This window comes from Mesoplodon mirus (genome assembly GCF_964341445.2).
Source record: "Mesoplodon mirus genome assembly, chromosome: 16".
Classification (NCBI taxonomy): Eukaryota; Metazoa; Chordata; class Mammalia; order Artiodactyla; family Ziphiidae; genus Mesoplodon; species Mesoplodon mirus.
Window position 1 is genome coordinate 26,065,438 of NC_138992.1, and position 144,179 is coordinate 26,209,616.

Consider the following 144,179-nt stretch of genomic DNA (forward strand, 5'->3'; position numbering starts at 1 on the left):
TCTTCTTTCTCTAGTTGCTTTAGGTGTAAGTTTAGGTTTTTTTATTTGAGATGTTTCTTGTTTCCTAAGGTAGGATTGTATTGCTATAAACTTCCCTCTTACAACTGTTTTTGTTGCATCCCATTGGGTTTGGGTCATTGTGTTTTCATTGTCATTTGTTTCTAGGTGTCTTTTGATTTCCTCTTTGATTTCTTCAGTGATCTCTTGGTTATTTGGTAGCATATTGTTTAACCTCCATGTTTTTTTTTTATTTTTACAGATTTTTTCCTGTAATTGATATCTAGTCTCATAATGTTGTGGTTGGAAAAGATACTTGATACGATTTCAATTTTCTTAAATTTACCAAGACTTGTTTTGTGACCCAAGATATGATCTGTCCTGCAGGTGGTTCCTTGAGCACTTTAGAAGAAAGTGTATTCTGTTGCTTTTGGATGGAATGTCCTATAAATATCAATTAAGTCCATCCTGTTTATTGTATCATTTAAAGCTTGTGTTTCCTTATTTATTTTCATTTTGGATGATCTGTCCATTGGTGAAAGTGGCGTGTTAAAGTCCTCTACTATTATTGTGTTACTGTTGATTTCCCCTTTTATGGCTCTTAGCATTTGCCTTATGTATTGAGGTGCTTCTATGTTGGGTGCATAAATACTTGCAATTGTTATATCTTCTTCTTGGATTAATCTCTTGATCATTATGTAGTGTCATTTTTTGTCTCTTGTAATAGTCTTTATTTTAAAGTCTATTTTGTCTGATATGAGAATTGCTACTCCAGCTTTCTTTTGATTTCCATTTGCATGGAATATCTTTTTCCATCCCCTCAATTTCAGTCTGTATATGTCCCTAGGTCTGAAATGGGTCTTTTGTAGACAGTATATATATTGGTCTTGTTTTTGCATCCATTCAGCCTGTCTGTGTTTTTTGGTTGGAGCATTTAATCCATTTACATTTAAGGTAGTTATAGATATGTATGTTCCTATTACCATTTTCTTAACTGTTTTAGGTTTGCTATTGTAGGTCTTTTCCTTCTCTTGTGTTTCCTGCCTAGATAAGTTCCTTTAGTGTTTGTTGTAGGGCTGGTTTGGTGGTGCTGGATTCTCTTAGCTTTTGCTTCTGTGTAAAGATTTTAATTTCTCTGTCAAATCTGAATGAGGTAATTGCTGGGTAGAGTAATCTTGGTTGTAGGTTTTTCCCTTTCATCACTTTAAATATGTCCTGCCACTCCCTCTGGCTTGTAGAGTTTCTGCTGAAAGATCAGCTGTTAACCTTGTGGGGGTTCACTTGCATGCTATTTGTTTCTTTTCCCTTGCTGCTTTTAATATTTTTTCTTTGTATTTAATTTTTGATAGTTTGATTAATATGTGTCTTGGTGTGTTTCTCATTGGATTTACCATGTATGGGACTCTCTGCACTTCCTGGCCTCGATTGACTATTTCCTTTCCCATCTTAGGGAAGTTTTCAACTATAATCTCTTTAATATTTTCTCAGTCCCTTTCTTTTTCTCTTCTTCTTCTGGGACCCCTATAATTCGAATGTTGGTGCATTTAATGATGTCCCAGAGGTCTCTGAGACTGTCCTCAATTCTTTTCATTCTTTTTTCTTTATTCTGCTCTGCAGTAGTTAATTCCACTATCTTATCTTCCAGGTCAGTTATCCATTCTTCTTCTCAGTTATTCTGCTATTGATTCCTTCTAGAGAATTTTTAATTTCATTTATTGTGTTCATCATTGTTTGTTTGCTCTTGTCCTCTGCTATTTTGATAGAGATTGCCTTGAATCTAGAGAGCAGTTTGTGGAGAACTTCCAACTTAATATTGGATCTTGAAATGAATAGGAATATCATTTCATTTAATTAGATCTTCTTTAATTGTTTTCAGCAATGTTGTGTAATATTTACTCTACAGTATTTGTACTTCTGTTGTTTAGTTTATTCCAAAGTGTTATTCTTTTCTATATTATTGTAAATGGAATTGTTTTATCTTTAATTTTTACATTTTATTGCTAATATGTAGACATATGGTTTTTATGCTTTAATATATTACAATGTTATAATAGTTGTACAGTACTTATGAATATATCATATACTTAAAGGCAAACTCCCTATTTTGACAGTACTGAACACCAGAATATGTGTTTGCTTTATTTTTTTGGCAGTCAGCCTAGGCAGTTTCTTTGGTTTTTTGGAATCTGACACTGAGATATATTTGGGGTAATAGATTTTCATTAGAATTAACACCTGTGAAAAGAGGAGGGATGAAGCAGGATTGGGCATCAATTAATTTGGACAGCAGTACTTGGCAAACAAAGCCTTGATCGATCCAGTGTGAAGCTCTGTAGTCACTATTGTCCATAAAAGTGTTCTGTGTTGTCACTCTGGAATGGTCAAGCCCTAGTACTCTCACCTTGCTCAGTCATGAGTTGAGTTGTCGGCTTCCCAGGGAAGGACATGACCTTACTCCTCACTGCTGGAGAGCCAGTCATTCATGAAAGGTGATATGGACAGAGTATATTCATATTCACCCACACAGTTTTGTACAATTATTTGCTTAAAATTTGGGGGAAAATGGAGTCACTTTCTGGTTGGAAATGGGAGCTACATTTATAATATCATCCTAGAGTTACATATTTTTACTACCAAATCATGTAATGAATTACAGCTCCCTTAGAGTGGAAGCTAGTTATCTGTGTCTAGATCCAGTGTGATAATGCAGCAAGAATTGTGCCCTGCTTCTAGGGTCTTTCAGTCTTTGGCCCAGCTCTAGCGTCTGTAAACTCAGAATTTTGTTTAAATGGTAGACAATGTAATTAATTTAATTACTTTTGGAAATATTTTCTCTTTTGTTTCAACAAAAACTTATTCTTTGACTGCTTTGCTTGTTGAATGGTTTAACTTTACCAAGTGGAGATTGTGAATTGGAGAAAGATTATTACTTATAATGGGAAATTCCCATAGGATAAAGTCCTTTCTGAAAGTGAGGGAATTATTCTGGCATGTCTCCTTTTGTCCTTTAGTCTAACCTTACTATTTTTACTGTACTGAGGAAATAGCTTTCTCTTATGGATAGAACAAGTTCATGCAAATCCCACAAAGTGTGCAATAAGCCCCTGCCTATGTATTATTTATGAAGAAAACTTGGTCCTCTATGCTTTATTTTTCAAGACTATCATTCTGTTTCAACCCTAACTTGCTTACGATATCTTTTTTATTCCTGTCTTTGAAAAACATTGTTAAAATCAAATGAAACACAAGAAGAAAACAGTTAAATTATTTATATTTTTGTACAATCATCAATCTTTAGAACCTTCATGACAAATTAATCTATAACAAAAGATATTAAGCCAAGAATATATGAGATAAAAGGCACCTTTGAAAAGTTAATGAGAAAAGAGAAATATTTTGATCTAGATATCTGTAGCGTAAATTTTCCTGACATGATAGAAAATCAACTTTTGTCTTTTTCCTGCCTCATCAGGAAGTGATCCAAGGAAATACCCTCAAATAACTGCTCACCAATAAGATGAGATATATTTTTAAAGTCCTATAAATGTGTGGTTGTGTCATTTTATGAATACTAAACTTCAGGACAGAGGCCGATTACCACATCCAATTTAAGTTTAATCTTTATCTCATTATTCCTATAGAATTTGTATTTTCAAATCAATAAATTGAGCTAAAGACATTCAGGAAATGTCTGTTTTTAAAATTCAGATATTTACTATTCCTGAAGCATATAAAACATGAACTAAAAAAATGTAATATTGTGTAAAGCAGACTGTTCAATCTAAATATTCCCATGACTAAGGAAAATGTGAAACAAAGCTCTTCATTGTTGTTCAACTAGCAGGTTCTAAAGATGTTTGCTATTATTTTAAGAAAATGAATTTTAAAACTATTACTAACACAGTTGCCTAAAATTAACCTTACTTAAGAATTATATTTTTCTTTACCATTAAATGTCACCAATTTCTCATTAAAATGCAAAAAGAGACTTTCAGCACCAAGTTCAAAATTCTAAATAAAAGTGTAATGAAAATCAATGAAAGTGAGCTCTGAAAACTTCTCTACCTAACCTTTTTTAGCAAAGTGATTAAAATTTTTCTGAAAATAATACTTTGGATTAGAAATAAGAGATTTGATATGGTCAGCTTTCCACATGTATTACTCACGATTTTTGTATAGTTAGTGAATATGTATGGTAATAAATGTTACCAGTATTTGATAGAAGAGCTTGCTCATGAGAAGAAGTTATCCACATCGCCAAATTATAAGGAAAGGATAATTTATTATAAGGTTATTATCTATTTTCATGTGTGTGTATTCCAGAACAAATTAATTTATACAAGTGGGAGATCATAACATGATGCATGAACATAATTAAAGCAAGAATCTCACAGAAGTCCAAGATGGGCCATAAGTCTAGATTCCCAGAATAAGGCATAGCTTAGGATCAGTAGATGTTTTAGGATCCAGGAATCAATAGCAAACAATCAATAGTTGATTGTTCTTGCTGCATAGTGACGAAACAAAATTCTCTGAATCTGACTGCCTCTACTGATCCTGTCAAAAAATCAGCTATGTGGGTTTTTTTGCATATCCATAAATACATTCTAGTTAAATATGCATGTGTAGAAAAATTCACATTTTACAAGAATGGAGCTCTATGAAACCTCACAAAATCAGCACCAAGAAACAGATCAAGAAGCAGATCATTTCTCCTTTGCATATATTTTTGATTTATGCTTACTCAAACTCTCTGTGTTCCCCCACCCTTTAACACTTTTGGTATTTATTGCTTCATGGGCTCTGCCTAGTTCAGAATCTCCTTTTGAATTCTATTTATGGTACTAACTACCTGACCATGCCTATATATTATTAGTGAGTTTCTGGTAGAGAGAACTTTTGGGGCACAGTGATTCATCAGCATCCCTCTTAGGCAGTGTTATTATATATTATTTTATTCATTTAAGACTCTAGCCATTGGGGGGCACCATGCTAGATACTGGAATTGCAGTTCATTTAATCACAAAGCATTCAGCGTGGTTTCAAGTATTCCTTAAAACATAATTACACAAATTGTTCAATTGTTTACTATTCTTGTAAGTGCTATGAAGAAGTGCAGAGTTGCAGATGAGTTTAAAATGCAGTGTTTAACCTACTCTGGGGAGCCAAGAAAAGACTACAAAAGGAAAGTAACATTTAAGAAGAGGCCTGAAGGGTTAACAGATTTCAGCTACAAAAATCTCTGTGTGTGTCTATGTGTCTTTGTGTCTTTGTGCATGTTTGAGGGTTGTGGGAGTGGGGATGCAGTGACAACTTGTTTACCAAAAGAAAAATTTTACTGTGATTAAAACGCATAAAGTAAGAGAGGTAGTAGTAAAATATGAGGGCTGCAAAGTAGAAAGCAACAGGATTTCCGACTGTATGATCTGAGCACTGGGAGTGCAATTGCAAAATTTAATCAAGTTAGTGAAATGTTCATTTGTCACTTTTTTGTGACATTTATCAGAATTTCAAGCTCTATCATATTTGGAAATAATTATATATGTGTGTGTGTGTGTAATTATTTGGTTATTACATGTTATCTTTTATAGACTTCAAATTTCACGGGGGTTAAGGACATTTGCATCCTGTTCACTGTGGGATATCCTGTTTCTGTTTTAGGATTTGGGAAAGAGAAAATACTCAGTGAACAATTCTTGGGAAAAAATCAATAATAATAAGATAGTCTTATGACGGGAGGCTAGTGAAGTAGTAAACAAGTAGGTTTATCCCTGGAGTCATTAACTAGCATGGTTAGAAGTCTGATTGGAGGCCAGGCTTGGAATCACGTTTATAGTTTTCTTTGCAGAATCTAATTGAGAAAATGTCAATTCTCTTATGAAAGTAAGGGGCTATTTGAAAATATATTTGGAGCTGGTATCACCCCCACCCAACACACACACATATTCTTAGGAATAAAAAAGCTATGGAATTTAGAATAAATACAAATTACTTATAATAATCAACATGGCTTATGTAGGGTTTTGCAAAAGCTAGTGTCCTGTGGGCTGAATTTGGCATGAGGACATGTTTGTTTCTGGGTTTTGTTTTTCTTTTTTTTTTGAGGGGGGAAGTTTTTGACTCTTTCAACCAGCCCAATATTGTTTTTGTTTCTCACTGAGTTTGAATACCTAATTTAGGTAGAGTATGAATTCTTCAGTTTACAAGAGGAATCTTATTTACTCTCACAGACTAGATAATTTCTGCACATAGTAGGTACTCATAAATAATTATTTACTTATTCAATAAGAAAAGTAAGAGCATCTTAGGTTTTTATTGTAGCAGGGGAAAAGAAAAAGATTAAATCAACTGTATTTTGTGAACAATTAGATATGGCTAGTAAAAGAGGAAGAAGTCTATTACTTCTTTTTTGCGCCAACCTACCCCAAAGCACATTTACCATGGTATAGACTGTATTTCCTAGAAAGATGTTTATTCCTGTACAGATCAACTGAAACCAGAATTAAGATCCAATAAAAGAGTAGTCATAGATATCCTTTCAAAGGGCAGAGAAGATTCCAATACAAGAGCCTGGAAGTGTGGCAGGTGCTAAAAATTTTCTCTTAAACTACGGAGCATTCTTTGTGGGATAACTAAACTGTCTCATTGGCCATAATTAGGCTGTTAGTCTAGGGCTAGGCTATTAATATGATCATGATTGTCATTCATTGTGTTTTGCTTAAAGACAGTTAATAAGATAAAAAGTAACAATATGAACTGAGCTCTACTATATGTACATCGCTGTAGGAAGTCCAGTGAAGTATAAAAAATGATAAGTTGAGACCTACCCTTAAATGAACTTGTATATCTTTATTGAAGTAATCTGTATAAAATGAGACCTTTAGTAGGATCCATGTATATAGGCATCTACATTTCAGAAAATGAATGTTGTATAAATTTAGAAGGAGCTGTGATATCCAGCTGTGAAAATTAAAATGAGGATGACTTTTGTAAAATTAACATTTAAATGAGCTAATACATGTAAAGTACTTTGAATAGTTCTGGAACACACACACTTTGTCAGAGTTAGCTCTCATGATTATTACTGTTAGCCCTGGACTGAGCTGAGCACTTGTATAGAGTAGATCATTTGATTTCCCCTCCTTCTATTAAAAGACTGCTAATTGTATTATTATCATCATTTTCAAAGATGAATAAATGGTGGTCTGGATATTTAGTAAGTAATGGAAGCAGAATTTGATATCAGTGGGCTTCGACTCAAGTGACACACACTCTTTACCACAAAGCATTTCTGACAGGACAAGTCAGTACATTATTAAGGTGAGCTTTTAAGGATAGGTGATATTTAAATTGAAGGAGAACAAGAAAGTTTAGGATTTCCAAGAAGACAGATTGATACGAGATCAAGCAATATAAACATTTTAAGGTCTGTTTAGGAGACATTGAGTTTATTCTTATTTATTCTTAATTAGAGTTTATGGTTTATGTTGAATAAAGGTAGAAAATAAAGCTAGAAAATTAAGCTGTGGCCAATTTATGGAAGCAAAGCAAGGAATTTAAATGAATGTCTTCATAAATTTTATATATAGAATTCTTTAAACATGATTTTTCTTTCAAACTTAATATTTGTTATTAATCCTAGTTTTAAAATGGGATATTGGATATTTTTAATATTTGGAAATTTGACACAATATTCTTAAGTCAGAAGGTGGGAAGTGTCTGCAAACCTACCTTACTTGCAAATTAGCAACTTAGCCTGCTTACAGTTTCACATACATAGAGTAACAGAATACAAGAATCCTGGGTCAGAAAAACAATTTATTATTCACAGAATAAAGGAGCAGCTAGATCGGTACACTGTGTTGTTTTCCAACACCCAAATCACACAGGGCATCAGGAGGAAGGCCAAATATTTAACTGCACGTGAAGTGGGCTACAGCAGGAGAGAAGAATGCCAAAATTAGGAGACTGAGCTTTCATAGGGCTCCTGTCTGCCCTGCCCTTTAGAGAGAAAGCTTATTAGTTACACTGAAATGCAAACAGAATTTCTCCAGGAGAAAGGTGGAAGGCATCTCTGGGTTTATGGCCCTAGCATGTGTCTAGGAAGGTAAATACGTGGGATTAGCCAAACTGTCAGGTTAAGGGCACAGTCCTCCCAACTGCCAAGTCTGCCTAAGAATTCTGACATTTAAACTGGGAAATATAAAAGTAGAAAATGTAAAAGCTGTAACCAATGAACAGTAAATTTAAATTATTTCATGGGTTATCATGAATATGAATTAGTGAAATTTGTGAGAAGTTGTTAAACAAAAAGTTACCAGTATTTTCCTGCAATACTATGACATGAAATAGAAATTTTGGAAAAGTTAAAGAATGAGTAGAAATACATAAAAGTGTTACAAAAGAAAGAAAAGGATTCTGATATCAACTGCAAGTTTGGAGTTTTCCCCAAAAACCCTCATGTTTGTTAATTTGTTAGAAACACAGAAATGACCAAAAACTATTCTATTCAGTTATAAGGAAAGAATATACATTAAAACCAGCCAAGGGAAGAGACATATAGAGAAGAGTCTGGGAGGGCTCCAAACAGGAATTTTACATCATGCTCAGAATGTGTCACCCTCCTGGCATCATGTGTGACAGTACACTTGAGGTACTGCCAACCTGTGGAGTTGACCTGAGCTTCAGTTTCCAGTTTTACTTATTTGTTGTATTGACGAGTTTTAACTAAAATATCATCAAACATATTTTAATTAATGTAGAAAATATTTTCAATTAAATATATATTTGACTATAAATGCATATCATACATAAGTTTTCATAGTGTATTCTCAATACACAGCCATATGACAGGTGAATCTATGCATGAATAAGCAGTTTAGAATAGAGACCAATTAGATTAGCAGCTCAGTAAAAAGAGTAGCATTATGTGTGAAATCCTAAGATGTTGATCGAGACAGGGAATAGGCAATTTTCTTGATTCAACAGAGGGCTGCACTGGAAAAAAAAATGTGTGTGTGTGTGAGAGAGAGAGGTGGGACTTAATGGATGTTTTATAGAATCAGATGCAAGCAAGACATACTTAAAATAAATGTACAAGTTCAGGGCAGAGATATGATTTTCTGGGAAAATGATTTAAATACACTTAAAAATGCTAAAAATGTAAATCACTGTGAAGAAATTTTAAAAACAAATAATACTTGTTCTGTATTACAAGGACAAGATTATAATTGTTGGCATTTTTACTGCTCTTGACCATTCGCTTCATTTGAGTATGCATTTTTAAGTTTCCAAATATGTTCAAGGCTGTGCTAGTTATTGCAGGGTTCAGAAAAGTGAATAAGCTATTTAAACAATTAAATATTATGCAAAGCAAATACTAAGAGAAAAATGTGCTCTGTACAGAAGAAAAAGATGTAGTTTTATATAAATACAGTCAAACGTGTCTTCAAGAGCAATTCAAATTCTAAACAATAAAAGTAAAGCCAATAGAAAAGTACATGCTTTAATCAAATTACCATACTCACTATTTACATAATGCTCAACAAATTTTTCTTACAATACATTTAAAATCAAATAGACTGAATAAACTATTTTTTCTTTGCAAGTGTTTTTCAAGCACAAAATGTTATCATTGTTTTCTACTACTGCATAGGAAATTCTGGAAAGAGAGCAACATGTCATTTGCAGCCAAAAAATATGCAGCGTTAAAATACAGTGATAAAGCAATAGAAAGTGAAAATCAAGCCAAGTGGAAGAAGGGCACCCATAATAATGCCTACCTATAGAAAATATAGAAAAATATACTTATAGAAAACCATCATTTTCTAAATGTGTTTTATTATTTTTCTCAGATGAAGTTTTCAACTCCAACAGTAACTGCCTATACAAATTAACAAATAGAGGAGACATTTTTTTGACTAATTAATATACAGCCACTCTTACATAAAATCCACAATAAACTCACAGATGCTTGAGAATAACTTTTTTCTCATTGATGTCATTTACAATTGCAGTAGATTGAATTTTGTTTTATTTACCTAAATTTTTCTTGCTCTGCTGTTACAAATCCAAGATATTGTCTTCTCTACTGAAAGGAAAAATGGCCATAATCTTAATTGTAATCAATGGAGGAAGTTGTCAAAATTAGTTATGTTTCTTCTATTTGTGTTAACACTAGACATAATAATAAAGTGAGCAGTGTTTGCCTTCAATGTCTTCATCTGTCATATTCTTATCCTCTCTTGACGAAGACTTTCGAATGTTCATTAATTTTGTGTTTCCATCCTGGCTGAGTGTACTTAGGTTTACAACTAGGTTTCTCAAAAGTAGTCTATTACTCTATCCCTCAATTACTGACTTTACATTTATTTCTCGAGTAAGGTGATTTGTGTTCCTCTATCATTGATGTCCTCAATCCAAAGCATTGACTTATTTATCAACTGCACAGATTTCTTAGCTGCATTTACACTATTTTTCCCTAAACTGGCTTCATTTCTGAAAACATCTTCTCTCTTAGATTCTATAGTACTGTTAATTCAGCATTTTTCATGAATCTATCCATTGTTCATTCGACAGTAAATGTTAAGATTAATACATATTTTCTGCTCTTAAATGGAAGAGACAGAAAAAAGTGAACTTTTATCAATAAGAATTATTACTTCCATGATAGAAATAAGTATCTAATACTAATCAGGTAGAGAAGACACTTTTTACAGATGGTGGTTGCAATCATGGTTATGAATGTTAAAGATTTCCTGGAGGGGGTAGTACATGAGTTAAGCATCAAAAATGAGTAGGCATTGGCTAGAATAAATGAAGGTAGAAGAAAAGGCCATGTAAGTTGGAAAGGATAGTTTTATCAAAAGAATGAAGATATTTTAAAAAATAGAGTCCAGTGTAAATGGAAAATCACGGGAATTATGATTCAGTGGGACATAAATATGATACAAAAAGTAGAAAAAAGAAATACTTAACAATTTTGTCAGGAAAATATTTCTTCTCAGTCATTTCCTGAATTGGACTAAAAAAATGATGCCTTAAGACTTTAAAAAACACAGATAAAAATATATGTAGCATATCAGATTTGACAAGTTACATGGATTTAAAGTATTCCAAAGTTTTTGTATTATCTGAAAAATTATAAAAGTAACAATATGTATTAGATTCTTAAAACCAAGGCTGTATGTTTAAATGCTGTAGTGATCATTTAAAGAATAAATCTTTATATGAAAGATCTCTCTATATGAAATCTCTTATATGAGAGACTGCTGTTAAGCCTTCTTGACCTTCGAGTAAGTAGTTCATATTTTGTATTTCAGAGCCATCAAAAAGTTCGAGGATTTTGTGGCTTGTACTTTCGATGTCATATCTAAGAATCCATTGCCAAATCACAAAAGCACAAGCAACAAATTTGGAGGACTTAATACACAAATTTTAATCACATTAATAGAATGAATGATTAAACACACACACACACACACACACACACACACACATGGTCATTTCACTTGATATAGAAAAATCATTTGACAAAACCAGCATTCTATAATATGGTATGATATGATATGATATGATATGATATATGATAGAAATACCTAACAATCTGGGAATAGAAAGTAACTTTCTCAATCTGATAAAAGGAATTTAGGGAAAAACCTACAGCTAATATTATATTCAGTGGTGTAAAACTGGGAGTCTTCCCCCTAACAGCAAGAATAAGACAAAAGCTGAAATAGCTATATTAATTATAGAAAAAACAGACTTCACAATTTAGAAGATTACTTGGGATAAAGAGGGCATTGCTTAATGAAAAGTGTCAATTCTCCAAGACATAAAAACTGTAAACGTTAATGTATCTCACAAGAGAGATCAGTATACATGAGATAGAAACTGATCAAACAGTGAGACACAATAGTTAAATGCACTGTTATAGTGGATTATATTATTTCATTATACTAGTTTGAGAGTTTGCTGAGTACCTTATGTCACTCTAAATAATTTATACCCCAATATTATCTTCAATTCATTAAAATAATCATGTGAGTTACATGTTATTGATATTCCCATTTTTACAGACAATTAAAGGGAGCCACGGGGAGCTTAAGTATGTCCCTATCAAGCAGCTAGCAAGCTGGGCAAGATGTGTGAGCATCAGACTGCTATGAAAGAAATTATTTAGAAAACTCCTTTGATGAAAACAATACAACTAAAAGACTGCCTAGCCTGAATTCGTGGCTCTCTAGTTATAGTGAGGGTTTATTCAATAAGTTTACAAGAAATAAGAGTAACTTGAGGAACGAGTGTCATGCATATGTTAAATCTAAACACACCCCTCACATTTTGGACATGCACAGATTTTGGAAGTCTACTATGGAATTCATAAAAATTTGTTCATTTGAGCATGTGTGCATGTGGGAAATTGTTAATTTTAGCTGGTTGACTGTTAAAGGCTCTGGCAGCATTTAGAAATGTTGAGTGGGTAATGGAAATACAGAGCCAAGTTTCGTGGTCAGGCCTGGAAATAATGTTTTAAAATTTCTCCACCTATTCCTAAATTCATGGAAGTAGATTAACTTTTTCAGAAGAGAAAAGAAAAATAAAAGTAGAGGACCATGGTTCAGCATCTTGTAGGAAAACAACACTTAAGGGTGGAAGGAAGGCTTATGTAAATGGTATGGCAAAAGAAATGGGGGATGACTATAAAGTTTAGAATAAGAAGCCACAAAAAGGCAGACTTTTGGGGTGGAATGAAAGAATGCCTATGTTCAATGCTGCAGAGAAGGAGAATGTAAGAATGGAATATTATTGTTATGTTTGGCTTTAACACCCTCAATTGTCCTAAAGTAAGAGAATGTGGGGAGGGGGCTGTGAGAAAACAGAAACAGTCAGTATAAACTACCCTTGTGAGAAAACAGACTGGAAAGAAAGAAAATCAGTAGCTGAAAGGAGGTGCAGATTGGAGCAACTTCAGCCTATTTAATTTATAACTGAAGGTTTGTGATTGTTGTTATATAACATGTTCTTGGATCCCTTGTCTTAATTTATAGAAATATTATTGACATGGGGAAAGAAAACTTCATGTTCAGTGAAATACTGGCAATATACAAATACTACAAATTAGCCACGATTGAATGTTAAAGAAATACTTAACTCAGCTGTCCTCTGAGAAAGAAACAAATGAATCCTAACCTCCCTTATATCCCTGCCAAGTGGAATGCTAGAGCTTTTATGGTACTTATAAGCGTTCTTCTTCCAGAAACAATGGCATTGCTAAATGACCGGATCTATTAAATGAATTCCTAAAGCTTCTTTATGTAGGCACATCAAGGGAAAGCATGTAAAATTGCATTATAGTACTACAGAATTATAATCTTTGTAGAACCACGAAAAACAGATGTTTATAATACAGATTTGCTCCATCTTTTTCAGCCTTTAGAATGGGTGTAAAGTGCCTTATTTACAAACATTTCAAATTTGTATTCTTAATCTAGGAATTCAGTAGCTAGAAAAGTCATTACATTTGGAATCTGGTGTTTGTTATCACATTACATTTTGTTCTTCCTAAACATACCAACATTAGTTATTTTTGCCTGTATATTGATATAATAGTTTTAACTAATATTAACTTCTGGAAGGTAATGTTAAATATGTCTATACACTATTAGACATTGAATACACTGAGGTGCCCAGTAAGAGTAAAATATTAATAATTTTTTCTCTATTAAGAAAAAGCCCAAATACTTCTGAGTATTTACCTAAAAGAGTTGAAAGCAGGATCTTGAAGAGATATTAGCACTCCCATATTCATTGCAATCACTATTCACAATAGCCAAGATATGGAAATAAATGTCCATTGATAGGTGAATGGATTAAAAAAGTAGCATATACATAATATGGAATACTTTTCAGCCTTAAAAAAGAAGGAACTTCTGTAATATATGACCACATGGATGAACCTTGAGGGAATTATAAGTGAAATAAACCAGTCACAGAAGGACAAATACTGCATGATTCCCTAAAATAGTCACACTTATAGAAACAAACAGTAGAATGGCAGTTGCCAGGAGCTGGGGCGGGAGGGAGGAGGAGTTGCTAATCAACAGGTATAAAATTTCAGTTATGCGGGCTTCCCTGGTGGCGCAGTGGTTGAGAGTCTGCCTGCCGATGCAGGGGATGCGGGTTCGTGCCCCGGTCCGGGAAGATCCCACATGCCGCGGAGCGGCTGGGCCCGTGAGCCATGGCCACTGAGCCTGCGTCTGGAGCCTGTGCTCTGCAACGGGAGAGGCCACAACAGTGAGAGGCCCGCGTACCGTAAAAAAAATAAAAAAATTCAGTTATGCAAGATGAATAAGTTCTGGAGGTCTACTGTACAACACTGTGCTTACAGATAACACTATATTGTACACTTGAAAATTTGTTAAAAGGATAGATCTCTTGTTAGGTGTTCTTACCATAATAAAATTAAAAGAAAAAATTCCCATGGATGTAATGAAAATATTTCAAAACCCCATTCCCATTTCCAATGGAATATCTTTTTATTATAAGCAAATTAATTTCAGCTTTACCTATCATTTTATAGTTTGTATGGACCTTTAACCTGTTGATATTCACACGATTTTATTATATCAGTGATAGCATACTAATCAAAACTGGTTAACCAGAAGTGACAGTTATGACAGATGTCCTAGTAAGACCCATGCTTGCAGAGGTGATTATAAACTCTCCAGAAAGGGCTGTTTCCTATTTGTGAAGATTTTAGGAGTTTGATGATCTGAGTCTTTTGGAATAGTCTTTCCAAGATGGAAAAGAAAACAAACAAGGTATTTTACATTATACTCCCTTACCACTAAGAAAGACACCCAGTGTTGTCTTTTACTGTTAAGGTATAGCTTTGTATATCCCCTGCTCCCTTAGTTTAGCTCTAATTGATATTTATTACTGATATGTTTTTTTCTCTCAACCACTAATCATTTTTTAATAAAATGACCCTTTGTTAGGTAGTCAGACATTAGCAGCAAGGAGGTGACAGTGGCGGCAAGACAAGAGGGGAATAATCAAGTCACACCCCCCAACCATCTGGAGACCCTCCTCTCTGACCCCACCCACAATGGGCAAAGCTGTGGTCGGGTGGTGGGCAACTTATCCTGATAAAGAGGGAATACAGTAACAGGAGGGAACTTCCCCGGGCTGTGCATGCCCAGACTAGACACACGTATAGCCTATAGTAAACCCAAACTCATTATACCATCATTATAATAAAATCAGCATACGTGCGGTTTTGCCGCCCCCACCTCGCGCCCCCCCCCGTGGGCTTTTCTTAGCAAATCAGAGATGAGGGCATGCGCAATAATGAACTTGTTACATAACTCAGGACTGCCAATCAAATAATTATCTCTTGTCACTCCCCCATGATCACACCCCAGCTCCTCGCAGAACGCTCCTTATAAACACCCTTAAGCCTGTACAGGAGTGCTGATTTCACTTCGCAGAAACAGCCCGCTCTCCCTCTGAGCGTGTAACTATGCTTTAATAAACTTCGCTTTGCGCTTAAGCCGGAAGTGGTAGGCTGCAGTTCTTTGCTTGCACAGGGACAGAGATTGTTGGTCCGGGTCTTCTGTTGACCTCCTCCATTGAAGCTGTTTGACACAATGCATGCCAACCGGTAACACCTTCACCTTTTTCCCCTTATAATATCTCAAAAATCTTGAGGAAAAAAATAGTGTAAACTCTAACCCTTACTTCCCAAATTTCACAATCTCAGAACTATAACTCTAAATTTGAAACAATAATAGAAACTTAACTAATGCCTTGCCTAACAGCTAATTCCTTTTATATGGCTGTTATAACTTTGGATATGGTTATATATAATAGAACTATTATAACAACTAATTCCTTATAGTGATGTACTTGTTTGCTAAGTTCTGACACATCACCATACCTTCATCCTTATCAAGAATGGAACCATTAAAGTCATATCACTTTATTAAAGTACGTATGACCTGCAGTTTAAAATATATACAACTTTATAAAATATAATACTCTTATTATTGCTTTTCATATTTAAGACGTTTTAACACATTGCAAAAAGTACAATTTTTAAGAGATTCTCAGGTGAACTTTCCATGTTCTTCCATTCTCCCGTATGGGTCTTGGAAAGTTGGACTTCTCAAAATCTATGTCACTCTGGATTTATGCATTTTGGATATATGTGTCCACAGAATACATGAGTACATGCCCACTTTTCCAGCAGTATCAGCTTTTACTGAAAGTTTGGGAAAATGCATTAATATTAAAAATCCAGATATATTATTTAAGGTAATTGCATTAATGTTAAAATAAAATATAAGACTTCGAATACATTTTACACTTACCAATATTACTTTGAGCTACAGACCCAGACCTCAGAGGAACAAGTTCACTTTTCTCACTATACATTTGAAATCAAAGTTTGCGATGCAAATTTTAGATGTCTGTACTATGTATGACAATCCAGTATTTCATGTTATTTCTCCTCTTTGGGAAAAAGAAAAAGTATTACAATGTGACTGCTGCAAAAAGTTATATGCATTTTATGTAAAAATGAACCAGAATATATAAGCATCTGTTTTCAAACTCTGTTGTTGAAATGTTGATACACATGCATTGCTACATACATCTTTTAGATAATTTTCAAGCATTTGCCTTTCATTGTTCTATAAATCTTCTCTTGCCAAAGGGATAAGTAGGGATTAGAGTTTTATCCTAAGGGTAAAATATACAAAGCAAAAGGCCAAGTGGAGAGTAATCTTACCTTTCAAAGAAATGCATTTAAGCAGTAGTTGCAGATGCTTCTGCTTTGTGAGTTTTTCTCCCTCTGAATGTGGTTCTACTATTTAAAAGAACAGTGCTTACTTTTTAACATAACATAGCCCTAATGCAAGATAACTACCTATCATGTGCTATTACGAAGAAGTATTTTTCTGTTGTAAGAAAAGTGGCTGTTTTAGACTTATTGAGAGATATTATATGGATTTCTAGCTTGATGCCTACCTAAGGGATTTTAACAGTGCTTTTTACTATAGAAGAAAAGAAAAATATTATTTTTTAAACAGTACAGTTATTACTAGCTCGTTCATAGATAATTTATCACTTAACAATATTAAGTTTTCCTTTCCTATATGAAATGTTTAAATACATGGCTATTTTAATTGTTCAAAAAGACATTGATAAAGTATAAGGATACTTTTGAAATCAATTGAATAGTTTGGGAAAGAAATTTCTTACACAGTAGTTGAACAGCAGACTTAGATTTTTTTAATGTGAGTTTTCATAAGTAAAAGTTATATTTACTATGAGTTTGTCATAAATGGACTTTATAGTACTTATTGAATTCACAGACTGTAATGAATGTGTAACTTCATAATAAAGACTCAGTAAACTCTCATTTAAATGTATGTTAATATGCTTAAAATCACATACTATCATCTAATAATGTCAAAGGTTTAACAAAATATTTTATTAAAATTCATGGTATTAAAACATTTTCATTTATTCAAGTCTATTTTGATTCTTATATGAGAAAGTCAAAATAGTGACAATCCTAGGCAAAAAGTATATTAAGCTCAATCTTTACTGATCAGCATTTTACTGTAATTCCCTCTAACCTAGGCTTTCTTGGAACTCAAGAGTTAACATGCTTTATGCCACAAAATTACTCCAGATATGCTGTTTCTGTACTATCTGCAAGATTTTATTTCTATCATCCCCATGGTCAATCTTCACATTCATTCTGAATCTGTTTGGGTGCCCAAGATTTCCAGTGCCCATTTGTGCATGCTAACTAATAATATGGGAAAATGCATTATTTTAACTTAAAGTGATGTGCCTCTGCTATGGAAGAATATTTTGCCCCTTGAAAAATTAATTTATTTTCATTAACAACTTAAAATAGTAAATACTTTTTCCAAAAATAGCAGTATTAAAAATTTGTTTGGTTTCCATATATTATCTCCTTTAATTTTCAGGGCAACTTTCAAGTAGGCAGAGACACTAGCATCCTAGTTTTATAAAAGAGGAAAATGAGTACAGAGAGCTTTTTTGAAGTATTATAAGGTTCATACATCCAGTGAGTGCAAACTCTAGAATTCACGTATGTGTTTTCTGATTCTTTGCCTGGTGTGCTTTTTCACTGTCAGTGCAACCTTCAGATGAAATAACAGTATGTGGTTAATATTTAAGATTAAATATGCATGAGATGTAAAAATTAGCATAGAGGATGAGGATGAAAATTTTAAAAGTAAATATTTTTGATTTCTAATAAACTGAAGATGGAATACTATAAAGGTGATATTAATAATTGATATATCAATTATTTACATATTAACCATCTATACCTGTATATATCTATATATAATATATATTTTATTTGATGAATATACTTTATATAAGTTTTATTTACAAAACTCACTTGGAACAAGATTTAAACCTATTAGAATATTTTCATGTTTTATGTTGCTGTTAAAGATACTTTTAGTTTGCTATCCAAAACCTTTCTCAACTCCTTCCTCTAGCTTCCTTCTACAATACAAAATGAAAGCCAAAAGCTCATTTTCTCAATTTTTCCTGCTTTACATAGAAACCAATCCATAAGGAGTGAATGCAAACTGGCAAGGAGTAAATTAGCGAATTTTTAATGTTTTTGTAAAAAGAGACAAAGGTGACTGAGCAGCCCTTCCCTGTTTTTCCCGGTTCCTTTCTTGAAGGTGAATGGATGGCTGAGCAGCAATAGCCATCTTGTAATTATGTGAGAGATATTTAAAAAATTAAGTTCCTTAGCTTTAATATTGTTGAACCATGAAACCAACACAAGCAGTACTGTTTACTATCAGACTACTTGTTATATCAGAACAATAAAATACTATATCTATAATATACTGTTGGGTTTTCCATGTCAATTATACCTCAATAAAGCTGAAAAAAACTTGGGTTTTCCTTTAATTACCAGAGAGAATGTAATATTAATCATTGCAACAGTTCTTAAAACTTCCACTTGAAAAATAGTAAATATAATTTTCACCCTTTGAAAGTATCGTATATGAGCTTTCATATTATTATCAAATGTGAAGATGAATATCACTGAACTCTGTATTTTGGTAAATGCTTTGGGTTTTAGGTTTGAATGGAGCCATATATGTCATTTAATTCAATTTCCCCCTTCATTTTAACTTTGTTAACTGAAGGATCAAATAACTGGCAGATGGGCATGAGCAAACATACTTTGGGTAGTAACTGATAGAAATTAACAATAACTCATTATGGCTCTTTTGGCAAACAGATGCATGGGCAAACATAAAGCTTTTCTATTGCAATTGTAATGAGGAAAGTAGAACGATTATTTAGTGGTTAAGATATAACTTCATTATTATGAGTAAATCCTTATTAAAATACACATAGAGGAACAAAAATACTGTAGAAAACAATATATTTCCTGATTTTTTTCTGCTTTCCAAAAGAACTCCTTTCCTTGACAAATCTGATACTCCTATGACTTGACTTCAACTGCCCACTTTATGCGAGAGATTCAAACAGGTAGACCTGTAGCTCCAAATTATATACCTAACTACTTGGTATATGTTTCCAACTCATCTTAACCTCCCTCAAAACCTACTTTATTATCATGTCTTACAAAATTATTTGTCTCCTACATTCTCTATCATATTTTAAGGCACTTTTACCTCCACATTAGTCACCATTTAATGCAGCTTAAATTATTTTTATTATTTAATTTTATTTCCAAATAGCATTTTACTACCGTGATCTCCTACTTATTTGCACTGACATTTTAGTCCTTCAGTATCTTACCTACATTACTAAAGTAGCAGTAGAAGAAGAAATTTCCCTACTTGCAACCTTTCCATTTTATATATTCTCTTTAATCATACATTTTCTCCTTCCTCCCTCCCTCCCTCCCTTCCTTCCTTCTTTCCTTCCCTCCCTCCTTCCTTCCCCCTCCCTCCTTCCTTCCCCCTCCCTCCTTCCTTCCCCCTCCCTCCCTCCCTTCCTTCCTTCTTTCCTTCCCTCCCTCCTTCCTTCCCCCTCCCTCCTTCCTTCCCCCTCCCTCCTTCCTTCCCCCTCCCTCCCTCCTTTCCTTCCTTCCTTTCGTTTCTTGGTTTGGTTAAAAACACTTCAGTAGCTTCAAGCCCCTTACAGCCAGCAAAGCCATTCACAAGATGGCTCTATCTATAGTCACCCTTACATCCTGTTCTTTTTCTAACCAAAACTACACTTTACACAGAGAAAACTACGTGCCCTTCAATGGAAACACAATTGCCTTTTCTGCCTCTCTTGATTTGCTCATATTTAAGTGTCCTTCCACCTGTGTAAGCCACATTTATCATGTAAGACATAGGCCAAAGTATGACATATACTGATAGAACTTCTTGATTTGATAGGATACAAACTGCCCCAAAGATTCTGCCATAATGCCATCAGAAGAAATGCCTGAGTGAGCTTGCTGCAGAGGATAGGACTAGGAGTCATTGTGTTGTATCTGAATGCATTTTATTGTGAGATTTCACTGTAGTGATTTCCTCTGCCTTCATAAAAATATGAGCCTCTTTGTAACATGCTACTTCATATATTATATTAATTACTATCAATTATGTTTATCACCTCTGAGAGCCTCTTTGAAGAAAGAAATGGTCTCATATATATATATATATATATATATATATATATATATTTTTTTTTTTTTTTTTTTTTTTTTTTTTTTTTGGTACACGGGCCTCTCACTGCTGCGGCCTCTCCTGCCATGGAGCACAGGCTTCAGACGCACAGGCCCAGCGGCCATGGCTCACGGACCCAGCCGCTCCGCGGCATGTGGGATCTTCCCGGACTGAGGCACGAATCTGCGTCCCCTGTATCGGCAGGCAGACTCCCAAACACTGCACCACCAGGGAAGCCCTCATATACTTTTTAATTAAATACTTATGTGTCTGACTAAATGTAGATCCACAGTCAATGTTTTAACTGACCAGAAAAGGTCAAGAAGACTAAAAGTGAGATAGCATGGTTGATATTATGGTTACTTATCTCACCAAACAATTCTTGTTGTTTTAACATTACTATAATTAAGTCTGTGTTGATAATAAAAACACAGGATAAAAATCATTTTAAAAGATTATTTATGATATTTCATCTATCTTGGTTCTTTTCTCCCAACAATGACTCACCTTGTTATGATAAACATTTTTTTGAACAAAAACCAAAAATGTATGTACTGGAGTACTACCTGGCACTAAACTTCATGATGTGGAATATATGGCGATGAAAAATAATATTCTATGATGACAATTTTACTTCTATCGATACATACTAATAGGGCATTACTGAAAATATTGTCTCCATACTATTTTTCTATAAGCTTTAATATATGTCATTCTAAAAACAGGGGAAAAAAAGGGTTGAGAAAAGATGGATTTGACCAGAAAGATGTGAGAAGAAATGATGTATGCATCCTGATGACAGGAAAGAGAATTTGAACATTTGATGGTTTTAGAAATGAAAGCAGCATAACACCATGGAATCCTAGATTGCTGGTTTTAAATAATTTGGGTAAAAATGTGTTTCTCCTAAAACTGTAAAGATGGATTTCTCTCTTGTCTTCCAGCATCTTCTTGGTACACAGAAAAATTCTGGATACACTTTGAGTCTGGATTCTTTGAAGGTACTCTGTTTTCTTTGAGGGGTTCTTTTTGTTTTTGTTTTTGTTTTTTTTTTTGCTTAATGATTTTTGTTGGAATTGGCTTTTTGGCTATATACTTGGTAAAGATTTTCTCCTTATCTTAGTTATTCTAAACCTTTGCCTGTTATAATTGGACCCTTTTCATGAATTTAATATATATTTTTCTGGTAACAACTCTTTTGATGAACTTAATATACATTGCACTGGACTCTTTATCCTGTATAATGGCATTTTTTCAATCTGGCTCTTGCTTTGAATACCAATATTTATATGGGGATTGAATGGATTTTATGTAAAAAATACTCTGTGGTCAATACATTTGAGGAAACTTGGGCTATAAAAGTAAATGAATTTACTGTGCAATATTTGTAAATATGTAAGAGGGTTATGTTCTAGAATTTTCAGGAAGTCATTCTCTGAAATATTTTGAAGTATTTTTAAGCTTATTTGAATATCACTTCATTTTTTTCTATTCCTTATGGACTTCCTTAGCTTTCACATATAATTTTGGAAAAGGTGATCTATGTTTAGGTTTATTTTGTTTTAATTATTATTTACTTATTTATTTGTGGTTCAGTTTTTTTCCAGCTTTGGTCATTGGGAGGTCTTTCACTTGGCTCCTGTGTCACTTGGATGTATACCAATCATTGTGTTTTCATTTGAGCTCTTCCTTTCTTTCTGGTATTACAGATTGTTTCAAGCTCACCTTATGTATTTCCTATCTTGGTCCTAAGAACTTTACCTGAACCTGTACCCTAATCCTAACCCGTACACTAACACTAAGGGGTACCCTAACATGTACCATAAGCCTAACACATTTTGGTACCATAACATGTACCATAAAACTTACCCGTTCACTAAACCTAACCCTAACTCTATCCATAACACTAATCCTAACCCGTACCCTAAAACGTACCCTAACATGTTATCATACCCTCACCTGTACCCTAAACCTTACCCGTTCGCTAACCCTAACCGTAACCCTTACCCTAACCCATACCCTATCCTAACCCATACACTAACACTAACCCGCACGCTAACACGTACCCTAACCCTAACACGTTTTCTTACCCTCACCTGTACCCTAAACCTTAGCCGTTCGCTAACACTAACACTAGCTCTCAACCTAAGCCTAACCCAAACCGTACACCTTACCCTAACCCATACCCTAATCCTAACGCATACACTAAGACGAAACCGTGCCCTAAAACGTTTCCGTACCCTCAGCTGTACCCTAAACTTACCCGTTCCCTAACCCTAACCGTAGCCTTAAACCTAAACCTAACCCCAACCCTACGCCTTACCCTAACCCGTACCCTAATCCTAACCAGTACACTAACACTAACACATGCCCTAACAAGTACCCTGAATCTAACACTTTTCTGTACCCCATCTGTACCCTAAACCTTACCTGTTCTCTAACACTAACACTAGCCATCAACCTAAACCTAACACCAACCCTAACACTTACCCTAACCCGTACCCTAAACCTAACCATTACATTTACAGTAACCCAGGATGTAACACGTACCTTTAACCTGACACGTTTCCATACTCTCATCTGTACCCTAAAACCCGTTTGCTAACCCAAACCCTAACCCTAACCAAACCTAACCCTAACCCTTACCCTATCCCGTACCCTAATGCTAATGAACCAGCACTCCAACTACTTGAAACTAAGCCTGAGAAAGCCAAAATTAAAAGAGTTATGTACAACAATGTTCATCGCAGCTCTTTTTACAATAGCCAGGACATGGAAGCAACCTAAGTATCCATCGACAGGTGAATGGATAAAGAAGATCTGGCACGTATATACCATTCAATATTACTCAGCCATAAAAAGAAACAAAACTGAGTTATTTGTAGTGAGGTGGACGGACTTAGAGTCTGTCCTACACAGTGAAGAACGTCAGAACTGGGAAAACAAATACCGTATACTAACAGCGATATAAGGAATCAAAAGAAAAATAAAAGTTTATGAAGAACCTAGGGGCAGGACAGGATTAAGGACACAGACTTAGAGAAAGGACTTGAGGACACGGGGAGGGGGATGTGTAAGCTGGGACAAAGTGAGAGAGTGGCATGGACATATATGCATTACCAAATGTAACATCGATAGCTACTGGGAAGCAGCCACATAGCACAGGGAGATCAGCTCGGTGCTTTGTGACCACATAAAGGGGTGGGATACGGAGGGTGGGAGGGAGATGCAAGAGGGAGGGGATATGGTGATATATGTATATGTATAGCTGATTCACTTTGTTATACAGCAGAAACTAACACCCCATTGTAAAGCAATTATACTCCAATAAAGGTGTACAAGGAAAAAAATAAAGAAATCCCAGAGATAAACCTACACACCTATGGTCAACTAATCTATGACAAAGAAGGCAAGACTATACAATGGAGAAAAGACAGTCTCTTCAATCAGTGGTGCTGGGAAAAATGGACAGGTACATGTAAAAATATTAAATTAGAGCACTCCCTAACACCATACACAAAAATAAATTCAAAATGAATTACAGACCTTAATGTAAGACCGAGCAGTATAAAACTCATAGAGGAAAACATAGGAAGAATACTCTGACATAAATCACAGTTTGATCCAGCTCCTAGAGTAATGCAATAAAAAAGAAAAATAAACAAATGGGACCTAATGAAACGTAAAAGCTTTTGCAAAGCAAAGGAAACTACAAGCAAGATGAAAAGACAACCCTCAGAATGGGAGAGAATATTTGCAAACGAATCAATGGACAAAGGATTAATCTCCAAAATATATAAACAGCTCATGCAGCTCAATATTAAAAAAACAAACAACCCAATACAAAAATGGGCAGATCTAAATAGACATTTCTTCCAAGAAGACATACAGATGGCCAAGTAGCACATGAAAAGCTGCTCTATATCACTAATTATTAGAGAAATGCAAATCAAAACTACAATGAGGTATCACCTCACACCAGTTAGAATGGGCATCATCAGAAAATCTACAAACAACAAATGCTGGAGAGGGTGTGGAGAAAAGGAACCCTCTTCCACTATTGGTGGGAATGTAAATTGATACAGTCACTATGGAGAACAGTATGGAGGTTCCTTAAAAAACTAAAAATAGAATTACCATATGATCCAGCAATCCCACTACTGGGCATATACCCAGAGAAAACCGTAAGTCAAAAAGACACATTCACCCCAGTGTTCATTGCAGCACTATTTACAATAGCCAGGTAATGGAAGCAACCTAAATGCCCACAGACAGACGAATGGATAAAGATGTGGTGCATATATAAAATGGAATATTACTCAGCCATAAAAAGGAATGAAATTACGTCATTTATAGAGACATCAATGGATCTAAAGACTGTCATACAGAGTGAAGTAAGTCAGAAAGAGAAAAACAAATATTGTATATTAATGCATATATGTGGAACCTAGAAAAATGGTACAGATGAACCGGTTTACAGGGCAGAAATAGAGACACAGATGTAGAGAACAAACGTATGGACACCAAGGGGGGAGAGCCACAGTGGGGTGGGGTGATCACTGGATGAATCGGGAGACTGGGATTCATATGTATTCACTTATATGTATAAAATAATTAAGCAATATGAACCTGCTATATAAAATAATAAATTTAAAATTTTTTTAGAAATAAATAAAATTTTAAAAATACAACAGAAAAAAAGTTCTTCCCTTCACATAGATGTATTTATATGAATGAATTATTTCCATGCTTATATCTATAAATACAAAAAAGAGGAATAAAATCTACCTTGAACCAAAAAAGAAAAAAAAAAAACAGAACCCACCAGTTATACAGAGGAAAACCCTATCAGGGCACTTGCTTCAGTGGTAAACAATTCTGAAGTTGGTCAGAGGTGGGGAATCATCTCCCATGCAGCCAGCAGCACCCCCACAAGGAGCGTCCTCATTGCAAAGCTGGGGGACCATGCTGAGGCGTCTCTGAGTAAACGTAAGCTGAGCCCCAGGCCAGCTGCTGCTGAACTTTTCCCACCCTTCCCAGGTAAAACACCTAAATGTGTGCAAGGACTTGAAAGCCTAGAGGAAGGGCCGTGGAGCCACACCAGCGACAGCACGCAGGAAGACTTGGTGCCTGCAGGCCAGCCAGGATGGTCCTGGCCCCGGGCGCTCTTCTGGAAGCTTTCCATTTCCCTGCCTTAGATACCCCTCCTGTCCCGGCCCCCACTGCTTTTTTCCTTCCTTACCTCTGCCCGGGGAGAAATTCCAGTGGCAGGTATGGGTGACACATCCTCTTCTTTAGCAGGTGGCAGCCTGGCAACTCCTGTAGAAAGTCCAGCAGAGCCCCACTCACACCGGGCCACCCACAAAGCTGCGGCCCCTCACTCCCTCCCCCCAGCCCGGCTCCGAGACTGCTGACGGGGCAGAGAATATGGCGTCAGGCACAGCTGCAGGGGCTCTTGCTGCCTGGAGCGGTGTTTATATTGACCTCAACCCAGGCACACCTGGGGAGGGCTGGCCGGCAGGGTCAGGTTGCCCAGGTCAGCCAATCCTCACCCCTCAGGAGCTCACAGTTGCAGAAAATGGACCTTGCTTAACTGGCCCGGTCCAAGGAACAGGTGTGGGCTCCTGAGAGTCAGGATAGAAAAGGGGCTGCAGCTCTGGCTTGTTTTCTAATCATTTTATCTGACCCATGAGCAGGAGACAACTTCAAGAAGACCCTCTCCTAATGAGAGGAACCCAGGAGTCAGAGAGAGGAGGGGTGGTGGGTGGAGACAGAGGCCTGGTTCCCCGGCTGCTGTGGACGTCTCTGGAAACCCAGGCAGAGGGAGGCCACACAGAGTGATGTCCAGGGTCACAGACCTGTGGGGTTGCTGTTTGTTAGTTCAAGTCCAGCTCTGAGGTGTCCTGTGTCAGCTCTGAGTGACAGGTGAGCTGGGGGTGCTATGCAATGAGGGCTATGTGCATGGTTCCTGTGTTCCCAGCCCTGCTGGGATACCTGCCGAGAGGAGCTCCATATCCTGGGAGGGGCCTGACCACGAGAGCCCCGTGGGCTTCTGGGGACAGCCCAGGTGAGCTCCATATCCTGGGAGAGGTGTGACAACGAGAGGCCCATTGGCTGCTGGGGACCTTCTCAGATGAGCTCCATATCCTGGGAGGGGCAAGACTACGAGTTTAATTACGTTTCATAGAATTATTATCCCTGAATCATAATTCTGTTAGTACACCAGGATAGAGATTATTTCTTAATATTTAGGTCAGAACCATTTCCTTCTGTTTTTGAGAATAATTCTGTAAACTCATTTTCAGTATTGGCACTCTTCCCCAAATCAAAGGTTTAACAAAGGAGATGCAGGCAGAATAATCATGAAAACACAAAGCAATACAACAGCAACAAAAAATTTCTAACTTCCAATAACAGCTCAAATTAAAAGAGGGTTTATATCTTCAGAACAGAAGCATTCCTCCTTGACTTTCTAACCACTCAAAATCTCTATATTCTACAGAAAATCTATAGTTATTCCCATAAAACTACCCTTTACTGATTCTGCCTCTAACAGATTTCCTAAGCACTAGTGTTTTAATGTACAGGTTAAAAACAAAATCCTAATGTGATTTATTTATAATGTGTGTGTTCTGTGTCTTATCCTAGAGTCTAAAGTCTTCTTGGATGAACCACAAATAATATTCCTTTCCATGCTAAGTGATATCTGGAGAGTGGGAGAGGTTTAACAAATACTCCAACTCTAAAGTGTACCCTAACCCTAACCCGTACCCTAAACCTAACCCATAACCTAACCCATAACCTGACCCATACACGTACCCTAACCCCTACCCTAACCCTAACCCTAACCTGTACCCTAACCCTAACACATAGCTGTACGCTATCTTGTACCCTAACCCCTAACTTAACTCTACCCTGTACCATAACCCTAAGACGTGCCCCAACCATAACACGTACTCTAACACATACACCAACCCTAAACCATAGCCACCCCCTATCCTGTACCCTAACGCCTACCCAAAGGCTAACCCATACCCCAACCCATACCCTAATCCTAACCCATATCCTAACACTGACCCGTACCCTAACGCGTACCCTAACCCTAAACCATAGCCGTACACTAAACTGTACCCTATCAGCTCACAAAAACAACCCATTCCAAAATTGGGCAGAAGACCTAAATAGACATTTCTCCAAAGAAGATATACAGATTGCCAACAAACACATGATAGGATGCTGAACATCACTAATCATTAGAGAAATGCAAATCAAAACTATAGTGAGGTATCACCTCACAGCAGTCAGAAGGGCATCATCAAAAAATATACAAACAATAAATGCTGGAGAGGCATTTATTGGAGGAAAGGGAACCATCTTGCACAGTTAGTGGGAATGTAAATTGATATAGCCACTAGGGAGAACAGTATGGAGGTTCCTTAAAAAACTAAAAATAGAAGTACCATATGACGCAGTAATCCAACTACTGAGCACTAACCCTGAGAAAACCATAATTCAAAAAGAGTTATGTGCAACAATGTTCATCGCAGCTCTATTTACAATACATAGGACATGGAAGCAACCTAAGTGTCCATTGACAGATGATTGGATAAAGAAGATCTGGCACATATGTACAATGGAATGTTACTCAGCCATAGAAAGAAACAAAACTGAGTTATTTGTAGTGAGGTGGATGGACTTAGAGTCTGTCCTACACAGTGAACTACGTCAGAAATGGAAAAACAAATACCGTATGCTACTAGAGATATATGGAATCTAAAGGGAAAAAAAAGTTTATGAAGAACCTAGGAGCAGGACAGGATTAAGGACACAGACTTAGAGAAAGGACTTGAGGACACGGGGAGGGGGAAGTGTAAGCTGGGACGAAGTGAGAGAGTGGCATGGACATATATACATTACCAAATATAACATCGATAGCTACTGGGAAGCAGCCACATAGCACAGGGAGATCAGCTCGGTGCTTTGTGACCACATAAAGGGGTGGGATACGGAGGGTGGGAGGGAGATGCAAGAGGGAGGGGATATGGTGATATATGTATATGTATAGCTGATTCACTTTGTTATACAGCAGAAACTAACACTCCATTGTAAAGTAATTATACTCCAATAAAGGTGTAAAAGGAAATAAAGAAATCCCAGAGATAAACCTACACACCTATGGTCAACTAATCTATAACAAAGAAGGCAAGACTATACAATGGAGAAAAGACAGTCTCTTCAATCAGTGGTGCTGGGAAAAATGGACAGCTACATGTAAAAGAATGAAATTAGAGCACTCCCTAACACTATACACAAAAATAAATTCAAAATGGATTAGAGACCTTAATGTAAGACTGGACAGTACAAAACTCTTAGAGAAAAACATAGGAAGAATACTCTGACATAAATCACAGCAAGATCTTCTTTGATCCAGCTCCTAGAGTAATGCAATAAAAAAATAAACAAATGGGACCTAATGAAATGTAAAAGCTTTTGCAAAGCAAAGGAAACTACAAACAAGACGAAAAGACAACCCTCAGAATGGGAGAAAATATTTGCAAACAAATCAATGGACAAAGGATTAATCTCCAAAATATATAAACAGCTCACACAGCTCAATATTAAAAAAACAAACAACCCAATACAAAAATGGGCAGATCTAAATAGACATTTCTTCCAAGAAGACATAGAGATGGCCAAGAAACACATGAAAAGCTGCTCTATGTCACTAATTATTAGAGAAATGCAAATCAAAACTACAATGAGGTATCACCTCACACCAGTTAGAATGGGCATCATCAGAAAATCTACAAACAACAAATGCTGGAGAGGGTGTGAAGAAAAGGAACCCTCTTCCACTATTGGTGGGAATGTAAATTGATACAGTCACTATGGAGAACAGTATGGAGGTTCCTTAAAAAACTAAAAATAGAACTACCGTATGACGCAGCAATCCCACTACTAGGCATATACCCTGAGAAAACCATAATTCAAAAAGAGACATGTACCAAAATGTTTATTGCAGCTCTATTCACAATAGCCCAGAGATGGAAACAACCTAAGTGTCCATCATCGGATTAATGGAAAAGAAGATGTGGCACATATATACAACGGAATATTACTCAGCCATAAAAAGAAACGAAACTGAGCTATTTGTAATGAGGTGGATAGACCTAGAGTCTGTCATACAGAATGAATTAAGTCAGAAAGAGAAAGACAAATACTGTATGCTAACACATACATATGGAACTTTTAAAAAATGTCATGAAGAACCTAGGGGTAAAACAGGAATAAAGACACAGACCTACTTGAGAATGGACTTGAGGATATGGGGAGTGGGAAGGGTAAGCTGTGACAAAGCGAAAGAGAGGCATGGACATATATACACTACCAAACGTAAAATAGCTAGCTAGTGGGAAGCAGCCGCAGAGCACAGGGAGATCAGCTGGGTGCTTTGTGACCGCCTGGAGGGGTGGGATGGGGAGGGTGGGAGGGAGGGAGATGCAGGAGGGAAGGGATGTGGGAACAGATGTATATGTATGACTGATTCACTTTGTTATAAAGCAGAAACTAATAAAAATAAAATAAAATAAATATAAATATAAAAATTGACATATCTACAAAAGTTAAAAAAAATACAACAGCAACAAATAATTTCTAACTTCCAATAACAGCTCAAATTAGAAGAGGGTTTATATCTTCAGAACAAAACCATTCCTCCTTGATTTTCTAACCATTCAAAATCTGTGTATTCTACAGAAAATCTGTAATGTTATTCCCATAAAACTACCCTTTACTGCTTCTGCCTCCATTAGATTTCCTAAGCAGTAGTGTTTTAATGTACAGGTTCAAAACAAAATCCTAATGTGATTTATTTAAAATGTGTGTGTTCTGTGTCTTATCCTAGAGGCTAAAGTCTTCTCCTTGGCTGGACCACAAATAATATTCCTTTACGTGCTAAGTGATATCTGGAGAGTGTGAGAGGTTTAATAAATACCCTAACTCTAAAGTGTACCCTAACACTAACCCATACCCTAAACCTAACCAATACCCTAAACCCTACCCTAACCCTAACCTGTACAATAACCCTAACACATAGCTGTACCCTATCCTGTACCCTAACCCGTACCTGAACCCTACCCTGTGCCCTAACCCTAACACGTGCCCCAACCCTAACACGTACTCTAACATATACCCTAACCCTAAACCGTAGCCATCCCCTAACCTGTACCCTAACCCCTACCCAAACCCTAACACATACCCCAACCCATACCCTAATCCTAACCCATACCCTAACACGTACCCTAACCCTAAACTGTAGCCGTACACTAAACTGTACCCTATCACCTCACAAAAACAAACAACCCATTCCGAAATTAGGCAGAAGACCTAAATAGACATTTCTCCAAAGAAGATATACAGATTGCCAACAAACACATGAAAGGATGCTGAACATCACTAATCATTAGAGAAATGCAAATCAAAACTATAGTGAGGTATCACCTCACAGCAGTCAGAAGGGCATCATCAAAAAATATACAAACAATAAATGCTAGAGAGGCATTTATTGGAAAAAAGGGAACCCTCTTGCACATTTGTTGGGAATGTAAATTGATATAGCCACTAGGGAGAACACTATGGAAGTTCCTTAAAAACTAAAAATAGAAGTACCATATGACCCAGCAATCCAACTACTGAGCACTAACCCTGAGAAAACCATAATTCAAAAAGAGTTATGTGCAACAATGTTCATTGCAGCTCTATTTACAATAGCCATGACATGGAAGCAACCTAAGTGTTCATCGACAGATGAATGGATAAAGAAGATCTGGCACATATATACAATGGAATATTACTCAGCCATAGAAAGAAACAAACCTGAGTTATTTGTAGTGAGGTGGATGGACTTAAAGTCTGTCCTACACTGTGAAGTATGTCAGAAAGGGAAAAACAAATACCGTATACTAAAAGAGATATATGGAATCTAAAGAAAAAAGTTTATGAAGAACCTAGGGGCAGGACAGGATTAAGGACACAGACTTAGAGAAAGGACTTGAGGACACGGGGAGGGGGAAGTGTAAGCTGGGACGAAGTGAGAGAGTGGCATGGACATATATACATTACCAAATATAACATCGATAGCTACTGGGAAGCAGCCACATAGCACAGGGAGATCAGCTCGGTGCTTTGTGACCACATAAAGGGGTGGGATACGGAGGGTGGGAGGGAGATGCAAGAGGGAGGGGATATGGTGATATATGTATATGTATAGCTGATTCACTTTGTTATACAGCAGAAACTAACACTCCATTGTAAAGCAATTATACTCCAATAAAGGTGTAAAAGGAAATAAAGAAATCCCAGAGATAAACCTACACACCTATGGTCAACTAATCTATGACAAAGAAGGCAAGACTATACAATGGAGAAAAGACAGTCACTTCAATCAGTGGTGCTGGGAAAAATGGACAGCTACATGTAAAAGAATGAAATTAGAGCACTCCCTAACACTATACACAAAAATAAATTCAAAATGAATTACAGACCTTAATGTAACACCGGGCAGTATAAAACTCTTAGAGGAAAACATAGGAAGAATACTCTGACATGAATCACAGCAAGATCTTTTTTGATCCAGTTCCTAGAGTAATGCAATAAAAAAGAAAAATAAACAAATGGGACCTAATGAAACGTAAAAGCTTTTGCAAAGCAAAGGAAACTACAAACAAGATGAAAAGACAACCCTCAGAATGGGAGAAAATATTTGCAAACAAATCAATGGACAAAGGATTAATCTCCAAAATATATAAACAGCTCATGCAGCTCAATATTTTAAAAAAAAACAACCCCACACAAAAATGGGCAGATCTAAATAGACATTTCTTCGAAGAAGACATACAGATGGCCAAGTAGCACATGAAAAGCTGCTCTATATCACTAATTATTAGAGAAATGCAAATCAAAACTACAATGAGGTATCACCTCACACCAGTTAGAATGGGCATCATCAGAAAATCTACAAACAAATGCTGGAGAGGGTGTGGAGAAAAGGAACCCTCTTCCACTATTGGTGGGAATGTAAATTGATACAGTCACTATGGAGAACAGTATGGAGGTTCCTTAAAAAACTAAAAATAGAATTACCATATGATCCAGCAATCCCACTACTGGGCATATACCCAGAGAAAACCGTAAGTCAAAAAGACACATTCACCCCCAATGTTCATTGCAGCACTATTTACAATAGCCAGGTAATGGAAGCAACCTAAATGCCCACAGACAGACGAATGGATAAAGATGTGGTGCATATATAAAATGGAATATTACTCAGCCATAAAAAGGAATGAAATTGGGTCATTTGTAGAGACGTCGATGGATCTAGAGACTGTCATACAGAGTGAAGTAAGTCAGAAAGAGAAAAACAAATATTGTATATTAATGCATATATATGGAACCTAGAAAAATGGTACAGTGAACTGGTTTTCAGGGCAGAAATAGAGACACAGATGTAGAGAACAAACGTATGGACACCAAGGGGGGAAAGCCACGGTGGGGTGGGGTGATCGTGGGATGAATCGGGAGATTGGCATTGCATGTATACATTTATATGTATAAGATAGATAACCAATAAGAACCTGCTATATAAAAAAATAAATAAAATTTTAAAATTCTTTAAAAATAAATAAAATTTTAAAAATAAAACAGAAATACGTTCTTCCCTTCACATAGATATATTAATATGAATGAATTATTTCCATGCTTATATCTATAAATACAAAAAAGAGGAATAAAATCTACCTTGAACCAAAAAAGAGAAAAAAAAAAAACAGAACCCACCAGTTATACAGAGGAAAACCCTATCAGGGCACTTGCTTCAGTGGTAAACAATTCTGAAGTTGGTCAGAGGTGGGGAATCATCTCCCATGCAGCCAGCAGCACCCCCGCAAGGAGCGTCCTCATTGCAAAGCTGGGGGACCATGCCAAGGCGTCTCTGAGTAAACGTAAGCTGAGCCCCAGGCCAGCTGCTGCTGAACTTTTCCCACCCTTCCCAGGTAAGACACCTAAATGCGTGCAAGAACTTGAAAGCCTAGAGGAAGGGCCGTGGAGCCACACCAGCGACAGCACGCAGGAAGACTTGGTGCCTGCAGGCCAGCCAGGATGGTCCTGGCCCCGGGCGCTCTTCTGGAAGCTTTCCATTTCCCTGCCTTAGATACCCCTCCTGTCCCAGCCCCCACTGCTTTTTTCCTTCCTTACCTCTGCCCGGGGAGAAATTCCAGTGGCAGGTATGGGTGACACATCCTCTTCTTTAGCAGGTGGCAGCCTGGCAACTCCTGTAGAAAGTCCAGCAGAGCCCCACTCACACCGGGCCACCCACAAAGCCGTGACCCCTCACTCCCTCCCAACAGCTCAGCCCCGAGACTGCTAACGGGGCAGAGAATATGGCGTCAGGCACAGCTGCAGGGGCTCTTGCTGCCTGGAGCGGTGTTTATATTGACCTCAACCCAGGCACACCTGGGGAGGGCTGGCCGGCAGGGTCAGGTTGCCCAGGTCAGCCAATCCTCACCCCTCAGGAGCTCACAGTTGCAGAAAATGGACCTTGCTTAACTGGCCCGGTCCAAGGAACAGGTGTGGGCTCCTGAGAGTCAGGATAGAAAAGGGGCTGCAGCTCTGGCTTGTTTTCTAATCATTTTATCTGACCCATGAGCGGGAGACAACTTCAAGAAGACCCTCTCCTAATGAGAGGAACCCAGGAGTCAGAGAGAGGAGGGGTGGTGGGTGGAGACAGAGGCCTGGTTCCCCGGCTGCTGTGGACGTCTCTGGAAACCCAGGCAGAGAGAGGCCACACAGAGTGATGTCCAGGGTCACAGACCTGTGGGGTTGCTGTTTGTTAGTTCAAGTCCAGCTCTGAGGTGTCCTGTGTCAGCTCTGAGTGACAGGTGAGCTGGGGGTGCTCTGCATTGAGGGCTATGTGCACGGTTCCTGTGTGCCCAGCCCTGCCGGGGTACCTGCCCAGGGGAGCTACGTATCCTGGGAGGGGCCTGACCATTAAGGCCCCATTGGCTGCAGGGTAGCTGCACAGGTGAGCCCCATACCCTCGGAAGGACCTGACCATGAGAGCCCCGTGGGCTGCTGGGTAGCTTCACAGGTGAGCTACATACCCTCAGAGGGGCCTGACCATGAGAGCCACGTGGGCTGTTGGGGACCTGCCCAGGTGAGCTCCATATCCTGGGAGGGGTGTGACAACTAGAGGCCCATTGGCTTCTGGGGACCTGCACAGGTGAGCTCCATATCCTGGGAGGGGCAAGACTACGAGTTTAATTACGTTTCATAGAATTTTTATCCCTGAATCATAATTCTGTTAGTACACCAGGATAGAGATTATTTCTTAATATTTAGGTCAGAACCATTTCCTTCTGTTTTTGAGAATAATTCTGTAAACTCATTTTCAGTATTGGCACTCTTCCCCAGATCAAAGGTTTAACAAAAGAGATGCAGGCAGAATAATCATGAAAACACAAAGCAATACAACAGCAACAAAAAATTTCTAACTTCCAATAACAGCTCAAATTAAAAGAGGGTTTATATCTTCAGAACAGAAGCATTCCTCCTTGACTTTCTAACCAGTCAAAATCTCTGTATTCTACAGAAAATCTGTAATGTTATTCCCATAAAACTACCCTTTACTGATTCTGCCTCCATTAGATTTCCAAAACACTAGTGTTTTAATGTACAGGTTCAAAACAAAATCCTAATGTGATTTATTTAAAATGTGTGTGTTCTGTGTCTTATCCTAGAGTCTAAAGTCTTCTCCTTGGCTGGACCACAAATAATATTCCTTTCCATGCTAAGTGATATCTGGAGAGTGGGAGAGGTTTAATAAATACCCTAATTCTAAAGTGTAACCTAACCCTAACCCGTACCTTAACCCTAACCCATACCCTGACCCATACCCTAAATCTAACCCCTACCCTAACCCTAACCCTAAACCTAGCCCTAACCCTAGCCCTAACCCTAACCGTCACCCTAACCCATACCCTAATCCTAACCCTTACACTAACACAAACCCGTGACCTAACACGTACCCTGAACTGAATACGTTTCCGTACTCTCACCTGTAAGCTAAACCTTACCCTTTCACTAACCCACCCTAACCCTAACCCTAAACCTAATCCTAAGCCTTACCCTAAACCATACCCTAATCCTAACCCATACACTAACACTAACCCGTGCCGTAACACGTACCCTGACCCTAACACGTTTCCGTACCATCACCTGTACCCTAAACCCTACCCGTTCGCTAACCCTAACCCTAACCCTAATGCTAACCCTAACTCTAACCATAAACCTTACCCTAACCCGTACCCGAATCTTAGCCCATAGACTAATACTAACCCTTACCATAACACGTACCCTGATGCTAACCCATACTCTAATACTAAACTGTACCCTAACCCTAACCTGTAGCCGTACCCTAAACTTTACCCTAAAATGTACGCTAACCCTAATGCTAACTCTAACCCTATCCCTAACCCTATCCCGTACCCTAACCCTAACACGTACCCTAACCCATACACTAATCCTAACCCAGAGCCGTACACTAAACTGTACCCTAACCCGTATCCAAACCCTACCCCTAACCCTAACCTGTGCCTTAACCATACCCTAATCCTAACACATATCCTAATACTAACCTATACCCCAACCCATAACCTAATCCTAACCCGTACACTAACACTAACCTGTACCCTAACACGTACCCTAACACTAACCCATACCCATGCCCTAAACTCTACCCTAAACCTAACCCATACCCTAACCCTAACCCAAACCCTAACCCGTACCCTAACCTGTACCCTAATCCTAACTCATACCCTCACAGTAACATATACCCTAACATGTATCCTAACCCTAACCTCTAACCATACCCTAACTAGTACCCTAAACTCTACCCTAACCATTCCCCGTACCCTAATCCTAACCTGTACCCCAACACTAACCCGTACCCTAACCCGTACTCTAACCCTAACCCGTAACCATACCCTAAACATTACCCTAATTCAAACCCATACCATAACTCTAACCCGAACCCTAACCCTAACCCGTACCCTAACCCCAACACGTACCCTAAACCATAACATAACCCTAACCCTTAGCCATACCCTAATCTGTACCCTAACACATATCCTAAGCTTAACCCGTACCTTAACCCTAACCCTAACATGTAACCTAATACTAACTTTTACCCTAACACTAACAGGTACCCTAACCCATACCCTAAACCCTAATCCTTACCCCTAACTTAAATTTTTTTTGCATGTAAAAAAATATTTTTCTGGGGTTAAAAGAAATTAGCAGAACAACAAAATACAGCAGAAAGTAACCTGAGTGTCCCTCAAAAAGCTGTCTGAAATACTTGGTAGTTCTCTTCTATGGACTGTTATGTAGCCTATAAAATGTGTGAGAGCTAAATCTGTTTTTCTACAGTGGGAAACATGATGTTCCAGATGTAAGGAACAGCTGGGTAAAATGAGAAAGCTACACATTATGCTGGTCATTTAGGGAGTGGGAAAGGATGGCATGTATTAAAATATTATCTTTTCCTTTAATCTTTTTAAATTTCACTTGTTACAAAAAACTTGTATTATGTACTTTTAAAAAGTAACAATGGAAATTTAAAAGAAAAAATATATATTGTGTGCTTAATTACATTTCACAGAATTATTATCACTGAATCATAATTCTGTTAGTACACCAGTATAGAGATTATTTCTTAATATTTAGGCGAGAACCATTTCCTTCTGTTTTTGAGAATAATTCTGTAAACTCATTTCCAGTAATGGCACTCTTCCCCAAATCAAAGCTTTATCAAGGGAGATGCAAGCAGAATAATCATGAAAACACAAAGCAACACAACAGCAACAAAAAATTTCTAACTTCCAATAACAACTCAATTTAGAAGAGGGTTTATATCTTCAGAACAAAAGCATTCCTCCTTGACTTTCTAACCAGTCAAAATCTGTGCATTCTACAGAAAATCTGTGATGTTATTCCCATAAAACTACCCTTTACTGCTTCTGCCTCCATTAGATTTCCTAAGCACTAGGGTGTTAATATACATGTTGAAAACAAAATCATAATGTGATTTATTTATAATGTGTGTGTACTTTGTCTATCCTAATGTCTAAAGTCTTCTCCATGCTGGACCCCAAATAATATTCCTTTCCATTCTAAGTGATATTGGGAGAGTGGGAGAGGTTTAAAAAATACCCTAACTCTAAAGCATACCCTAAACCTAACCCTTACCCTAAACTCTACCTTAACCCTAACCCGTGCCCTAACCTGTACCCTAACCCTAACACGTAGCTGTACACTATCCTGTAACCTAACCCTAAACTGTACCCTAACCCATACCCTAACACTAACCCGTACCCCAACCCTACCACTTACACTAAACCTAACACTGACCCTACACTAACCCTAACCCTAAACCATAGCCATACCCTAACACTAACCCGTACCCCAACCCTACCACTTACACTAAACCTAACACTGACCTTACACTAACCCTAATCCTAAACCATAGCCATACCCTAACGTGTACCCTAAACCGTACCAAAAGCCTAACCCAAGACCATGCCCTAAGCCTAACCCATGCCCTAACCCTAACATGTACCCTAACCCATACCCTAACACTAAACCATAGCCCTACACTAACCTGTACCCTAACCCATAAGCGAACCCTAACCCTAACCCTAACCCGTAGCCATACACTAAACTGTACCCTAACCCCACCCGTGCCCTAAGCCTAACCCATATGCTAACCCTAACCCATACCCTAATGCTAACCTGTACCCTAACCCATAACCTAAACCTAACCCGTAGCCGTACCCTAACCTAACCCTAAAACGTTCCTAACCCTAAAACGTACACTAACCCTAACCCTAGCCCTATCCTATCCCATACCCTAACCCATACACTAATCCTATCCTGTAGCCGTACCCTAACCTGTACCCTAACACGTATCCAAACCCTACCCCTAACCCTAACCTGTGCCCTAACCGTACCCTAATCCTAACCCGTATCCTAACACTAACCCATACCCTAACCCAAAACCTAACCCATACCTTAACCCATACCCTAACCCTAAACCATAGCCATATGCTAACGTGTACCCTAAACCATATGCTAACCCCAGAAAATACCCTAACCCGTACCCTAATCCTAACTCATACCCTCACACTAACATTTACCCTAACATGTATCCTAACCCTAACCTGTAGCCATACCCTAACTAGTACCCTAAACTCTACCCTAACCCTTAACCTAACCCGTACCCTAATCCTAACCCGTACTCTAACACTAACCCGTACCCTAACCCATACCCTAACCCTAACCCATAGCCATTCCCTAAACATTACCCTAACTCAAACCCATACTATAACCTGAACCGTACCCTAACCCTAACACTTACCCTAACCCCAACACGTACCCTAACCCATAACATAACCCTAACCCATAGCCATACCCTAACCTGTACCCTAACACGTACCCTAAGCCTAACCCGTACCCTAACCCTAACCCTAACCTGTACCCTAATACTAACCTTTATCCTAACCTTAACCCATACCCTAACCCGTACCCTAACCCATACCCTCAACCCTAATCCTTACCCCTAACTTAATTTTTTTTTGCATTTTAATAAATATTTTTCTGGGTTTAAAACAAATTAGCAGAACAACAAAATAAAACAGAAAGTAACCTGAGTGTCACTCAAAAAGCTAAGTCTGAAATACTTGGTACTTCTCTTCTATGGACTGTTATGTAGCCTATAAAAAGTGTGAGAGCTAAATATGTTTTTCTACAGTGAGAAACATGATGTTCCAGATGTAAGGAACACTGGGATAAAATGAGAAAGCTACACATTATACTGGTCGTTTCAGGGAGTGGGAAAGGATGGCAAGTGGTAAAATATTATCTTTTCCTTTAATCTTTTTAAATTTCACTTGTTACAAAAAACTTGTATTATAATTATATTTTAAAATAGTAACAATGGAAATTTAAAAGAAAAAATATATATTGTGTGTTTAGTTACATTTCATAGAATTATTATCCCTGAATTATAATTCTGTTAGTACACCAGGATAGAGATTATTTCTTAATATTTAGGTGAGAACAATTTCCTTCTGTTTTTGAGAATAATTCTGTAAACTCATTTCCAGTAATGGCACTCTTCCCCAAATCAAAGCTTTAACAAGGGAGATGCAAGCAGAATAATCATGAAAACACAAAGCAATACAACAGCAACAAAAAAATTCTAACTTCCAATAACAGCTCAATTTAGAAGAGGGTTTATATCTTCACAACCAAAGCATTCCTCCTTGACTTTCTAACCAGTCAAAATCTGTGTATTCTACAGAAAATCTGTAATGTTATTCCCATAAAACTACCCTTTACTGCTTTCCCTCCAGTACATTTCCTAAGCACTAGTGTTTTAATGTACAGGTTAAAAACAAAATCCTAATGTGATTTATTTATAATGTGTGTGTTCTTTGTCTTATCCTAGTGTCTAAAGTCTTCTCCATGCTGGACTCCAAATAATATTCCTTTACGTGCTAAGTGATATCTGGAGAGTGGGAGAGGTTTAATAAATACTCTAACCCTAAAGCATACCCTAACCCGTACCCTAACTCTAACCTGTACCCGTACCCTAACCTGTACCCTAACCCTAACCCTAACCTAACCCATATCCTAACCTGTACCATAACCCGTACCCTAACCCCTAACCCATACCTGTACCCTAACCCCTAAACTCCACCCTAACCCTAACCCTAAACCCTAACCCTAAGCCTTAACCCCTAACCCCAACCTTAGCCCCTGACCCCTGACCCCCGACCCCTGACCCTGACCCTCACCTGTAAAAACAAGGTCATCTGACTATAATTCATTCCAGGAACACAACCCTGTTGAGGGAGAAAGGAAGTAGCTACTCTAAGCTCTGGATTATAGACCAAAAACCAGATTTAAAGAAACCTATGTTATTGCTGTTTTCCACTCCAACAGACAGGTATAATGAAGCAAGGAATCACCCTGGCCCTCTAGGATCTGCCTGGGGTCCTAATCTGGGAAATTCTTATACATCAAGAGATGACTCTGAGCTGAATTTCTGCAAAACAAGACTATCCCGTGCAAAGAACAACCCAGTAGAGCTTTGTGTCCCATCAGCTACAGGAAGAGAATGGCTGCAGGCTACTGAAAGCCAGCAGCATTTACAATTTAACTCCCATGGCCTCTGCAGTGGTATGTCTGAGTTTTCTGTTTGCTTCCCTTTTTTGTGCCACCGATTCCACAATGAAAGGGCAACAAGGTGCCCTCATCCCTTCTCTTCTGCCAGGGTGACCACTATGTGTTTAAATCCACGCCCCCTGGCAAGTTTCTAAGGTGAAATTCTGACACTCTTCCCTTTCCCATCCCAACAGGTGGCCAAGGGCTGGCCGGGGCTGGAGAAGTGCAGTAACCAGGGCTGGGCCAGCTGGCCAGAGTGGGGGTTGGCGGGGGGGTGGGGCGAGGTTCCCAGCAGGTGAAATCACCATGCAGGATAAATCCCTTGGACTTCCCATGGGCCAAGGGCGAGTCTCTCGAGGCACCCGGCCCCTTTCGGGTTCTGCTTGCAGAGACATCGCGGGGGAGGGGCCTTTGGCTGCTTAGGAAAACCGCGCACGAGTGAGCTTTACACCTGCAGACGTTCTGTAAAACGGGAGTGGGTAAGCTTGGGCTTGTCCTCAAAGCCTTTACTCCAAAGGCGAGCCCTTCCTGCTGCCGCCAGGTTAGGGAGCTCCGCGACTGTACCAAACAGCTCTGGTGTAATTCATCGTTCCTTCCTCCACCCACCCCCACCAAACCCTGTCCCCTTACCTGTGGTCCGCGGCCCTCCGCTCCGCTCTCGAATGCCGCTGGGGTGCCAGGGACCCACGGGACGGGTTGTTCCCAGCCGCCACGCGCTGGCTTCTTAGACCCCCGCCGGCTCGCGTGGCGCCGACGGCGAAGAGCCCCGAGGATGCCCCGCGCCAGGTGCGCTCTGGCCAGGACGCCCACTTCCCGGAGAGGCGCGCAGACCGCCGCAGCCAATGCTGAACAAAACCCGCCCCTGCGGCGCCGCGTACGCGCGGCACAGCACGATCTCGGCTCTCCAGGCACGGGCGCCGGAGGCCGGGCGTCTCCCCTCCTTCGAGCTTGAGAGAGTAAGTGGCGCCCCTGAGAGGCCGCTAGTGATGCCCCAGGGCACGGGCCCCTGCGGCGCGGAGAACGCTACAGGCTGGACTAACCGACACCAACGCCGCCAGGAGGAGCGCTTGGCGGGACTCGGCAAACAACCCAATGTTTTAAGTGGAAAAAAGGACTTGAAAAGACCCTTCTTCAGATAAGACATACAAATGGTCAACAAGCACATGAAGAGATGTTAATCATCATTAGTCATGATGAAATGCAAGTTAATACCACAACGCCATACCCCTCCACACACTAGAAGTCCTATAATCAAGAAAGCTAAAAATAACAAATGTTGGCCAAAATTTAGAGAAATTGATACAGAATTTTCCATAGGGAAAATGAATAAGTTCTGGAGGTGGATGCTGAGAATATCTGTACAACAACGTGAATGTAGTTAATGCCATAGAACTGTATGATCAAAATGATTTAAATGGTAAATGTTATGATATGTGGGGGGGTAACATAACTTAGCCCCTGCTTTATACCAGACCCCAGAGTCAAATCTTCTCATCCATTTTCTCACTTTTACTTAACCTCCTAGGATCTTCACACTGCCATTTAACAGATGAAGCTGAGCCTGAGAGGTTAAACTAAGTGACTTGCCCAAGGCTCACTCGGCCAAGTCTACACTGTTAAATGTTACTGTATTTACTGAGCACCTACTAGAGCACCTACTGAGCAATTTCTCCAGCACCTGCTAGAGACATTGTGGGAGGACCAGGATGAACGGGGGCTGAAAGCAGATTACAAAAAATGGGTAGATCCTGGGGCCCTGCTCTCAAACACTGAAGTTTCTTGGAGTGGAGGGGATGGCCTGTGTCACCCTTGTGGAGCCTTTTATTCCACACCCCCACACCCCCACAGAGGAGGGAAGCAGCTGGCCTGATACTGAATATTAGCTCAGCTGGGGAGGCGTCATGGGGCTTTGAAGTAGGCATCTCCTGCCCCACTCTCCACATTGCCCCCTAGAGTCCAGTATGTGGTCACAAGCATCCCTGTGGCGGGGCAGGAGGCACATCTCATGGCACCCCTCTCCTCCTGCCCTGCAGTAGTGACACTGTACCCATACACCCGCCAGAAGGGCAACGAACTCTCCTTCTCTGAGGGCAGCATTATCTGCATCACCCACCGCTACTCCAATGGCTGGTGTGAGGGCATCGGCTCAGAGGGGTCTGGATTCTTCCCCAGGAACTATGTGCAGCCTAGCTGCTGACAGCCTGGGATCTCTGGGATGCTGACCCAAGCACCGCCTTGAGTGAGCCTCTTGACTCCCACACCAAAGCCTGTTCCAGTCAAGACTGGACCAGTCCTGCACACCTCCTGGGCTGTGAGCTGTGTCTGTTCCTTCCCCCCATTGCAGTGGGAAGGGGTCCTGGTAAAGACAGAGGAGGTTCCCAGAGGCCTGCTGGAGACAGGAAAGAACTGGAAGCCAAAGAGTTTGGTGACCTTATCCACAGGGGACCCTTACGCCATGCAAGACAGGGTCTCCAGCTGCAAGTTCCAACTTTGAATAAAATTCTGATGACCTCCTGATGATTGCCCTGCAGGACTAGCGGGCCGAGGGACTGAAAGGCAACACACTTGTAAGGCTCCCGCTAATTGAGCCTCCTCTGCCTGCCCTAAGCAGCAGTATCTCCCATCTCCTCAGTGCTCATGGAGCCCTCCACACTAGACCCCTCTGCCCCTCTGCGAAGGTGCGCTGCACCCTGCTATTTTGCCTGTTGCCTGCTTTGTTATGTATTCAGTCTTGGTTCCCCAAGCTGGGCACTCCTCCAAGAGTAGGAACCAGCTCCTTCACTTAAGTGGGGCTCCCTGAGAGCACAGATCACCTCGCCCTCATCCCTCAGACGGCAGCGTGAGAGATCTCGCTCACCTCTGCCCCTTCACCTCCTTTACAGCTCTGAAACACCAAAAGAGGGAGGTGGGCCTTGGGTTTCTATTGGCCCTGCTTTAAAGCATCATGGCTTTCTGTTCCATATGGGAGGAGGGGGACTCAGAGGGCCCAGTCAGTGGGGCGACTTTGGTCAAGTCGCTGGTTTCTTGTTGCATAGACAAGGCTGTGGTGCAAGGAGACATCTTCAGGCTCTGTGAGGTCCCTGGCTGGCCAGACCCGAGCCCCGGGACAATGTGCTACCTCTTTCCACCAACAGGAGGTGACTGTTCCTTTTGGCTTTTTTTCCTGTGGGGATGCTGACAGGGTAGGGGGGGAGGGGAGGCAAGGACTGTAGTGTAGGGTCACAGTAGGTAAAGCAAGATCTAGGCCTGGGACCGTCGGCAGGGAGTGCCACCTCTCTCCGCAGGGAGTCCGGTGTGGGGGAGGTCGCGGGGGGGGACATTTTGGGGCCTGGGTCCCCTGGACAGAAGACTGGAGGAGGGAGGCAGGCCATGCAGCCCAAGGCAACAGTTAACCGCAACGAGGCGGGACATGTTCCTTCTCTACCCTGACAGGGAACTCCGTCCTCCCACCTGGGAGGACAAGGCTTTTGGAAACACTGCTGCCTGCTCAGATATGCGCGCCACCCTGGTGGGGCCAGACTCCGGAATTCGCTTGCAGTGGAACTGGGGGAGGCAGCCGAGCTGGGTTAACTGCACAGTTGGGGATAGCTCCCAACTCCCTCCTCCAGTCCCCAAATGGACCAACCTGGGATTCCGGGAAATCCCAGAGGGATATACCAAAACGAAGGGGAAAGGGAGTAATAAAACTAGCCTTCTCTTTCCCGACCCCCACCGCCCCACCACCTCACCGCCCGGGTGCCCCCTGCAGGCCACGTCCTCAGCACGTCCTCAGCACCTGTTGCAGGTGTAGGCACACTTCGGTGGAGTTTTCCCAGGGCACCACCCTGGCGCGGAAGGAGCTGGTCTCGGCCTTCTGCACCTCCTGCATAAGGCAGTGCATGGGGTAGCGGCAGCGTGGGAAGGCCACATCGCCGCCTGCCAGCAGCCCCATGGGGCAGAAGTCGTTGGCGCCGTCGCTCACGTAGAAAAGGCGCTCGAAGTGCACGCCGTCGTGGGCCTGCTCGCGCAGGTAGTCGCTGAGCACCTTGTGCTTGCACATGTTGGCGGAGCAGCGAGCGCAGCTGTGCGCATGGAAGGGCCGCAGCGCCAGCAGCCCCCAAGGGTCGGGGCCTGACGTGTTGCTGAAGATGCGGCGGAACAGGACCTGGTGGCCGGCGGCGCGCAGCGCACTCTCCACGCCAAAGGTGTTGGCGTATGAGATGAGAATAACCTCAAAGCAGGCGCCCTGCTTGGCTACAAACTGCAGCAGCTCGCCCATGCCGGGCGACAGGGGCATGGCCTCATAGATGGCGCGCAGGTCCCGCGGCCGCACGTCCTACTTACCCAGGTACTGGAAGACGTGCCGCATGTACTCGTTGTAGACGCCCTCGCTCTAGGTGGCACGCAGGCTCTCAGGCAACCGCTGGCCCGCCGTGGCGCGTGCACGATGGAGTCGTCTCTGTTTCCGTCCACGATAGTCTCGTCAAAGTCGAAGGTCAGGAGGAAGCGCGGCGCGCCCGGCGCAGCCATCCCGCTGTCCTCTACCAGCTTTGTCTTCAGCGATCAAATCCTTCTGTAGTCACCAAAAAGAGTCTCTCAGAGGAAAGGGAGACAGGACCTCTGAGCTTCTCCTGCAGAGTGGGGAGCGGCGGCTGCAGAGGTCTGTCCCGGCTGAGTTGGGAGTGTAAAGAGTGGGGAGAGGGCCTAGCGGAGGTATTTGGGTGCAGGATGGAACAAGGGGTGCTTACGGGAATTGGAAGGGACGCTGTGTCTTATCCATCCCCGGATTTCTGGGCTCCAGCTCTCACGAGTCCCTCCAGTCCAGAGGGTCCGTGAACGATGTGCATCTGGGCCGTTTCCTCCACTTGCCCCCCATCCCCATGTTATGTATTTTTAACCACAATAAAAAAAAAGAACGAAGCACTGATAATACATGTTACAACATGGATAAACATTGAAAACATTCTAAGTCAAAGAAGTCATACTGAAAAGGCCACTCATATCACAATCATCTTGTGTGCTTTAAATCCATAGCAGTTTTGAAAATGAGGGGATGGGACTTCCTTGGTGGTCCAGTGGTTAAGAATCTGCGCTCCCAATGTAGGGGGCACAGGTTCGAACCTTGGTCGGGGAACTAAAATCCTGCGTGAACAGCATGGCCAAAAAATAAAATAAAATAAACGTCATTGGCCTGGTTTGGGTCATAGCATCGTCCTTGAACCCATCAGAGCACCCATAGGATGGAACATGGGATTGGCTAGATGTGGATCATATGCCCATCTTTAAGGTGGGTGGAATGTAGCATCAGCCCTCTGGAACTGTTTGGACTGGAAACAGGTAAGAAGTTCCCAAAGGAAAGCTGAGGTTCTGGACTTTGGCATGAGAACAGATGCTGGCTTGGGGAAAGTAGCAGATTCCACATCACTGACAGCCCACTGCACTGCTGTGGGATCTGAAGGCCAAGGAAGGAAGGGGTTGATTTAGGGTCAGGGGCTTCAGCCACCCATCCAGTGCTCTTGCTGTCCTCCCACAACAGCAAGAAACTCTTCCTCTTGCAAAAGGCACAGCCCTCATTGATGTCTCTGGTGGTGGGAGCCCAGGAGTCACAACTGCCCCCGGCCACATTACTCACCCATCCCCCAAGAACAATATTGCTCATTTATCCAGTCTCCTCCCTCCTTTACAAAGAGCAGGGACTAAATGCTATGGTGGTTAGGAAATTCTTGCTCAATGAAGCAATGGGAGGCCCAAGGATTATTCCGTATCATGGAATCCATAATTGGCAGCTTTCAGAGCTCACATGGGTGCACATGGCTCTCCAAGAACATGCAGCCTCAGTGTGAAACTGTCCATTGGGTGGCCCAGTTGCTCCCGTATCTTTGACACTTAATGAGTATGAATATCAAAAGTTTGTTACAGCTGGAAGCCCAAAGGATTGAAAGGCCATGGTCTGCTGTATGGTTGTTGTGTCAGGCACACACTCAAATGTTTAGACGGTTATTATCTCTCTTGGCAGGCTATGAGCCTGTGAGGGGGAGGCCCTTTTCTCAACCACATGGATGTTAGTAACTGAAACACCCCAAAGGGCTGTCTGTGCTGCCCAGGTAGCTGTTCAATTGCCCAGAAGCATGGTCAGCTCAGTAATTGGCCACAGAGGCTTGACAGGAACCAGACTGGCCTGAGCTGGAGGACCACAGATGACTGCCTAGATGGTCAGAGGTCAAGGGCTGTCCTGAGACTTGATGTCTATTGATGCTCACTCAGATGGGACAAAGGATGCCTGCAGTCCCAGGAGGGCCTCACCAGCCCTCAGGAGGCAGCACCTGGGGGCTGGTAGGTCGCTGCACCAAGTTCTGTATAAATTCATAACATGACCATGGAGTGACCTCAGTCAGGGCTGTGCTGGACCGGGGCTGCCCAGGCCAAGTGGGGCCAGCACTACTCTTTCCAGTTCAGATGGTAGGAGGAAACGCTGTGGACTTCTGAGGCCCTAACAACCGTTGACTGAAGTTGAGTTGGATTTGAAAGTCAGTGACCAGAGCAGACATTTCATTCTTCTGCTATCAGGTTCCAGGATTGGGGGTAGATAACCAGCGGTCCAAGTGAACCCCACACTCATGTGTGACCCAGGACAAGTCCTGTCCATCCTAGAGGACTCAGAGGTGTGGGGTTAGGGGGGTCGTGGGCCAGTTATGCTTAACACTAACCCACTAACCCTAATGCCCAAATCTCTACTGTTAACTCCCTAACCCTAACCTCCTAATCTCTAAACCTAAACCCTAATACTCCTAACCCCTAGCCCCTAGATACTCGACCTTGACCTGTAAACTCCTAACCCTTACCCTGACCCTGACTCAGACCATCTAACCTAACCCTCTAACCCTAACCCTCTAGCCTGCATCCTTTAAATCTAATGCCTCAAAACCTCATCCTCTTTTTTTTTTAATTTGGTTGCACCTGGTCTTAGTTGCAGCAGGCAGGCTCCTAAGCTGTGGCTCCAGGGCTCCTTAGTCGTGGCTTGTGGGCTCCTTAGTTGCAGCTTGCCAACTCCTTAGTTGTGGCATGCGAACTCTTAGTTGCAGCATGAATGTGGGATGTAGGGCCCTGACCAGGGATCGGACCCAGGCCCCCTGCACTGGAACCATGGAGTCCTATCCACTGCGCCACCAGGGAAGCCCCTCATCTTCTTAATGTACCCTCTAATTCTGTCCCTGATCCTCTAACACTGACCCTGACCCTACATTCTAACCCTGAGCCCTGAGCCTGAATTTCCATCCTCACTCCTGACCCTCTAACTCTGAACCTTACTCTACTCCCTAACCCTAACCTCTGAGCCTGACCATGATCCTACACCACCCTTAACCCTAATCCAAATACAGGCCCATATCAGAACAGACTAAAAATTTGAACCCTACTGCAATCCCTTTTCCCAGTGTAATCAGAACCACCATTTTCATTTTTTGTCTGAAACCTAAGCCTGTTCAATTATGCTTTTTCTAAATGAACTCTAATGTACAGTAAACTGAACAAAACCTTAATTCTTATACCCACATAACCCTACACTGTTAGTGGTTATATAGACAAACCCTTTGCCTGTAACCTAACCCTAACCTCTAATTCCTAACCCCAACTCTAACTTACACCCCAACCTCAACCCCAAACATAACTCTAACCTCTAACCACTAACCCACCCAACACAGCCACCCCAAACCTCAGCCAATGCCTGCTCAACTCCCAAACTGTATTCCTAACCCTAAAACACAACCACATCCCCCATGAGTCCTTATCCTGGCTCCTCCAGCCACAAGCCTACCCTGATCCTCACCATGAAGCTGGGCCTAATCCACCCTTGCATCCTATCGGGCCCAGAGCAAGTTGAAGAGATTCTCACCTTCTTCTGAGTCCTGTGCATTCCGTCCCTGAGCCCTGTACCCACGGAGATGGCTCATCCACCTGGCCCCACACCCCTTGCATATATCACCCAGCAGCATGGTGGGGTTTTTGTTTTTGATTTTTTGCTAAGTTTTATTTTAATCCAAGGACTTTGCTTCATACAAAATGTCATTGTAGAAACAATAGCAGAATCCAAAGTTTGGCTGATAAATATTACACAGGCAGCAAACTAGTCAATCACAGAATTTTTTTTAAAGCAAGCCCCAGTTGTGTTGCATAGTTGGGACTTCTCTTTTTTTTTTTTAAACACTGTTCTTAAATATAAAGTTTTGCAAAAAACCCTTGATTTATATCAAATATAATTAAAAATTAACAAATGAATACATTTTATCAAAAAGTACGAAGATATACATGTCATGCACATACATCAATATATGTACATATGTATATATTTTACATGCACACATAAGTTATTCAAACTACAGCCACTGCTTGACTGGTTCCAGATGCAGACAACTGGTTGATGCACTTCAAATTTGGCAACTCATTATGAGATTTTTGGGGAAACGTGACAGCTGAGAAGAGACAGTACAGAAACAAAATTCAGAGTCAGGAAAACAAGACAGTATATCCCCCACTCTCTGTAATTTTCACCAATTCCAGTGTCTAAAAGAATCCAGACAAGCCAACATGGCTGTGTGGGTCTGGAAAAGTGGATTCTCTGCCCAACATGGCCTGGGGAAGCAGATGTGGTTCTGCATAGAATGAATACACTCAAAATAATATGGGCTGGGGGACCAGAGACAAAACATCAGTACCAAAATACACATCCTTCTGCTCTGCAACAGGAGCCAGGGATGACATGCACAGTCCAAGATTATGATTTTAATTATACCCTATTTGAGTAAAATACTCTGTTATTTTAAAGTTTCTGAGTGTTGTGCCTTCAAGTAAGGAAATTCTATAAAATGGTTTGGTCACAATCATGCTCAAACCCTAGAACAGGTGGTGGTCTTGTGTGTCTTATTTCTAATATTAAACGTGTGTCTTTTGTTGCATAGCCCTATGGGTTAACGGCATCCACTCATGGGGACACACAGACACGCACACACACACATCACACTCCAAGTTTCTTTAGGAGAATCATGGGGTAAAAGCCAATGGGAACATTCAAATGATCCAGCAAAGAGATAATCTCACATTTCAAAATATGGAGGACACACCAGAATCTACTCATCTAAATGCTTCTTTTGTTCACAAAACAAAGGGTCTCCCAGTGTTTTATGTACCACATCCTAACGGTGGTCTTTCTCTTTTGAATGTGGCCCTGAAGCGGGACTTCGTTTGGCTGCCTGCTTTCCCACCTCTTGTGCCAGAAAGAGTGTGGGCTCAGATGCCCAGCTCAGCAGCTGCTGCTGAGCTGCTCCTTCCTCCGAGCTCTGGCCTCATTTCCATTTGGTTCCCAGCTGCCCTCATCTGCTCAGACGTGGGCGCTCCTCCTGCCCCCACCCCATTCAATCTCCCCCACTTCCCACCAGCCTTTCCCTGATGAGTCTTCTGTGAAAAGAAATTTGCACAACTAGAGAGATTGCACTCTGCCTGTCAGGCACCACGTCCCTGAGAATCAGGTGTAGAAAGACTGACCGGTCCACGCGGGCCATGCTACACATGCCCTGCAACCTCTACTGCTTTGAGGAAAAAGGGCAAACGGCCGCTTCATTTCAACTACAACGGACCTACGGGATGTTTTCTGCACGTTCTCCATTACATCCGCTTTCTACTCAGTTGCTGTTTGGAATAGCTTCCACAAAGCCCACTCGCAGTTCACATGGGCCTCCTGTCCCACCCCCGAGAGCCTGCACGAGGCGCTAGGAGGTCAGGCACTTGGTCGAGAGCCGCAGGAGCCGGGGTGGTCTGGTTGGCCGCCTGGACCTAACCCGTATCCTAACACTAAACCGTACCCTAACTCATAACCTAACCCTAACTAGTATCCGTACACTAAATTGTACCATAACCCTATCCCATACCCTAACCCTAAATCTAACCCTAACACGTAACCTAACCCATACACGAACCCTAAAATAACCCTAAACTTTACGCTAACCAGTACCCTAATCCTAAGCCGTATCCTAAGACTAACCCGTACCCTAACCCGTACACTAAACTTAACCCATAGCCGTACACTAAACTGTACCCTAACCCTAACCCGTACCCTAACCCTAACCCTAAAACTCACCCGTAACCTAACCCTAACCTGTACACTAACCCTAACCTGTAAAACAACCCTAAACCGAACCCTAACATGTACCATAACCATAACATGTAGCTCAACACTATCCTGTACCCTAACCCTAGCCAGTACCCTAAAGCTAACCCTAAACCTAACCATACCCTAAGCCTTCCCCGTACCCTAACCCTAACACATACTCTACCCCTAACACATACCCTAAAACACACCCTAACCCTAACACGTAACTGTACCCTAACCTCTATGAGAACACTAACCCATACCCTAACCCGTACCCTAACTGTACCCTAATCCTAACCTGTATCCTAACACTAAACTCTACTCTAACCCATAACCTAACCTGAACTCATAGACGCACATTAAACTGTACCCTGACCCGTACCCTAACCCTAAACCTAACACGTAGCCTAACCCTACCCCATACCCTAAACCTAACCCATACACTAACCCTAGTACATAGCCGTACTCCAACTTGTACCCTAACTCTAACCAGTACCCTAATCCTAACCCTAACCCATACCCTAACTCTACCCGGTACACTAATCCTAATCCACAAGCTAACCCTAACACATACACTAACCCATATGGTAACCCTAATACTTACCCATACCCTAACCTGTACCATAATCGTAACATGTAGCTGTACCCTATCCTGTACCCTAACCCTAACCGGTACACTAACCCTAACCCATACCCTAACCCGTACCCTAACACTACCCCGTACCCTAATCCTAACACGTACACTAACCCAAAAACGTACCCTAAAACATACCCTAACCTGAAACGTAACCATACACTAACATGTACCCTGAAGCCAACACAAACCCTAACCCAAAGCCTAACACATACCCTAATCCTAACCCATACCCTAACATGTACCCTAACCCTAATTCGTAGCCACACACTAAACTGTACCTTAACCCTAATCCGTACCTTAATCCGAACCCGTATCCTAACACTAACCCATACCCTAACACTAAATAGTATCCGTATGCTAAACCATACCCTAACCCTACACCGTACCCTAACCCTAATCCGTATCCTAACCTTAACCCTAACCATAACACATACCCTAACCCTAACCCGTGGCCGTACCCTAACCTGTACCCTAACACATACCCAAACCCTAACTCTAACACTAAACCTTACCCTAAACAGTACTCTAATCCTAAGCACTATCTTAACACTAACCCATACCCTAACCCATACACTAAACCTAACCCGTAGCCATACACTACACTGTACCTTAACCCTAACCTGTACCCTAACCCTAACTCTAAGCCGTAACCTACCCCAAACCCTAATACTAACCTGTATACTAAACTTAATCCATACCCTAACCTGTACCCTAATGGTAAAACATAGTTCTACCCTATCCTGTACCCTAAACCTAACGGGTACCCTAACCCTAACCCTAACCCATACGCTAACCCTTCCACGTACCCTAACCCTAACTCGTACTCTAACCCTAACACCTAACCTAAAACATACCCTAAACCTAACATGTAACTGTGCCCTAACCTGTAGCCTAACCTCTACCAGAAGCCTAAAAATAACCCTAACACTAACCCTAACCCGTATCCTAACACTAACCCGTACCATAACCTGTAACCTAACCCTAACTCATAGCTGTACATTAAACTGTACCTTACCCGTACCCTAACCCTAACCCTAATGCTAATCCTAAACCTAAACCAACCCCATAACCTAACACTAACCAGTACCCTTACCCTAACTCATACACTAACACTAACATGTACACTGACCTGTACCCTAACCCTAAAAACGTAGCTGTACCCTATCCTGTACCCTAAACCAAACCAGTAGCCTAATCCTAACCCTAACCCTAACCCATACCCTAACTCTACCCAGTACACTAACCCTAACACCAATGCTAACCCTAACATGTACCTTAACCCATACCCTAACCCTAATACTTAGCCGTACCCTAACCTGTACCCTAACCATAACACATAGCTGTACCCTATCCTGTACCCTTACCCGTACCCAAAACCTACCCCTTACCCTAATCCTAACATGTACCTAACACATACCCAAAAACATACCCTAACCCTGAAATGTAACATAGCTAACCTGTACCCTAACCACTACCCGAAACCTAGCCTTAACCCGTACCCTAACCTGTACCTTAATCCTAACCCATATCCTAACACTAACTCGTACCCTAACCCTAACTCATAGCCGTACACTAACCTGTACCCTAACCCTAACCCATACCCTAACCCAAAACCTAACCCTAATATGTAACCTAACCCTAACCCATACTCCACCCCTAACACGTACCTTAACCTGTACCCTAACCATAACACGTAGCTGTACCCTATCCTGTACCCTAACCCTAACCTGTACCATAAACATAACCCTAACCCGCAACCTAACCGTACCCTGTACCCTAATCCTAACACATACCTTAACTCTAACACGTACCCTAAAACATACCCTAGCCCTAACACATAACCATGAGCTAACCTGTACCCTAACCCCTACTCGAAGACTAACCCTAACCCTAAAGCGTACCTGTACCCGTACCCTAATTCTAACCCGTATCCTAACACTAACCCACACCGTAACCCATAACCTAGCCCTAACTCATAGCCGTACACTAACCTGTAGCTTAACCCTAACATGTACCCTAAACCTAACACATACCCTAACCCTAACACATACCCTAAAACATACCTTAACCCTGAAACGTAACCATACCCTAACCTGTACCATAACGCCTACCCGAACCCTAAACATAACCCTAACCCTAAACTGTACCCTAACCTGTAACCTAACCCTAACCATAACCCGTACCCTAAACCTACCCTGTAACCTAACCCTAAACCATACCCTAATGTTAAACTTTCCTCTAACCCAAGCCAGTACCCTAACCCTAACATGTAGCTGTATCCTATCCTGTACCCTACCCTAACTGGTACCTTAACCCTAAACCTAAAAGTAACCTGTACCCTAAGCCTAGCCTGTACACTAATCCTAATCCGTACCTTAACCCTGACATGTACCATAATCGATACCCTTACCCTAATCCTTATCCGTACCCTAAACTGTACCCTAACCCATACCCGAAGCATAACACTAACCCTAACCATACCCTAATCCTAAGCCATATTCTAACACTAACCCATACTCTAACCTGTACACTAAACCTAACCCCTCGTCGTACACTAAACAGTTCCCTAACCCTAACCCGTACACTAAACCAAACCCAAAACCTAACCCGTACCCTAACCCTAACCCATACCCTTACCCTAACCCATACTCCAACCATAACCCATACCCTAATATGTACCCTAAACGTAACAAGTAGCTGTACCCTATCCTGTTCCCTAACCCTAACCAGTACACTAACCATCACCCTAACCCTAACCCTACCCCATACCCTAATCATAACATATACCCTAACCCTAACACATACCATAAAATATACCCTAACGCTAACACATAACCATACTGTAACCTGTACCCTAACCCTTACCAGAAGCCTAACCCTAAACCTAACCCATACTCATACCCGTACCCTAATCCTAAACCATATTCTAACACTAAACCGTACCATAACCTGTACCCTAATCCTAAATCGTAGCCATACACTAAACAGTACCCTAACCCTAACACGTAGCTGTACACTATCCTGTACCCTAACCCCAATCCGTACCCTACCCTGTAACCTAACCCTAACATGTACCCTAGCCTAAAAACTTACGCTAACACATACCCTAACCCTAAAACGTAGTCATACCCTAACCTGTACCCTAAACCCTACCCAAAACCTAAACCTAACCATAACCAGTACCCTAATCCTAAACTGTATCCTAACAATAACCCTTACCCTCACAAGAACACTAACCCTAACATGTTCATACCCTCACCTGTACCCTAAGCCTTACCTGTTCGCTAACCCTAACCCTAACCCTAACCCTGACCCTAAACCTTACCCGTATCCTAACACTAACCCGTACCTAACCCTAACTAATAACCGTACACTAAACTGTACCCTAACCCTAAACCTAACCCTAATCTGTACCCTAATGCTACCCCGTAACCTAACCCTAACCCTAAACCTAACACTAATCCATACCCTAACGCTACCCTGTACCCTAACCCTAATCCTAAGCTGTATGCTAACAGTAACACGGACTCTAACCTGATCACTAAACCTAACAGTCGTACACTAAACTGTACCCTAAACCTAACCCATAACCTAACCTGTACCCTAACCATAACACGTAGCTGTACCCTATCCTGTACCCTAACTAGTACCTTAACCCTGACCATAACCCTAAACTGTACCCTAACCCTATCCCGTACCCTAATCCTAACACGTACCCTAACCCTAACATGTACTGTAAAACATACCCTAACCCTGAAACATAACCATACCCTAACCTGTGCCCTAACCCCTACCCGAACCCTAACCCTAACCCGTACCTTAATCCTAAACCGTATCCTAACAGTAACACATACCCTAACCCTAACTTGTAGTTGTACACTAAACTGCACTCTAAGCCTAACCCTAACCCTAACACTAACCCTGAACCTAACCCTAACTCATACATGAAAACTAACCCTAACCCTAACCCTAACCAGTAGCCTAATCCTAAACTGTATCCCAACCCTAACCCGTACAATAACCCTAAACTGTAGTCATACACTAAACTGTAACCTAATTCTAATCAATATCCTAACACACACCATAACCCTCACCCATAACCTTACCTTAACCCATACCTAAACCCTAACCTGTACTCCAAGCTTAACCCGTACCCAACCTGTACCCTAACCGTAACACATAGCTGTACCCTATACTGTACCCTAATCCTAAATGGTACACTAACTGTAACCCTAACCCGTAACCTAACCCTACCCTGGGCCCTAATCCTAACATGTACCTTAACCCTAACATGTACCCTAAAACATAATCTAAACCTAACACGTAACCATACCTTAACTTGTACCCTATCCCCTACACGAACCCTAACCCGTACCCTAACACTAACTCATAGCTGTACACTACTCTGTACCCTACCCCTAACCCGTACCCTAAACCTACCCCCTAACCTAACCCTAACCCATACCCTAAACCTAACCCCTAACCTAAGGCTAACCCGTACCCTAACTCTAGCCTGTACTCTAACCCTAACCTGTAGCTCTACCATATCCTGTACACTAACTCTAACCCTAAAACTAACCCAAACCCTTACCCATACCCTAACCCTAAACCTAAACCTAACCCGTACCCTAACACTACCCTGTAACCTAACCCTAACCTGTACCCTAAACGTAAACCATACCCTAACCCTAAACCATCCCCTAGCCTGTATGTTAACCCTAACACGTAGCTGTACCCTATCCTGTACTTTAACCCTAAACTGTACACTAACGCTAACCCTAACACTAACCCGTACATGAACCCGACTCCATGCCCTAACCCTAACACGTATCCAAACCCTAAAACGTACCCTAAAACATACCCTAACACTAACACGTAACTGTAACCTAACCTGTACCCTAACCCCTTCCCAAACCCTAACCCTAATGTTAACCATAACCCGTACCCTAATCCTAACCCGTATCCTAACAAAACCAGTACCCTAACCCGTACCCTAACCCTAACTCTTAGCTGTACCCTATCCTGTATCCTAGCCCTAACCAGTACCCGAACCCTAGCCCATAACCTAACCCTAACACATACCCTAACCTGTACCCTAACTGTAACACATACCTCTACCCTATCCTGTACTCTAACCCTAACCAGTACCCTAACCCTAACCCGTACCCTAACCTGTACCCTAACCCTAAAACATAGCTGTACACTATTCTGTACCCTAACACTAACCAGTACCCTAACCTAAAACTAAACCATAACCTAATCCTAACCTGTATCCTAACACTAACACGTACCTTAACCCGTACCCTAACACTAATTTGTAGACGTACACTAAAGGTACCCTAACCCTAACCCTAACCATAACCTAACACTAACAAGTACCCTAAACCTAACCTAAACACTAACCTGTACCCTACCCCTAAAACGTAGCTGTACCCTATCCTGTAACCTAACCCTAACTGGTACCATAACCCTAACACTAACCCATAACCTAAACCTAACCCGTAACCTAACCCTAACCCGTACCCTAACCCTAACATGTACCGTAACACATACCATAAATCTAAACCTTAGCCGTACGCTAACCAATACCCAAACCATACCCGAACCATAACCACTACCCTAACCCTAAGCCATACCGTAATTCTAACCATACCCTACCCCGTACCCAAACCCTAACCTGTAGCCATACACTAAACTGTACCCTAAACTAAACCGTAACCTAACCCTAACCTTAGGCCTAACCCATACACTAAACCTAACCTGTACCCTAACCCTAACTCTAACCCATACCTGAACCCTACCCTGTACTCTTACACTAACCCTAACCCTAAACCTATCCCATATCTGAACCCTAACCCATACCCTAAACCTAATCTGTACCCTAACCCTAACCCTAAACCTAACCTGTACCCTAAACCCTACCCAAACCCTAACCCTAACCAGTACCCTAATCCTAAGCCATATCCTAACTCTGATCCATACCCTAACCCATACCCTAAACCATACCCTAGCCCTAAAACATAGTGGTACACTAAAATGTACCCTAACACTAACCTGAACACTTAAAGTAACCGGTACACTAACCCTAAACCATACCCTAACCTGTACCCTAACCATGACATGTAGCTCTACCCTATCCTGTACACTAACCCTAACCAGTACCCTAACCCTAAGCCTATCCCGTAGCCTAACCCTAACCTGTACCCTAAGCCTAACACGTACTATAACCCTAACACGTACCCTAAAACATACCCTAACCATAACATGTAACCATAACCTAACCTGTACCCTAACCCATAACCTGGACACTAACACTAACCCTAAACCTTACCCTAACCAGTACCCTAATTCTAAGCCGTATCCTAACCCTAACCCATACACTAACCCTAACCCGTAGACGTACACTAAACTGTACACTAACCCTAACCCATACCCTGACCCTAACCCTAAACCTAAACTGTACTCTACCCCATAACCTAACGTTAACCCCTACGCTAATCCTAATCTGTACACCAACCCTAATCTGTACCCAGACCTGTATGCTAACAGTAACACGTAGCTCTACCCTATCCTGTACCCTAACCCTAACCAGTACACTAACCCTAACCCTAATTGATACCCTAACCCTTCCCCATACCCTAAACCTAACACGTACTCGCACCCTAACACATACCCTAAAACATACCCTAACCCTAACACGTAACCGTATGCTAACCTGTAGCCTAACCTCTACTGAAAACCTAAACTTAACTCTAACCTGTACCCTAATCCTAACCTGTATGCTAACACTAACATGTACCCTAACCCTACCCTGTACCCTTAACCTAAACCGAATCCTAACTGTAACCCTAACCCTAACCCATAACAGAACCCTAACCTGTAGCTCCACCATAACCTGTAACCTAAAAGGAGCCCGAACCCTAACCCTAACCCTAACCCTTATCCTAACCATTACCCTAATCCTAAGCCATATCCTAACACTAACTCGAACCCTAACATGTACAAAAACCCTAACATGTAGCCATACACTAAACTGTACCTTAACCTAAGCCATGCCCTAACCCTAACCTTAACCTGTACCCTAACCCTACCCCGTACCCTAACACTAAACCATACCGTACCCTAACACTAAACCGTACCATAACCCTAACCTGTACTCCAAACCAAAACCATACCCTAACCTGTACCCTAACAGTAACACGTAGCTCTACCCTATCCTGTACCCTAACCCTATCCGGTACCCTACCCCTAACCCATACCCTAACCATTCCCCATACGCTAACCCTAATAGGTACTCTAACCCTAACACATACCCTAAAATATACCCTAACCCTAACACCTAATCGTACCCTAACCTGTACCCTAACATGTACCTGAACCCTATCCCTTACCCTAACCCTAAACCATAACCTAATCCTAACCACTATCCTAACACTAACCCATACCCTAATGCATAACCTAACCCTAACTCTTAGCTGTACATTAAACTGTACCCTAACCCATACCCTAACCCTAATGGTAACATGTAGCCTAAACCTACCCTGTACCTTAACCCTACCCCCTAACCTAACCCTAACCCATACCCTAAACATAACCCATACCCTAAACTGTACACTAACTGTAACACGTAGCTCTACCCTAGCATGTACCCTAAACCTAACTGGTACCCTAAACCTAACCCTAAACTGTACCCTAACCCTAACCGGTACCCTAACCCTAACCCTAAAACTAAAGTGTACTCTAACCCAACCTGGTGCACTAACCCTAACCTGAACGCTAACCCTAACTCATACCCTAACCCTAATCCTTAGCCGTACCCTAACCTGTACCCTAGCCCATACCCGAAGCCTAACCCTAACCATAACCCTAAACAGTACCCAAATCCTAAGCCGTATCCTAACACTAACCTGTACTCTAACCTGTACACTAACCCTAACACACTGTCGTGCACTAAACTGTACCCAAACGCTAACCCGTACCCTAACCCTAAACCTATTCCTAACCTGTACCCTAACCCTAACGTATACCCTAACCCCAACCCGTAATCCAACCTTAACCCATACACTAACTTGTACCCTAACCATAACACGTAGCTGTACCATATCCTGTACACAAACCCTAACTGGTACCGTAACATTGCCCCTAACCCTAACCCGTATCCTAACCTTTCCTCATACCTTAACCCTAACACAAACCCTAACCCTAACACGTACCCTAAAACTTACCCTAACCCTAACACGTAACCATACAGCAACCTGTACACTAACCCCTACCTGGAGAATAACCCTAATCCTAACCCTAAACTGTACCCTAATCCTAACCTGTATCCTAACACGAACCCATACCCTAACCATACCCTAACCCTAAGTAGTATCCGTACACTAAACTGTACCCTAACACTATACCATACACTAACCCTAAACCTAACCCTAACCTGTACCCTAACCCATACTCAAACCCTAACCCGTACTCTAACCCTAACCCGTACCCATACTTGTACCCTAAGCCTAAACACATAAGTGTACCCTGTACTGTACCCTAACTCTAGCCCTAACCCGTACACTAAACCCACCCCGTACCCTAACCCTAACTCATAGCCATACACTAAACTGTACCCTAACACTACCCCGTATCCTAACCCTAACCCATACCCTAATGCTAACACGTACTCTAACCAGACCCCTTATCCTAACCTGTGCCCTAACCCTAACATGTAGCTTTACACTATCCTGTATCCTAACCCTAAATGGTACCCTAACCTTAACCCTAACCATAAACCACACCCTAAGCTTAGCCAATACATTATACCTAAACTGTACCCTAAACTTGACACATAGCCTAACCCATAACCTAACCCTAATCCTTAGCCGTACACTAACCTGTACCCTAACCCATACCTGAAGCCTAAACCTAACCCTAGCCAATACCCTAATCCTAAGCCGTATCCTAACACTAACCCATACTCTAACCCGTACACTAACTCTAACTGTCATCGTACACTAAACTGTTCCCTAAATCTAACACATACCCTATCCCCAGCCTGTACTCCAACCCTAACCCATACCCTAACCTGTACCTTAACTGTAACACGTTGCTGTACCCTATCCTGTACCCTAACCCTAACTGGTACCCTAACCCTAATCCTAACCCGTAGCCTAACCCTACCCCATAACCTAATCCTAACACGTACACTAACCGTAAAACGTACCCTAAAACATACTCTAATCCTAACACATAACCATAACATAACCTGTATCCTAACCCCTACCCGAAGCCTAACCCTAAACCTAACCTTAGCCCATACACATACGCTAATCCTAATCTGTATCCTAACACTAACCCATACTGTAACCCGTAATCTAACCCTAACTCATAGCCGTACACTAAACTGTACCCTAACCCTAACTGTAACCCGTAACCTAACCCTACCCCGTACCCTAACCCTAACACATACCCTAACCCAAACTCTTACCCTAAAACATACACTAACCCTAAAACATAGCCGTAATCTAACCTGTAACCTAACCCCTACCTGACCCCTAAACCTAACCCTAATCTGTACACTTATCCTAACCTATACCCTAACAATAAACCTTACCATAATGCATACCCTAAACCTAATTCGTAGCCATACACTAAACTGTACCCTAACACTAAACCGTACCCTAACCCTAAACCGTACCCTAACCTGTATCCTAACCCTACCCCATACCCTAAACTTAACCCATATCCTAACCCTAAACCTAACCCATACCCTAACCCTAACCTGTAGCCATATCCTAACCTGTACCATAATCAAACCCTAACCATAACCATAAACTTACCCTAACCAGTACCCTAATTATAAGCCATAGCCCAACACTAACCCATTCCCTAACCCATACACTGACCCTAACCCATGGCCGTACACTAAACTGTACCCTAACCCTAATGTGTACCCTAACCCTACCTGTAACCCTCACACATACCGTAACCCTAAACTGTACCACAACCCTAAACTGTACCCTAACATGTACCCTAACTGTAACAGGTAGCTCTACACTAATCTGTACCCTAACACTAAACGGAACCCTTTCCCTAACCTTAACCGTAACCTGTAGCCTATCTCTTCCCCGTACACTAACCCTAACATGTACTCTAACCCTAACATGTACCCTAAAACAAACACTAACCCTAACACATAACCGAACCCTAAACTGTACCCTAATCCTATCCTGTATCCTAACACTAAACTGTACCCTAACCCTAAGCCTAACACGTACCCTAAACCCACCGTGTACACTAACACTAACCCATTCCCTAACCCTAACCCATACCCGAAACCTAAACCATACCTTAACCTGTACCCTAACCCTAACACATAGCTGTACACTCTGTACCCTAACCCTAAACGGTACCCTAACCCTAGCCCTAACATGTAACTGTACCCTAACCCTACCCGATACACTAACCCTAATCCGAATGCTAACCCTAATACGTACCCAACCCGTACCCTAACCCTATTCCTTAGGGGTACCCTAACCTGTTCCCTAACCCATACCCGAAGCCTAATGCTAACCCTAATCCTAACCCTAACCAGTACCCTAATCCTAAGCCATAACCTGAGTAAACCATACTCTAACCCGTTCACTAACCATAACCCATAGTCGTAAGCAAAACTGTAGCATAACACTAACCCGTACCCTAAACCTATCCCTAACCCTAACCCACAACCTAACGCTAACCCGTACCCTAACCCTAACCTGTAATCGAACCTTAACCTGTACCCTAACCTGTACCCTAACTGTAATATGTAGCTGTACCCTATCCTGTACCCTAATCCTAAACGGTACCCTAACACTAACCTGTACCATAACTCTACCCCATAACCTAATCCTAACATGTACCCTAACCCTAACACGTATCCTAAAACATACTCTAAACCTAAAACCTAACCATACCTTAACCTGACCCTAACCCCTACCTGAACCCTAACCCTAACCCGTACCTTAATCCTAACCTGTATCTGAACACTAACCCATACCCTAAACCATACCCTAACCTTAACTCGTAGCTGTACACTAAACTGTACCTTAAGCCAAACCTTAACACTAACCTGTACCCTAACCCGTACCCTAACCCTAACTCGTAGCCATACACTAAACTGTACCCTAAGCCTAACCCTAACCCTGACCCATACCTGAAACCTAACCCTAACCCTCACCTTACCCTAAACAGTACCCTAATCCTAAGCGGTATCCTAACACTAACCCTAACCTGTAGTCATACACTAAACTGTACCCTAACTCTAACCCATATGCTAACACGAACCCTTACCCTAACCCGTATCTTAACCCTAACCCGTACTCCAACCCTAAACCATATCCTAATCTATACCCTAACTGTAACACGTAGCTGTACCCTATCCTGTACCCTAACTTTAAAAGGTACCCTAACCCATAACCTAACCCTACCCTGTGCCCTAATCCTAACACATACTTTAACCCTAACATGTACCCTAAAACATAGCCTAACACTAACACTTAACCATAACTTTACCTGTACCCTAACCCCTACCCAAAGCCTAACCCTATCCCTAACTCTAACCCTAAACAGTACCCTAATCCTAACCCGTATCCTAACACTAACCCATACCCTAACCTATAACCTAACCCTAGCTCGTAGCTGTACAGTAAACTGTACCCTAAACCTAACCCATAGCCTAAACCAAACCCTAACCCTATCCCGTACCCTAACCATACTCGATACCCTAAGCCTAACCCGTACTTAACCCTAACCCATACTCTGACCCTAAACCGTACCCTAACCTGTACCTTAACCCTAACACGTAGCTGTACCCTATCTGGTACCCTAATCTTAATCCTAACCCTAACATGTACCTTAACCCTAACCCGTAGACTAACCGTAACCCATGGCCTAACACTAACCCATACACTAACACTAATCCATACCCTAACCTGTACTCTAACCCTAACATGTAGCTGTACCCTATCCTGTACCCTAACCCTAATGATAACTCTAACGTGTACATTAACCCACCCCGTAACTTAAACCTAACCTGTACCATAACCTTAACCCTTACCCTAACCTCTGCCCTAACCCCTATCCCGTACTCTGAACCTAACCCGTATCCTAAACCTAACACGTACCCTAACCTGTACTTTAACCCTAACACTTAGCTGTACCCTATCCTGTACTTTAACCCTAACCAGTACAATGATGCTAACCCTAACCCTAACCCCTACCCTAACTCTACTCATTACCCTAACCCTAACACTTAGCTCTACCCTATCCTGTACTTTAACCCTAACCAGTACAATGATGCTAACCCTAACCCTAACCCCTACCCTAACTCTACTCATTACCTTAACCCTAACACATACCCTAACCCTAATCCTAAAATATACTCTAACCTTAACACGTACCCGTAACCTAACCTGTACCCTAACCCTTTCCTGAACCCTAAACCTAACATTAACCCTAACCCGTACCCTAATCCTAACACGTATCCTAACAAAACCATACCCTAACCTGTACCCTAACCCGTAACTTAACTATACCCTGTACATGAACCCTACCATATACCCTAATGCTAACCCATATCCTAACCTGAACACTAACCCTAACACGTAGCTATACCCTATCCTGTATCCTAACACTAACCGGTACCCTAAACCTAACCCATACCCTAACCTGTACCCTAACCATAACACATAACTCTACTCTATCCTGTACCCTAACCCTAACCAGTACCCTAACCTTAACCCTATCCCATACCCTAACCCTACCCTGTACCCTAAACCTAACACATATTCTAATCCTAACACGTACCCTAAAACATACCCTAACCCTAATGCATAACCGTAACCTAACCTGTACCCTAACCCCTACCCGAACCCTAACCCTAACCGTTACCCTAAACCGTACCCTAATCCTAACCCGTATCCTAACACTAACCAATAAGATAACCCGTCACCTGACCCTAACTCTTAGCCATACACTAAACTGTACCCTAACCTTAACCTGTACACATAACTTAACCCTAAACCTAACCTGTACCCTAACACTAGCAGTTACCCTAACCCTAACCCATACTCTAACTTAAAACTGTACCCTAACCCTAATGCATACCCTAACTTGTACTCTAACCCTAACACATAGCTATAACCTATCCTGTACCTTAAACTTAATGGGTACCCTAACCCGTACCCTAAACCTAATCTGTACCCTAACCCTAATTCTAACCCGTATCCTAACACTAACCCATACTCTAACCCATAGCTTAAACCGAATCCATAGCCGTACACTATACTGTACCCTAACCCTACCCCATACCTTAAAACTAGCCCTAACACTGAACCTACCCCATAGCCTAACCTTAACCCATACCTTAACCCTAAAACGTACCCTAACCTGTACCCTAACCCTAAAACGTAACTGTACCTTATCCTGTACCCTAACACTAAGTGGTACCCTAACACTGACCCTATTCCCAATGCGTACCATACCCCTACCCCGTACCATAACCCTAACCCTTATCCATACCTTAACCTGTAACCTAAACTGCACTCAAAGCCTAAACCGAACCCTAAGCCTAACCCTAACCAGTACCCTAATCCTAAGCCGTATCCTAACACTAACCGTACCCTAACCCGTACACTAACCCTAACCTGTAGCTGTCCACTAAACTGTACCCTAACCCTAACATGGACCCTAAACCTAAACCTAACCTTAACCCTAACCATACCCTAACTGTAACCCATTCACCAACACTAAACCATACCATTAGCTGTACCCTAACTGTAACACGTAGCTCTACTCTATCCTGTACCAAAAATGGAACCCTAGCCCTAAACCTAAACCTAACCATAACACATACCCTAACCCTACACTGTACCGTAATCCTAACATGTACCCTAACCCTAACATGTACCCTAATACATACCCTAACCCTAACATGTAACCATACCCTAATCTGTACCCTAACCCTACCTGAACCAGAAACCTAACCCTAACCCTAACCCGTATCCTAATCCTATTCTGTATCCTAACTCTAACCCGTATCCTAACCCATACCCTAACACTAACTCGTAGCCGTACACTAAACTGTACCCTAACCCAAACCCATACCGTAACCCTAACCCTAACCCTAATCCATACACTAAACCTACCCCGTAACCTAGCCCAAACAGGTATGCTAACCCTAACCCGTACCTTAACCCTAACACAGATGCAAACCTGTACCCTAACCCAAACAGGTAGCTGTACACTCTTGTACCCTAAGACCAACTGGTACCCTAAACCTAAACCTAAACCGTGCCCTAATCCTAACCAGTATCCTAACACTAACACGTACCCTAACCCATAACCTAACCCTAAATCATAGCCATACTCTAAACATTACCCTAAACCTAATCCTAACCGTAACACTAACCCGTACCCTAACCCTAACCAATACCCTAACATGTACACTACGCCTAACATGGAGCTGTCCCTATTCTGTACCCTAACCCTAACCGGTACCCTAACCCTAATCCTAACCCATAACCTAACCCTACCCCGTAACCTAACCCTAACCCATACCCTAACGCAAACCTGTATCCTAACCCTAACCCGAACCCTAACCTGTACCCTAACCCGTACCCAAACTCTAACCATAACCAGTAACTTAATACTAAGCAGTATCCTAACTCTGATCTGTACCCTAACACATGCGCTAACCCTAACATGTACCCATACAATAAAGTGTACCCTAACCCTAACCCGTACCCTAACACTAACCCATACCCTAACCTATACCCTAACCCAAACATGTAGCTATACCCTATCCTGTATCCTAACCATAACCAGTACCCTAACACTAACCTGTACCCTAACTTGTACCCTAACCGTAACATGTAGCTGTACCCTATCCTGTATGCTAACACTAACTGGTATACTAACCCTAACCCTAACCCTATCCCGTACCCTAAGCCTACCCTGTACCCTAACCCTAACACGTACTCTAACCCTAACACGTACCCTAAAAGATACCCTAACCCTAACACCTAACTATACCCTAACCTGTATCCTAACCACTGCCAGAACACTAATCCTAACCCATACCCCTACCTTCACCCGTAGCCTAATCCTAAACCATATCCTAACACTAACCCGTGCCTTAAACTGTAACCTAACACTAACCCATTGCCATACACTAAACTGTACCCTAATGCTCACCCGTACCCTAACCCTAACCCTATGCTTAACCCATAACTTAAACCTACCAGGTACCCGAACCCTAATGCATACTCTAACCCCAAACCGTACCCTAACCTTAATGCATACTCTAACCTGTACCCTAACCCTAACACGTAGCTCTATGCTCTCCTGTACCCTAAACATAAACTGTACCCTAACCCTATCCCTAAACCTAACCTGTAAGCTAAACATAGCACATACCCTAAACTTAACCCAAATCCTAACACTAACCCATACCCTAACCCTAACCTGTAGCTGTAGATTAAACTGTACCCTAACCCATACCCTAACCCTACCCCATGCCCTAACCCTAAACCTAATCCTAAAAACTACGTGGCTCCCTAACCCTAATTCGTACCCTAACTTGTACCCTAACCCAAACAGATAGCTCTACCCTATCCTGCACCCTAACACTAAACGGTACCCTAACCCTAACCCTAACCCTAACCCTAAACCTAAAGCATAACCTAACTCTACCCATACCCTAGCCTTAACCAATAACCTAACCCAAACACGTACTCTAAACCATACCCTGACTCTAAGCCATACACTAACCTGTACCCTAACCCTAACCCTAACCCTAACCCAACCCTACCCTAACCCTACCCCGTACCATAACCCTAACACATACCCCAACCCTAACCCGTATCCTAAACCTAAACCATACCCTAACCTGTACCCTAACCCCTACCCGAAGCCTAACCCTAACCCGTACACTAACCCATACACTAATCCTAAACCATATCCTAACACTAACGTGTACCGTAATCCATACCCTAACCCTAACTCATAGCCATACACTAAACTATACCCTAACCCTAACCCGTACCCTAACCCTACCCCGTACCTGAACCCTACCCTGTACGCTAACACTAACCCGTACACTAATCCTAACCCACATCCTAACACTAACGCGTACCCTAATCCATACCCTAACCCTAACTTGTAGCCATACACTAAACTATACCCTAACACTAACACGTACCCTAAAACCTACCCTAACCCTAACACGTAACTGTAACCTAACCTGTACCCTAACCACTACCCGAACACTAACCCTAACCCTAAACTTAACCCTAACCCATAACCGAACCTGTACCATAACCGTGACACATAGCTGTATCCGATCCTGTACCCTAACCAAAACCTTTACCCTAAATCCACCCTAACCCAAAGCCTAACCCATACCCCGTATCCTAATCCTAACACGTACCCTAACCCTAACATATACGCTAAAACATACCCTAACCCTAACACGTAACCATAACCTAACCTGTACCCTAACCCCTACCCGAACTCTAACCCTAACTCTAACCCTAACCCTAATCCTAACCCATATCCTAACACGAACCCATACCCTAGCCCATACCCTAAGCCTAACTCGTACACTAAACTGTACCCTAACCCTAACCCTACCCAAACCCTAACACTAACCCGTAACCTAACCCTAAATGGTACCCTATCTTGTATCCTAACCCTAACACGTAGCTGTACCCTAACCGTAGCTGTACCCTAACCCTAACCCTAACCTTTTAACCTAACCCACCCCGTACCCTAACCCTAACCTGTTCCCTAACCCTAACATGTACCCTAACCCATACCTTAACCCTAACACTTAGCTGTACCCTAAACTGTACCCTAACACTTACCCGAACCCTAAACAGTACCGTAACCACTACACGAATCCTAAGCTGTACCCTAAAACTAACCGTACCCTAAGCCATACCCAAAACCTAACCCATAGCCATACAATAAACAGTACCCTAAACTTAACCCATACCCTAACCCTACCCCATTCCCTAACCCTACCCTGTACCCTAACCCTAAACCGTATCCTAACTCTAAGCCTTACCCTAACCTGTACCCTAACCCTAACACATAGCTGTACCCTATCCTGTTCCCTAAACCAAACAAGTACCCTAACTCTAACCATAACCCGTAAGCTAAACCTACCCAGTACCCTAACCTTAACCCGTTCCCAAACCCTAACACATACGCTAACCCATACCCTAAACCTTAGCCATAAACTAACCTGTACCCTAACCTGTACCCAAACCCTAACCCTAACAATTACCCTAATCCTTAAACATATCCTAAATATAAACTGTACCCTATCCCATACACTAAACCTAACCCATAGCAATACACTAAACTGTATCCTAACTCTAACCTGTAACATGACCCTAACACTAACCATAACCAGTACCCTAACCCTAACCCATACCCTAACCCTAACATTAAACCTACCACATCCCCTAACCCTAAACCTAAACCTACCGCATACCCTAACCCTAACCTGTACCCTAACCCTAACCCATACACCAACCCTAAAACTAACCCTAACCCTAAACCTAAACATAACCCTAACTCTTATCAATACACTAAAGTGTACCCTAACCCTAACCTGTACTCTAACCCTAACCCTAAACCTAATCTGTATCCTAACCCTAACCTGTATCCTAAACTGTACGCTAAACCTAACACGCAGCTATACCCTATCCTGTACCCTAACCCTAACTCTTATCGTACACTAAACTGTAACCTAACCCTAACCCATACCCTAACCCTAAACCTAACCCTAACCCATATGCTAACCCTACCCCATACCCTAACCCTACCCTGTACCCTAACCCTACCCCATGTCCTAACCCTAACCCTAACCCATACCCCAACCCTAACCCGTACCCTAACCTGTACCCTCACCGTAACACATAGCTGTACCCTATCCTCTACCCTAATCCTAAATGGTACCCTAATCCTAACCCTAACCCTTGCCCATAACCTAACCCTATCCCATACCCTAATCCTAACATGTACCCTAACCCTAACACATACCCTAAAACATACCCTATCCCTAACACTTAACCATACCCTAACCTGTACCCTATCCCCCACCCGAAGCCTAACCCTAACACTAACACTAACCCATACCCTCATCCATACCCTAACCCTAACTCGTAGCTGTACACTAAGCTGTACCCTAACCCTAACCCATACCCTATACCTAACCCGTACCCTATTCCTAACCCATACCCTAATGTGTACCCTAACCCTAACACATAGCTGTACCCTATCCTGTACCCTGACCTTAACTGGTACTCTAACCCTAACCCATACCCTAACCCTACTCCGTACCCTAACCCATACCCTTACCGTAACTCTTAGCCTTACCCACCGTAGGAACTCATTTTAGAAAGTTAGATAGGGCAGGTTAAGTAAAAATAATAAATATTTGTTAATATTTTTTCTACATATAAATATTTTCAAAGTTTAGGACCATCCATAAATTGAGGATATAGATATTATTATTCTCAATTTATATTTAGAAAGGCAATATATCATGCACTTATTGATTTATAACAAACTATTCACAAACACAATAGTAATACAACAGTTTATAATTATAATTCATGCATCACATTTCTGCTGACCTCATTGGGGCTTAGCTCCTCTAGGTACCTGAGTCAACTGGGACAACTGAGCTCAGTGCCCATGTCTCTCACCTTCTCTTGGGACTAGCAGATTAGACTGGGACATGACTTTTTCTTGATGATGGCAGAAGCACAGGCCCACATATATAATTGCTTTTCAAAACTCTACTGGTGTCATATTTACTACCCTCGCCCCTACATTTGCTAAAGCAGATCACATGGCCAAGTTGAGGTAAGATTCCTCACTTACCAAAGAACATAAATATAAGGAGGAGTGAAAACTTGGAGCTGTTAGTGTAATTATTCTACTACAGGTAGGGCACTCCACTTGTCAAGATTTTAAACTCTGTAAGTAGAATCCCTGGGTGCATATCCTGCCTCTACCATGAGTTCTGTGACCTTACGCAAATTACTAACATATCTAAGCCTGGTTCTTTATTTTAATAAATGAAGTTATCAAGACTATTTATCTTATATAGTTAATAGATACATATGTCTGGGACCTATATCTACCAAAAAGACATATTCAAAATTTTAACTATCATTAATAATGTTATTCCATAGTGTGGAAATTGAGGTTCATATGGGTTGACATGTTTAATAATAAAATTTAACATTAGTAATATGCATTGAAATTAGTGCTTGAATGCAAAAATGCAGATTACCTGACTTTGAATTTCAGTTTCTTTACATGCCATCTTTCTATCACTACGTGAAAATCATTAAGTATGACCACCACAGACAATATAAATATACTTAACAAAGTATTGTATTCTTAAACCAATATTATTAGGGCTGTATTGTAAAAATTTCAGGTTAGGAAAAAAATTTGATATCAACCTTTGAGTATTTAATTTTCATTGAAATATAATTTATTTTTCCCATTTATAAAAAAATGTGAAATAAATGACACATTGGCTTTATTAAGTACAATAAATGACCCAAACTAAATCAGATGTATTACATTGCAAGTTGGTGTGGATTACTGAGCAAACATTATAATTACATTTTGAAATTCAAACTCTAATACTGAATGTCAACTAGGACACTTGCAAAGGGGAATTGAAGCAACCAGTGTATCTTAATGACATTGTGCTACTTTAATATAAGGAACACTGTGTAAAAGTGTAAAGTCAACACTTTTAAGGTACCCATATATGCAGTGGAAATTCTTGCAACAGACACTTAAGATTATTTTAAGGAATGCATATAGCAACCAGTGCCTTCTAACAGAAAAGCATTTTTTGTAGAAACATGCCAGTCTCAATTTTCTATGATGTCTGACACTATTCCATATGTTCAGAGCTCATAATTCTGAAAGAAATTTGACAAATAATTTGCTATACATAGATTGGTTCTGACTTTTGAATAAAACTTCCTTGGCTATGGCAAATTCTAAAAAACAGTTTATCCACATGTAGCAGGTGAGTGATTTAGTAGACAAATTGTCAGGATTTTGGCCTCTGCTGCTTGAGCTATTTATCCTTCAGGGATAAATAAACTGTCCCTCCTCTGTGAGCACTTGTGCTCTAACATTTTTCCTAAAGTATATAGAGCAAAGACTCTATTTTATTTTTGGTCCTTGTGAAAATATCCCCATTATCATCACACACAGAACAAATAGTGTCACTTTATTTTTACTTCTCTATCTGAAGGTGCCTGAATTTAAACAGCAATAACTATGTACCATGGGGTTTTCTAAAGTTTCCTCATCATGCTCAAATGATTTCAAACTAAAGTTGACTGTAGTGTACTTGTTAAATGCTACTAAGATTTATCAACTGATATAGTTTTATGTACATTTCTAACATTCTTTGAGGTTTCTGGTGTTTGTTTATCTGTAAAACTAATGGTATAATTCAAACTTTAAAGTTTTGGATGATCGTGTCTAAAACAAATATGTATTTATTTCTTTATTTTGTAATTAACTAATCCATTCCATAAGGTGTGCTATTAGAATAAGAGGCAATTTTTAGGGCATGTACTCTGAACTAATTTTATTTATTTTTCTTATGAAAATACTTTTTTGAATGTTTGATCTAGAAAATCAGCCACTGATATTACTAGCTATATTTGTTTATGAAGGAAAAAGATAGAGACAGATGTAGGGAGGAGAAATAGAACAAGAAGGAGAGAGATAGTGAAAATAATACATATCACTATGTCGCACTTAATATGTGTTAGGCACTAATCTAAACATGTATTTTCATTAAATTAAAACATTCTTCTAATTTTACAACAGAGGTACCAGTATTATTCCCATTTGCCAAATGAAGAAACTAGTTACACGAAGCTAAGTGACTAGACCAAGTTCACTCAGGTAGTTAATATCCAACAGAGTTTGGTTCTTAACTGCAGTGCTATATTCAATGTTCCAAGATAGGGTAAGGGAGAGATAAAGAATACAACACAATAGCCTACAGATTTAGTACAATTAATGGCTCAGTTATTTAAGATGTAAAATCACACTGTTAAATCTCCATCTTCTTGTCTAGCATAATTAGAACCATGACAATAAACTTACTGGCTTACTGTGAACAAGCTCATTGAAGTCACCAGGCTACATGACATTCTGGGAACAATATGAGACATAGAGTAAACTAACATACGTATGTCATCAACCTGACTCTTGTTAGCTCTGCGATTTTGGAAAGCAATTTTTGGAAATATACGTATATATTTGGAATATATATATATTTAAATTCATTAAGAAACAAAAGCACTGGGTCTTTCACAAAGGAAGAGTTCAATTAAACTCATATTTAAATAGAAAATTCATGTTCCATCTCATTAAAAAATAATTTGATTGGACGTAAATGAGAACATTTGTACACACCAGTGACTGCAACATAAACAGCAGAATAATTTCTGTACATATCATATAGCCTCAGCCACTTCCAAATTCTAACCTGGTTTTCTAACCAGTGACACAATATCTCCATCTCCCTACATCCTCTTGTTACCCTCAACTGAAGAGGAAAATATTAACTTATTTTCTTTAATCATAAATTTCTCCCATAAGGAGAAACCAGTGAATAATCTGGAAGTTAGGAGGCTTGGGGTTTGAGTACCAACAATCTATGTGATTGTGAGCAAGACACAGTATGGCTTTGAACTTTATTTTCATCATATGTAAAATGAAGAAATTGCAAGAATTTATACCTGGAACAACTTACATCTTTAATACGAAATGACAGGGAGTTCATAAAAATAAAAATTATTTAAAGAACAATATTTAGATTTACTAATGAATGTATAAAACATTATGGTATTGAAAGTATCTAAGAGCAAAATGTCTCAACATTTATAGAAATGAGTTACTATTTTTTCTTTTCATAAAACCACTTTTTTGGTCATTATTCCATCTTTTTAATAACATACAAGTATGGGCAAACAATTAGGCCATTAGTCAATAAATGCTATTGCACAACATGTTTATCCAATACATTTAAGAAAATGAATTAGATGAGAATTGAGAGAAGATAGAACTACAAAGGAATGGCAAGAAGGACTTAAGGCAAAGTCAGGAATATTTTTATAAATGAGAAATTATAAAATAAGGTGAAATAGTGAAAGAATGAAAAAATGGACAAGAAAGTAAGCATAGTGAAAAAATTAGATAAAATATTTGAAAGTGACTGGAATCAGGGAGTTTGTGTTCATTTTCAAGGATTCTTTCAGTGAAAAAGTATGGTATCTCCAAAGAGAAAGATTTCCAAGAATTTCACATTTGTTATTGATGTGCCATAAGTGTACTAATCAAGTACAAATGTTATCACAAGATGATTCATGAAAGAACCTATTAAATTTTCATTTTTTGAAGATAGTAACATTTGTTTCTAGTCATTCTTTCTTTAATTTGATTTGTTAGAAGAATTTGATGACCTTAGATTTCTTTTATTGGTAATGTTTAAATTCTTCCCCAAATTTCATTAGGCCAATGTGAAGATGAGCCCACATTATCAGAACAGACTTAAAAATATATTTCACTTTTAGCTCTACAGAATCTTAAAAAGGTATATGATTACATTTTAATGCAAATGCATCAGTTTTGAAAAAACAAGGTTAAATTAAGCTTTTTGATTCCAAGTTAACATTTTTAGAATTAATTATGCTTGCACTCTACTAAGAATCCTTCTTTGAGATTTTTCTTGTTTCCTGAAGTAGGCTTGTATCACTATAAACTTCCCTCTTAAAACTGCCTTTGCTGTGTCCCATGTGTTTTGGATCATTATGTTTTTGTCTTCATTTGTCTCCACATATTTTTTAATTACTTGTTTGATTTCTTCAATGACCCATGGATTGTGTTGTAACATATTGTTTAGCCTCCACACATTTGTGTTTCTTGCAGTTTTATTCTTGGTTTCTAGTTTCATAGCATTGTGGTTGGAAAAAGTGCTTGATATGATTTCAATTTTCTTAAATTTACTGAGGCTTTTTTTGTGGCCTAGCATGTGATCTATCCTTGAGAATGGTCCATATACACTTGAAAAGAATGTGTATTCTGCTGCTTTTAGCTGGAATGTTATAGATAGATAGATAGAGATATAAATAAAATCCATGAGGTCTAATGTGTCATTTAAGGACAGTGTTTCCTTATCAATTTTTGGTCTGGATAACCTGTCCAATCTTACATCTAATGAACTATCAGAAACAGGAATTGAGAAAACAATCCCATTTACCATTGCATCAAAAAAAAACAAAAAACAAAAAACAAAATACTTAGGAATAAACCTACCTAAGGAGGTAAAAGACCTATACTCAGAAAACTATAAGACAATGAAAGAAATTGAAGATGACACAAACAGATGGAAAGATATACCACATTCATGGATTGGAAGAATTAATATTGTTAAAATGACTATACTACCCAAGGTAATCTACAGATTCAATGCAATCCCTATCAAAATACCAATGACATTTTTCACACAAGTAGAACAAATAATTTTAAAATTTGTATGGAAACACAGAAGACCCCAAATAGCCAAAACAATCTTGAGAAAGAAGAACAGAGCTGGAGAAATCAGGCTGCTTGACTTCAGACTATACTACAAAGCTACAGTAATCAAAATAGTATGGTACTGGCACAAAAACAAACACATAGATCAAATGAACAGAATAGAGAGCCCAGAAATAAACTCAGGCACTTATGTTCAATTAATGTATGACAAAGGAGGGAAGAATAAACAGTGGAGAAAAGAAAGTCTCTTCAATAAGTGGTGCTAAGAAAACTGGACAGCTACATGTAAAATAATGAAATTAGAACCTTCTTTAACCAGATACAAAAGTAAACTTAAAATGGGTTAACGACCTAAATGGAAGACCAGAAACCTCAAAACTCCTAGAAAACATAGGTGGAACCCTCTTTGACATAAATTGTAACAGTATATTTTTGGATCTGTCTCCTAAAGCAAAGGAAATAAAAGTAAAAATAGACAAATGGGACCTAATTAAACTTAAAATCTTTTGCACAGCAAGGGACACCATCAACAAAATGAAAAAAGCACGTACTGAATTGGAGAAAATATTTGCAAATGATATGACTGATATATAAACAGTTCATACAACTCAACATCAAAAACACAACCCAATTCAAAAATGGACAGAAGACCTGAATAGACACATTTTTTGGTCCTCTGAAGAGGACATGCAGATGGCCAACATGAACATGAAAAGATGCTCAATATTGTTAATTATCAGAGAAATGCAAATCAAAACCACAGTGAAATATCACCTCACATCTGTCAGAATGGCTGTCATCAAAAAGAACACAGATAACAAATGTTGGTGAGGTTGTGAAGAAAAGGGAACCCTCATGAACTGTTGGTGGAATGTAAATTGGTGCATCCACTGGGGAAAACAGTATGGAAGTTTCTCAAAAAACTAAAAACAGAACTACTGTATGACCCAGTGATTCCACTCCTGTGTATGTATCCAAAAACAAAAACAAAAAACACTAATGCAAAAAGATACATACACCCCAATATTCATAGCAGCATTATTTACAATTGCCAAGATGTGGAAGCAACCTAACTGACCATCAACAGATGAATTGATAAAGAAGATGTGGTATATCTGTTTCCAAATCTGAAGCTACATCTAAAGCACAAGGAATAAAAAGTTTCTTCCCTTAGAAGAACTCTGCTATCAAGTGTTTAATTTTTTTAACCTTCTGATATTATCTTACACTTTACTCTTATTTTTGTAAATGTTTATCACCTAAGCCTTAAGCACCTACAGATCTCCCATATAAACATGATGTGCTCATGTAAGCACTTTGATTAAGTCATACTTTTTACAAAAGGTTATGCCTTCTACGTGTACATACATTTTACATATAAATAAATCGTTTGTCCATTGCTTAAATCAATTCAAAGTCACTTTGAAAAATTAAGTTAATTCATGCTTAAGTTGAAATGTATAGACATATGAATGCTATATTTGAGATTGATATTTGAAACTTAACATGATATTTTTATCTTTAAACTGTAATAGCATGGCAATTTTTATACCTTCAAATTCATATTATTTTATTAAATGATACTTAAATAGCTAAGAGTAATGACAGGAAAGATAGTGACAAATATATCCATGCTCTTTTCCCCTCTAATGCCCTGGTAGGCAACTCAGCAACTAAATTAACCATCACAAAACTTTGGAGTCTGATGAAGATTCTTTTTACAGCTAAAAATTTGAGTTCTCAGTGGGATAAAAAAAATATGCAAGTATAGCTGTTTAATATTTTTGACAGTGGAAAAAATACTAAGTCTTTGAAAGAGTCTGGAGTGAACTCCAACCAACCCCTTGATTTTCTGAGCAGATTAGAATGACTGATATTGATAGATCCCTTACTGCTTGTAACTATAGGCAGGTTAAGATGTTCATATTGATTGCTTTTGCACTGGGGAAGAATACATTTTATTTGAGGGTAACCTATTACAAACTGTACCTGAAAAGAAAGAGGTCTAAACAAATACACTGTCCTAAAAATTAGAAGTCCTATTTGCTCACCTAGTCAACATCAGGCCACTGAGAAAAACACTCACACATTATATTTCACTGTCTGTCTAATCTAAAGGCTAAAACAGACTTTGAGATCCCATACCCAATGGCTAGAGTATCATGATTGACATAATAAAAAGCAGGAGGAAGATCAATCTGAATGCGAGAGTAGATTGCATGCATTTATCTCTGGGCTTTCTATCCTGTTCCATTGACCTATATTTCTGTTTTTGTGCCAGTACCATATTGTCTTGATTACTGTAGCTCTGTTGTATAGTCTGAAGTCAGGGAGTCTGATTCCTCCAGCTCTGTTTTTTTCCCTCAAGACCGCTTTGGCTATTTGGGGTCCTTTGGGTCTCCATACAAATTTTAAGATGTTTTGCTCTAGTTCTGTAAAAAATGCCATTGGTAATTTGATAAGGATTACATTGAATCTGTAGATTGCTTTGGGTAGTATAGTCATTTTCACAATATTGATTCTTCCAAATCAAGAACATAGTATATCTCTCCATCTGTTTGTATCATCTTTAATTTCTTTCAACAGTGTGTTATAGTTTTCTGCATACAGCTCTTTTGTCTCCTGAGGTAGGTTTATTCCTAGGTATTTTATTCTTTTTGTTGCTATGGTAAATAGGAGTGTTTCCTCAATTTCTCTTTCAGATTTTTCATCATTAGTGTATAGGAATGCAAGAGATTTCTGTGCATTAATTTTGTATCCTGCAACTTTACCAAATTCATTGATTAGCTCTAGTAGTTTTCTGGTGACATCTTTAGGATTCTCTATGTTCATGCACCTATGGTCAACTAATCTATGACAAAGGAGGCAAGGATATACAATGGAGAAAAGACAGTCTCCTCAATAAGTGGTGCTGGGAAAACTGGACAGCTACATGTAAAAAATGAAATTAGAACACTCACTAACACCGTACACAAAAATAAACTCAAAATGGATTAGAGACCTAAATGTAAGACCGGACACTATAAAACTATTAGAGGAAAGAAAACATAGGAAGAACACTCTTTGGCATAAGTTACAGCAAGAACTTTTTTGATGCACCTCCTAGAGTAATGGAAATAAAAACAAATGGAACCTAATGAAACTTCAAAGCTTTTGCACAGCAAAGGAAACCATAAACAAGACGAAAAGACAACCCTCATAATGGGAGAAAATACTTGCAAACGAAGCAACTGACACAGGATTAATCTCCAAAACATACAAGCAGTTCATGCAGCTCAATATTAAAAAACAAGCAACCCAATCCAAAAATGGGCAGAAGACCTAAATAGACATTTCTCCAAAGTAGACATACAGATGGCCAAGAAGCACATGAAAAGCTGCTCTGCATCGCTAATTATTAGAGAAATACAAATCAAAACTACAATGAGGTATCACCTCACACCAGTTAGAATGGGCATCATCAGAAAATCTACAAACAACAAATGCTGGAGAGGGTTTGGAGAAAAGGGAACCCTCTTGTACTGCTGGTGGGAATGTAAATTGATATAGCCACTATGGAGAACAGTATGGAAGTTCCCTAAAAACCTAAAAATAGAACTACCATATGACCCAGCAATCCCACTACTGGGCATATACCCAGAGAAAACCATAATTCAAAAAGACACATGCACCCCAATGTTCATTGCAGCACTATTTACAAGAGCCAGGACATGGAAGCAACCTAAATGCCCATTGACAGACAAATGGATAAAGATGTGGTACATATATACAATGGAATGTTACTCAGCCATAAAAAGGAATGAAACTGAGTCATTTGTAGAGACATGGATGGATCTAGAGACTGACATACAGAGTGAAGTAAGTCAGAAAGGGAAAAACATATTTCGTATATTAACACATATATGTTGAACCTAGAAAAATGGTACTGATGAACCGGTTTGCAGGGCAGAAATTGAGACACAGATGTACAGAACAAACATATGGACACCAAGGTGGGGAAAGTGGTGGTGGTGGGGGTTGATGTGATGAATTCAGAAATTGGGATTCACATATATACACTAATATGTATAAAATGGATAACTAATAAAACCTGCTGTATAATAAAATAAATAAAATTAAATTCAAAAAAAGTAGATTGCTATAAAGGATTACTTAATGGAAGCAATGGGAGAAAACTTTATGGAAGAAATAGAAAGAAATTTTTTTTGAAAATATCAAAACACACAAGAGAAATACGAAATTATCAATCTTGGATTAAAGAAATCATCTTGGTCAGAAAGAGATGAAAACTAAATTAATATTTTGAAGTACCAACTAGATAAAATATGACACACCACAGAACAAAGGTATAAAGACTTGGGAAACATAAAGTTAAGAGACATGAAGATGAGTTCCAGGAAAGCCAATATTTAAATAATAGAAGTTACAACATAAGTAAATATTAACAGGTGAAGGAGAAATAACAAGGACAGGGAATAAAGAAACCATGTTAAACCAAAGAAATACTTGTTTTTCAGTTTGAAAACGTTCACATAAATCATAAGTAGTAATATTGAAAGACAAGAAATCATTTATGCTGGTGAAGTTTCTGAAGTTCATAGATGAAGATAAATTTTGAAGAGGTCCTGGACAGAATGAAAAGGAACACGAAGGGACATGATACTTTTCATTTGTACCGCCTGAATCCAGAAATTTTATTTAGATTTCTATTTTTAAACAATTAAATAAAATTATACTTTTTGGAGAGTAATGTGTACGGTATGAGCCCAAGATTAAAATGATGCCTATATATAGATAAATGTATGGAAATACATACACCAAGGAATTAATACTGATTTCTTCAGAGAATGTGATATAGGAAGGGGTACAAAAGATTATTAGAAGTAAAGGAATTTTGTTTCTGACCATGTTGGAATAATTTCTACTGGACTTACCCTACTTCTGTAAATGAGGGTTTAGACCTAATTAAAATATATGTACTTATTATTTTCAGAGACTGGAAAACATATAGAATAGGACTAGCATTTCTAACTTATGATAAGCAGATAATATAAGCCCTACAATCTTGGATATCTACTTGGTGCTGTTTCCTAACCATGGTGCAAGAAGGAAGCCAAACAGTGTACAGTAGCCTCACTGAGCTGTGGATATGTAAATTTATATTCTAGATGAATTATGTTGCTGGAATTTGTGAGCCACAGTGTTGAAGAAGATGGAGTTACACTGAGAAAAATCTCCCAAGATTTATAGAGATACATCTTTAATCCCGCTTCTGAATACTAATCTTCATATATATATATATATATATATATATATATATATATATATATATATATATAGGCGGTATGTGGGCCTCTCACTGTAGTGGCCTCTCCCGTTGCAGAGCACAGGCTCCGGACGTGCAGGCTCAGTGGCCATGGCTCACGGGCCTTGGCTCTCCACGGCATGTGGGATCTTCCCGGACCGGAGCACGAAGCTGTGTCCCCTGCATCAGCAGGCGGACTCTCAACAACTGTGCCACCAGGGAAGCCCCTGCATATACATATATTGAAAACCACAAGTAAGGAAAAACTACTGGAGAACAGTAAGAGGATCAATTTTCAGAGCTCATAGAGGGTTAGGCTAGGAGATGTTCCTGTTAAGACTTGAAAACGTAGAGAGACCATGAGGAATAGGCAGGTTTTTCAGTGGAAATTCAAGAGTTATAATGCCTTAGTAGCAAGGCTAAACTAGACCAAATCAATAGGCTCTTTAAGACATGTACTAAAAATCTTTAATAAAACTTGAAAACAAAACTCAACAAATCAACTCTCAAGTATGTTAACTGCCAGCCACACACTAAATGAAGAAAAAAAATCCAGACCATCAAAAACATAGCACAAGCAACTCCTGTTTTTGAAAGTTTGCTTTATGCCACTTTGTTTTTACCAAAGACCTAGATTAATACCTGTTTTCTAACTGTAAGAAATCTGAAGAGGATTTTTGCTTTTGTGAAAAAAGCCAAAGAGGAGAAATAGCTTTCAGCATGTGTGTGTGTTTTGCAGTGAGCTGTTATAGAGGTAGCAGGTGCGCCAAAGCAGCAAGAGTGGCGTCACAAAGCTCCTTCCCCAGGAACTACACTCAGCATCTCAGCATCAAGACGCCAGAGCTTTGAGTTGTGTCTGTGAGCACCTGTGCTTTATCTTGACTTATTTTGTGTATCACTTAGCAAGATATGTCCTAAGGTAGTTGCTTCTTCACTTTACACCAGTTAGGCTTATGAAAGGTTTCATAGGAGCTCTCTACTTTCTGATAGCAGGGGAAGCCTGTACTTGTACTGTCCAACATCCAGTCAAACTTATTATACATGCAAAGATGCATGGAAATTGTGACCCAAACAAGGAAAAATTAAGTTAATAAAAACAGACCCAGAGATGACATAGGTAATGAAAAGTATGAAGGTAAAGTTGAGATGTGAAGAAGAGTTCCAGAAGAGCTATTACTCAAATAACAGAAGTTAAAAGATAAGTAAATATAAACAGGTGGATGTGAAACAGTAAGGAAAATATCAGAAACCAATATCACTCACATAAGAAACCAATTCTTGTTAACTCAAGCAGAAAAGAAATGTTTTCAGTGAATATTAGTTAGCTCACAAAATTTGCAAAAATTCTAGAGAACCAGACTCAAAAAAGCAGGTGGGTATCAAGAAATCTTCTCATCAAATAATATAGACCAGGGCTTCCCTCGTGGCACAGTGGTTGAGAGTCCACCTGCTGATGCAGGGGACGTGCCCCGGTCTGGGAAGATCCCACATGCCGTGGAGGGCTAGGCCCGTGAGCCATTGGCACTGAGCCTGTGCATCTGGAGCCTGTGCTCCGCAACGGGAGAGGCCACAGCAGTGAGAGGCCCGCATACCACAAAATATATATATATATATATATATATATATATATATATATATATATATATATATATACACACACACACCATATTAAAGCCAGGATTTCTCACCATGGACAGTACTGTCCTTCAGAACCTTTGGGAATGTGTTGGAACATTTATGGTGTGAGAATTTGCTATTGGTATTCAATGTGAGGGATCAGATATTTTAAACGTTCTGCAATGCACTGGGTAGTCCTCCACAAGAAAGACGCAGTTATGGAATCTGAAAACCACAGAATATTTACCATTATGTGTCTGGACTCTCAATTTATCATTCTAAATAATCTCTATCCCTCTACCTTTACATCATTCCTTCAGTATTAGGCATCTAAACGAGATCATTCATTCGACCATGCATACTTCACATTTCATGTTCTTGTTTCTGTGAATGGGGGAGAAAAAAATACCTACTTCCTTTTTCTTCCATAATAGGATTCCCTCTTAGATGAAGCCTTTTCAAATGTTCGGTGTCTAGAAATTACATATGTCCACCACAGTCTTTCATCACTGCTTAATTTTATTCTCATAGAGACCCTCTCTACAGATGAAAAAGATGTCTGCAGGCAACCTCAAGCATATTTGGACCCACTCTGCAAGTATTAAATCACACGTAGGGGTCCTGACTGAACCTACCCATGTCCAATCCTGAACTAAACACGGTTGCTCTGTGAGTAGTTACATACATCCTGTGTCAAGAGTCAAGTTCTATTCCATTTGAACTTTATGGCATGTGTTCCTCATGAGATAAAGGAGTTCTGTTTACAGATAAAAGGAAAGAGTTACTTGAGAGTGAAACTAAAAGACTTCCTGTCCTGTGGGTATGCAGACATTTCTTGTTTTTGATGTGTATAAAGCAGTGTAAATCTATTGAGTAACTAACTAATATAGTTTTTAGAAACTTTGAAAAAAATTGTTGTGCATACACATAAAAAGAAAAATATATTTTATGTGGAAAGTATAGTATATAAACAGTTCTTTTCAGATAAAGACCATGAAAATGAAAAACATGTTGCTTGTTTAAGGCCAGATAAAGTTTTATTTTATTGTTGATACACACAGCTACACTTTTACCACTGTTTTTAGCTAAAGTTGTATATTTGCATTTTTAAGTGAACTGGACTTGAATAAACAAAAGTGTCCTTTATTCCCCATTTCAATTATTAATGAAATAAACACCAAATGTAGAGGAGCCAGATTTAAGACCATTTGTGAAATGTCAGCTAATATCAAAGCAATGCAGTAAAAGCACAGAGTAATATCTCAGTGAGTTGGAGAAAGTTCTAGTAAAAATAGCTTGCTTTAATATATATCAGTAAATATTATCATTTTTAACTTTTCCTTCTAAATCATTATATCTATAAAATTCTGCATTGGCTTCCAGCATAAATAGAAATGCCAGATAATGTCCTTCTTAACACACATTTATTTTGTATCACTCACAGTTATATTAAAAGATAGCATGAACTTAAGCAAATATACTTTCAACACAAAACAGGAAAAATGTAGGTTCCAATCAGATTCTTTGTTGGAGAGAGAAAAGCTTAGAAATAAGTTTAGTCAATCTACTATATGTGAATAGCTCTGTGAATTTATATAAAATTTAAACACTCTGAGAATTAATTTTCTTACCTTTAAAATAAGAAAATATTATAGAATTTATTATTTCAACAAATACCTTTTAGAATATTAGTCTTTATGCCTAATGCTATAAAATAGGAGCAAATAAATGTGATTTGAATGTTATCTCTCCTCAGGAATCTTGCATACTGTGGGCAATCTAAAGTAGTAGAATGCCAGTAAACAGTCATAAGAGCAATAGTAGCATGAATACAAAGTGCTAGTAGGAGCACATAACAGGAGACTCTAACACATTATGGAGGATCAAGGAAGTTTCCTATGGAAATTCAAAATTGAGGTTTGAAAGGTGAGTAACATTTAAGCAGATGAAAACTCCTAGAAATGAGAGACAGCCTAGACGTTTGAAAGAAACAAACAAAAAGTACAGAATGTTTAGAGCATAGAATATATGGGAGTGATTTGAAATGAGGTTGGGAAATTATTAAAAGACAAATTGATAAGTTTGCCTATAAAACATTTAAAGATTTTAAGCTGAGATCAAAGTGGAACATTCTGCACCTGAGAGATAAAACTGCTGATCCTAAAAATTTAGTCATATATGAAGCCTGCATGCCAGAGTTTAGTCTATAAGTCACATAGAATTAATTTCTAAGATAATATGTTCTCTGAAAGGTCACCCAGAGTATCTACTACCCAGTGGGCACTCATGTCAACTGAGGCATGATTCTGTCTGTTTCTAAGGAACTTCCCCAAATTTAATCCTTGGCTTATTTAGATGTCCCCACCACATGTATTCTCCAGATTTAGAAATTCTACTTTACATCCAAGGTTGGGATCACATTCTACTTTTTTAAAAAAGCTACTCTGATGTTTCCAGACTTAGGTCATGATGTTAAATATCTATGCCTAACCATATAAAGCAAAATGGTTTTCTTTTCTTAATGAGGCATGATAGTATGGAAACAATTTTCTCTGGAAGAAATAACACCAACATTTTACTTTCATTTCTGTCACTTGTTCCATGATGTTTGGCAGCTCAGCTAATACAAGTCTCAAAATTCTAGTTAGTTATATTTCTTTAGTTCTCATATTCTAGGATTGTTAGTTTTCACTACATTTGAAAATAACAATAAAATAATATTACTTACATTTCTAATCAGCTTTTACAATATAAAAGCTATCATAAGCATGGATCCAATCATAATCAATCACCCCATGGTCAAATACCTGTCGAAACATGTTCAATATTATACACTAGAGTAATGTGTAAAATATCAGTGATAAATCATTTGATATTATAGATGAAACGAACAAAGTAAGCATTGTATTTTGACCTAGAAGATCTTCAAGCTATAATATTTACTGAGTAAAAGAAGAGACAAAACATAGCATAATTTGATTCTAAACAAGTAATAAACAAACCAAAGGTCTTTTCTTTTATATGTACATGTGCATATAAAAACATTGGAACAATTATAGTATAATCATCAAAATTTCAAAAGTGAGAGTAGGAAGAATAGTTGAAGGATGCTTTTACACTTTAGAGAATTGTAAATTGTTTGCATTTTCAAACAGCAGTATACTTCTGTGTTGCTTCATTTTTATTTAAAGGTCAAAAATTTGAAGTAATTTTTTTGAATTCTGAAATAGCCTGATTACTGGTATTGCATATAATTTTATTTCCAACATTTTGGCATTTCTAGGGATTTTTGCTGATCTTTAATTTGTTTCAGTTCCTGATATTGTCAAAGAAAATTTGCACCAGACAAGTCAAACAGGCAAGGAAGACTTTATTCAAGATTATTGCAATATGGAAGGAGATTAAACTTACCTCCACTGAAATAAGAGATAAAAGAGAAATTAACTACTAGGGAGAGTAGTAGAAAAGCACTGGAGGACATTAAGGAAGAGATTGGTCAATGTGATTAGGCCATCTGTGTCTCCTAATTGGTGCATATCAAAGTTAGGTCCCTGCCTTCCCATAGAGACTAGGAGACAGGGTCCCTATATTTCTTTTTTCCTTTTTTTGTTAATTGAAGTATAGTTGATTTACAATATTATATTTATTTCAGATATACAGCATAGTGATTTGGTATTTTTGCAGATTATACTCCATTAAAAGTTACTACAAGATAATGGCTATAATTCCCTGTGCTAAATAATATAACTTTTGTTACTTATCTATTTTATACATAGTAGTTTGTATCTTTTAATCCCATACCCCTAATTGCCCCTCCTCCTTTCCCTCTCCCTCTTGGTACCACTAGTTTCCTTTCTGTATCTGTGAGTCTGTTTCTGTTTTGCATATGCATTCATTTGTATTATTTTTTAGATTACACATATAAATGATAACAGTATTTGTCTTTGTCTGATTTATTACACTAAGCATAATATTCTCTAGGTCCATCCACTTTTCTGCAAATAGTAGAATTTCATTCTTCTTATGGCTGAGTAATATTCCATTGTGTGTGTGTGTGTGTGTGTGTGTGTGTGTGTGTATGTGTATACCACCTCTTCTCTATCCGTTCTTCTGTTGATGGACACTTGTCAAAGAGATGGCTCCCAGATCTTTGAGAAATTTATTCCTGGGCTGTAAAACTGGCAAAAGACTGGGAGAAGATTTAAATCTCAAAGGGGCAGAGAAAGTTTACAATTTTAAGTTTTCTGAAGTAAATGTTCTAAAGAAAGGGAGATCCAGGCACTTATAGGAAGAGACCTGTCTAAAATTTAGACAAGCTGAGGGGAATATTAAGGACTTCTTGGTCAATACCATACATGTAACGTTCCAAAGAGGGCTTTTGAATTGAAAATAAAAGACTCTGTAATGGAGATTTTAACCAAGTCCTTTTCTCTCTCTTTCTCTCCTTCCCTCAATCTTTCTCTTCCCTCTCTCTCTATAACTGAGAAAAAGAGTACAAAGATAATATACTACCATTTTATAGGAAATTAAATTTAAAATGTATTAGAACAGGAATAAAAATGTAACACTGATAAAGATTTTCTGGGTTAATAAACTTTTCACCTAAGTTATATGATCAGAAATTTTTAAGCGTTAGTCAATTACTCTAGAATTGCAGAGTGAATTACTGCAAGCTTTTCTAAGTGTTTTTCCCCTATTACTTATTATAATGAATCAACTATTTGCATTTAGAGAAAGAAAATAAAAAGAAAACAGTGATATAATTTTGTTATATTTATGTAATTTTGAGTTGATACCCTATACAGATAATTTGTAAGTAAGAATGTCCTGACTTATGTATCCTTTCTCAGAAGTATGCAGGTCATGGACAATGCCTTTCATTTCTGTACCTCAATAAATTAAGTCAATGTCCTCACATGCAGTGGGCATTCCATAAGAACTGGTTGAATTCACAAATAAATGAATGATAATGTGGTTGTTTGGTCTAAGTTTAGTAGTAGGAAGATTAGCATTAACTCTCACAGTAGAAATTAAAAGCTGTGTTATTTTTATGAAAAATTAAGTCCCTTGATTTAACAATGTATAAAGGATTAGAAAATCCTATTCAATGCTCGTTTAAAAAGGTCATTTACATTAACATGGACTTGGCCTTTAATAGTGTGGGAGTCAATTTTGGGGGGGAAAGTAAGTGATCATTATGTTAGCATATTCTTTTATTTCTAAATTACTGCTCTTTTCTCTATTATTATTTTGGAATATCATTCAAATTCTTCAAATTAACAGATGGCCATTTGCAATAAAAAACCTTTTGAAAGAACTTTCAGGGTTTTTTTCAGTATCAATTTCAAAAAGATTCATTATTATTATTATTTTTAATGCAAACAGTCACCCACTCTTTCTCAACAAACTTTGATAAACATATCATTGGTAGTGGTAATAAGGCTGAGTGTATAGCATACATGTTTATTTCTTATATAACATCCAATAAGTTATCAAATGTAGCAGTTCCTGAGATGTCTATTCTATGCCTGTCCCACTATTGTATTTTGCAAGCACTTAACATGTTTGGTTTTCCAGGTCACAGTTGGAGAGGAATTTTGTTTCAGGATGAATCATACTTAAAGTCTCATCCTTGTCTCATTTAGGTGATACTTAGATGACACTTTGAATTTTAAGACTTTAGAGTGGATGCTGGAAAGAGTTAAGAATTTTGGGGGTTTTTGAAATGCAATTAATGTATTTTGCTTATGAGAAGAACATGAACTTTGTTTGGCCAGAGGCAGAATAATATGGACTGATTGTGTTCCCCTCAGGTTTATGTGTTAAGCCATGCCTCCTGGTATGAGGAGGTGGAGTCTTTAACAGGTAAATAGGATTAGATGAGGTAATGAGAGTAAAAACCTCATGAATCAAATTAGTTCCCTTATAATAAACAATAGAGAGCTTGCTCCTCTTCTCTGCTCTCTGCCATGTGAGGATACAATGAGAAGATGGCAGTCTGCAACCCAGAAGAGAACTCTCACCAGATTTTGACCAGTTGACACCCTAATCTTAGATTACTCAGGCTCCATACAATGAAAAATAAATTTCTCTATTGTGGTTGCTTATGAATTTTTGGACTTTTTACATTTCTGGAAAAAATGATAAAACTCACAGATAATTTAAAAAATAAAATGGTTAATGTTTCACTCAAAGAATGAATACTTAAAATCAGTAACATTGGGATGGGGCTCCAAACAAAAGAAACAAATGAACCTAATTGTACTACAAATGAATACTGCATTATAAAGAAAGAATACAGAAAAGTACTAACCTAAGATGCTTTGTGAAACAGTATTTTGTCTATATTCTATAACAATAAAAGTAAGAACCATAAGCAAATGTGTGGCTCTAGCCAGCAGTTTGTCTGGCAAAAGGGTATGAGATAGCAATTCCACCTCTATTTCATGTACATTCTAGGACTGAGCTAACACATATTTTATGAATAATGAGAAGCAGGTTTCTTACTGTCAGATAAAGGAGATAAAAAGGTAAGAAGGATAATATTAACTCTGTGGTGTTTGACTGGAATTGGAAGTGTCAGTGTGAAATCAGGCAATAGATACATACAGATGGATGGATGGATGGATGGACAGACAGAAAGACTGGGAGAAAAAAAGGCTAATGTGATGTATGTGTATATATATTTATCCATATAGATATAAATATAGATATAGATACAGATATAGGTATAGATAGAGAAATAATTTAACTTTGTCCTCTGACACTACCTATAAGCAGAGACACTCCAATAATAATAAGTATGCCTAACACTTGGGTCTTAGTTTATCAATTCCAATCTCTAGAAGAAACCTAGGCTCCCTGAAGAAATGGATAATCCCAGAGCTAGGGCACAGATCTTCAAAATGAGACTGGAATGAAAATGAGACATGCCAAAATATGGAATTACTCAAAACATGATGAAGGCATGTAATCAATTTTATTTTATATCTTTTATGCTTTATTTTTTAATAGATCTTATTGGAGTATAATTGCTTCACAATACTGTTAGTTTCTGTTGTACAACAAAGTGAATCAGCCATATGCATACATATACCCCATGTCCACTCCCTCTTGAGCCTCCCTCCCACCCTCCCTATCCCAACACTCTAGGTTGTCACAAAGCATCGAGCTGATCTCCCTGTGCTATGCTGTTGCTTCCCACTAGCTAACTATTTTACATTTGGTAGTGTATATATGTTGCTGCTACTCTCACTTTGCCCCAGCTTCCCCCCCCACCTCACGTCCTCAAGTTGATTCTCTATGTCTACATCTTTATTCCTGCCCTGCCACTAGGTTCATCAGTACCATTTTTTTTTCAGATTCCATATATATGCGTTAGCATACAGTATTTGTTTTTCTCTTTCTGACTTACTTCACTCTGTATGACAGACTCTAGGTCCATCCACCTCACTACAAATAACTCAATTTCATTTCTTTTTATGGCTGAGTAATATTCCACTGTATATATGTACCACACCTTCTTTATGCATTCATCTGTCAATGGACATTTAGGTTGCTTCCATGTCCTAGCTATTGTAAATAGTGCTGCAGTGAACATCATGGTACATGTCTCTTTTTGAATTGTGGGTTTCTCAGGGTATATGCCCAGTAGTGGGATTGCTGGGTCATATGGTAGTCCTATTTTTAGTTTTTTAAGGAACCTCCATATTGTTCTCCATAGTGGCTGTGTCAATTTACAGTCCCACCAACAGTGCAACAGGGTTTCCTTTTCTCCACACCCTCTCCAGCATCTACTGTTTGTAGATTTTTTGATGAAGGCCATTCTGACCAGTGTGAGGTGATACCTCATTGTAGTTTTGATTTGCATTTCTCTAGTGAATAGTAATGTTGAGCATCCTTTCATGTGTTTGTTGGCGATGTGTATATCTTCTTTGGAGAAATGTCTATTTAGGTCTTCTGCCCATTTTTGGATTGCGTTGTTTTGTTTTTTTGATATTAAGCTGCATGAGTTGTTTGTATATTTTGGAGAATTAATCCTTTGTTCATTGTTTCATTTACAAATATTTTCTCCCATTCTGAGGGTTGTCTTTTTGTCTTGTTTATGGTTTCCTTTTATGTGCAAAAGATTTTAAGTTTAATTAGGTCTCATTTGTTTATTTTTGTTTTTATTTTCATTACTCTAGCAGGTGGGTCAAAAAAGATCTTGCTGTGGTTTATATCAAAGAGTGTTTTTCCTATGTTTTCCTCCAAGAGTTTTATAGTGTTTGGTTTACATTTAGGTCTTTAATCCATTTGGAGTTTATTTTTGTGTATGGTGTTAAAGAGTGTTCTAATATCATTCTTTTACATGTACCTGTCCCATTTTCCCAGCACCACTTATTGAAGAGGATGTCTTTTCTCCATCATATATTCTTGCCCCTTTTGTTGTAAATTAGGTGACCATATGTGTGTGGGTCTATCTCTGGGCTTTCTATCCTGTACAATTGATCTATATTTCTGTCTTTGTGCCAGTACCATACTGTCTTGATTACTGTAGCTTTGTAGTATAGTTTGAAGTCAGGGAGCCTGCTTCCTCCAGCTCGGTTTTTCTTTCTCAAGATTGCTTTGGCTATTCGGGATCTTTTGTGTTTCTTTACAAATTGTGAAATTTTTTGTTCTAATTCTGTGAAGAATGCTATTGGTTGTTTGATAGTGATTGCATTGAATCTGTAGATTGCTTTGGGTGGTATAGTCATTTTCATAATATTGATTCTTCCAGTCCAAGAACATGGTATATTTCTCCATCTGTTTATGTCATCTTTGATTTCTTTCATCAGTGTTTTATAGTTTTCTGAGTACAAGTCTTTCACTTCCTTAGGTAGGTTTATTCCTAGGTATTTTATTCTTTTTGTTGTGATGGTAAATGGGATTGTGTCCTTAATTTCTCTTTCTGATTTTTCGTTTTTAGTGTATAGGGATGCCAGAGATTTCTGTGCATTAATTTTGTATCCTGCAACCTTACCAAATTCATTGATTAGTTCTAGTGGTTTTCTGGTGGCATCTTTAGGCTTTTCTATGTAAAGTATCATGTCATCTGCAAACAGTGATAGTTTTACTTGTTTTCCAATTTGTATTCCTTTTATTTCTTTTTCTTCTCTGATTGCTGTGGCTAGGAATCCAAAACTATGTTGAATAAGTGGCGAGAGTGGACATCCTTGTCTTGTTCCTGATCTTAGTGGAAATGCTTTCAGTTTTTCACCATGGAGTATGAGATTTGCTGTGGGTTTGTCATATATGGCTTTTATTATGTTGAGGTGGGTTCCCTCTATGCCCATTATCTGGAGAGTTTTTATCATAAATGAGGTTGAATTTTGTTGAAAGCTTTTTCTGCATCTATTGAGATGATCATATAGTTTTTATTCCTTAATTTGTTAATGTGGTGTATCACATTGATTGATTTGTGTATATTGAAGAATCCTTGCATCCCTGGGATAAATCACAGTTGATCATGGTGTATGATCTGTTTAATATGTTGTTGGATTCTGTTTACTAGTATTTTGTTCAGGATTTTTGCATCTATGGTCATCAGTGATATTGGTGTATAATTTTCTTTTTTGTGATATCTTTTTCTGGTTTTGGTATTAGGGTGATGATGGCTTCATAGAATGAATTTGGGAGTGTACCTCCTTCTGCTATTTTTTGGAAGAGTTTGAGAAGGATTGGTGTTAGCTCTTCTCTGAATGTTTGATAGAATTCACCTGTGAAGCCATCTGGTCCTGGACTTTTGTCAGTTGGAAGATCTTTAATTACAGTTTCAATTTCATTACCTTGATAGCTCTGTTTATATTTTCTAATTCTTCCTGGTTGTCTTGGAAAATTGTACCTTTCCAAGAATTTGTCCACTTCTTTGTGGTTGTCCATTTTATTGTCATATAGTTGTTTGTAGTAGTCTCTTATAATCCTTTGTATTTCTGCAGTGTCAGTTGTGATTTCTCCTTTTTCATCTGTAATTTTATTGATTTGCATCCTCTCCCTTTTTTTCTTGATGAATCTAAGGGTTTATCAATTTTGTTTATCTTCTCAAAGAAGCAGCTTTTACTTTTATTGATCTTTGTTACTGTTTTCTTCATTTCTATTTCATTTATTTCTGCTCTGATCTTTATGACTTCTTTCCTTCTAGTAACACTGGGTTTTCTTTGTTCTTCTTTCTCTAGTTGCTTTAGGTGTAGGGTTAGATTGTTTATTTAAGATTTTTCTTGTTTCTTGAGGTGAGATTGAATTGCTATAATCTTCCCTCTTAGAACTGCTTTCGCTGCATCCCATAGGTATTGGGTCGTTGTGTTTTCATTGTCATATGTTTCTATGCATTTTTTAAAATTTTTGTTTGATTTCTTCAGTGATCTCTTGGTTATTTAGTAGCACAGTGCTTAGCCTCCATGTATTTGTGGGTTTTTTTCAGTTTTTTCCTGTAATTGTTTTCTAATCTCATAGCATTGTGGTCAGAAAAGATGCTTGATATGATTTAAATTTTCTTAACTTTTCCAAGGCTTGGGGCTTCCCTGGTGGTGCAGTCGTTGAGAGTCCACCTGCTGATGCAGGGGACACTGGTTTGTGCCACGGTCTGGGAAGATCCCACATGCCATGGAGCTGCTGGGCCCGTGAGCCATGGCCGCTGAGCCTGCACGTCCAGAGCCTGTGCTCCACAATAGGAGAGACCACAACAGTGAGAGGCCCGTGTACCGCAAAAAAAAAAAAAAAAAAAAAAAAAAAAAAAATTCCAAGGCTTGATTTGTGACCCAGGATGTGATCTATCCTGGAGAATATTCCATGTGCACTTGAGAAGAAAGTGTATTCTGCCACTTATGGGTGGAATATTGTATAAATATCAATTATATCTATCTGGACTACTTTGTCTTTTAAAGATTGTGTTTCCTTATTTATTTTCTGTTTGGATGATTTGTTCATTGTTGTAAGTGGGGTGTTAATGTACCCTACTATTATTGTGTTATTGTCGATGCACCCTTTCATGGTTGTTAGCATTTGCTTTATGTATTGATGTGCTCCTGTGTTGGGTGCATAAACATTTATAATTGTTACATCTTCTTTTTGTATTGATCCCTTGATCACTATGTAGTGTCCTTCCTTATCTCTTGGAACAGTCTTTATTTTAAAGCCTATTTATCTGATACAAGTATTGCTACTCCAGCTTTCTTTTGATTTCCATTGCATGGAATATTTTTTCCATCCCTTCACATTCAGTATGTATGTGTCCCTAGGCATGACGTGTATCTCGTATAGGCAGAATATACATGGGTCTTGTTTTTGTATCTATTCAGCCAGTCTGTATGTTTTTAGTTGGGGCATTTAATCCATTTACATGTAATAGATTTTAAAAACCCATTTAAAGAAACTTCCAATGGGAAAATATGAGACAATCTGAGCAACAAATTATAATGATCCATTCTATAATGGATTGTTACACAAAGAATAATGTCAAAATACATGAATCTGTACTGATGTACATGGGCAATTCAATAGATAAATTAATAAAAAAGGTAAGAGAGTAAAATTAATCATTACAGCAAAGTTACAACTTATAAAATACATGTTGAAAATAAAATACCAGCATGGCAATTATCACAGTGATAAGTGTTACAGGCAAAACTCATCAAAGGGTGATAAAAATGGTGGGAAAGTATAATTAGAAACAATCTCAAAGAATCCCTGCAAAAGATATTTTTAATTAAAATAAGTAAAAATATTAAGTTTACAGTGGAGAAACTGAGCAGATAATACCAAGTGACAAAGTTAATATAACTAACAGTGATATACATTGACACCATGTACCTCCTGATATGCTGCACTGAGAATACAGAGTCACTTCTGTGTCATTCTGGCCAGGTTTGCATAACTATATTTAATCATGAGGAAATATCAGACAAATCCAAATTCAACATAATAACTGGCCAATACTTTTCAAAAAAAATCTCAAAGCCTTAAAAGACAGACTGAAAAGCTGTTTCAGAATAAAGGAGACTACAACAATATGACAACTATATCTGATGCTTGACCAGAAAATTACATTAGTAGGACAACTGTTAAAATTTCAAATTGTTCTGTAGATTTGATAATACTATTATGTGCATTAATTTTCTGGTTTTCCTATTTGTACTGTGGTTTTGTAATTCAATTTTGAGGAATATAGTAGAATTTTTTAACTGATTTTGCAACTTTTTTTCACCTGAAAATTCTTTCAATATAAAAGTTAAGAGAAAGATTAAACATAAAATAATACTTCATACATGCTGAGTCATAGTGTATATGCTTTCTGTTCAGAAGAGAGAAATAATATGTGGGATCTGTTATGAAAGCTTCCAAAAAGGAAAGGGGATTTATGGCAGACCTTGAATGGAGAAAAAGGAAAGTTCTGTTTTTAAAAAATATAAGGGATTATCTAAGTGGAAGAACAGAATATTTGTTTTGGTGAGAACTTGGTAAGGATACAAGTGTCATCCAGAGTAAATTAATTTATGAGAATAGGTAAAGATTGCAGTAACCAACTGACCATCTTAAAAATTTTTAAACTTAAATTGGTAAACTCCTTATATACTTTCTATAGTCAAAAGTAAATATATATTCTTTGTTATAAACATGCTTTCATAAATGATTAATATTTCTCATACTTTAATAACTAAAATCCACAAGAAAGAGATGGTAACCCCACATGGAAAATGAATAGGAAAAATTAACATATTGCAAATGAATAATATAACGGCACTGAAGGGAAGGGGCAGAGAAAAGTAATGATCTAGGTAACTTTTGATGTCATTTTAAATTTGAGCTATGTTATGAAAAACAAATAAAATTACTACTAATTTCTATGGCAGACCTAGTTAGAGATATAATATCTGGTATAGCAATCATATCAGAAGTGTATGTAATAAAGATGAACATAATCCTGAATTTGTGGTTTGAAGACCAGAATCTATGTTCCTTATTTGCCGTATAGTATTTGACATTGTTATTTGATGATCTGAGTCCCAGTTTTCTCTTTTCTAAAATGAGAGCAGTGTGATGAAATAATAATGACATTGGATGTGGAAATATAACCAACTTATTTTTCATTTTCGGATGTTTCTTACAAGTTGTTGTAAACAGACTTTTTTTTCCTCTGAGTCTTTGTGACTTCTCTTGTAAATGAGGATGATTACCATGAACCATAGAGAGATATTTGGTTTTTAGCGTTAAATAGGGTTAAGTGTGTGAGAATTTTTTTATTGTATGAAGCTTCATACAAACATACATTTAAGGCAATAACTGTTTGTTAAGAGAAAGCTTTCTGATGCATCCTTTAGGATGCATCCTGTTTTTTTCCATAACTCCAGGATTGATCAGGGTGCCTAAAGCATGATGTGCATTCAAATAATCACTGACTTTTATTATATGTATTAAATCATGGATTTATATATTTCAAAGTGTAGAAATAATACCTCATGTGATGCACAGACATTGTCGCTTTAGTGAATGGATTACACTTTGAAATTCATTCTTAATAGTTTATGGTCTTTTTGTTACTCAGAAAATTGTTATGGTCTTGATCATAACAGCAAGGTGCTATGTACTAGAATCAGTAAATTTTAGCATATCATAGCACTAAAACAAGCCGGCTTTACTTAATGGGCTCCATTATACACTATTGAATGTAGGGCATTTTATGCCGTTATCCCATTTTGTTACATTCACTCAAGTCCTAAAGATTATATGGGTAGGAATTTCTAAACAAAAGTTAAGTGAATATTCTTGTTACTTAATTTAATGTGTAAGTATCCAATTATTAAGTTTACATATAAATTTCTCTATTTTTTTTGACATTTTTCAAGGGAATATATTTATGTGACACATTTAAAGCACAAATCGCCTAAGGTTTAGAAGAAAATTATAATATTTATTAGGGTAATTCATTTTTACTTATAAAAAATTGCATATACTGTGGCTATATGTAATTATCTAGAGACAAAGCATAGTTTTATATTTTGTTTGTTTCTTTGTTGGTTTGTTTGTTTTTTAGTGTGAGTTGTTGAAAGCTAGACTTTTTTCTGGGCTGGCTTACACTGAGTAAAATTGTATACGAATTACTCAACAATATGTTTTTTCAACATTCTTCTTATTCCGCAACATGATGAACAAATGTTACTTCCTGCATAAATAATAACTAGGTTTAATATGGTTTCCTATTAGAGTTTAGATGCAATTCCAGCAGTATGTTTCCAACTTCTCTTTGAATAATCAAATGTTGCAGATAGAAATATGTCTCTAGAATGGAAGTAATAACATTATTTAATGTAACTGACATGATTTACCAATTTGGTATTCTTCATTTTCCCCAACTTAGTTGCATTATCAGAAAATGAAATGGCAGCTCTCAGATATCAGTAATGCATGGATTTATCAAGTTATTAAATACGTGTTAAAATAAACGTGGCATTATTTGATCTGATGGGTGCCTTTGCGTGTTCTTTGATTAGCAGCCAGTAAATTGCTATTGAAGGATAGGGTCCCAAAACATTGAAAATGTATGCAAACTCATATATGCATGCTTTGAATTTTCTGGATATTTAGATATAATTCTGATTATTTATTTTAAATGATATACTTTTAGTGCCTTCAGATTCACAAAATGAGAAAAATAACTCTTCCTAGGATTTCAAATAAAAATTTTGGCTAGCATCAAAACCTTCACATTATTCCAGAAAGTTTGCACATTCTGATGTTGAGTTGAGTTCATTAGGAATATACATTTATAAGACTTGTTTACTGAAAATATATCTGGTTCCAAAACATCATGCTTTTCTTTAGAAGAAAATAAAATCATTGTGAACCTTAGTGCATAATACATGAAGAAATTATGCATTCTCTTCTTATATGAAATGACCAACTTTGTTTTCTCTTTTTAAGTAAATATCTGCATGTATATTATTGAACTAACCAAGTGATAATTCTGAAAACAGAAGAGAATAAGGAGAAAAGTATAGATTGATTTTACTTGTAAAAGTTTACTAAAAGTCTTAAATAAAATATTAACTATTTGAAAGCCATAGTATATTAAAACTATAATATGTATATTAAATTAATGTAGTAGATTTAAAATATCATAATTTAAGGTGTTAGAAGAAAGAGAGAAGAAAGAGACCCTAAAAGCAGTGGCTTATCAATAGTAGATTTTTATTTATCTCACACATAATAGTAAAAAATGGACATCTGGCTGATGAGATGGTTCTGCATCCTTAACATGTGGATTCCAAGCGTAGAGGAGGGAAAAATTGCCCCCTCTACCCCTCTTGAGTTCTTGTAGCCAGATTAATAATAAAACTGACACAAGGTAGATTAACATGAGAAAAAAAAATTTTTAATTCATGCATATGGAAGTCTCATATGGGACCTAAGAAGTGGCCAAAGCAGTCAGCTTTTATACTTTTTAGATAAAGAAACCATAAATGTGTGAAGAATTGACAGAGAAAGAAACTTAGGCTTTGGTGCTTAATTAGTGAAGAATCTAAACGGAGTTTGGGCTTGGGGTAGTAAATTAAAGAAGTAACAAGGTTTACTTATATAGGCTTTTGACCCAAATTTCCTTTCTCTGGTGCTAAGAGTGTCCTTCTACTTCCAGATACTCAGAGTGCACCTTCCACATGAGAGATTTATTTCCTACTTTCAGGAAGACAGAAAGGAGAATCAGAGTGTTCTTCTTGTACTGGTCACTTACTTTGTAACTTTAATTCAAAATAATCAATATGCTATTGAGGCACATTTTTTTGAAAGGTTTCCTCTTTTTTTTATTATTAGTTTCTGCTTTATAACAAAGTGAATCAGTTATACATATACATCTGTTCCCATATCCCTTCCCTCTTGCGTCTCCCTCCCTCTCACCCTCCCTATCCCACCCCTCCCGGCGGTCACAAAGCACCAAGCTGATCTCCCTGTGCTATGCGGCTGCTTCCCACTAGCACATTTTTGAGAGGACTAACCTGAGGAGCCAAGATTCTGGGGGAAGCGAGAGCGGCGAGAGCGGCGGGAGCGGCGGGAGCGGCGGGAGCGACGGGGAGCGACGGGGAGCGACGGGAGCGACGGGGAGCGACGGGAGCGACGGGAGCGACGGGAGCGACGGGGAGCGACGGGAGGGGGAGCGACGAGAGCGAGATGGGGGTGGGGGGCGCAAATGTACATTATGGACACTGGGGCATGGGTAGCAGGTAGCAATCACTGCTATGGTGACTCCTGTCATTGCCCTTTTGAGTGTATCCTTTTTCCTACAAAAAGAATATGCAAATTCTTTACAAGGGAGAAAATTATCCGTTCTATCAGTTATGGAATATGGCTGACAGTGAAGGAAATCTGGGTTCATGCAAAGTCATGTCCATCATGTCTAGATATAGTTTTATGTGGTCTGATATCTTATTAACTGGAAGAAAAGTTATTTTCCCATCTCCACTTTCTACCACTCACCTATTACATAATGTGGAATTAAAAGAAGTTTTCTTTTAAATCTCCTATATAGAACATACAGAATGAAACCCATATCAGTCAGTTGCCCCTATCTACCGCAGGGAAAGGCTTACAAAGTCTCCTTGCCCTGGGAATGGAATAAGTTCCTCACTTAGCCTGTATGACATCCTCATATCCAGCTCTGTTAGAGTAAATATCCTTTTCTCATTGTTTTCTATGGCCAATAACATTAATTTGGGGACTTTTCCCCCTCTTGCTATTGTCATTCACAGCCAAAACTGCAGAGCTTTCATAAGCAGCTTCCTGATGGAACAAGTTTGGGGACTGAATAACAAGCCAAACTTGTTATTTCCTTGAAATGAAATTCTTTCAAAAACTTTGCAAGATTCAGAAACTGTCAATAAATTCCATGTGAAAGTAATATAAATAATATTTCATTTTCAGTAATTGTTCATATAGTTGTTAAATAGTATGGTAGCTTTAAAGCATGTCCATAAGTACTTGGAAAAACAGGGGAAAGTTGATTGTATTTTCATGAGGTTTTAAAAATGTTATCCAAAGTACTTAGTTTTCATGAGGGAAATATATATTCCTTTCCTTTGTGTGCATATGTGGAAAATCTCAGAACAATGACAATAAATAAATTTCAGATAACTGGGATTGAAAAAATCAACAAAGTAGGAAGTAAGCTAGTTAGTGTGTAAGAATTAGATGGCTTAGTATTATAATAATGATTTACAACCTTTTTATATAATAAGAGAATAAAAGCCTGATCAGAAAAGAGGTGAAAAATCCACTAGGATATCTACAACTCACGGAAAACTCTATCTCTGTAATTCTTAACAGACCAAGCATATTACTTGTATTTTCTCAAGATCATAAAAATTTTATTGACCTATGATATGTACCAAAGGCTGATAAAGACAGCATTGTTTTATTTGATAGTATTCTCGATTGTTATTGCCACTCCAAAATTATGCTCAGAGGAATTAAGCTCAGGTTTCTAAATAGACAGAGATTATAAAACGGTATATTAGCACACTAATTTGAGCAATCTTGAGTTAGGTTCTATAAAAAGTGAAGCAGGAAAGAGTATAGAATACGTTTTTGTTCACTCTATTGAAATAAATCTCTCACAAGTATGCTGCAGTTAAGCTTCAGCAGTAGGAAAAATAACTTGGAATGTGGTTCTCAAGGAGATATAGATAAATTAAATTCTGAAAAATTTCTATTTCAGTATCAGTTGAAAACAGTAGAAACAGTGATGAATTTCACGAATGCTAGCACAAACCACCAATTAGAAGTGAGTCAATCGAATTGTTCAGAAAGAGGAGAACTATAAATCACAAATTAATCTTATCAAGAATTATAAGAAAAGGAAATGAAGGAACCAGGAATGTTACCTTTCAATACAGTGGCACATAAATTGGATGTATTCATTAACACAAAAGAGAAAATTATTTGTAATGATTGAGTATCCTTTCTTTGTATTAAAAGTTTAGTTCCAGGTTTCATGATCTAAGGGGATTTTTCTTATAAGTACTTCATACAGCATTGTTGAGTTGCTTTACACAATATTCATAAATTTCTATGGTAAAACTTAAACCATAGATGAATTTTTAAATACTTTAAGAAAAGAGCCAGACAGTATGTACATAACAAGCATGAGACATAAATCTGATGTGGGCTTTTTATTTTTTAACTTTTCTTTTAGTTTTTATTCAGTAGTGGACACAATTTTGTTCCTAAGAGGTTTAGAATAATTGCAAGCAACATTGTCAGTCTAGTAATTTTCAGCTATAAGAGTAACAACAATACGTTCAACACCAAGAGGAAATGTTCTTTGATGAAAATTTAACTTTTCATCCCTATTACAAGGGCAGAGAAAAAGCATGTGTGGTATATATCTCCCAAACTATATTTACTTATTTCATACTTGGGCATTCTCTGATAGTAGAATGGAGCAGAGAGTGAAGCCTGTCCTTTGTTACCACAACATAGAGGGTTGTCACAGTGCAATGGTGGCATCTATTGACATATGATATATATGACATGAAATTGCCTAGATTTTTCCCCAGGTCTTCTTTTCCTAGAGCATACTATGTCTAGATGCTGAAAAGATGTGGCTCAAATCGACACTTTCAATTTGATATGAAGAAATTTAAAGCCAACACCGAAAAAAGTGCAGGGCTGAAAGCAACACTGAAAACAATGAATCAAGATTTTTAATTTTTTTTCTGATGGGGCAAAAAAATAATAAGAAAATATATGGTCAATATTTTTCTCACAACAATTTCATGTTTGTCACTGTGTTCCAAGGTGATCAGAGATGGCATGGTAAAGTTGAACAATGGAAAGTCGGAAAGTCTATTATAGATAGGTAGATAGATAGAGAGATAGTACATAGATAGGTGGTTAGACAGATAAGCACTGAGCTGCACTGTGGAAAGTAAAAAGGAGATTAAGGCCCTAGGAACTCTATAATCTAATAATAAAGGCATATATTAAGTAGAGGATCACAGAAATATATACTCAGTATTACCCTGACTTAAGGAAAATAATTGTATGAAAAAAATAATTCAGAAAGGTAGTGTCAGTGTCAGTGTAGACTATGAAAAGGTACAACATTTCTTCTATAAGTAATACTCTAAAGCAGAGTAACTTTCTTCTATTCCTTTTATTTTGTGGCAGAAATGGCTGATTCATTAATTATTTTTAATGTTCTACCTGGAAATTTAATCCAACAAATTACTGAACTATTTGGTTAGTGCACTGAATTACAGAAGAGATGCCTTATTGTAGGATACTGGGAGCTACATAGAATGGTTACAGTCAGGGCACTGTACCTCTGTGATTACCAATTCAACACCCCAATGATGAACCAACTCAGGACAGTGTCCCATTCCATTCCCTGATGTGGAATCTATTTCTTCCAAAGGACCTTTAGTAGTTCTTTATCTACTTCAATTTCTCAAAATCCAATAAGTCTATTCCTTAATCCATGAAGCCGTATTTTATACACTGCCAAAATATGTCTGTTGAGACAGGTAAAAACAGATAATTGCCTGTGATACAACAACTGTAAATAGTTGTGTGTGTATATTCATCATGTTTTTTTTTAATTTTAACTTTCTGTATATTATGATGTTTTGATATCCTAAAAAAAAAACAAAAAACAAGCTTTCAGTCTAGGTACAGAATGCCCCTCCCTGGGTGAGCCGATTAGTAAATTCTTAGAGAGAGCATTGACTCAGGAAACGCGTCATTGATATGCAAACTAACCAATAGAGGGCCATACCTCCTCTGGTTCCTGCACCCTAGGATGCAACATTCCTCTGTCTTAATCATCCCTGGGCCAGGCACTAAGCAACTAGGGACCACCCTTATATAGCCTACTGAAATTATTCAAACAAGCCAATCCTTAGTCAGTTACTCAGCCCTGTTTTACCTTTCCTGCATAAACCCTAATAAAGGCTCTAGCCTAAACCTATTGCTTTATCCTGTTTCTGCTTCCTGACCAAAACCTGGTGTTCCTCCTGTGACCCTGTGCTTGGAGCTGTGCCTCTTGTTTCTAGGGCAACTATGAGTAACATTGAAAATTTCGTTCAATGCATTGACCTCTCTATGTCATTATTCAGGCACCTTTATAAATTAAGACCCAGAATGTTTCAGAGAAAAGGGTTGGGAGAAATTCAATTATTGCCACTTATATTGCATTAAGTGAACTTAGTGAAATATCTCCTTGTATTAAAAAAAATTGGAAATTTGATTTTGCCAGAAAGCACTTTTTATCCCAAACAGAAAGCTTTGGACTATTATTGTTACAGAAGACTAGATTTACTTATTTGTACAAATACTGCAAATGATTTTGTCATTTGGAGATGTTGAAATGTGGAGCTTGTATCATTCTTCATAGCTATAAACAATCATCAAATTCCATACAAAATTGCTCAATTTTCCTTCAATCTGAGTTAAACACTATTTACTTCAATGCTGATAGAGCACAATGTGAAAAAGAAAACTTTATGCTATCATATGATAGATGGAAAAGGTTCCCATTTTATCATTGTTAAAGTCTGCTATGAAAGTTAAGAGGGTATAAAATTTTGAATAGCTATTAAGTAACTCAGGTTTTTGACAGTCTTCATGAAAAATATGGCAATTCTTGGATAACACAAAGTGTGCACTACTATGAATCTGGCTGACTTATTTCACTCAAGTACTTCAAGACCAGGAGACCTTACTGTGCCCATCATTATTTTTAATTTTTTGAAAACTCTGTTGCCTTCCCTATAAAGTTAAGAGCACTTGGATACAGAGTTATATTGGACCATGTTTTAAATACTTTATGTGAAATGATTTTTATCATTGGTGACCTAGAGAAGAGTAGTTTGATGAGTGCTAGAGGCAAAGCCAGATTGGAGCAAGTTCAAGACGGAATGGGAAGAAGTGAGTAGGAAACAGAGCTAGAGAGTATAGACAACTTTTGGGAGAGGCTTTAACTCTAAAGTGGAACAATGGAGAATTAAGAAAACATTCATGTTTACTTTTAGATGGCTGTATAAATCAGTAGAGACTTAGTAATGGTCTGTGTCCCTATGCAGAATATCTGAAGTATAATATAATATGTGGACTAAAGGATAGTTCTGCTTGCTCAGATTATGGGTGAACATAATAACAGCTGCTACCAAGTGAGCAGTCAGTATGCAGTAAGCACTCTTGCAAGTGCTTTACATGCGTTATCAAATGTTCTCTAGACACACAAAAATATCTTGACTAGAATTGACATTATCTTACTTTTATAGAAAGAAACCAAGCCACAGACAAGTTAGGGATTTACCAAAGTTTAGAAAGATATATAGTTGGAGAATAAAAGTCCAAACAGTATATTCTTTTTACCAAAATTAGTAACATTTCCATTATGCAGAACTCTTTCTGCTTGGGATTGTGAGGAGAAATACCCAGAGATCAGGTTGAAGTGTATCATATACAACCTAGATGCCTTGAAAAGAGTTTGTAGAGAGGATATGGAAGATTTTGAGACTTATGTATGTCATGAGTGTGGCTGTGGCTTAGAAAGTGACAGTGTTACCTGAAAAGGATTTGCACATGTGAAAGAGATATTGATAATGTAATGGCCAGATTGCACACTATTGCAATAGTATATGAAATAAAGACATAAGATCTTATCTATGGTATTACCACGTGAATAGAGAAAGGAGACTGAATTCCACAAAATGAATCATTTACTCAGACATGATGGCATGGGGAAAGAGAAAAAGGTCTAACATTCAATTCCAAATGATGAAACTTGGGTGACTTAGAGAATATGTTATCAAGAACCAATATAGAGTTGGTTTGGTTAAAAAATGGTGAGACTATCTTAAACATAGTTTTATAAAATGGACAAAAAATATTTTAAAACAGAATAGAACACTGGAGAGGGATCCTAATGGTAAATGTGCCTTTGGATACCTTCTGAATAGAATTGATATCCATTAATTAAGTCATTTAGAAATACTTCATCACCTATTCTCCTCTGAGCTCTTAGATGTTGCAAGTATAGGACTGAAATAGATAGAGACCTTGTCTGCTTTCAGCAGTTTTACTGCAAAATAGAGAAGATAAAGTACTTTGTGGTAATTGTCTAAAAATCAAGGTAGATATTATAAGAGCATAGATGAGAACCCCTAATCTAGATTTGGAGATAAATATCAGGAAAGACTTTCAGAGCAGATGGAATTTTCATGAGAGAAAAGAGAAAATATGAAAAAAAACTAGAGGTTTGGAAAACATCTGAAAATAAGGGCAAGGGAGTCAAGGGCAAGAATGAAGAATTTCTTGGAAGATGACCAATAAATATACAGACTTTTTTGCTAAGAAAAGTGAAATAGTGATTTAAGAAGAAACATTTAACAAATCTCACCTAAAGCTTTCAGATATAAAACTAAAAGAGTACATATGACTTGTAGCTGAGTAGCTTCCTCTCAGGCAGCTCTCTGAACAGGTTAAATTAAATAATAAGTGTCTGTTTAGGAAGCAGAGGCAGGAAACAATGGCTAAAACCTTAAAAAGAAGAAACGTAAAACACAATAGTTATAGAAAACTGTAAAAGCTTTGGCATGAAGACAGAGACATCCCTTATGCTGATCAGTACTTGAGAACAGACCAACATAAAGCTGGTCCCCCAACATAAAGCTGGACCCTGAACACTGAACCAAAATGAACACAAAGGTTTAGTGAGCAACAGGCATCAAACATTAGAAGGAATTTCAAATGTGTGTCATCTTTTTATTCTAATGGCTCTGCAGTTGGCTAAATTTCCATTATATAGGACAAAAACTTCTGGCCTCTTTCTGACAGACAGGATTCAGTCAGATAAGTGATCTGTGGTACAAATAATGCCAACTTCTTCCTTTCCCCTTGTTTATGTCCACAAGCAAATGCTGCTTATTTACACTGTCAACAGTTGGCTCAGTCATAAGACCTAGGTTTGGAATAGCATTCAGTCAAGTAGCCAGAGAGAAATGATTGGTCAATCCATGCTCATGCTTGCTTTCAAGTGTCATTTTGCTTATACCTGAGGCTTTAAGGTAACATGGAACACAGCCTTTTTTCATGCTGGACAGATCTCCACAGTCTACACCATCCTAGCACACTATGGAATAGTACCTATTCAAAGTTGGATACTAAAGCTAGCAGAAAAGACAAATGTCAAATAATTAAAATTACCCTTGGAAATATTTGAGGAAGGTATCATGCAATGAAAGGTCAGTGACAAATTAATAAATTAAGGTACTTTATTTTTCCAAGAAAATTAGAAACAAATTCATCTTCTTGGTTGAGTTCTAATTTTTATTTTTATTTTTTAAACAGCTCTATTGAGGTATAACTGACATACAAACAACTGAACATATTTAATGTGTTCAATTTGATGAGTTTGGTCATATGTGTAGTCCCGTGATACTATCACCACAATCAAGGGGATAGACATGTACAACACTTCCCAGAGTTTTCTTGTGTCCCTTTGAGTTTTTGTTTGTTTGTGGTAAGAACACTTAACATGAGAACTACACTTTTAACAAATTTTGAAGTGCACAATACTATATTTTTAATCATAGGCACAATGTTTTACAGCAGAGGTCTAGAATTTATGCGTCCGGCACAACTAAAACTTTATATCTTTTGAATAATAATTCCCCTTCTCCTCCGCCCCCCAGCCCTTGGCAACCACGATTGTATTCTCTGCTTCTGTGAGTTTGACTACTTTAGATACCTCATTTAAGTGGAATCATGCAGTATTTGTCATTCTGTAACTAGCTTATTTCACTTAGCATAATGCTGCTCTGACCCATTTCCTGATTAAGACTGCTAAAAATGAGAGGGGCTCAGAGCAAAAGAAACCTCTACAGCATGTCTATACAGCAATGCAAGCCACCCTACCACAGAGATCCTATGACACATTAGACTCATGATACTAAACCCTGCTAAAGACTGAATTCTTAATAATGGCATATCAAGTGATCCTAAAACCTCAGATGCCATCATGATGCACCAAGCCATTATGCTAATTATGTGCAATAGACATCCTCTATCAAATGAAAGATAGATAGATAGATAGATAGATAGATAGATAAAATACATAGGTGATAAAATAAGAATTGTGTGTGTGTGTAATTGGCCTGGAATATGTTGGGAAGTACTAAGTTGAGTGGGCAGGCTCAGACTCTCATGATACAGCCTCTTGCCACATTACCACCTTACCTTCTGTACATGCATATTGCCTAATAAGGAATATGAGAAGACTGGTGAACAGAGGAAGGAAAGAAATTGAGCCTCTTTTATACACTATGCTGGCACCAGTTGGAAGTGGACTGCTGCAGCAGTTCGGCTGTTCTCTGCAGTGGCACTGAAGGAAAAAAGAGTAACATGAAATCCTCCTAGTGGGAAGAATTTTGTCAACTACATCTGAATGATCACTTTGCCTAGAAGTAGAGATACTGGGGTTGACAGAATAATGCCCCCCAAGATGTCCACATCCCAGTTTTAGGAACCTGTAAATATGCTACCTTATATGGCAAAGGGGACTTTGCGGATGTGGTTAAGTTAAGGATCTCAAGATGGGGAATTTATCCTGGATTTTCTGAGACAGCCCAATGTAATCACAAAGTTTCTTATAAGAGGGAGGCAGGAGGTCAGAGTAGAGACGATGCTACAAAGGTGGATGTGAAGATGGAGGATGGGCCACAGGCAACCTCTAGAAACTGGAAAACTTAAAAAAAAAAAAGAATTCTCTCCTAGAGCCTCCAGAAAAAAACAGCCCTATTGATACCTTAACTTTAGCCTTTTAAGACTCATTGCAGACGTCTGACATCCAGAACATCAAGAAAATAAATCTGTGTTGCTTTAAGCCACTAAATTTGAGCTAATCTTTTAAAGCAGTGATTGGGAAACTAATGCAGGTACATACATACTGAATCTTTGACAATGGTTAATAATTTGGTTGGTTGGTCAGGTATTTGGAAAAACAAAACAAAATAAAAGCTATTATTTATTGTTATGTCACCTCTATTATTTCTGGCCTGATTTGAATGGTTTGGATTTTCTCCTTATTATAGGTTGTATTTTCCTTTTTTGTATTCTTAATAATTTTTTTAAAAAACATATGATATTAACATTGTGTATTTTACCTTGCTGAGTGCTGGATGATTTTATGTTCCTATCCATGTTCTTGATTTTTGCTGTGATGAGATATGGTTATGTTTCATCTTCTTCAGGCTTGCTTTTAAGGTTTTTAGGTGGGAACAGAGTAGCCTTTATAGTTTAGGGCTAATTTTGACCTACTACTGAGGGGAGTACCCTTCTGGGAACTCTATTCATTTGCCCTAGGGCTTATGAGGTAATCTACTTTGGCTGGTAAAAAAGGAACTATTTCAAAACTAGTGGAAAGCACCAGGTATTGTTCCCTTTACTCATTTTGGGTAGTGTTTTCCCACACTCAAGTAGTTTCATCACAGGCATTAGCTGATCAGTACATAGGTGAAGAATTGAGGAGTATCCTCTGCAGATCCCCTTAGCTCTATCTCTGTGTTGCTCTCTCCTCTTCGGTACTGTGCCCTACAACTCAAACTGCTTGAGGCTCTATAACCCAGATTGGGCTCTTCAACCCAGGTAGACCTCCAAGCTTTTCCTTTGATTCCCCACTTTTCCATGTGGTCTGAGAACTCTTTCCAGGCAATGAGATGAGACAAACACCGATCTTAACTAATTTGCTTACCCGCTCTCATGGATCACTACTTTTCACTATTCCATGTCCAGTAAAACTGATGTTTATTATATTTTGTCCATTTTTAGATGTTCTAGTGGGCAGGGATATTCTGTTACTCCATCTTGAATAATAGCAGATCATTTTGTGTGATTATTTTGAAATCCTTTTTATTGCCTCACAAAAATCATTTTGGAAGCTCTCTTTCAACAAGACCATTTCACTACCAGGTTCTATACTGGTATGTTATCAGTATCCATGCCATTCGTATTCATGCAGGTAATACTAATAATACAAATATGTTAAGAAGTGGGATGTTGGGAGGCATAATATGTGATAAATATCTGGATGGCTGAACTATCACATATTCTTTGAAAATCATTATTTCACTAGACCAAAAGATATGGAAAAGGAATTTAGATGTAACTAATTATAGTCATCTCTTCCTTTCTGTTGGATTTTTTTTCTTTCTTTTTTTTTTTTTTTTTTTTTTTTTGCTGTATGCGGGCCTCTCACTGCTGTGGCCTCTCCCGTTGCGGAGCACAGGCTCCAGATGCGCAGGCTCAGCGGCCATGGCTCACGGGCCCAGCCGCTCCGCAGCATGTGGGATCTTACCGGACCGGGGCACGAACCCGTGTCCTCTGCATCGGCAGGCGGACTCTCAACCACTGCGCCACCAGGGAAGCCCTTTTTTCTTTCTTAAAGTGCCAATCCCGGGCTTCCCTGGTGGCGCAGTGGTTGAGTCCGCCTGCTGATGCAGGGGACACGGGTTCGTGCCCCGGTCCGGGAAGGTCCCACATGCCGTGGAGCAGCTGGGCCCGTGAGCCATGGCCGCTGAGCCTGCGCGTCTGGAGCCTGTGCTCCGCAGCGGGAGAGGCCACAACAGTGAGAAGCCCGCATACAGCAAAAAAAAAAAAAAAAAAAAAAAAAAGAATGATGTGGAAATGCCATGTTGCCAGGACCTATTAAGCCACAGAAGGCCTTACATATTTTTGCTCTCTCTCCTGCTTCTCTCATTATCATGAAAACAGGTCTGAGCTATCCTGACAGCAGATCAAAAATTGGTACAGAGATAAATCAGAAATGTTTTCATAGCTATGTTACTGTTCATAGTTTTGTTTTTTCTGTTTATTTTTAATTAGTTCTATAACAGTGTCATACTGATGTTAATCTAAAAGGATGGTATATAATCAGTAAATTTTTGGATAACTATTTTGGAATATGGCTTTCCAGCCAGTTAAGACTTCTGACAATATTTGACTAAGTCATACATCATTTTAAAAATAAACTAAGAATGGGAAAGTTTATGAAGAGGATATATTGGTTATTTGAGAGCAAGTAGATAGGTGTATTCTGTACCACATACAGTTCATTTCGACTCATCTTTGTGACACACAAAAAGATTTGTTGAACAATGCAATGAAAATAGAAGAGCATAAAATGAGTGACACTCAATTCTTGTTTTAGGGAACTTGATATTCTGTATACTTAGTGTATAATTCAGTGTTGCCCAAATTTTGTGATGATGCCTCCAACTACTCTTTTAGTTAAGGGTTTTATTGCCCTTTGGCTATTTTTTACTTTTCCAATTTGATTTGGAAATTTTCTGACTTTACCTATTTCAAACCAAAGCTAGGGAATACTTGGCAGGTTTTGCTGCCTTTTACTTTGCATTTGAGGATTCAGTCCAAATACAGTCTCAAGCAAAATGCAAGAATTGCAAATCTATCCAAACTGAAACAATAACATAATAGTTCACAAGCAGCGAATTACTCTGGGACAGAAAAAATGATGAATTTTGCCCATCCTTGTATACAGCTAAAAACTGACAAGTAAACATTGAAAAATGCCTCTAGGCTTTCCATGACAGCAGGATTTAAAATGATATAAAAAATGGCCATTCTAATGGTTTACTCTGTTACCCTGTAGTGGCACATAATTTAGAGATGTCAATAAATAGAGAGTAAGTGTAATTATTCATCCCTTTCTGTATTATTTAACTACAACAAACCTTGTGCTCTTAAACCATTCAGATTGAAATATGTCTTCTCAGTGATCAAAAATATGATATAAAACCTATTAACTAATGTTGAGAATGAAGAGATTATGACTTATAGAATTTTAGGTGATATTTCAGAGTATATAATCAGAAGTTATCAGTTTATCCAGATATTAGTTGCCAAATTTTATAGACTAAAAAAGACACAACTTTGACTAGAATAGATCTTCATGGTATTACCTTATAATTAGAATAAACATGAAGTATGACTTTCACCTTGGGTTGGGAACTTAGTTATGGAATCCATTATATTTTACTCAAAATGATGTGTTTCTAAAGAAGAGGAAACAAAACTTTAGAGTCTCAACAATTTAATCTGAACTAGGGAGATCATTTTTCAAATTTGGCTTCCAATAATGACAAAGAGCTTTGCTGTATTTTTCTATATAATTGTGTGATACATGAACTAGGTTTATTTTAAAATGATAAAGTCATACAGAGCACTAGATCTCTCTGTTCTGAAAGGCTAACCAGTTTAAATTCAGCAGAATTATTTTGAGCCCACGAAGGCCCTTTTGGATTGTGAGTGTAGAAAAGTAAAGTGATAATACTGAAATCATCATGATCATTTAGTACTATTTTAATGCTACAGGGCTTCTACTGGAATTTTTTTCAGCCTGTTTCCATCAAACGTATATTTCTTGGACAAATGAAATCCTGACTATCCCGAAGGGACTAGACACTGAAAGTGATTACCATTAGAACAAGTTTTGATTTGTCCTTTAAAGCAGTTTTTCTTGAACTTTAATATACTGACTCACCTATATTCGTTGAGATGCATACTCTGATTCAGTAGATCTCGGGTGAGGTTTGATATTCTGCATTTCTAATGAACACCCAGATTATACTGAGGCTGCTGTTCTTTACACCATATTTTGAGTAGCAAGTTTCTAAAGGATTTCCTCTGCATAACTGACTTTAGATTTTTCCTAGTCCACAGAAAGTTAACTGTGAGTCTATTTACAGTTGAAATTCAGAGTCTGAAATTCAGAGAATCAAATCATGAAAAAATATCAAAAAGCAGAAAAATGTCTATACCTCATTTTGAATAGAATGGGGAGCAAGTTGATTCTGCCCCAAGCACTGAGGATATATCCTTCTAATAAGGTTTGAGGTAAATTATCTTATGTTGGAACCATCCAAGTAAGATTATTCTTATCTGCCACAACTCCTCTCATAGAAATTCTACTTTGTATATAAATATATACATATACATATATATGTAAAATAAACTTACCATCAGAATAAACTTACAATTTCTTTCATATATCACTATGGTCAAACACTTTAAAGTGTCTAAATGTAGATAATTAAATTGTTTTAGTTTCCCCTCTATTTTGAGAAAATTTGAATTTCAACTCCTAAATTAATTTGCTCAAGTGCTTGTACTAAAAGCCTAACAGAAAGAAATGTGTGCTCATTTCCAGGCATAAAAGTGATTTATGTTTGTGTTCATTGTCCTATACAAGGTGTCCAGATTTCAGCAACATACAAAAGATCAAGACAAAAAAAAAAATAGACTCTCAAAGATAAAGTAATTACAAAATCAATCTTAGATGAGGCTTTAAAAATATTATGATTAATATGTTAGAGGTACTAATGGTTAGGTTAACAATAAAAATGGATGTGTAATGTTCAGTCACAATTACAATTGCAAAATGTGTAACATATGTGTAATGGGATTATCAGAAGGAAAAGAAGGAATAAAAGGAAATATTTGAAGTAATCATGACTGATACTTTTCCAAAATTAATGACAGATACCAAACCACAGATCCAGGAATTTCAAGAAACACCAAGCAAGATATATTCTAAAAAAATCTATACCTGCAAATTATATTCAAACTGCAGAAAATATAAGGCAAGAAAAAAATCTTAAAGAGAAGTCAGAGGAGGAAAACAAAAACAAAACCAAAAATGTAACCTACAGAGAAAGAAGGATAAGAATTGCATCAGATTTCTCAGATACCATACAAACATGAAGAGAGTGGAGTGAAATGTTTAAAGTGGTGAAAGAAAACAAAAAGCAACTACTTAGAATTCTTATCCAGCAAAACTATTCTTCAAATGTAAAAGAGAAATAAAAACTGTTAGAAAAACTAAAATTGAGAGGATTTCTTGAGAGTATTCCTGCCTTGCAAAAAATGTTAAAAGAAGTTCTTCAGAGTGAGGGACAATGATAAGATCAGAAGCTCAGATATACACAAACGAGGAAGAGTATTTAAAGAGGAATAAATGAGAGTAAAATGAAATATTTCATTTTTCTTATTCTAACACAGAAAACTTTGTTCAAAATAATAGTAATAATATATTGGATAGTAGATTATGGATAGTGAAGTGAATGACAACAATATTATAAGGACAGAAGGAAGGAAATGAGAATGTCCTGCTGTAAGGTGCCTTCACAACTCATGAAACAGTATAATGTCATTTGAAAGTAGACTTAGATTAATTTATAAATGTATATTGCAACCTCTAGGGCAACCACTAAAAAAAACTTTAAATATACTAGATATGCTAAGAGATGAGAGAAAATGGAATCTGATAGATTGCTCAGTTAAAACCAGATAAGGAAGAAAAAGAGTAGAACACAAAAAAGGAAACAAAGAACAAAGGTAGTGAATTGAAAGCAGTTACAAATATGCTAGATATTAAACTAACTATATCAAAAATGACTTTAATGTGAACCTTGTAAATACAGCAATTAAATGACAAAGACTATTAGGTTGGATTTTTTTTAATAGCATCAGAAACTGTAAGAAAATGGAGTAACATTTATAAAGTGGTGAAAGAAAATAACCTGTGAACTCAGAATTATATATCCAGTGAAAAATTCTTCAAAAAGAAACAAGAGTTAGGAATTATATCCAACAAACAGAAACTGAAAGTATTTATTGCCAACACACTCACTCTATGAGAAATATTAAAGGAATTTTTTCAGGAAGAAGGAATGTGATGCCAGGCGTAAGTTTTGATCTACCAGAAGAAATTAAGAACACTGAAAATGGAATAAATGAACTTAAATAAAATTATTTTTTCTTACTTTTCAGTCCTATAAATATAACTTATTTTCTAACCCAAATAATACTGGTGTATATATATGTCAACATATTTGGTGTTTATAGTACACATAAAAGTAAAAGGTATGGCAACAATAATTCAAACATTGGGAGAGAATTGGTAAAATACTGGTATAAAGTTCTTATATTACAAATGATGCAACATGCTAATATTTGAAAATAGGTTCTGACTAAATAGTGATGCATATTATATATCCTGTAGCAACAACTATATGAATAAAAATAGAAGTGTAGGGCTTCCCTGGTGGTGCAGTGGTTGAGAGTCCACCTGCCGATGCAGGGGACACGGGTTTGTGCCCCGGTCTGGGAGGATCTCACATGCCATGGAGCGGCTGGGCCCATGAGCCATGGCCACTGAGCCGGCGTGTCCGGAGCCTGTGCTCTGCAACGGGAGAGACCACAGCAGTGAGAGGCCTGCGTACTGCCAAACAAAAAAACAAACAAAAAAATAGAAGTGTAAATAAAAAATCAGTAGGGGAGATAGAATATAAGCAATGAACACAAGAGGAAATAGAGCAAGTGGATAGAACCAAAGAATAATTGGAATTTGTAGAAAACAAAAGAATTCTATAAGATTTTAATCCAAGCATGTAAATAATTATATTATTTATGAATAATCTAAAAATACCACTTATCTCAATAGAAACACTTACACAAATTGACAGTTCTATATAGTAACTTTAGATGATAAACAAATGATGGCCAGTATGCACATGACATGTTGCTTGGATCATCAGTCCTTACTGAAATGCAAATTATAATCACATTGAGAATAGCTGAAATAATATATATGTGTCATAAATATGTAAACATAATTATTTATCTACCTATATATTTATATATCTACCTATCTATCATCTATCTTTACCAAGAGCTGACAAGAATATAGTGAAAACTCTGCTGAAACTAACATCCATTTCTGATGGGAATTCGTAAAGGCAGAACCTCTTTGGAAAAATCTTTGGCAATATTTTATAAAGTTAAACTTATACCTACCATTATTTACATTATTTATTAAAGAGAAATAAAACCATATATTCATTCAGATATTTAAATTCATTCAAATATGTGAATGTTTATACTAGCTATATTCATAATTCTCAAAAACTGGAAACAAGTCAAATGTCCTTTAACTACCCAAAAGTTAAAGTATCTGTGGTAGAGTCATACAATGGGATACTACTCAGCAATTTTTTAAAAGTTATTGATTCATATACAAACATAGATGATCCTTTAAAGAACTTTCTAGTTGTAAGAAGCCAGACACACAAGGCTACCTATTGTGTGATCACCTTTATAAGACATTCTGAAAGAAGAAAAAAAATATAAGGTTAAAAAAAGGGATAGCTGGAGGAGGAGTTGCCTACAAAAATACATCATGAATGAGTTTTTGGAGAGATGGAACTATTCTATATGGAATTGTGTTTGGAGATACACAATTCTATGAATCTCTTGAAACCCATAAAACTAGACAACACAAAGTACATTTTATTATATGTGTCTTTTAAATCCACTGAAGGGAATAAAGATGGAATTAAAGATTAAAAATGAATCTCATTGAGTTCAAAATTTATTAATAATGCCATTGTTGGGGTGATAAAGAAAAAAAATGATCTTATTAATTTGAAAACAGTGTTTTGAATAGATACTGTAAGCCAGAAGGAAAACAGAATATTCTTGTTGGTATTATATCCATGAAACTATAGTGAGGTACTATAAAAGGAATGGAAACAATAAATGTATCTTGGTTGTTAAGAATATAATAACACCAACAAAAAACTTAGTAGAAATAGTGGAAAAAAATTATGAGACTCTCTCAACTAGAAAAGGAAAAAAGAAAGGGAAAATAAGAGGCAAAAATAAGATATTTGAGGAACAAAATTAGTTAGTGATTTCATCATCTACCTAGCACTAGACTACCTCTTTGAAGTCATTTTCCATTACTCATGCCCTTTCCCACTGACTACTCATTTCGATCCTTCAGTTCTGCTAGATTTTCAGTCCTAGGGATTTAGTGCTGGATATGTCTTCCCTGAGCCTAGAGCACTAACCTTAGAATCATTTCATTGTTGCATTTCTCTCAGCATTCAGGCATAATCTCAAATATCTTATTCAAAGCAAGCTAATAGAGCTCTTTCTCTTCCAGTAACTGTTTATGATATTGATTTATTTTATGTTCACCACAACACTGCTCAGTTTCTGAAATAATAATGTATTAATATTAAGTTTAAGATTAGTCTTTGTGCACAGCTTTTAGCAACAATAGATAGAAGAGTTCTTGACATATAATAATTTCAAAAAAAATGAGAGTGGGGGAAGAGAGAGGAAGAATAGAAAAAATAGAAAAGAAGGAAGAAGAAGAAAGAAGAAAAGGAGGAGGAAAAGGAGAGGGGAGAAGGAAGAAAGGAGAGGGCGAAGGAAGAGAGGGAGGGAGAGAGAAGGGAAGGAGGGAAGAAAGAAAGAAAGAAAGAAAAAAGAGAACTTCCTTGGTGGCACAGTGGTTAAGACTCCACCTGCCAATTCAGGGGACACAGGTTCGAGCCCTGATCTGGGAAGATCCCACATGCCGTGGAGCAGCTAAGCCCGTGTGTCACAACTACTGAGCCTGCACTCTAGAGCCCCTGTGCCACAACTGCTGAGCCTGTATGCCACAACTACTGAAGCCTGCATGCCTAAAGCCCATGCTCTGCAACAAGAGAAGCCACCGCAATAAGCCTGCGCACCACAACAGAGTAGCCCCCACTCGCCACAACCAGAGAAAAGTCCATGCGCAGAAACAAAGACCCAATGCAGCCAAAAATTTTAAAAAATAAATAAATTTTAAAAGAGAAAAAAGAAAGCCGACATTACAGAAATTATCACAAGAGATGAATATGGTGGCACACGTTAGATATTGAAAAAATTCTAATTGTGTCATCACTGCTTCTTAATGGCCCTGTTCAAGTAAAAGGAATATATGTAATATATTTTATTGTATTTGCAAGTTTTTTGGAAAAAATTTCGAATTTCATATTGTATTTTGTGATTATATTGTGTAAAAGGTATAATTCAGATATTTTTATTATCTAATTAAATCAAATTTGTCAACTCTATGCAGTTTTTAACATTTCATTTTAATATTAACTCATTTAAAGAACATGTTTTTAAGATTTTATTCTTATTCACTAATTTATTAACAGTAGTTCAAGTAAAACAAATCGTACAGATTACCTAAAAAGTCTGAATGACTGATTTGATATCAATTAGTATATTAGTTTATGCTAATTTCTTAATTTAAATGTTAGAAAGGTAGCATCATTTATACTAAAGTATTCTTTAACTGAAAAACTAAACTATAATCATCATTCCCTTACAAAATTGTTTGCAATTGGAAATTTTGCTACATCTATTTTTATGTGATATTTACAAATCAAATGCTCATTTGCATGAGATTATCATTCCTAACAAAAGCAAAAATTGGTCTTAGCATCTCAAGTACAATGTATTCAGAAGAGTATAATGAGGCAAAACATGTTTTTAATTTTGATGAATCTCAATGAATTGTGGTATTGTGCTGTTATATTGTAAAAACACATTAATGGAATAGATTTTGAAAAGTCCATATAAATTTCTCATTAAATATTTAAGCCTAAAAGATTTTTTGTGAGGTTTTTTTTGTTTTTGCCTCATTACATACAGATTTGAAGTTACAAGAAGTATAAGCAAAATTAGAGGATAGATATATAGATAGGTAGATAGATAGATACATGATAGATAGGTAACTTGATCAAGGAAGGATAAACAGAGGTAAAGAAAAACAAGACCAAAAAGAGTAAAAGAAATATGTAATTAAGAGCATTATAGTTACATTATTTAACCTTCGATTTGGGTCCTGAACTTCTAATGTATGGTATGTGAACTTCTGCTTACTCCTTCAGAAACCTCCATATGATATACCTTTATGAAGGCATGGGCGATTTAAGAGAAGAAAGCAGGTTTAAGCAAGTTAGCCTTTGAAAATTTTTATAAAATTTCCTTCGATCCCCTCAAATACTGCTTTATTTGATATATTAAAAGAAAGCTTTAATTAACTACACAAATAGTTTATTTGATTTTATTTTACATCTGTGGAAAAAAACACTAAAAAACTGGAATTTAAATCTTTATATAAAATCTACTAATGCCTCTGTTGCTTTGTAAGGATTGCTTCAAGGAAAATGTTGAACTCAGTTAACAAGCCTGTACTACTTATGTAAATGAGAGAAAGGGACTCTGTCATTTAAACTATACAGTATTTCAAAAAGCTCTCATGTTGTTACACTGCAAAGTAGTAAAACCTCTGTTGAATTATCCAAAAAAGCAGTTCAGTAGGGAATGGCCCCTAATTCTCAGTTACCGTGATTTATCATTATATTCTTAACATTTTATAGTTTTTTTAATTTTTATTATATTGTATTCAAATATTTATTAAGCAGCTAGGGAGATGCATAGGTGATTAAGACATAGTCAAAGAGGTGAGGCAAATGCACAAGTAATAGAAAGCAAAGTATAAGGTTCACTGAATCATAGCAGTCAAAAGAATATGCTTTAGGAGATCAAGAGCGAGATTGCTTCCAGACTGGAAGGGGTGTGGGTGAGTGGCAAATCAGGAAAGGGGATTGAGATTAAAATAGAAGACTTCAGTCTGAATTGTTGATGATACTCAGTATGGGCTATATTTATCTCTTCTCTTCCTCTCTGGGTTTGATTTACCAGTAGTGCCCAGGATTGTTCAATGCACTTAATATATTTGTTTGCATTTTTGCTTCAATGTCTTCTACAGAACTAAGTTCTTTTGGTATTTTAGGAGTCCCCCACACACACACCTTTTTAAAGAATTCTTGACATTTTGATCTTGGTGATGATGGTCTTGAGTCTTTTCCATTCTGGTTTGATTTTTGTGCATTTTTGGTTGTACTAACTTATAGAGATTTCTTTACCAGAGCTTTTTCTTCAGCTTCTTTGTCATCAAAATCATCGTCTTCATCTTCATCAACAGTGAGTTTTACTTTTTTCTGTGGAAACTTGCTTCCATTTCTAAGTACAGGACACTTTTCAGATAAACTTAGGAATTTCACATTCTCCTCCTCTTCATCCTCTGATTCTGCATCTCCCTCCACAGCTACTAAGTGCTATCCACTAATAGGCACAGGCCCTGAACCACACTTCGACTGTAAGACCACAGCTGTTATTTCAAAGCCCCCAGGAGAAACTATTGGCTATACAGACATTTTCAAAGTTTCTAGTGTTATTTTAATTGGACTGCCTTCATAATTCATTGCCTTGACTTCAACAATGTGCAGTTCATCCTTTTTACCAGCCCCTAAATTCACTGTTCTTAAAGATAACTGGTGCTCATTTTCATCATTATCCACCTTAAAGAGATAATTTTTGTCAGCCTTTAGTTCACAACTGGAAAGATAGTTTGGTGGCCTCAAGGGGCTCATGTCCATTTATATGGAATCTTCCATGGGGTGGTGGCACACACTTAGGTGGGAGAGAAGGCAGATGGAGGTAAACTACTGTTCTAGACAATAGCCTTGCGGGACAGAATCACACCAGGTGACATTTTATAGCTTTTTGAACTAGAAAAAAATAAATTGGCTACAATAAAAAATGTACTTTTTCATGCTTAAAATATATCATTATATTTCTCCTGGAAATTTAAAAAAATCAAATTAATATGGAAAGTATTTCATTGTGATAACAGTTTTGGACAATTTTGCAGGGAAACCATTTTGATAGAGAGTCTGTAGAGGACAGATCTCCACACTACAGATACATAAAACACTACAGTGTTTGAGATATGGCTATTTGCCCACAGGTAACCAACTTTAATGAACTGAAAAATAGTTTCCCTTACTGCATTTGCTTTTGGGAAACTTTAAGATAATAATAATTAGATAATTGATGCTTTAGAGATAAATGAAAATTTTATTAGAAGTTACAACATTTCTTTTCATAACTTTGCCCTTCGTTTGAAAATGTTGTTTTCTCTTCCATGCGATTCTCTGTAAATTTCTATAGCATGATTTAAGCAATTAATTGCATTTCATTCACTATTTTCCTATAATTGATCATTATATAAATAATAAATTAGATTTAAAAACTCATACTTCCAAAGACCTAACATGAATACCTTTCAGTAATAAAACAATGATTTAAAAGGTAGAACTGAAATTGTAGTACAATGTGGTATTAATATTTCATGTACTCTATTCTAATTTTTAATTTTTACAGTAAACTTAGTTAAACACTGGTCCTTTAAAAAGGTTTGTATTGCTACTTTGCCACTCATATCAGTAAAATAATCAAGTGGAAGAGTTATTTTCAGGTCTCTGAATTCTATCTGGCTAGTCTCAAGTCCTGGAAAGTCATGGTCAACTGTTATTCACCAAGTCATATGAATAGCACAGAGCAACAACATAGCATGTACAGTACTCAAAAAATTCCATAGGTAGATGCTTAAAACATGACATCACTGACAAATCTGAGGTATAGAATTATGTCTACAGTATCATTACAATAAATTAATGTGTATAAATAGAATAATATGGGATAAAAAACAAAAAATTTAATACTAGTGGAGTAGTAGACAATGAGAAGCTGAAAACTTGTTCCAAATGGATTATTTTGTATCAGGTATAAAAACATCATTTAAGAGTTCTTAATTTTCCTGAGAGATCAAATGCCTGGACCAGATAAGTAAAAATATCAATAAACATGAATGTACTTTTCTTGATTCTCAAATGAAAAAATATAGCATAACCAAAAATGAATGGTGAGAGGCCTTAGATCTTGTACTTCCTTCTTCACAATCCTCCAGTTGTGGAAGTCACATATAGCCAAAGACATTAATAAACAATTACAATTGTTAGTCCAGATTCTGAGAAAAGTTCAAGCTCATACATCAGACTCAGATTGGGCTTTGCTCTGTAAAATCTAGGCATCCATAATGGCAGAGAACTTATTATGGTATGCAGGACCGATCCTCTTCCTCTATCAAGAGACTGACTTCATTTCCAGATAATAAGCAAAAACTAGGTGTGGAATTAAAATTTCAGTTGTGGAGTTGAAAGAGACAACCCATGCGTGTTTATATTTCACAGAGAAAGAAATATAATGAAAAGCCTTCTTGCCCTACAGGTAGTAATGGAAATAAACATTGACAATATACCAAAGACTCCCCAAATCTTGAAAGTCTGGAAAATCAGGCCACCAATTGTTTCCATGTCAGTCCAAAATATTAGTTACATTGATATAATTATCATAATTAAATTATCAGTTTCTCTGGCAGGATAAAAAGAAATGTGATTCCAATAATAAAGTATATATTTATGGTAGCAAGTTATTCCCCTCATCACTTCAATTTACATCCTTATGACTAGTTATGGCCAGATTCTTTTATTAGCAAATATTGCCTAAATTATAACCAGAATGTACAATTCACTGTTTCAGTTAGATTCAGAGGCCACTCTTTTATTGGTTGGGGCATGATGAAACAAGGAGAAATGAGAATCAATTTTGTTGTAACTGAAAAATGAATAGATGGTTGTTTATACAACCAAATTAAAACAAAAGACACATTTAAACCACTGTGATTTAGTTCACTTGTAATATGGATCTGGTATTTGCCTAAGACAGTGTCTGATTTGGGAGACTAGAAACAATCCACCTGCAAAGCATGCCAATCCATCCATACTGAGGCATATACCATATCTCTGTACAAAGCCATGAAAATTTAGTTAGGCAAACTGAATTATGTATTCATCAATAAATTGAGGATTATTAAGAAAAATTACACTGGGTGAAATGAACTGCTAAATATTTTGATTGGGCTAATTACATAAGTGACAAATACTCCAGAAAAACTGGAAAGATTTATGTTTATAAAAGTCAATAGAGGGGGCTTCCCTGGTGGCGCAGTGGTTGAGAGTCCACCTGCCGATGCAGGGGACACGGGTTTGTGCCCCAGTCCACGAGGACCCCACATGCCGTGGAGCGGCTGGGCCTGTGAGCCATGGCCGCTGAGCCTGCGTGTCCGGAAGCAGGAGAGGCCACAGCAGGAGAGGCCACAACGGTGAGAGTCCCGCATACCGCAAAAAATAAAAAAATTAAAAAAAAAGAAAAGTCAATAGTTACCCAAAGAATTGGAAATAAAGAACCTTGCTGATTTTTGTAAAAAAAAAAGTCAAATTTGAATTAGATAAAATACAAATAAAACTAATAAAATGTTTGCTGTAAGAGCCAGCAAGTGGTTATTCATGTGTACTTGAAAAGAAGATGTATATTCTGCATTTACTGGATGCAGAGCCCTGCATACATCAGCTTGACTGAAGAATCATATGGTTCAAATCTTTAATATCTATTCTGTTTGTTGTTCCTTTTCTATCAGCTACTGAAAGAGGATGTCAAATATCACTCTACTGGGAGTATATTTCTATATTTATTTAAATTTTCCAACATAACAGCTTATTACTTGGAGAATTCAATTCATTTATCTTTAATGGAATTTCTCTATATTTCAATTTGAATCTACTCTCTTAGCATTTGTTTCTATTTTTCCCAATTAATTTTTCTTATTATTTTCTTTCTTTCTTCTTTTGGATGGATCAAGTATTTTAAACCATTTTTTCTATATTAATTTATTAATTATATATTATTTTATTACCCAAGTAATTATAGCAGGTATCTATGACAAATTAGATCCTAATTAATTTATTATTAATTTATTTTTATTTTTAATTTTTTTTTAACTGACAATCTCATGTTTATTTCACTACTGAAACTCAAGCTATTGTGGCACAGGCAATTTTGGACTAGTAGCTTGGGAAGATTCGCTAAGGAACACTGAAAAGTGGGAGGAAACTTACATGTAGTGCCATTCCCAACACATCACAGCAAGTGTACATACTGTCAACGTGACATCACTGTGGAAGTTAAACTTGAACTCCTGGGGGAGGTGGTAATTGTCAGGTTTCTCTAGTCTAAAGTTTTTCTTTTTACCCCCTTTATATCTGTACTCTTTGGAAGGAATTCACTATGTGCAGCCATACGTAAGGAATCATGAGTATGTTCTATCTCCTTGAGAGTGAAGCTTCTTTTAAATATTTTTTGGGGGGATGATTTTCCACAAGATTTTTGTCTCTTTAATTCTCCTCCATTTGTTTATTTATTCAATCATTTATATAATTATGGACTCAGGGATATTTATTTTATATTTTGCTTTATAATACAGTACAACTTTATTTATTTTGTTGCTTAAATTATTTCAGCCTTGGCCATTGGGAATTCTTTCATTTGGATCCTGGGATCCTTTGATACACTCTGTTCATTGAGGATTTTTTTGAGCACTTTCTTACTTCCTGCTGCTGAAAGATACTCCAGCCTCAAATTGTGTAGTTCTTGCCCCATTTTTAGAATCAGCCAAATTTCCAAAGAGCCCTGGTTTCTCTTATTGAATAGTATTAAAAACCAAAATATGGTTACTAAGGATATTCATTGCTAATGATGTATTGTTGCTTCTGGATCCCCTCAGCTAACAGGTGAATATATATACTAATATATACTAAATATATATATATATACACACAACATAAGTATTTTTTATATATAACCTACTGCATCCATATTAACTTAAACAAGAGTTCACATTGATGTCTCTAACTCTAATCCATTATTACATGGACCGTTCTTGTTTTCTCCCCTTGTTTATCTGTACACTCCCCTCTCCAAGAGTAAGAAACCTGGTTCTTGTCATTTACCATTTACTTAATTATTCAATTCCAGTATACATGTAGAGTGGTATAAGAATTAACATAATCCTTATGAAAAACAATTTGTCAACTAAAATACACTGCCTACGTACATTCTTTGGTATTTAAACTTAATTTCCAAACATACTTAGTTCAGCACTTTTCCCGCCAACACCACCTATAGTGAAGTTATTTCACACATTTGTAATACAGTTAGAATATTTTAGTTACATTTTAAATTTGACCCTGGAATCCTTCAACTTTCTAAATTATTTTTTTTTAATTTCAAACACAGAAAAGACAAATACTGCATGATAACACTTATATGTGGAATCTAAAGTACTCGAAGTCATAGAAAAGGAGAGTAGAATAGTGGTTTGCCAGGGGCTGGTGGGGGAGGAGGAAATGGGGAGGTAAATGGTCTAAAAGTACAAAGTTTCAACTGTGCAACATAGAAAAGTTCTGGAGATCTACTATACAAAATAATGCCTATAGCTAAACATACTGTGATGTACATATAAAATCTGCTAAGAAAACATAATCTTATGTTACATAATCTTACCACAAAATAAGAATAAGACAAAGAGGAAGAGGGGGAAGGGGAAGGAGATGGAGAAGAAAATGGGTGGTGGGAAACTTTGTGAGGTGCTGGATAAGTTTATGGCCTTGATGACAGTGATGACTTCATGGATGTATACTTATCCTCAAATTCATCATGTAGTATACATGAAATATTTTTACATATCAATCATACATCGTTATTTTTTTTTAAAGAGACATTTCAACAGCTCACTGATTTGGAAAAGAAACCAAGACTTCAAACACTGCTTGCTATCTGAATTATTCTGAATGAATTCTATGCTACTTTATATATACAGTTGTTTACATGTTCCCTCCAAAAAGAAAACAAAGAGACAGTGCTGCTATTTGCTTGGAGGCAGAACTGGTCACTTAATTACTAAGAATCTGTCTTTACCTTGTCCTTAATTTCTTAAGTATAATTAATGAAATGATTCCAATATTTAACAGATACAAAATATGATCTAGTTGTACAGTTAAACATTATTGGAAAGTAGAATGCATTTTGGATCTTTGCCTACAAGACTATTCTTTTGCATATACTGCAGTATTGTACAAGAAAAATGAAATGTGGAGTCTGACCTTATTTAAATCAAAAATCCAGTGCTGCTATTTTATAGCTATAGACATTAAGGTACTTAACCTTCTTGAATTTCAGATTCCTTTTCTATAAATTATTGATAATTCACAGTTAATATATTTATTCTAAGAATTAAAGGAGATAACAGGAACAACTTGAATATGAAAGGATCTCTTATTCATCTTTTTCAATACTGTAAACATTTTTGAGGTATAGTTGATTTACAATACTGTATGTTTCAGGTGTACAACATACAATTTTTAAAGGTTATACTCCATTTATAGTTATAAAGTATTGCTATATTTTCTGTGCTGTACATTATATCCTTGTAGCTTATATATTTTATACATAGTAGTTTGTACCTCTTAATACCCTACCCCATGTTGCCTCTCCCCATTTCCCACCCCCCACTAGTAACCACTAGTTTGTTCTCTATACTTATGATTCTGTTTCTTTTTTGTTATATTCACAAGTTTCTTTTATTTTTTAGATTCCGCATATGAGTGATATCGTACAGTATTTGTTTTTCTCTGTCTGACTTATTGCACTAGACATAATACCCTCCAAGTCCATCCATGTTGTTGTAAATTTCATTATTTTTATGGCTGAGTAGTAATCCATTGTGCGTGTGTGTATTTTAAGATATATATGTGTGTGTGTGTTTTTTATATATATATATATATATATATATATATATATATATATATATATATTTCACACCTTCTTTACCAATTCATCTGTTGAAGGGAGTTTAGGTTGCTTTCATATCTTGAGTATTATAAATAATGCTGCTATGAACATTTGGGTGCATATATCTTTTCAAATTAGTGTTTTCATTTTCTTCTTACATATATCCAGGAGTGCAATTCCTAGATCATATGGTAGTTCTATTTTTAGTCTGTTGAAGAACTTTCATACTGTTTTCCACAGTGGCTGCACCAATTTACAATCCCACCAACAGTGTATGAGGGTTCCTTTTTCTCCACGTCCTTGTCAACATTAGTTATTTGTGGTCTTTTTGTTGATAGCCATTCTGACAGGTGTGAGGTTTTTATCTGTATTTCTCTGATGATTAATGATGTTGAACATCTTATCATGTGCCTGTTAGCCTTCTGTATATCTTCTTTGGAAAAATGTCTATTCAGATCTTCTGCCCGTTTTTTAATTAATTTGTTTGTTTTTTTGATATTGAATTGTATGAGCTCTTTATATATTTTGGATATTAACTCCTTATTGGTCGTATCATTTGCAAGTATTTTCTCCCATTCAGTAGGTTGTCTTTTCATTTTGTCATTGGCTTCCCTTGCTGAGCAAAAGCTTTTAAGTTTAATTAGGTCCCATTTGTATATTTTCAGAGATGGAAGGATCTCATTCATTTTGAAAGTATGTTTTTTGCTACCATATAAGAAATTCTGTATCATTGTCTTTCTTGCCTTTAGTTTGTTCTGAAACCAGGTGGTACCTATTTGTGGAGCAGGTAGTGATCATCTCTCTAATAGGAATCCACTTTGGTCCTTATCCTTACCCACCTTCATCATTACCAATTCCTCCCTAAGATGACGGTGATGAATAATGTCCCTTTGCTGTCTCTCCCCAACTAGTCAATCTCCAGATCCCCAACACCAGCCTGCTTTGGAGTTCACGCTATTTTTAAATTATAGATTAAGTAAATCTGACAAAATAAGTAAAGTCTAAGAAAAAAATAATTCCTCAGTCAATTCCTCAGTCTTGTACCCCACCCAGTTCTTCCTTCAGGAAATGTCTCTACTTTCCATCTGCAGAGGTGTTTTCACATCTAGATCCTTTCCAGTGTCATGTAAAAAAGTATACCCCCATCTTTGCTCCCCTCTTCTTAGTCTTGTTTAGATCCTTTTGAAAGAGTAGAGTCAAAATCTACTAGTGTTTTATAATATAATCCTCTTGGTTTATATATATGGATAAAACAAATAAACAAAAAATCAATATGTATATAGAATATTTGAACAATGTCAATGAACTAGTGAATTTTGTAAAATATTACATGCAAAACCTGAGAATTGCAGACTATTTTCAAGCACATCTGGATATTAAATAAGATAGTCCATACACTTGTCTGTAAAATAATTCTCAATAAATCAAATATTTTAAAATATTGAAATATTAAAGAATATATTCTCTGTTGACAAAAAAATTAAAGTAGAAGTTGCAAAGTGGTACACCATATAAACAATAAGTATAAGAAAGCTTGAGTGGTATATTAATTTTAGAGAAAAATTATTTCAAGTTAAAAAGTATTATCAAAGGCTGTATGTGTCCCTAGCTCTGAAGTGGGACTCTTGTAGACAGCATATATACGGGTCTTGTTTTTGTATCCATTCAGCCAGTCTGTGTCTTTTGGTTGGAGCATTTAATCTGTTTATGTTTCAGGGAATTTTATATATGTATGTTCTTATTGCCATTTTGTTAGTTGTTTTGGATTTGTTTTTGTAGGTCTTTTTTCTTCCCTTCCTCTTTTGTTCTCTTGTGATTTGATGACTAACTTTAGTGTTGTGTTTCAATTCCTTTTTCTCTTTTGCTTGTGTATCTATTGTAGATTTTTGGTTTGCGATTACCATGAGGTTTCTATATAGCAGTCTATATATAAACATGATTGTTTTAACTTGCTGGGCTTTAAATTTCAAATGCATTTCCAATATCCTGCATTTGTGTTCTCCTCCTCTCACAATTGCTGGTTTTGATATCATATTTGTGTGTGGATGATTTCTTAATATGTGGAGAATACCATACTAAGTGTAGTAAGTCAGACAGAGAAAGACAAATATCACATGATATCTCATATGCAGAATCTTTAAAAAAATGATACAAATGAACTTGTCTACAAAACAGAAACAGACTCACAGACTTAGAGAATGAACTTATGGTTACCAGGGGGAAAGATAGTGGGGGCAGGGATAGACTGGGAGTTCGGGATTTACATGTATACACTGCTATATTTAAAATAGATAACCAACAAGGACCTACTGTATAGCACAGGGTACGCTGCTCAATATTCTGTAATAATGTAAATGGGAAAATAATTTGAAAAAGAATAGGAAAAAAAGTATTATCAAAGGAAAATAGGAAAATATCATAATGTTATAAGGGTTAATTCAACAAGGAGACACAGCAATAATATATGTACATATGCCTAAAACATCACTGCAAATCCTACAGACCTTAAAAGCATATTAAGGTAACATTATCAACATATTTTTGTTACTCCAATCCCCCAAATTTATACACTAATCTTAAGGAGAAAACTACAAACTAATATCGCTACACAAAAATGCAATAATCCTTAAAGTACATTATGAAATCAAACTGAACACTGTATAAAAATGATAATACATAATGAGCAAGTAAAGTTTATTTTAGAAAGAAATATTGGTTTTATATCCATATTATCAATCATTGGAATTTGCCATATTAATTGATTCAAAGATCAAAAACTATATAGTATTTATTTTATGCAAAAAAATATGACTTTTGATTAAAAAGCAGGACCCATTAATGATAAGTCTCAGCAAACTAGAAATAAATGAGATTTTCGCTGCTTAATAAAGAGCTACTATGAAAAATTACAGCCATCATTATAATCAATGGAAAAAGAGGATCAAAGCAAAGTTGAGTAATCTCATCATTTTATGCAACATTATACTGGAGGTCTTGTCAGTGAGCAATGCAAGAAAATTAAGTAAAGTTTATACACTTTAGGAAGAAAATAGTAAACTTTTAAATTCTTTATTTGTAAATGACATGATTGTACATGTAGAAAACTATAGAACTATAAAATGACTGATAAATCTTAGAAATGAAATTAGTAAGATATCGGATACATGGTCAATATCCAAAGTTCTATTATATTTCTCTATAATATTAACAAGTATTGATACAAAAAATTGATAATATAAATTCCATTTATATTATCAGCATTAAAAAACTAGGGATGAATTTATGGAAAAAGTTTGAAGACATACATTTAAAATATCAAAGCATTGTTGAGGAAGATTAAAGAAAACTAAATAATGCAAGAGATACACCATGTGCATGCTTTTAAAAAATGCAACGTTATTAAATGTCAGTGCTCCTCAAATTCATCCATAAATTTAATGTAATGCTTATCAAGATCCTAATAGGCTTTTTGAAGAAATTGATCTGCTAACTCTAAAATTTGTTTGATGAGGCAAATGAATTGGAATAGTCAAAACAGGAACAAAGTTTGCAGATTGGCCTTACCTGATTTCAAGACATATCTTAAAGCTACAATAATCAATATAGTGTGATACTGGTATAAGGTAGAAACATAAGGGAGTGAAGCAAAACAGAGAGTCTAGAAATAGACTCACATATAAGTAGTCATTTGATTTTCTCTAGAGAAAATGTAGTGTGAGGACACAGTGAGAAGGCACCGTCTGCAAGCCAAGGAGAGAGGCTTGATCAGAAACCATCCCTCCTGGCACCATGATCTTGGCCTTCTAGCCTCCAGAACTATGAGGAAAAATAAATGCTAAAATAGATTTACTTTGTTTAATATTCATAAATCTGGCCGCAGCAACTTGAAATCGTGAGGTTTGGATCAATTTTGTTCTTTAAACTGACTATTAAAGTGATGATGAAACACAAATTTAACTCACCTGAGCATGTGAGTTTCTAAGAAGTTCAAAAGCTTACACAAACCTTATCCTGACCTTTTGGTGAGTGAACCTTGACATGATATCTTTCTAGAGCAATAGCAACAAAAAACCTTACTCCTGAGCTTTCTAAAATATTATTACTATATCAATCACAGGTAGAAAGTGATAATACTTGTACAGTTTACCAACGTAAATGGAGAAGACTGCACATAGGTGAAACAAGCAACTCCAGAGTTCTGTTACCTCAGACCTCCTCCAGAGGCTTTAGTGTCTGAAGGAATCAATATCTTGGTACACCTATAATCTGGGACAAAATTTAGTGAGTCCTGCCTCTTTGGACTGACTTTACTTGTGAGTAGACCAAGTGCTATTAGGCAGAATGTTGAGAACTTGGTTAAGAGTACTTTATGGAAAAATAAAATTATACTTTTGCCCTCTTGAAGTTTTTGAACTTCACTGTTTGTAAAATCCCAACTCAGCCCTTGCCGACCTTTAGTGGTGCAATCACTGCAACTGGCCAAGATATGGACAAAATTCCAACACTACTCTTAGGACAAAAACTAAAACGTCCCTTTCCAAAGACCAAACTACCTTCATGTCTGTGCTGTCAACTTCAACTTTTCACTGTGAGATTACTTCTTAGTTTTCTACTTCTATCCATATGTAATTATTTATTGCACTACGTTTGAGAACAATTTAGATAAGAGCAAGAGTCCAAAGAATAAGCATTCAAGGACATAGAAGAAAAGTCAGAGTAATTCAGTGAGAAACAATGAAAACTGACAGGGGACCTGTACAATCGTTCTGTACTCTAGGAAGAGGAATGGCAGCTAAGTGTGAAGTGACTTTCAGGATCCTGTTTTGCCATATCATATTGCTCCTATTGGACAGATCATAAGTTGATTAGAATTAAATGCTAGTGGGCAGCAATGTGAACCTTAGTTACTACCTACTTAGCACAGTGCCAATTTTTCGAACCAAAATTTGCCATGCAGAAAATTATTTAATTATTTAAACCATTCATTCTTTTCTAAATATTCTTCTGTCCCATCTCAGAACTTAAGTTCTTTTCTCATCTCCTACCAAAATACTTTTTCTGAAACAGCCCAACAACTTGTGAGTTGAAAGATTAATTCTGATGTTCCGACTATGATATGATTGTTCAGTATGAAAAAACCACAGAAGTAAGAAAAACACATATGTCTGTGCTAATACTGCTTTCCATTGGCACAAATAAATATTTTCTCTCCAGGGTTTGGGATTTTTATTATAATAGAATAATCACAGCATCACATGAAATGAATTCTGAGTTCAAAGTAGTAATTAAGTGTGGAAATGTATATTTCATTTGCATTTTGATAAATGATTTATTCATCTTTTTTTCAACACATGTGGGCTATCTAATGTTTGAATTACCTGTAATTACATTTCTTTCATGTTTGCATTATTAGTGAAAAATACAGATATTTTTCAATCATCCTCCACTCTTCTAAGCTGTCTTCCCCTACTGTTGATAATTATGCTCAGGGAATCAACCTAATTTGAATATTAGCCTGAGCAAAACATAATTAAGAATGTAAATCTGAAGAAAAGCAAAAACTAATGGAATCCAAAATCAAATATAGATGTTGTTTGGATTATCTCATTACTGCTTCTTTTTTTCACCTCAAGAACTTACTATATACTAAAAAGATTGTGTATGAATGTATCCCTAGGTGAATAAACACTAGGCATTATAAAGTGGAATCTGACAACCTGAGGGCAATGCAGGAAAATATGTTCTCCTTATTGCAGGTTCACTATATACTAGGCAGAAGAAAAAACTGCTTACTTATGTGGTTTAGTAAACTGAAACAAGTGACTAAGAATGAGTGTAAACATCCCCTGGGAATCTCTAAAACTATAATGGGTATGGAATAACCTACACTATACTGCTTTGAAATTGAGACAGATTAAAGAATCCTTCACCACTTTCATATGATTTTGTCAGGGAAAAGAGGATGGAAATTTTACTAGCTATTTACTAAGTACAAGGAGCTTTATACACTTATATTTTATGCCCACCCAAGTATTGAGTACATTTTTATTAGCTTTTATTACAGATATAGGAAGTGAGGCTCAGAGAATTTAAATAGATTATCATATCAAAGTTCATACAGTTGGAAGGGCAGAGCTTGGATTTTTATTTATTTTTTTATCCAAATATTTTTTCCATAATGTTGGGGGAAAATAATGAGAATTTTAAAAAATTTTATACAGAGAAATACAATTTTAGTTCTTAGTTTACTTTTCTATGGCGTATTTCAAATTGCTTCAATATGCATTTTAAAATTTATTTCCATGCCACTTTATTGAATTTTCTTACAATTCCTGTGGAACAATAAGAAGCTGATATTTTTCCCATTATCCTTCAGAAGTGAAATTGGAAAAACAAGGGGGGTGGGGCTTTTATTTAAAATCAGTCACAGGGTCTATAGTATAATGATGGGTTTTCCCAGGACCCTGGAATAGCAACTTAGATTAATATCATGCCTTTGACACACTAAGCACATAGGAGGTTATAAATTAGCATTTGCTCAATTGAATTATCTTCCTGGATCCATGAAACAAATGGTTTACTCATCCTGGCATAGTTACTTTTCCATTTCTCCTTAGGCAGGAAGAATATGTATAGGATTTATTTTGATTATTTGATCACATTTTTTTGGCCTCTGGAGAAAAGTAATTTTATGGTTTTCAGGACTGTAGAGACCACATGACCAACTCTTATTTTTAAGGTAAAATTGCAAGAGTTTAGTAAAGCAGTCGTATATCTGGAATTCAAATCTCATAACCTCATTTTTTTCTTCCTCCTGTATCCCATCAACTGTCACTTGGCCATGCAGTTTATAATTAGCTAGAAAACATTTTTAATGGTTAAGGGTCTCTTAGGGAAACTCTGTTATCGTCACAGAAGTTTACACAACTGTTCAAAATGCTACCATACTGTGTACACTGCTGTAATATAAAGGCTATATAATAAAAAGCAGACCTTTATTGTCAGTTTTAAAAATCAGCAGCACAACCAAATGCAACAAGCTCTGAAATCATGCCATAGAGTGAATGGACTACTGAAATGGTTCTCATTAGTCCTCCTTGACAGCTTTTGAGAGAGAATTTTGGTATTTCATCTTCTCTGTATTTTACACTTGCAAGCTAAGTTCACAGACATTTTACAATTAATGTATATAAGAAAGTTGGCCACATTCTAAGTAATGGAGAAGCTTATCAGAGAAATGCCAGTTTCAATAAAAATTCTACCTAATCTTATACCATGGATTCCTGCACAAAGTTATCAAACTTAAAAAAAAAAGAAATTGCAAAACTAATCAAAGTATATGTACAGTATGTACAATTTGCTATGACAGCAAATACTTCAGGGTTATTTGAAGGAAAAAAAAGGTCGAAGATCCAGAATCTAAATAGTACAATTTGTGGTAAATGTCAGGAACATTACTCTGGTAAATGTCGTAATAATTATATGAAAATTGTTCTGAGTATTACACACTGTATAATCAGTTTTGATAGAAGGATCAAAGGTGTAAATTTCATGACCACTCAGTGAAGGCATTTATCAGAAGCTTTACTGGGAAGGAGAGAGTTGGGGAGGATAACAATTTATGGTGAAATCATCCTATTCAGCATAGTGGCTTGTAGAATTTTTTGAATATAGGCTATGCACTTAATCTGCTCTTGAGGGTGCAATTATGCTTTTAAACATAAAGCCAAAAATAAAATTCATTAAAATTATATTTTCCAGTTACAAATATATGATTTCTAAAGTTACAGTATAGGTGCTGACTATGGGGAGCAATGAACTTTTATAATTTGTCCATCAAGCAAAACGAGTTATAGTTATTGAAGGAGTTTGGAGGGACTTCCCTGGTGGCATAGTGGTTAAGAATCTGACTGCCAATGCATGGGACACGGGTTCGAGCCCTGGTCCAGGAAGATCCCACATGCCACAGAGCAACAAAGCCTGTGCGCCACAACTACTGAGACCGCGTGCCAAAACTACTGAGCCTGCACTCTAGAGCCCACAAGCCACAACTACTGAGCCTAGAGCCCATGCTCCACAGTAAGAGAAGCTACCGCAATGACAAGCCCGCACACTGCAATGAAGAGTAGCTCCTGCTCTCCGCAACTAGAGAAAGCCCGTGCGCAGCAGCAAAGACCCAACGCAGCCAAAAATAAATAAATAAATTTATATAAATAAATAAATAAAGGAGTTTGGATAACCTCTCTCTCTCTCTCCTCTGTCTCTCTCTACTATGGAACCAGTAGTGTATAGGTGAATATGGGAAATAAAAATATGGAGGATGCTCTCAAAAAATACATCGGAGCACTATATATGAAATAATTTAAACATATGCAACATATTGTTTGATCATTTTTCCAAGTCAGAGTTTTTCAAAGTGTGTGAGATATGAATCTCTCAGCCCCAGGAAAGCCAGGGGCCCACCATTTATCCTATTGTTCCATATACATAATATGTGTTTTGTGATAGCACAAATGTTGAGAATTATTGGCCTGGCAACAAAGTTTATAGAAAACTAAAAATGGAAACATAATTATGGATTTCAGGGAAGAAGGCAAATGGAAGAGGTTTTTGGCAAGACATGTGCAATATTCAGGAGATGTATCTTCTCTCTTTGCTTAGCTCAGAAGAGCCATGGTTGGCTGACATCCTGTCTGGCTTCTCAAGGTATATTGTCTAGCTCCCTGCATATATTTGGGCATAAACAAGAGAGAAAGGAGGATAGTGTGGGAGGGAGCCAAGGTGATTTTGGAACATTATAATTGATTCGGCAATTCAGGAGTCCTACAGAACTCAAGGTCAGCCTAAATCTAAGGCAGAAAACCCTGATCTATTTTGCAGTGACTGAATGCTTGCACAGCTGAGGCTTACCCAAACCCATATGGGAGAATCTGTGAGATAAATGAGTTTAGTTTATGAATCAAGCACAACTTATATCTCTCTTTTAATGATACACAAAATAATATTTTAGTTTCCCCGGAAGTGATAAAGTGTGGTTTAATTGAAAGAATTAAAAGGAAGGTACTTGTCAGTAACTATTCAAAAATGGAAATGAACACAAGACCATGGGTGTTTTAATTCGAAGGTTTTTGCAACCTTATGTTTCACCCTTCATGGAAATTCTAACTTCACTACATTTATTTTAAAAATCCAGTATATTTCTAGATCATCATTTAAGAAATTCACACTCTGTGATTTTAGGTGATCTAACCAAATTTATTTTAACTGCAAGAAACATATGTAGGTAAAAATTATGCTACTTTTTGTTAGCTGGAACTCATAGTTAGCTCATGTTGCCATTACCTTTACAACATAAAGAGTTCTTTCTTCCAAATCCATTTGATTTATTTATTCAAGAATAAATCAAATTTAAGGAAATGTTCTCATATTTAAAAAACCTTTAGTGTATTTTTATTTTAATAAAATTGAAACTTTTTTGGAATAAGCTTAAGGAGTATGAAATTTATTATTCTGCTATCTGATGTGCTAAGAAGTTACCTATACACATTTTACAGGAGTCTTTTATATTTAAAATCTTTTTATTTCTCTGAGGCCACTATTTAAATGGCTGACAGGGGATAATTTGTTTTGTTCAGTGAATTCCTGATTGTTGAACAAGGAAAAGTTCTTTCAACTTTCATTCAATGATTCATCTTCTTGTGGTGATTTATTTTACTATATCCAGGCATGCTTTATTACCTACAGACTTGACATGCACATTTTTTTTCTATCTGGTAACTGACTGAGCCTTAAATAGGTATGCAAGTTATAACAAGTTATAAACTTTTGAATTTTACATTGCTACAGACAATTCTGTTGTTTTGCACATTTTCACAAACATGCTTACATGCTATTGTATAAAATTGAAAGGAACATTTGATGTATCTATAGAACAATTATTTTAAATTATCTTTGGTAAATAAGATGCAATTATAATACATACAAGGTGGCAAAATCAGTGGTAAAGTAATATTTGGGGATATAAGAAATATTTGTTGCTATGTCATAGGCTGTGACTTCACTCTAACTAGGAAAGACTCCAAGATGAAAGTGGCATTTATGAGAAAGGGATAGAAGGAGAAAGAAGGAGATCACATTAGATTATTTTTACATGCCAATGATATTTCTATTCAGTTCAAGTTACAAATGAAAATATATATGAGATTCTAGAATTCAAATGTTCAAAACAACCATACAGTTTCTGTTTTATATTATACTTTATTTTCAATAGAGTCCACATACATCACCTGTCAGTGTATAGCAGCCTATAAAAATTATACATTTTTATTTTATGATAAAAATGATCACACATCTATAGTTTATTAATACATTTTAGCTGCACCAATGCCTAATTTGGAAAAGAAAATGTTAAATAGAATCAATAATCATTCCAGCTTGTACAGTAAAATGTGTTATATAAAACCAAAAATTCAAAGTATGCCAGCTCAACTTCTTCATTATTTTGATAACTATAGAAATTTCTGAAATCCCGTAATTGGATCAATATAGTCCCTTCACATAAAATTTACTAATGGAATTTTTCAGAAATTTTGTTCCCATAATGTTGTATTTATCTTGATAAGGTAAAGGAGAATAATTAAATACAGTAATTGATTAATAAGATTGAAACAAATGAAATGGGATCCAGGGGATATAAATTTCAGTGCTATCCAGTGTAAGTGTGAACTTGGCAAGGTTATGGTTCTCAATCTTATTCTCTATAAAATGACCCATTCTAGCTCTAAAGTTCTATAATAAAGTTCTATAATTCTCTGTCACAGGTTTTGGTTCTATATTTCTGGATTTAATTCACAGCTCTTTCTTTCACTTCACTCATAAATAGATGTGACATATATTGATTTATCAAGCAAACACTTGGATGTGTAGGGTAATTTTATTTTGAAACTAACTACTGTTCATTTGGATTCTGTTCCACATATGCACTCGTCTTGGAAGAGGAGTAAGGAGAAAGTTTTGATTGTGAAGAATTAGTCCACAATGCCAGATTCTATGGATTTCAATGAGGATCAGAGCTGAGTCATTCACACTGGGATTAGGCAATATAGAGGATTGATGTCCATGACAAAGGTGGATTGTATAGATTTGGGAAAGAAGAAATATAGAGTATTCTCAGGTGAAGAATGAACATGAGTATGTGAAAGTCAGTAAGTCTAAAGATTTACTGACTTAAGACTCTCGAAAGATTAACTCTGTAAGAATGTAGGGCTAAATGTTAGTACCTGAAAGATGCAGATGGAAAGAGATTGCTTTATTTTGTTTTACTTAGAAATATGTACCAAGATGAGGAACTTGTGAATAGATTTAATAATCAAGAGATTGTCAGTAAGGAGGGAGATGTTAAAAATACATAAGAAACAAGGATAGCACTTGGGTCAGGAAAACAGCATTGCATATGGAATTAACCATTATATGGAGCAAAAAAAGGAAGGGTGGATGCAGATATAGGAAAGTGAATATGTATGGGTGGGAATAGGGAGTTGAGAAACTTCACTCGTAATAGATTCCCTTTATATATTGTAATAGGGGCTTTCTCTTTTTACTTAGAATATACATTTTTAATGATAATATATTAAGTTATAATTCAAGTTCAACAAGGCATGTTTTGTTTCTACTTCCTCTTCAATATCTGTTGGTACTGATAAATGTATATTTTGTAGTATGTTCCATCTTCTGGATATTAATGAAGAAATTAGTTTCCATTATAGAAGTATACAATGTAACCTAAATAGAGAAAGGAAATTAGTACCCCGAAACAGATAGATTATTAATGTATTGTTTTGCAAGTAATATTATCCTATTCAAATATATGTTATTAAAACCTCTTATAAAAAGCCTTTTAAAGTTTGTTAATTCATATTCACTCCTTACAGCTGTGATGTGAATAGTGTATTTGGGGTTGCAATGTAGCAGTCTTTTCTATGACCTGAGGGTCACAAGGTTTTGCCCTGCTCACTTGTTCACAAGACTTCTCTCTCTGATGACTAAAAGTTAGATCCATGTATAAAACAGAGCTCTAATTTGGTGTATTAAGGAACAAAGAATGATAATCACCTAGTCACAGGCTCAAGATGGCCTTCTTCATTTCCTACATGCAAATATTAATAAAAGGATGTAAGATTTTTCTAAAACTTGAGATACAGACTCTATATTTTTACACTTATATAAATGAATCCGTTAAAAACTCTTTTTAAACTATAGAATTATCTCATCTTCAAACTCATATATTTTTTGAGAGAAATTCCTGAAATATCATTTTTCTTTCTCACATTTTTAACTGATAAACAATACTTAAGGATTGAGAATACTTTTGTCAGTTTCTGTTCAGTGAAACTGTTCAATGATACCAGTCTTAACTATAATCACAAAATAAATTTCTAGGGCATTTTCAGATTTATCCTTACTTTTAGTCATTTATTATTTTTCACATATTCACTGCATTCAGAATACTTAACAATGCATGAGAAGGATGACATGAGAAGGATGACAAAAGAAGCAGAATATGTATTTCTATGCTGCATAGATGATATCATTGCCATTAATCTTACCTAGAAGAAAAGACCTCATCTCTCTCTTTCTTCTAAAAAGCACCATTTTTTCCAAGCCATTATAAGCTTTTTTGCATTGGCAAGGAATTCAGCCACCCAAGAAATGAGTCTCATTCTTATTTGTAAGCCAAGAACCATAATAATAATTTGTAGATTTTCAGATGTGGATAGGAAGCTTGGATACATGGTTGGAACATAACTACAGTGTGAACTGGGGCTTATCAAAGAGAAAGGAGAGGCCCTAGAAACATGACCAGGGACCTGAGTCTTAAGAGAACAAATAGGGAGTGAAAAATCACTTTCCTTGGGAAATGTATAATGCAGTTCTAGGAAGAGTGATGTCTAACATTGGATTTACAATTCTTTCCAGCCTTATGTGGTAATTGCATTCTGCTACTTCCTAACCTTTAGAAAGGTCTGCCACACAAAAGCGCCTGGTGTTAGAGTAAATATAGGGGAATGAAAGAACAGTGATGAAACCTAGCAAAGGACAACACTAGATGATCAGGTTGAAGCAGAAAAGCAAGCAGCTATATTGGCTGACTCAGCAATAAATATGAGCAAAACCACTTGTCCTACATATAATGGAGGAATGTGGCTATTGGGATGGAGGGCAGATAGTGGGATGCTACTTAAAATCTGAAGAAAATACTAATGTTGCTCTATTTGCCTCATTGCCAGAGGAACCTGATACATGATTGAGGCAATAGAACATGGACACATGGATTCATTCTGACATTTTGTATATTGCTAATGTCTTCTAAATTTGAAAAGTACTGAAAAATCACATGCAAGATGGTTAAATTAATCAACCTTAAGCAAATTGCATAAAAAAATAAATATACATACAAAGCAGTAAAGGTGTAAAAATGTGTGTAAGTGAGAAAGTTTAAGTGACATCAGCTTTCAAGAAGAGGAGAAAAACCTCAAGAGAGTTTGAAGAAGGTAAATGAGAAGTTGCTTTCCAAGCAAGAACGATCTCTTCCAAGGCTGGGGAAGGCATGAGAGAGGGTTCATTTTGACCCTTTTATGCTATTATTAATCGATGTTTCCTAGCAATTTGACTGGCTTCTAAGAAAAATCCAATATGTAACAGTAAACAAAAAGAGAGAGACTTTCTTTCTAATATAAATATTTAAGGCATTTTAAGACAGGAAAGACATTGAGATGCACCACAACATTCTTGTAAGTTTCGGTATTGAAACAGTTTAGTCAAAATTCTATTCATTAATTCACCTGATTTCTATTTAACTATGTGCCACACATTGGGGAAGCAGCTGTGAATAAAACAGATTTTGTTCTTGCTGTTATGGAGTTTATTTATATACTGTAGGAGCAGAAAAACAATAAGAATGCTTGCTGCTCTATGTTCTAGTTACTATGACCACATGAACAATTACCACAAAACTAAGTGGCTTAAAACAATAACAAATTTTATTGTATGCATCAACCTGACATTTGCATGGGACTGAGGCAGTGCAAAGTTTAGGAGATGAAATCATCTGAAGGCTCATTCATTTACATGTCTAATGCTTAAGGATGGCTGTCAACTAAAACTTTTCTGGAACTGTTGGCTGGAAGATCTATATTCAACCTCTTAATATGGCCAGGGCTTCCTCAGCCCCAGGAAAGAGAAAGAGAAAGAAAGAAATAGATAGAGGTAGGGAGAGGGAGAGAGAGAGAGGTTAATTTTCAGAATATCTCAGAATATCTGTGTGGCCCTTTTTGATCTAGCCTTGGAAGTCACTCAGCATTTTCCTTTCCAGCCCATTCTATTCATTGGAACAGTCACAATGTCCCACCTAGATTCAGAAGGAGAGGAGAATTAACTCCACCACTTGATGAAAAGTTACAAGGTTCTAAAAGAAAATTTGTGAACTGAAATATTGCTGTGGTCATTTTTGGAATGTACAATCTGTCACATTCTCTTATTTTAGTTTCTGCTTTAATAAACAAAAACTCGAATATGAAATTCATGAAAAAAAGTTTTTTATTTAAAAATTTTTCACACGTGTCTCATGTCTCTTTTGAGTTGTCACTATTATTTTTGTTGTTTTATTATTACTATTACTATTAGCATTATTGGCTTGTGAACTTCCAAATCCCAGTGGCCTTTAACTTTTTCTTTTTAATAGTCTAATAATTTGAGTATAGCATTCAAAAGTTGATATGGTAAAATATCTAGTGAAAGGGACTATATTAAACTTTTGGGATCAGAACATTTAATTTGTTATGTTCATTTGAAGGAAAGTAGTACTTTATCAAGTGGTTTTTTTGGATGAATGTATGATTCACATCAACTTGTGTAGAAAAAAAAATAGCAAATGGGCTCTCTCCATTATCCCCAGCTAACTTCCATGAGAATGATCATTTATTCATTTTATAATCATTTAACCTAAAGAACTTGTTGACTTGGTCTAATGTAAACAAAGCCTAATAAATAAATATTCTATGCCTCATAATATTGTTCAAAGATGTTAATGTGTTATGTTATATGGTAGAAATTGTTTCTCCCTTTAAAATGTTAGAGACAGCTCCAAGTAAAGGACATTAAAAAAATTGTGAAAAAAATGATGAAAAAAACTGACTGTATTAGAAAAACACAAAGAATGTGCCACTTTTGTTCAGATTAAAGGTAAGAGTATGTGAAAGTGGAAAGGGTCATTGGTGAAATGATTGTAATAGTCAAAATGACATCATCAGTCCGACATTTCATCATTTTTTAAAGGTTAGTAGGCAAAGAACTATTTCTGCTCTTTGAAAATGTCAAATAAAATGTTACTTTTCCAAAGCTTCTTGAAGCAATGTTAATCTAAACATTATAAGCATAGATGATATTAAGGAAACAAATTTAATACATACTATTAATTAGACATTATCACATATTCCTAAAATGTTCAGAAGTACTTAAAGAAACTTTGAAGAAGATCAAAAATTCACATTTATTATTCTTAGAAACATTAACTAAAACGTAAGTACACTAGAAGAGAAAGAATAATGAAAGGCTTAGAAATTCAAGTAAGTAGAAAGGAAAATTATCTTACTTAAATTGAAATAATAAGATAGAACTAAATGAACAATTAATTTGAGAGAACACAACCTGATATACTGGATTAAGAGTAGGTGACTACTAATTAGATATCATTTAACCTACTTCCTTGTACTTCAGTTTCTTTCTTGTAATAGTAATTTTTGCCATTGACAACCTGCTAAGGCTGCTGTGAAATAACAATAGACCATTTCAAATCCTTTTACATTAATATTGAAGCTGTTTCCAAACCTTGTAGATATCCCTATGCATAAATCTTTTATTCATGTGCTAATGTATTTATAAAACTAATTCTTGAAAATGGAATTGCCAAATCAAAGGCTATGTGTATTTTAATTTTAAAAGATGTTCAACATATGCTTTATAGTCTGTGATATTGTCAGATGACTGCCCATGTTTGCCTAATAAAAATCAGTCAAGATAAGTCCATATTTCCAACTTCCTATGTTGTAAGCACAAAGAAATATTTCTTGTTTGTTTGTTTTGTTTTCTCCTTAATCCCCACCAACTAGAAGAGATGTAGCATATGAACACCTCAGTTCACTAAGGGAATGCACCAAGCAGAGGAGAATTAAGGAATCAAGAGATTAAAGATGTTAATCAGATAATGTGCATGGCTTGCATTGAGTTCTTTCTCAATAAACGTGTCTCACATGACATGTTCTTTTCACATGACACACTCTTCTTCAAAACTTGTATAGGCCTTTGTGAAAATGTCATATATAATTTATTATATGGTATACTTAAATAAACAGTACCTTGTTCTCATTTCATAGTCAATTGAAGTAAATGCACAAATCACAATCAAGCAGAAATCCATAGTGATTCTTAACATTAAAAATGCATCATAGGGCCTCCCTGGTGGCGCAGTGGTTGAGAGTCCGCCTGCCGATGCAGGGGATACGGGTTCGTGCCCCGGTCTGGGAGGATCCCATATGCCGCGGAGCGGCTGGGCCCGTGAGCCATGGCCGCTGGGCCTGCGCGTCTGGAGCCTGTGCTCCGCAACGGGGGAGGCCACAACAGTGAGAGGCCCGCGTACAGCAAAAAAAAAAAAAAAAAAAAAAAATGCATCATAGGCTTCAAGTTTCCAGTCTGACATGTAAAGAACTTGGAAGTCATCACTCCTCTCCTCACAAGAAGAAAAAGGCTGACTAATTGAAAATCAACAACTCTTTTTTAGGTCCACAGGAGAACTGTTTTCACAGGGTAGACTGCTGCCCCCAAAACTGCAGAGACAGACAGGCCAATACAGAGAGTAACCATTTTGAAATACACTCAGAGCTCTCTGTTCTCTTTAACAAGGCCTTCTCTCAAAGGAAACTTTTATCAGAGCCTAAACAACTGGAGTTTTATCAAAGCCTAACCAATCTGAAGGAACGGACCTATTCAACTCCAACCTCTTCCTGCTTTTACTTTGGGGCAAGGGAAATACCCAACTCAGGCTCACTATAAAAGACTGAACCAGACTTCCGGGGAAGATGGCGGAAGAGTAAGATGCGGAGATCACCTTCCTCCCCACAGATACACGAGAAATACAGCTACACGTGGAACAACTCCTACAGAACACCTACTGAATGCTGCCAGAAGACCTCAGACCTCCCAAAAGGCAAGAAACTCCCCACGTACCTGGGTAGGGCAAAGCAGAGAGATTCCCGCACAGAGGATTGGTGCCAACTGGCACTCACCAGCCTGAGAGGCTTGTCTGTTCGCCCGCTGGGGCGGGCAGGGCTGGGAGCTGAGGCTCCAGCTTCGGTCAGAGCACAGGGAGAGGACTGGGGCTGGTGGCGTGAACACAGCCTGAAGGGGCTAATGTGCCACAGCTGGCCGGGAGGGAGTCCGGGAAAAAGTCTGGAGCTGCCGAAGAGGCAAGAGACTTTTTCTTCCCTCTTTGTTTCCTGGTGCGCGAGGAGAGGGGATTAAGAGCGCTGCTTAAAGGAGCTCCAGAGACGGGCACAAGCCGCGGCTGAAAGCGCGGACGCCAGAGACGGGCATGGGACGCTGTGGCTGCTGCCGCCGCCACGAGGCCTGTGTGCGAGCGCAGGTCACCGTCCACGCCCCCCTTCCGGGGAGCCTGTGCAGCCCGTTACTGCCGGGGTCCCGGGATCCAGGGACGGCTTCCCTGGGAGAACACACAGCGCGCCTCGGGCAACGTCACGCCGGTCTCTGCCACCACAGGCCCGCCACGTACTCCGTGCCCCTCCCTCCCCCCCAGCTGGAGTGAGCCACAATCCCAGAAGCTGCTGCTCCTTTAACCCTGTCCTGTCTGAGCGAAGAACAGATGCCCTCCGGTGACCTACATGGAGAGGCAGGGCCAAATCCAAAGCTGAGACCCGGGAGCTGTGAGAACAAAGAAGAGAAAGGGAAATCTCTCCCAGCAGCCTCAGAAGCAGCGGATTAAAGCTCCACAATCAACTTGATGTACCCTGCATCTGTGGAATACATGAATAGACAACGAATCATCCCAAATTGAGGAGCCAGGAGTCAGTGCTGTGCCTCTGAGGGTGGAGAGCCAACTTCAGGAAACTGGTCCACAAGAGACCTCCCAGCTTCACATAATATCAAACGGCGAAAATCTTCCAGAGATTTCCATCTCAACACCAGAACCCAGCTTCACTCAACGACCAGCAAGCTACAGTGCTGGACACCCTATGCCAAACAACTAGCAAGACAGGATCACAACGACATCCATTAGCAGAGAGGCTGCCTAAAATCATAAAAAGTCCACAGACACCCCAAAACACAACACCAGACGTGGACCTGCCCACCAGGAAGACAAGATCCAGCCTCATCCACCAGAACACAGGCACTAGTCCCCTCCACCAGGAAGCCTACACAACCCACTGAACAAAACTTAGCCACTGGGGACAGACACCAAAAACAACGGGAACTACAAACCTGCAGCCTGCAAAAAGGAGACCCCAAACACAGTAAGATAAGCAAAATGAGAAGACAGAAAAACACACAGCAGGAGAAGGAGCAAGATAAAAACCGACCAGACCTAACAAATGAAGAGGAAATAGACAGTCTACCTGAAAAAGAATTCAGAATAATGATAGTAAAGATGATCCAAAATCTTGGAAATAGAATAGACAAAATGCAAGAAACAGTTAACAAGGACCTAGAAGAACTAAAGATGAATCAAGCAATGATTCAAAACACAATAAATGAAATGAAAAATACTCTACATGGGATCAATAGCAGAATAACTGAGGCAGAAGAATGGATAAGTGACGTAGAAGATAGAATAGAGGAAATAACTACTGCAGAGCAGAAGAAAGAAAAAAGAATGAAAAGAACTGAGGACAGTCTCAGAGACCTCTGGGACAACATTAAATGCACCAACATTCGAATTATAGGGGTTCCAGAAGAAGAAGAGAAAAAGAAAGGGACTGAGAAAATATTAAAGAGATTATAGTTGAAAACTTCCCTAATATGGGAAAGGAAATAGTCAGTCAAGTCCAGGAGGCACAGAGAGTCTCATACAGGATAAATCCAAGGAGAAATACGCCAAGACACATATTAATCAAACTGTCAAAAATTAAATACAAAGAAAACATATTAAAAGCAGCAAGGGAAAAACAACAAATAACACACAAGGGAATCCCCATAAGGTTAACAGCTGATCTTTCAGCAGAAACTCTGCAAGCCAGAAGGGACTGGCAGGACATATTTAAAGTGATGAAGGAGAAAAACCTGCAACCAAGATTACTCTACCCAGCAAGG

The 144,179-nt window shown here is 37.7% G+C and overlaps 2 pseudogenes across 2 annotated transcripts; both read right to left on the reverse strand.

The window, feature by feature from the left end:
- Positions 1-44,096: 44,096 nt before the first annotated feature.
- On the reverse strand, positions 44,097-85,081 carry LOC309791704 (phosphoethanolamine/phosphocholine phosphatase-like; annotated as a pseudogene). Its single transcript has 3 exons — positions 85,021-85,081; positions 44,758-45,534; positions 44,097-44,156 (listed from the first exon to the last, which is right to left on the reverse strand). The product of its transcript is annotated as a phosphoethanolamine/phosphocholine phosphatase-like (transcript).
- Positions 85,082-117,826: 32,745 nt separating this feature from the next.
- Positions 117,827-118,669, reverse strand: LOC309791854 (nucleophosmin-like; annotated as a pseudogene). The gene has a single exon. The product of its transcript is annotated as a nucleophosmin-like (transcript).
- Between the last annotated feature and the right edge of the window lie 25,510 nt (positions 118,670-144,179).